Raw genomic sequence first — 111,195 nt, 5'->3', positions numbered from 1 at the left:
GGTGTGTATGTAATGCCCATGCTTCCCCATAACATTCATTTCTGGACATTTTTAAATAGCATCATTTTTTTCCTTCAAGACTATAAGCTTTGGTAGAGGAGCAATTAATTAGAAATCAGAAAGGGAGGAGGGAGGAATTCTCAGAACCTGTCCTAATCAAAGTAAGTGGTAATGGTGGTGGGGTCATTGACATGTTATGATGTGCTTTTAAAAAGAATATGGACGCTTTTACTTTTGGAAACTTAAAAAAATATTTGTGTCTAAAATAGAAGCTGCATTCACTCAGCATTTATTTTTATAAGTGGAGAAATTACCAATAATAATATCTCCCTCTTTTAAATCTTTCTACCAATCTTCCTATCTCTTGAGCCAATTTTCTATTAGAATCAGCTTTAAAAATAAACTAATCTGAAAGAAAAGTGTATATAAATATGATTTTTTACCTGCAGAGCATATCTCTTCGCAGGAACATAAAAAGACATAATAATTATCTGTAGGGAATTTTTCTGCAGAGAATTATAGGGAATATTTTATTCTATCCTCTCTATAAAATGAGACCATTATAGTATAACATGTTTTCTAGTTCACTCTCGGATGACCATGTGGGATCCCTTGGTTTTCAGACTAGAGCAGTTTCACTACTAAGGAGAGAAGCCCTTAGCTAGTCTATGTGGCTGCAAAATCTGATTTCTTACTAAAGGTTTGTCAAAAACAAGACAACAGGCCCCAATGGAGTCACTTAATGCTAAGCTCTGTGCCACCAAACTGAGGCTTAACTTAGAGTGTTGGCTCTCCCCAAAAGGGAATCTTAAACCAGTCAATCAAACGTTGCCTAATCAGCACTAGTTAAGTCATCTACCTGATAGACCCTTGCCATCCCCTAAAGGAAAGTGGCCTTGTCATAACCAGTCCTCTTTTTTGTCTAGTATAACTTCCTTTTCTCCACTCTTATAAAAGTCTTTCATTTTGTACAGCTCCTCAGAGCTACTTTCTGTGTGCCAGATTGGATGCTGCATGATTCATGAATCATTGAATAAAGCCAATAAAGTCTTTAAAATTTACTCAGTGAAATTTTGTTTTTCAACAGGTTACCCATATTTAGAGTTGCCAGAATTAGCAAATAAAAATAGGGATGCCCTGTTAAATTTGAATATAAAATTTTAAGTCACATTTAATTTGGCATATTATATTTTATCTGGCAATGCAATCTATAATATACCAATATTACACATTTATTATTTCAATGTCTTTTTTTAATGCTTATTTATTTTTCAGAGAGACAGATAGAGAAAGAGGGGGGGGAGGGGCAGAGAGAGAGGGAAACACAGAATCTGAAACAGGTTCCAGGCTCCAAGCTGTCAGCACAGAGCCCGATGTGGGGCTAAAACCCACAAACCTTGAGATCATGACCTGGGCTGAAGTCTGGCACTTAACTGACTGAGCCACCCAGGTACCCCTATTTCAATGTCTTTATTGAACACCACTACAGTAAAACAGTGGATTAGGCTTTGTAGGTCAAATAAAGGTAAAATTTGTGTCCTCAAAAATTTATAATTATTGGAAGATATAAGTCAGGACACTGAAATTACGTATAAGCAAACAAAAACTACATGTATAATAATATTTCTACAAAGTGCTGTTAATCTGTGTGTAGTTTGTTTCTTTGAATTTTGAATACTGATCCCTTCCAGCGTTTGTATTTATAAGGGCAAGAGAGTACACCGTCTGTAGTCAAGCTCTGTCTTGGAATCAGCATGGCTTTTGCCTGTTCCTTGCTATTTAAGCATAAATATCTGGTATTAAACAGGATTGATCAATATTTTAATTCTCTGTATAGTAAAATGGAAAGCTAGAGAACGATTTACTCTTTTTTCATTTAAATCTCAAATGTACTTTATCTTAATTTGTGATTGATATTTAATCAATAGTAGTTTGTTATACTTGAACTTTTGTTTTTCTTTCGGGTAGAAATTTAATGGAATTTAATGATCCCTAAACAAATACTTAAGAAGGTGGTGCTTAAAGAAACCTTGTTAAAAATCTTTTTGGGGGCATTTGTGCTCTCTCTCTCTCAAAAATAATAAGCATTAAAAAAATTTTTTTAACTTAAAAAAACTTTTTGTTTTTAATATATGTTTTTAAAAGTTTATTTACTTTGAGAGAGAAAGAGAGCACATGTGGGGAAGGGGTAGAGAAAGGAGAGAGAGAATCTCAAGCAGGCTCAGTGCATTCAGCACAGAGCCTGATGCTGGGCTCGAACTCACAAACTGTAAGATTATGAACTGAGCTGAAACCAAGAGGGGGATGCTTAACTGACTGAGCCACCCAGGCGCTCCAAAACCTTGTTAAAAGTCTTAAAGGGGCACCTGGGTGGCTCAGTCGATTAAGCATCTGACTTTTGATTTCAATTCAGGGCATGATCTCACAGTTGGGTTTTGTGGGATGGAGCCCTGGGTGGGGCTCTGTGCTGATGGCGTGGATCCTGCTTGGGATTCTCTCTCTCCCTCTCTCTTTCTGCCCCTCCCTAACTCACACATGCAGGTATGTGTGCTCTCTCTCTCTCTCTCTCTCTCTCTCAAAATAAACATGCAAAAAATCTTAGAAAACAGCAGGGGGAGGGGGCATCTGGATGGTTCAGTAGGTAGTATGACTCAGTCTCGGGGTTGTGAGTTTGAACCCCATGTTGAGTACAGAGATTACTTAAAAATAAAATCTTGGGGTGCCTGAGTGGCTCAGTCGGTTAAGTGTCAGACTTTGGCTCTGGTCATGATCTCACAGTTCATGAGTTCAAGTCCCACATCAGGCTCTGTGCTGACAGCTTGAAGCCTGGAGCCTGCTTCAGATTCTGTGTCTTCCTCTCTCTCTGCCCCTCCCCTGCTCATGCTCAGACTTTCTCCGTCTCTCTCAAAAAATAAATATTTAAAAATAATAATAAAAAGTAGGGGCACCTGGCTGGCTCAGCCGGTTAAATGTACAACTTTGGCTCAGGTCATGATCTCGAAGCTTGTGTGTTCCAGCCCCATGTCAGGCTCAGTGCTGACAGCTCAGAGCCTAGAGCCTGCTTCACATTCTGTGTCTCCCTGTCTCCCCCTCCCCGTTTGTGCTCTCTCTCTCTCAGTCTCAAAAATAAATAAATTAATTAAACATTAAAAAAATAATAATGATAATAAATAAAATCTTAAGGGGTGCCTGGGTGGCTCAGTTGGTTAGGCATCAACTCTTCATTTCGGCTCAAATCATGATTTCGGCTCAGGTCATGATCTCACAGTTCATGAGTTCAAGTCCCTCATTGGGCTCTGCGCTGACAGTGGGGAGCCTGCTTGAATTTCTCTCTCTGTCCCTCACTCCCACATGCATGCTTTCTGTCTCTCTCTCATAAATAAATAAAGAAACATTAAAAATTTTTTTTAAGGATAGAATCTTTAAAAAAAAAAAAAGAAACCTTGTAAGTCCTTGGCAACTGATGGATTGTTTTGTAATGTGAGTAATTTAATTCCCTAATTTATGAGTTTATAAGGAAAATGGGTTAGTAGTTTAGATACTAATGTTAAGTTTTCCATAAAATACTATAAAAGGGATGGTATTCCAAGGTGGGAGAGAGTGACATCTGTAATGGTTTTTTCTTTATTTTTTTCATCTCTCTCCTCCAAATGATAGTAACTATCTATTGAGTTTTTTCTCTGTATAGGCTAAATGCTCTACAGGCATTACTAATTTAATTCTTATGGAGAAAACAAGGCTAGAGAGATTAGAGATGTGATCTAGTATTTTCGGAGGATATCTGGTGACCTTGTAAACATTGACAACAGAAAGCACAACAGCATACATTTTTTCCCCCTTAGGTGAACAGTTTTATTTTATTTTTTTAATATTTATTTTTAAGAGAAAGAGAGAGAGAGAGAGTGCATGAGCAGGGGAGGGTCAGAGACAGAGGCTCTGAAGCAGGCTCTGTGAGACCAGACAGACAGCCTGACGTAGGGCATGAACCCACAAATCGTGAGTTCATGACCTAAGCCTAAGTCCGACACTCAACCAAGTGAGCCACCCAGGATACGCCTTAGATGAACAGTTTTAAAGCACTCTATTCCGAATGGAGAGATTTGGGTTAAATATTAGGAAAAACTTCCTCATACTGAGGAACTGAAATGAGAGTGGAGAGATTTTCTTCACTATATATACTGAAAAATCAGCTGAATCATATATGCCTAGAGGCTGATAGAGATGAAAAAGCCCTATTGATACTCTCATGGCTCAGTAATTCTGGGAAAAGAGTTTGCCTAGAGACCAAAGAGGGGAGCTTAATCTGCTGTGTGTTGCTTTCTTTGTAGCTTCAGCTCTATCTCCACTTACTGTGGAAACTTGTACTAAATTTCTACTACTTCAGTTTCTACTTCTAAAACAAAAAGTAGTCATTATGTACCTATAATTATTTGGATTCTTACTTCAAATGGAATATGCCTACAACTAAACTCACTATCTTTCTCTTTTTCTTGATCTGTATGCCTCTTTAGTTGCTGCCTGTTTGTTTTCTTTCCTCCTCTTAAAAACCAAATTCCTTCAATGAGTCTTCACTTCTTGCTGCTATTACTTAATCTCCCATGTCCTCTTAAATCCAAATCTGGTTTTTGTTTTTCTCACGCCATTGAAACTTCTCTGACTTAGGCCACTGGTGACTCTTTAAAAAAAAAAAAATCCACTTCACTAATATATAATTTACATATGATAAAAATCACTCATGTTGAGTGCACAGTAACCACTGATTTTTAGTCAAAGAATTGTACAATCATCATCACAATCCAATTTTAGTACATCTTTATCACCCCAAAAGACTCCTGTGCCCATTTGCAGCCATTCATCTTTTGAGAGCAGTTTCAAAGAATGATTTTCAGTCTACAACATATGTTTTTGCTCTGATGCATTTGGTGTTGCTGACCACACCTTTCCTTTTGCAACTTTCTCTTCCCTTCTTTTCTAATCACCACTCTCTCCTGGTTTTCCACCTAACTTTCTGGTATTTCTTCACAGGTTAGTTTCTCTGGCTTTATCTTATTTTTATTTTTATTTTTTAAGTTTTTAGTTATTTTAGAGAAGGAGAGACAGAGACAGACCATGAGTGGGGGAGGAGCAGAGAGAGAGGGAGATACAGAATCTGAAGCAGGCTCCAGGCTCTGAACTATCAGCACAGAGCCTGACATGGGGCTTGAACTCACGAATCAAGAGACCTGAGCCGAAGCTGGATTCTTAATCGACTGAGCCACCCAGGCACTCCATTTTCTCTGCCTTTAAATACTGTTATTCCAGAGGATTCTCTCCTGAACTCTCAGCGTATACTCTACTTAGGTAATCACATCCATCCTCATGACTACAATCACCACCTGTAAAGTGATGACTCCTAAATCTGTACTTCTAGCTCGGACTTGAGTTCTGAACTCCAGACTAGTATAGTATAGTATAGTATAGTATAGTATAGTATAGTAGCAAAAAGACTTATCACCAACAGTGAGTCTTTTCTTGGGCTCGGGTTATAATAAAATGTACATAGAAAAGTCATCAAAATAGGACATAAATCCTATTCTTCTTGGAGGAGGAAATTACAATTCACCCATATGTAATTAAGTTTCAAAGTGGTCGATGAAATATGAAATATATGTATGATCTCTGAAGTCTATAAACAGTAATACACTCTTCTTAGCAGATCTTGTAAATTAGTTTTAACGTACCTGCATCTCTATTACTTACATTATTCTAACTTATTTTATTTTATATTTTAGTTTAGTTTAGTTCAGTTTTACATAGCTTTCTGACCAGGAGATTGATATAAACCTGAGAGCAGGAACCAAATGTTTTAATGCTTTGTCCTTCCAGTAGGAAAACACAGTGCTTGGTACATAGTGCTTTGGTACAGGCAAAAGTGTTTGTAGATAAATGAACAAATGAATGTATGGGAAACGAGCATACCTGAAACTGAACTGATGTGTTAGTGTAGTGAACATTGGTGGTGGGCTGCAAAATGTCATTTTCAATCTTTTCCCCCTTATAACAAAATCATAGTTTTATTACAATAATCTGTCTCCTTCCACAAAGTCATATACTTTTGTATTTGTCATAGTAATTCCATTTCTCTTGCCAGTGACAGATTTAGGATAAGTATATGAAGATATTCTGGTCAGTGAGCTGTAATAGGGAATCTGCTGGGGGGATTCTGGGGAAAGTTTTTCACTTCTAAATAGAGATACATCGAGCCATCTTCTCTCTTTGGACTTTGTAGTGTCTAGATGTGTCAACCTGAACTATGACATCCATCTTGTCATTATTGGAGAAGCCAGTATCTAAAGAAAAAGTCCATATACTGAAGAAAACAGAGCAAAGACAGAAGAACCTCGTCATTGCAGACATTGCTAGGCAGAAATTAACCAAATCTGAAGCTTCCCTAGCTTGGAACCTCTTAATGTGATTTGCCCTATTATTTAAGCTATTTAGAGTTGGATTTTCTTTCCGCGGAAGGATTCCTAACTGACAATGTTAGTAAATGAATAACAAAGCAAACAACCTGTGCCTTTTTTTTTCCCTCTCTCATCAGACTACAGTGGAGTGTGGACAAAGGGCACATATCAACCCTGTTGTCTGTATTGGAATACAGCTGCAGTGTAGATGTTCTTTCAAGCCTCTTCTGGAAAGACTGTTTATACACTAACCTTGATAATCTCAGATCTGGGCAACAAAAACAATTTAGGATCTTACTTTTTCTGATGAAAATAATGAGACTTTCAGCCTGGCTCTACTATGCAATGCTGACATTTTCAGCACAAGGGAACAGTCTTAATAGTAATAATTTTCAGGAGACTTGAAGACATATATTGACACTGGTTATATATATAATATATATAGTGTATAATTATACACATCTTTATATATAAAAGATAATTATATATAACATATAATATTATTATAATATTTTCATACAAGTTTCAGAACTTTTACCGTTTCTACTCCCGTTCCATCTACTCAAATTCTGCTATTATGCCGAGATGCAGCTGAGATTTCATCCTTGTCATAAATATAATGCATCATGAGGTAACCTCTCTTTTCTCTAATCTCTTAATTGCCTTAGTACTTTATTTGGACATGCAATGCTTTGTGAGATCTCTGTTTATTGTTTTAAAATGTTGTTCAAATCTTTATTAAACTTTTATTTTGTTAATTGAAATTTAAAAAACTATTTTATTTTTATTCCAGTATAGTTAACATTTAAGCTTTTCATATGTCTTTCCTTTTCAACTTCATTTTAAGTTCCACAATGGCTGAATACATGTCAAAGTATCCTCACACAAGTACCTCATCTATTAGTTAATAAATTGTCGAATTATTTTTTGACAATTTTAATAAATTGTCAATTTAATTTTATTCTTAATAATTATTTATTTTTGAGAGACAGACAGAGAAACAGAGCACGAGTGGAGAAGGGCAGAAAGACACAGAATCCGAAGTAGGCTTCAGGCTCTGAACTTGTCTGCACAGAGACTGACATGGGGCTCAAACTCACAAACCGTGAGATCATGACCTGAGCTGAAGTCGGTGGCTTCACTGACTGGGCCACCCAGTTGCCTCTAAATTGTCAATTTATCAAATTATCAAATAAACAAAATGATTGTTTATTTTTTATTGTCAATTTTTAATTTAAAATGTTAAGAATGTGTAGAGAGAAGAGATTTGGCAAAGGAGTTAGAAATCTCATTAGAAATGTTCTTTGTATTTTGTTGCTAAGAACTAAACAGATTTCTTTGATTACAAAAATATCCCTCCTTTATATCCTAAAGTATATAATAATTCAGTGGTAATAGGTATAGGGAATCAAATAAAATAGGATTTGTTTAATTTTTGTAATTTATATATATGCATATATATGTATATATATATATATTTTTTTTTTTTACATTTATTTATTTTTTGAGAGACATAGACAGACTTAGCACAAGCTGGGGAGGGGCAGAGAGAGAAGAAGACACAGAATCCGAAGCAAGCTCCAGGCTCTGAGCTGTCAGCACAGAGCCTGACACGGGGCTTGAACTCACAAACCGTGAGATTGTGATCTGAGCCAAAGTTGGACGCTTAGCCAACTGAGTCACCCAGGCACCCCCAATTTTTGTTATTTTTAACAAGTTTTTATTTATTTATTTATTTATTTCTGAGAGAGAGAGGGAAAGAGAGAGCAGGGGAGGGGCAAAGAGCGCGGGAGAGAGAGAGAATCCCAAGCAGGCTCTGCACTGTCAGCACAGAGCCCAATGTGAGGCTCAAACTCATGAACTATGAGAACATGACCTAAGCGGAAACTGGATGCTAAACCGACTGAGCCACCCAGGTGCCCCTGTTTCAGTGTTTACATGAAGTTGATGTCCAAACTTTGTTTTCTCTCCCCCCTCCTCAGCACAAGGCACATTGCTTTGTGTTTCATTTGTACATAGTAAATGTTGAAACACATTAAACAATGTATACAGACTTGGGATTAGGTTCATGGGTATTTATTGTACTGTTATTTTTTTAATAGACTATTTTTTAGAGCACATTTATGTTCATAGCAAAAGTGAGATGAAGATACAAAAGTTCTTTAAGAATCTCCTGCCCCAACCCATGCATAGCTTCCCCCATTATCAATACTCTCCACTAGAATGGTACATATGTTGGTATTGATGAACCCATATTGATACATTATTGTCACCCAAAGACCATGGTTTACACTAGTGTTCACTCTTGGTGTTGTACATTTTCTGAATTTGGACAAATGTATAATGATATATATCTACCATTTTAATATCATACAGAGTAATTTCAGTGCCCTAAAATTATCTCTTCAACCCTTCCTCTCTGAACCCCTGACAACCACTGATCCTTTTACTGTCTCCATAGTTTTGATTTTTCCAGAAACATGAATATTTAACATAAACATCAGTTAACATGAACATTAAAACCCCTTTTTCATCCTACCTTCGATTAGCATAAAGAAGAAGGGTTGCATAGATGGCTTCGTCAATGGAGCATACAACTCTTGATCTCGGGGTTGTGAGTTTGAGCCCCCCGTTGTGTGTAGAGGTTACTTAAAAAATTTTTTTTAATAAAGAAATAAGAAATAAAGAAGAAACCATACCTGTGACGATGCTTCTGTATAACATAAACTATTGTACTTATGTTTACTTTTTTAATTGAAAGATGATTCACGTATCATAACATTCACCCTTCTAAAGTGTATATAGTTCAGCGGTTTGTATTGATTCACAATGTTGCACAGCCATCACCACTATCTAATTCCAGATCTTTTCATCATCCCCAAAAGGAAAAGCTAATATGAGGCCTTTTGCATCCAGGTTCTTAGCATGTTTTCAAGGTTTATCCATGTTGTTTTATGTATCAGCACTTCATTCCTTTTTGTGGCTAAATAATACTCCATCATATGGATATATCTGATTTTGTTTACCCATTCATCAATTGATAGAAATTTGAGTTGTTTCTGCTTTTTGGATATTAAGAATAATGCTCCTGTAAACCTTAGTGTGAAAGTTTTTGTGTGGACATATGTTTCCAATTCTCTTGGGTGTATACCTAGAAGTACAATTGTTGAGTCATATGGTAACCATATGTTTAAGATTGTGGGGAAGTACCAAACTGATTTCCAAAGTGGTTGCACCCTTTTATATTCCCAAAAGTAATGTATGAAAGTTTGAATTTCTCTACATTAATTCTAATTCTTGTTTTCTGTTTTTTTTTTTATTATAGCCACTTGTAAGGTGGTATCTCATTATATTTTTTTATTTGCATTTCTCCAATAGCTAATTATATTGAATGTATTTTCATGTGGTTATTTGCCATTTATATGTCTTCTTTGGAGAAGTGTGTGTTCAATTCTTTGTCCATTTTTAATTGGGTTGTCTTTTTATTGTTGAGTTATAAAAGTTCTTTATATATTCTTGGGGCACCTGGATGGCTAAGTCAGTGGAGCATGTGATCCTGACCTTGGGGTTGTGAGTTAGAGTCCCATGTTGGGTATAGAAATTACTCAAAAAATAAAATAAAATCTTTTTTAAAAAAATTCTTTAGGGGTGCCTGGGTGTCTCAGTCGGTTAAGCGTCCGACTTCAGCTCAGGTCATGATCTCACAGTTTGTGAGTTCGAGCCCTGTGTCAGGCTCTGTGCTGACATCTTGGAGCCTGGAGTCTACTTCGGATTCTGTGTCTCCCTCTCTCTCTGTCTCTCTGTGTCTCAAAAATAAACATTAAAAAAAAAGTTTAAAAAAGTTCTTTATATATTCTGGATACTAGACCTTTATCAGATCTATGATTTGTAAATATTTTCTCCATTCTGAGTGTTATCTTTTCACTTTCTTGATAGTACTCTTTGGTGCATAAAAGTTTTAAATTTTAATGTTAATTTATCTATTCTTTCTTCATTGCTTGTGCTTTTGGTGTCAGATCTAAAATATCATTCTAAATCTAAGATCATACAGATTTACACCTATAATTTCTTCTAAGAGTTTCATAATTTTAGCTCTTACTTTTAAGTCTTTGATCCATTTTTAATTAATCAATTATTTATTTGTTTATTTTAAAGTAATCTCTACTCCCAACATGGGGCTTGAACTCACAACCCTGAGATTAAGAGTCACATGCTCTACCAACTGAACCAGCCAGAGGCCCCTTTTTAATTTTTTTGATTATATATATGTACAATCTGTATATAATGGATATACAGTTGTCCAAGCACCAATTTTTTTTATCTTTTTTTTTTAAATTTTTTTATTTTTTTTTTAATTTATTTTTTTTTATTTTTTAATATATGAAATTTACTGTCAAATTGGTTTCCATACAACACCCAGTGCTCATCCCAAAAGGTGCCCTCCTCAATACCCATCACCCACCCTGCCCTCCCTCCCACCCCCCATCAACCCTCAGTTTGTTCTCAGTTTTTAACAGACTCTTATGCTTTGGCTCTCTCCCACTCTAACCTCTTTTTTTTTTTTCCTTCCCCTCCCCCATGGGTTTCTGTTACGTTTCTCAGGATCCACATAAGAGTGAAACCATATGGTATCTGTCTTTCTCCGTATGGCTTATTTCACTTAGCATCACACTCTCCAGTCAAGCACCAATTTTTGAAAAGACCATACTCTTTTCCTGTAAGTTGTCTTGGCATCATGTTGTAAATCAATTGACCAGAAATGTGTAGGTTTATTTCTGGATTTTCAGTTTGATTCCATTGATTTATGTGTGTATCCTTATGCCAGTACTACAGTCTTGATTGTTTTGGCTATTCTGGGTCCTTTGAATTTCTGTGTGAGTTGCAGCATTAGCTCATCAATTTCTACCAAAAAACCCAGCTGATATTTGGCTAGGGAATGCATTGAATCTGTGGATCAATTTGGAGAGTATTTTCATCTTAACAGTATTGAGTATTCCAATCCATGAACATGAACATGGGAACTCTTTCCATTTATTTAGGTCTTCTTTAATTTTTTTTCAGTTCTTTAATTATTGTGTCATTTTCAATGTAAATATCATGCACTTCTTTTGTAAATTTGTTCCTAAATATTTTATTCTTTTTTGGTGCTATTATAAGTAGAATTGTTTCCTTAATTTCACTTTCTATTGCTCATTGCTATCTATAGAAATACAATTGATTTTTGTATATTTATTTAGTATTCTGCCACCTTATGGAACTAACTTACTATTAGGTCTAGTTGTGTGTGTGTGTGTGTATGTGTGAAGCCTTAGAATTTGTATATACAAGATGATGTCATCTGCAAAAAGGGATATTTTCTCCTTTCCAATCTCTATGCATTTTATTTCTTTTCCTTCTCTAATTGGTCTGACTAGAACCTCAAATACAAAGTTGAATACAAGTGGTGAGAGTGGATATTCTTGTTCCTGATCTTAGGTTGAAAGCGTTCCATTTTTCAGTATGTATGATGTTAACTTTGGGGTTTTCATAGATGCACTTTGCCAGGATGAGGAAGTTCCTTCCTTTACTAGTTGAGTATTTTTTTCATTACAGGGTGTTGGATTTTGTCAAATGTTTTTTCTGTATCTGTTGAGATGATAACGCATTTTTGTGTTTGGTTCGTACGGTATAATATAGTCATTGATTCTCATAGGATAAATATCACTTGGTCATGGTGCATAATCCTTTTTATATGCTTCTGGATTAGGTATGTTAGTATACTCTTGAGGAATTTTGTGTCTATATTCATAAGGAGTATTGGTCTGTAGTTTACTTTTTTTTCTTTTGGTGTCTTTGTGTAGTTTCAGTAACAGGTTAATACTGGCCTCATAGAATGAGTTGGGAAGCGTTACCTTATCTACTTTTTGGAAGAATTTTTAAAGGATTAGTATTAATTCAAATTTAAATGTTTGGTAGAATTCACCAGTGTAGACATCCAGTTCCTGGAAAGTTTTTTTTTAATTATTATATTTTTATGTTGGATGAATGATAATCAGGTTGTTTTTTCTTTTACTTTTTTTTTAATGTTTATTTATTTTGAGAGACAGACAGACAGAGAGCAAGATGGATAAGGGCAGAGAGAGCCGGAGACACAGAATCCGAAGCAGGCTCCAGGCTCTGAGCTCTCAGCACAGACCCCAACTTGGGGCTGGAACTCATGCACCATGAGATCATGACATGAGCTGACATCAGGCACTTAACCGACTGAGGTCTCCAGCGCCCTGATAATCAAGTATTTTTAATCAGATACACAATTCTTTTTTTTTTTTTAAGTTTATTTATATATTTTTCAAGAAAGAGAGAGAGTGCGAGGGAGGGGCAGAGAGAGAGGGAAAAAGAGAGAATCTTGAACAGGCTCCACACTTCTAGTGCAGAGCCTAATGTGGAGCTCAAACCCAGGAACTGTGAGATCATGACTCCAGCTGAAACCAAGAGTTGAACATTTAACCGACTGTGCCATCCAGGTGCCCCTGGAAAGTGTTTTGATTACCAATTCTTTCTTTTTACTTGTTATAGATGTATTCAGATTTCTTTTTGGGTCAGTTTTGGTAGTTTATGGGTTTTTTGTTTGTATGGTTGTTGTTGTTGTTTCTGGAATTTGATCATCTCGTCTGGGTTATCTAATTTGTAGTCATTTAATTCTTCATAGTATTCCTGTATAATCACTTTTATTTCTCTATTGTTGGTAATAATGTCCCCTCTTTCACCCTGATTTTAGTAATTTGAGTCTTTGCTTCCTCTCTCTGTTTCTCTCTGGTTCAATCTAGCTGAAGGTTTATAAATTTTGTTAAACTTTTCAAAGATTAACTTTTGGTTTACATTGATTTTCTCTGTGGTTTTGCTATTCTTTATCTCATATGTTTCTGCTCTAATCTTTGTTATATTCTTTCTTCTGCTTTTTTGTTTGTTCTTTTAGTTTATTAAGGTGGAGGTTTAGGTCATTGATTTGTGGTCCTCTTTCTTTTCAACATAGGCATTTATAGTTTAAAATTTTTCTTTAAGTACTGCTTTTGCTGAATCCCAGAAGGTTTGGTGTGTTGTGTTTTTCTTTAATTCATTTGAAAATATTTTCTAATTTCCCTTGTGCTTTCTTCTTTGACCTATTGATTACCTAGGAGTGTAGTGTTTAACTTCCACATATGTGTGGATTTCCCAAATTTCCTTCTGTTATTGATGTTTAAAGTTTTTTTTAAGTTTATTTATTTATTTAAGCAATCTCTACAACCAACATGGAGCTTGAACTCATGACTCATATCAAGAGTCGCACACTCTTCCTACGGCGCCAACCAGACACCCCTGTTAATTGATTTTTAATTTCATTACATTGTAGTTAGAGAACATATTTTGTATGATTTTAATACTTTCAATTTATTGAGACTTGTTTTATGGCCTAAGATATGATGATAGACCGTATCTTAGGCCATAAAGATAGGCCTATCTTAGGCCATTTGTATTTGTTGCATCCATGTTGAAAGTAGGGTATTAAAGTCCAACTATTATCGTTGAATTGTCTATTTCTCCCTCAATTCTGTCAGTTTTTGCTTCATCTATTATTAAATCTTCGTGTATTATTAGGTCCATATATCTTTATTAGTGTTATGTCTTCTTGATGGGCTGATGCTTTTACCATTATAAAATATGCTTCTTTGTCTCTAGTAACATTTTTTATCTTAATTAGTAATAATTTATGTAAATATTTAATATACATTCAACTCTACATTTAAATGTATGCCCTCTTAATATAGGAGTAAATGATGCAGTCAAGTAAAAATTATAAGTTCCTTTTTTTAAAAATGTTTATTTATTTATTTTAAGAGAGAGAGAGAACAGCAAGAGAGGGGCAGAAAGAGAGGGAGAGAGAGAATCCAAGCAGGCTCCACACTGTCAGTGCAGAGCCCAATGTGGGGCTTGATCTCATGTAGCATGAGATCATGACTGAGCTGAAATCAAGAGTCAGAAGCTTACCTGACTGAGCCACTCAGGGGCCACAAAAATTATAAGTTCTAAAGATTATTGATGGTATTTGTTCATTTTATTATTTTTTATGCATTTATTTTTTATTTTTAAATATTTATTTATTTTGAGAGAGCGAGAGTGCAAGCAACCAGGGGAGGGGCAGAGAGAAAGAGAGAATCCTAAGCAGGCTCCACACTATCAGCACAGAGTCCAATGTGGGGCTCGATCTCACGAACCATGACATCAGGACCCAAGCCGAAATCAAGTTGGACGCTTAACCAACTGAGCCACCCAGGCACCTTTGCTTAACTTATTTTATATATATTGCCATGCACATAGATTCAATATTCGGTTCTTAGCATATTTTTCTGGGCACCAAATACATATAAGACCCAGGAAGTACATTATATGCATCAGGCACACTCCTACCTTAAATAGCTTATAATCAAATTGACAAACCAGGACACAAAGAAAGTGTGGAGTAATAGACTGATTCTCAAACTTAAAGTGCATAAAATTCCACTTGCTAGACCCGTTAAAAATCAGTTTCCAAAGCCATACTTTCAGAGATTTTGACTTAGTAGCTTCAGTTTAGAGCTTTATAATCTTAATTTTTGACAAGTTCTTCAGATTGATCCTGATCGTAGATATAATGAAAGTCTCTACTGGAGAACATTGTGGAGTGCAGAGAGTGACATTTTTGTGTTCCTTTGGACTCTAGTGCCATGAGAAATGGGCCTGTGGTAGGAGCATGAAAGCCCAGATTCATTCAAATTATCCTACTAATGGTAACAGTGAATATGGAGACAATTAAATAGAAGGATGTTAAAGAGTAGCTTTCATAGGGTTTGGTGACTGCTTAGATGGTGGATGATACAGAAGAAGAAAAAGTCAAGGACGACAGTAACTTTCCTGATTTAAGTGATTCCCATCTCCTGTTAGCTCTATTACTGATTTTCTAAATTCCACATTTTTTAAGTGAAGATAATGGTATCTAACTCATTGCATTGTTATGAAGTGTAAATAAATTAGGGTGGTTAATAGATACTCAATAAATAGTTTTCTGAAAGAAGTTTAACAACAATAGAAGGTAGCATATGGTTAGTGTTTAATGAGGGACTGGCAAACTATAAGAATTGGAGAAGAGCTTTAAAACTTAAAAGAGTTAATTGTTTAATCAAGAAAATATATGTATCTTTGTATAATAACATACATATTTGTGTATATATGACTCGTTTAAGAAAGTCTTAAAATAGTGGGGGCGTGCCTGGGTGGCTCAGTCAGTTACTCTTGATCTCAGCTCAGGTCTTGATTTCAGGGTCATGAGTTCAAAACCCTTTATTCACATGCTGGGTGTGAAGCCTACTTAAAACAAACAAACAAACAAATTAATTAATTAAATTTAAAAAGAAAGTCTAATAGCGCTCAAATCACCTGGTTGGCTCAGTCGGTAGAATTGTGACTCTTGGTCTCAGGGTTGTAAGTTCAAGCCCCATATTGGTGTAGAGATTCCTTTAAAATAAAATTAAAAAAAAAAAGTCTGATAGTGCTAAGATGCTATTTCCATTTGCCTAGTTTTTGTTGCACTTGTTGGCAGCTTTTCCTCTAGTTGTCTCAACTCCATTTCCTATGTGGTTAAATTTAACTTCCATTTTTCTGCTCCATCTCTACTGGTTACTCTCTAGGCCTGCTGTACAACTGTTGCCCTGTGACTACTCTTTGCATTTCCTGAGAATACCTTTTACTTTTTTCCTGTATAAGATTTATGATTCCTGGATCTGTAACTTTTCTTTCATTTAGCTCCTTGTTTGGGTCTTCCAATAGCTTTTTGGAAAAGTGTGAATTTTTGAGACCTTGCATAGCTGGGAAAATCCTTTCACTTAGAAGAAATTGCTTCATTGTTTCCCAATTTCCAGTGTTATTATTGAGAAGGTTGATGCCATTCTGGTTTTCAATCTTTTCAATATGTCCTGCTTTTAATTTCTGGGAACTTTTAAGATCTCCTTTTGTCTTTGATGTTGTGGAATTTCATGATATAAGCTGATGTGGTTTTCTTTTATTTTTGCTGGGCAACTGACATACACTTCAATCTGTAAACTCATGCCCCCTGGGTGTGAGAACTTTATTTATATAATTTATTTTATAATTTTTTTTATACTACAGTTTTCTTTGTTTTCTCTCCATATAATTCCTGTAATTTGTATGTCCCATCTCCTGGATTAATCTTAAAGACTCCTCAAATTATCTATTGTCCATCTCTTAGCTTTTTGCTGTGCTGTCTGGAACATTTCCTTAATGTTATCTTCCAATTCTTTTTTCTTTTCTTTTCTTTTTTCTTCAGGTTTTATCTTTAAGTAATCTCTATGCCCAATGTGGGGCTTGAACTCATGACTCTGAGAGCAAGAGTCATATGCTCTTCTGACTGCCCCTCTTTTATTGTATTTTTAAAATTTGGTTGTTATAATTTTAACTTCTAAGAAAGCCTGTTTTTGTTTCAGTGTTCCTTTTTAAAAAATATGATCTTGGGGTACCTTGGTGGCTCAGTCGGTTAAGTGTCAGACTTCAGCTCAGGTCATGATCTCGAAGTCTGCGAATTCGAGCCCTGTATCAGGCTCTGTGCTGACAGCTCAGAGCCTGGAGTCTGCTTCAGATTCTGTGTCTCCCTCTGTCTCTGCTCCTCCCCCACTCATGCTCTGTCTCTCTGTCTCTCTGTCTCTGTCTCTCTCTCAAAGATGAATAAACATTAAAAATTTTTTTTAATATGATCTTGTTCTTCTTTCATAAATGCAATAGCTTTTCTCTCATCATAGACTTTCTTATTTATTTCTTGCTGGTTTATTTGTTTTATTTTCTTTGTTTCATATTGGAGACTTTTATCAAGTATATGGGAAACCTTTAAGGTTTGTTCAGTTTTAATAGCAGACATCAAACTAATTGGAAGGTCAATGTGAGGAGGTAGCATTTACTGATTAGAAGGGTTCATTATAGAATGATTTAGTGGTCAAACAGCTTTTAAAAAATTTTTTTAATGTTTATCTATTTTTGAGAGAGAGAGAGAGCACGCAAGCAGGGAGGGGCAGAGGGACAGGGAGACAGTGGATCAGAAGCAGGCTCTGTGCTGACAGCAGACAGCCCGATGTGGGCCTTGAACTCATGAACCACGAGATCTGACCTGAGCTGAAGTTGGATGCTTAACCGACTGAGCCACCCAGGTGCCCCTCACCTGGCTTTTTTTTTTTTTTTTTTTTTTTTTTTTTTTTACCGAAGTTACCCCCATATTCAAAATTTACAGGTCTTTTTTTTTCTGGGACGTTTCAGCTTATCTTTCAGTCTTTTGGGGAGGGCATATAAAACACTGCCAGTGTTATGAAAGGGGCATGGGGAGAGACCTTTGGTTATCAATTCCCCTATCTTCTGGTGGCACCTTACCCTAGCACTCCACTATGCCTGGTTATCTGAGCCTAGTACTCCTAGTACACTGTGCCTGGTTATAGAGCCCCTTGTGTTTAATTCTTCCATAGATGCAGATGGGTTCATGACTACTATTTATGTAGTCTTTGATACAATTCCCTTGGTTTTGGCCCCATTCCTTACCCCTACCTTCTGTAGTACTTGGTACTTCACATTCTTGAACCTTTCTGGGGTTCTGTTTGGTTACTTGACTTGCTTCTTGTTACTTTCTCCTTCAAGGAGCCCTTTCTACGCTCTGTTTAGTCAGTTACTGCTGTTCTATCTTTGTCTCCCAACTTAAAATATTATGGCTCTGGGTTACAGAGAGCCAGAGTTTGCATTTTTATTTTTTATTTTTGTTTTAGAACAATTCCAGAAAAGGAAGGAAGCAGAAACATCTTTAATCTCTCATCCTGTAACTGGAAGTTAATTTAATTTTCCCAAGTGATGTTGTGGCTTCTTATCTCACTGGATAGTTTCAGCTAGCTATATCAGCCACATCGCTGGATGTAATGACTTCGTAAAATAAATAAACTGAATAGATAATAAATACATAAATTAAATAAATTAATTAAATTAAATAAAAATAAGTCCTAGTCACTTTGTGCTATTCAAAAATCGGGAGAAATGTTCACAAAAAGATGGCTTCTCTTGGCTTCTTAGGCAAGTTACAATTTGGCTGTATAGTCTGTTGGCATTTTAGTGCAAACAGTATTGGTCCCACTTTTCTGTCCTAAGATGCTCTGTTCTTTACATAAACAGCAGTAGAAGCAGTTGTTCTCTTCTACTCTGAGAGTGATTATCTCTTAGTGGTAAGTGGAGTGATTCATTCTCCTATACATCTTAGAGGAGACTTTATTATCTGTGGGGGATACAGTGTGGGGAGAGGAGAGCTCTAGCAATGTGTCAGGTATTACACATGCTGAACTGGCATAAAAAGAAGCAACCTCTTCCCCCACTGCAATTTTAAATCCTGGAAGTAACACCCCACATCTAAGGCTGTGAGAAATCACATTATTCATAACAAGGACCATGATTCACATGAACGGAACAAAATGGAATTATCAAAAATAGATTCTGTAGATTAGTCTGTAGCAAAAATATCTTCTGACTTAGCTTATGAATTGGCTATAATCACAGGAAGGATGATTCCATTGAGGTTTTACCACCTTCTCCTCCACCTTGACTGAATAACCTTTATACTTCTCCCATGGCACATCTTTGTAGGTCAGGGTATTTGGAAAACTGATTTTGACATGACGCCTCCCTCCTCTTTTTTTTTTTCTCATAGTCTTTAAAAAAAAAAATGAGACTCACTTAAAACATACCTTGTGTTAATTCTACTCGTTTCATTGGTCACCTTGAATTATTGAGCATTTTTCATTTTTATGCTTTCTATATTGACCCACTATTATTTTTAGCAGTGATGATTATGATAACCTGCAGAGTGGGCTAGAAGGGCTTCACATTTGATGGAATTTGAATTCCTGCCAGAGCTATTATTTGTTTCAAATATGAACAATATGATTACAGTCCTTTTACCTGGGCAGTTTTCTACTTCTATTGATTTCCTGCCTCTCCAAGATTAATAAATTCTTTTTAGGGAGTAGTAAACAGAAAAGGGCAGTTCCTTTTGATAACTATCACTGTATTATGTATACACACACACAGTATTGCATAACTGATGCTCAAGGAATTGTGTGAGATGTTTTAAGAGATCCGAAGATGAGAATGTCAGATGCTTTCAGCTGCAAGTAACAATGATGAAGACATCTGAAGACATTATTAAATACAAAGACATTTATTGTTTTGCTAAAAAGATATCCAGAGGAAGGCCATTTCCTGGATTGGTACAATGGCTCAATGATGCTTTTAGCTCAGCCATCAACAATGGGTTGGGTTTTTTCTTAATGCTCTAGATATCATGTCCTTATATAATCACATCTAATGGCAGAAGAACGGCAGTTTTTCCTCATCTACCTCTTTTTTTTTTTTTTTTAGGACTTTTTTAAAGTTTATTTATTTATTTTGAGAGAGAGCATGGGGGAGGGACAGAGAAACAGGGAGAGGAGAATCCCAAGCAGTCTCGGTGCTGTCAGCTCAGAGCCCAACTCCAGGCTGGAACCTATGGACCGAACCATGAGATCGTGATCTGAGTGGAAAACTTCACTGACTGAGCCATCCAGGTGCCTCTAATGATCCCTTTAAAATTGTTTAAAGAAAACTGTTCCAGATACTTTTGATTTGGAGCTGCCAAAGCTGTCCTCTCTCGTTGTCCCAAATTTTTAGTCACAAATCTGTTCTGAGCATCTTTTTCATAAGTGGTGTTAAGGAATGTAGTATCAATTTACATAGTGTGATTTTTTTTTTCAAGTCGGCGCCACACCCAGCATGGAGTCCATCGCAGGGCTTGAACTCACAACCTGGAGATCAAGACTTGAGCTGAAATCAAGAGTCAGACACTTGGGGCGCCTGGGTGGCTCAGTCAGTTGAGCGTCTGACTTCGGCTCAGGTCATGATGTCACGGTTAGTGAGTTCGGGGCCCCACATCGGGCTCTGTGCTGACAGCTTGGAGCCTGGAGCCTGTTCAGATTCTGTGTCTTTCTCTCTCTCTGCTCCTCCCCCCCACACACCCTGTCTCTCTCTGCCTCTCAAAAATAAAGAAAACTTATTTAAAAAAAAAAAAAAGAGTCAGACACTTAACCAACTGAGCCACTTAGGCGTCCTTACATAATGTGATTTTAGGTGATGTTCTCTTCCTCCAAAATGCTCTCGCCCTTCCATCTTCACATGCCCAAATCTCATTCATCCTTTAATGAAAGCTAAAAATAATGCCTCCCATTTATTTCATTTATTCAGCAAATAACTGTCGCGTGCTTATTACGTCAAGCACTCTGCAAGTGTTGGGTATACAAGACATGAGCTCTGACCTCATGGAGCTTACAGTCAGGTGTGGAACACTGACAATTAACAATAATAATTAAGCGATAGGGAAGAATAAGGTACAAGCAGAGGACAGGTAGAAGTATTTACACTGTTGGTGGGGATGGAGCAGACAGAGAATTCTTCTTGAAGACTTGAAAGATGATACTTAAAGGATGAGTAGGAATTGGAGAGAGAAAGGGAGGGGAAAGTGTTTATGGTAAGGAGAAGAGTGCATAAGAAATCATGGAGCAGAAAGTGTTGGTGAAAGCACTCTGGAAAAAGGCCTCTTTAATTCCTCCTCCCTGCCCACCCCCGCAAGTAACTTTCCATTTGATGAACCCCATGCACTTGATACACAATTTTTAGACCATAAGATCTCTGAAGGCAATACATATGACTTATACACAGTACTGGATAAATATGAGTGCAACTTCGGAGAAGAGTGAGGCTGTGTATGTGTCAATGCAAAATGCTAGCTTAAATATTGAAACAGCTAAGGGAAGAGGTGGATTATACCACATCTCTCTTCAAAATAAGAAAAGCATCACCTGTCTAGGTGACTACAGGGACCAGGGAGGCAACAGGGAGGAATTGATTCATAAAGTTCTGGAGGAAGTACAAAGTAATTATAGCTCCAATCCTCAGATGTTACTTTAAAAGCTATTTCAGGAAATATAATGAAAACCTGGTACCCATCAGGAAGAAAAAATAGCCACTCACTTATGTTTGCAAGAGGTTTTCTTTTTGAATATTCTCTTGGCGTGGGCTGCTCTTGGTGTGTGCCACGGTTCTGGGTTACTGGTGGGGAGGGCCCAACCAGACCTGACAAGCTACTTTTAAATCAAATATTAAAAAAACCCAACAACACACAAAACATAAATGTCCATATCATGACTTGGGTTTTTATCATTTATTTGTTTATTTTCCACTTCATTAAAAACATTTTTTTAACGTTTATTTATTATTGACAGACACAGAAAGACAGAGCATGAGCAGGGGAGGGGCCTAGAGATGGGGAGACACAGAATCTGAAGCAGGCTCCAGGCTCTGAGCTGTCGGCACAGAGCCTGATGCAGGGCTTAAAATCACAGACTGTGAGATCATGACCTGAGCCGAAGTCGGATGCTTAACCAACTGAGCCACCCAGGCACCCAATTTTCCACTTCATTTAAAATTTTTTTTTTCAACGTTTATTTATTTTTGGGACAGAGAGAGACAGAGCATGAACAGGGGAGGGGCAGAGAGAGAGGGAGACACAGAATCGGAAACAGGCTCCAGGCTCTGAGCCATCAGCCCAGAGCCTGACGCGGGGCTCGAACTCACGGACCACGAGATAGTGACCTGGCTGAAGTCGGACGCCCAACCGACTGTGCCACCCAGGTGCCCCGTCCACTTCATTTTAGAGGTGTGTTCCAAAATCCTTTTGCCACTTGGCTGTGAGGAACCAAAAGTGAGTAAATTTTGATAGGGAAGGAGGTTTGGAGATACAGCTATTGTCTTGATAGGCCAGAATAGACAGTATTTTGAGTTCTCATAGAAAGCCCCCCTTAATTTATGTCTCTCCTTAATTCTAGTTCAGCAATTCATCACTGAGTTTGAGATGGTGCTTGTTTGATCCTGTAAGATTTTATTTTGTTGTTAACTTGGGAAGTATTTTTGATAGTTTTTTCTTTAAAGTAATCTCTACTCCCAACATTGGGCTTGAGCTCACAGCTCAAGATCAAAAGTTGCATGCTTTATTGAATGAATCAGCCAGGTTGTCACTCCCCATTTTTTTTTTAAATGTGTATTTATTTTGAGAGACAGAGAGAGACAGACAGAGTGCGAGCAGGGGAGGAGAAGAGAGAAAGGGAGACACAGAATCCGAAACAGGCTCCAGGCTCTGAGCTGTCAGCACAAAGCCTGAGGTGGGGCTTGAACTCACGAACCATGAGATCATGACCTGAGCCGAAGTCAGACGCTTAACCAAGTGAGCCACCTCAGCGCTCCTTCCACGTTTTTTTGATACTAGTTTTTTAAAAGTGTCCTCCTCGAGGATAGAGATTACATTTTTGGATGCTGTCCCATAGTGTGGTGAGATGTGGATGCTGAATTCTTTAATTTGGTGATTCTTAACTTTTTGTTTATGTTTTATTAATATACTTTATTTTTTTAGGTTTTTAATTTACAGAAAAACCGAGCAGTCCCCATATGAACTCTCCTTCCCCAGTTACCTTTATTATTAATATCTTATGTTAGTATGAAACATTTGTTATAATTAATGAACCAGTATTGATACACTGTAATTAACCAAAGTCCATATTTATTCAGATTTATTTTAGTTTTTGCCTAAAGTCCTTTTTCTCTCCCAGGATCCCATTCAGCTTAAAAGCCTATGCTGAGTTGTCCTGTTACTTACATCTACATTATACCTAGTTGTCGGGTCTCCTGAGGTTCTTCTTGGCTGTCACATTAACCTTCATTTTTTGAGTCATAAACTGGATTGAAAATCTGATGAAAGCTATGGATCCTCTCCACAGAAAAATGCACCTGCTTCAGAGGTCTAATTTAAGGGAGGTCCACCCATAACTGATTCAGAAACCTAGCCTCAGGAGGAAAAGGTGATCTTTAAAATATTTCTTCCCTCACACTCAGGCTCAAGGTCAGGCTCTACCTTTAATTTGTTGTGTGACCTTTTTGCATAGCTGTTTTCCTACTTGGACCTCAGTTTCACCATCTGTGAAATGAAGGGTTTGATTTACATGATGTCTAAATCCTTTTCTAGCACAGTGGAAGGTGGGCGTCACCCACAAAGGAACAAAGGCTGTTAACACACCAAGCCAGGTCAGGGAAGTGGAATGGCTTATCAATAATGAGGTCGCAGAGGTTCAATGGGGGAAAAAGACATAACCTAGGTTCCACTTTATGGCTTCGTGGATTTTGTAAGTCATTTCCTTCTGAGGAAGGTTTGAGGTTCAATTTCCTCATCTGCAAAAACGTAGAGGCTCTGCTTCTGGTAGTTATGAAACTCCTGGGAGCAACAGTGAGGAATTATGATAAGAAAAAAAAATGGAGTAGGTGGGTGGGTGCACGGGTGAAGGGCAGATTTAAGGAATACGAGGCAGGGCTGAGGGTTCTGGAGAAGAGAAACCCAGTAGACACCTTAGGGATCTCACACCACACGCGCACCGTGCTGGGGTCAATTCAACCTAGGTGCCGGCCCCGCCTCCTTCCTCCCCACGCTTCCCCTCCCCTCCGGCTGCGACGCGCCACACTTCGCATGGTAGTCACCGTGAGTCGCTTTCCATAGCGCTAGGGCCGCGCGCGTTCTCGCGCCGCCACCTCACTGCCATCTCTGCCCGCCTTTGGCCCTTTCCGATTGGCTCTCACGTTAGTGACGTACATGCTCCTTATTCTACCCCCGTCACTTCCCCAGGGTTCCGCCCCGCCTCCCCCTTACTTCTCCCGATTGGCGTGGCAACCTAACCTGCCCTGGTCTCCGCTGTGAAGGAGAAGCCGGGAGAGCAGGCTAAACCAGGAAGGCGCTGGCTTGTGGCGCGCACGCGCACGCACGCACGCCGGCGGCCGGAGGGGCGGCACGCTCGCGCCCGGGCTCGCCGCGCGCCGCGCCAGAGGCTCGCGCACTCAGCAGGTTGGGCTGCGGCGGCGGCAGCTGTGGGAGCTGAGGCGCAGCGCGTGAGAGGTCCCAGACGCGTCTGCGGCTCCGGTTCCGCCACCTTCCTCTTCTCTCACCCCAGTCTCGGTGCCGGGTGCTGAGAAGGGAACGGCGCTAGCCTTGGTAACTTAGAGCCCACCCTTGGCTGCTTCCGACACCGCCATCCTTCCTTTCCCAGCCGCGGGCCTCTCGGTGCTAAGGCGACTCTGCGGGGAGGCGGCGGCGACGGCTGCCTGTCTGTGGGGAGGAGTCCTGCCCTCCAGTCTTGCTCCGCCGCCGGGCCCTGCAGGGTCCAAGAGAGCTCGGCGCCGGTCCTTCCTCTCACCTTTTTCGTCAGCCGATTGGTGCAGCGTCGGTCCGAGAGGTCTCTGGGCTGAGGCGGCGGCAGCTCCTTCGGCTTCATCATGTCCGCGGGCGGAGACTTCGGGAATCCGCTGAGGAAATTCAAGCTGGTGTTCCTGGGGGAGCAGAGCGGTGAGTGCGCGGCTCCCCCACTCCTGGCAGCTGGCCGCGGCTTCCCCGCACCGCCCCCAGTGCGGCCCTTCTGTCCGCGAAGGCTCTCTCTACCGGCCTCGCGTTTACGCTCGGTGGTAACCCCCAGCCCTGCCCGGTGTTTGCTGACCTCTGTTAGCCACCGGCTCCTCTTCGTCTGGATCCGTCGGTCAGATTTTTGACCCTTCCGTCCCCGGTTCAGACGTCTCCTTCCACCACCTTCCCCCCAACCCCCCCCCCCCCCCCCCGCCGCAGCCCGGGCCTCTCCCGTCGGTCTGCCCCCTCCCCCCAGTCCTCACCCCGCCCAGCCCCAGCCTGCTGTCCATCCCTTTATTCCTCCCGTCTCCGTCGTCTCACCAACCGTAGCCCCCTTCCTTGAGCCCCACCCTTATCTTTGCTTTTATTCCAGTTCGTCAGCTCTGTGATGGCCCACCCTGGGAAGCCCCACTCCGGGAAGCCCCGCTCCCGGGAGCCGACCCTCTTCAACCTTGGACTAGGAGGGTGGGGGGATTAGGGCGTTGTTTTCCTTAGAGGCTTGGCCCTGGGATATGCGGATCTTATGGGAGGTGGGAAATGGGGGGTCGTAGAAATTCTTGGATGGTTTTCCCTTGGGTGGGGAATTAGTTTGGAAGATATATGTCTGAATTGGAGGCGACTTGAGGATGGAGTGGTTGGGGAGTAAGAGGGGTGGTGGCGGCAGTGGTGATTTTTGTTTCTTGGGTTAGGCTGAGGCTTGTTGGAAAACCTCATTTTCTTCTCATGACTTTGAGCCCTGACAATTCTTCTGGCACTGTTGATGCTTTGCCGATCTCTGCCAGATGCTATGTCATGATCGTTTTACTTGGAATTTTTCACATCTCACCTCTCCTCCTTTCAACATGAAGCAGTGTCTGATTCTCTTTATGGTGGTGCAAACGGGGATTACCGGGGAAATGTTAATTATTTCATTTCTTCTGAGTGTTTTCAACATATAAATATATTTAGGATTCCTGTGAGAGAAGGCCTGAGAATAACGAACATCTTTGTTTTGTAGGATTTCCTTAGGGGCTAGGGAGTAATGGAGTAGAGTAGAATAGATTCATCATCTGGTTATCTAAATTAGATTTCAATATGTAATGCCGTTTCAGCTAAATGACCCTTTTATGCTTAATATTCCGCAGTATATGATGAGTAGCGTGATCTTACTTACCTGGTCAGGCTTCTGCTGTCGCTTACTTTGTATTACATACAGGATCATAGTTTTGTGATGGCTTTCTCCAAAATAACTTCTTGTGGTGATTCCAATTTTATGCTGAATTATGAAACTTGGCACTCGACAATTTAGAGATTATCATCCTTTTTTGTTTTTCTTACATTTTTCATGACCATCTTTAAAATTCACACATTGAGAGGTTAGTTCCTTCTAAATCATCATTGAGTTACCTGCTAGGTACCTTAGATTAGGCTGTAGGGAAGAAAATTTCTTTTGATTGGAAAGCAGATAACTGATATAAATTCAGAGCTTTTACAACTACCTTGAACTGTTTATACTAATATATATGGCATTGAAGTAGATTAACGTTAGTTGCAAAATTGCTTCTAGTTGGAGCTGAGAAATCACTTCTCTCTTTTCATATATAATCTTTGCCTCTTCCTTCCTTATCAAGGAAAAGGATAGTCTCCTCTTTGCTTATGAATATTCCTGAAGCATGTATAAACTTGTTTCTTTAAGTAATTTGGTAAGACCTGTGAGCGTGAACCCAGTCTAGGTGTTTTATGGCACTTTTAGGACAATGCCATGTGTAAAATATAGTGTATTCGTCATTATTGATAAATAGGATCTAAAGTGCTTATTGTGCACTCTAGGGATGTTATTGCCGGCCTTATGTTGTGATGAAGAACTATTTAGTTTGCATGAAGAAACCTTTAATCTCTGCCCTAGGAAGGTTTTAGTATGAGTAGAGATCATAAGTTCGATATTTGAAGGTTTCCTTTGAATTCCTTGAGTATTTATGTTCTAAATGACATTGCAGAGTTCCGTGGCTTCTCATTTTTTACTTTATTTAAGTCTTGACAATGACCTCCCTGTAGTTCCTGAAGTCATCTTAGATTTTTTTTAATAGACTATTTTTTAGAACAATTTTAGATTTACAGAAAAATTGAGAAGATTGTGCAGAAGGTTCCCATATAGCCCCACCCAGTTTCCCCAGTATTCCTCGGTGTTCTTAACATCTTAAATTAGTATGGTACTTTTTTATAATGAATGAACCAATATTGATGTATTATTATTAACTAAGTCCATAGTTTATTCAGATTTCTTTTCATCTTTTTTTGTTTCAGGATTCAGTTCAGGATACCACATTACGTTTAGATGTCAGTGTTTCTTTAGGCTCCTCTTAGATATTTTCTAAAGTATTGTATTTACATGCTTTTTAACTCTGGAACTGTGGGGTTAATTATCTTTTAAGGCTGCTATAATGCTAAGTAATGCCATCCGATAGCTTTGACAGTGAAAGATTGATCTCTGTTTTCCTGGGCAGTGTCTGTAGTTTTCTTATGCATTAGTAAAGGTCTTTGGAGCCCATGTCATCTTGATGTAACTCTTCATGAATTATTTATTTTTAGGTTTTACAGTTCCACAATTCAGCTTTCAAAAACTAATCTGTGGCAAAGCATTTACCACATTTATAATTCTTATTTGTATGTGTGTGTGTGTGTCTGTTACCCACAGCAGAACGTAAGTCCCATGAAGATTACAACTTATTTTGTTCATTGTATCCCCAGTGCCTAGCATAGCACCAGGCTCGTAGGTACCAGAAATATTTGGTAAATGAATGATGGTTGAATCTACTAGGAATCAAAGCTAGTAGCCTGTATTAGTCTTTGCTGTGGTGGAATCTATGTTTTATTTTTCCCATAGGCACTTAGTAGTTTAACAATAACATTTTATACTTACATTAGTTGATTGTATGCTGGGATACTTTAGATTCTTGGGGTTGGGAAGCAGGGAACCTGCTTTTTTTTTTTTTTTTTTTATAACTCTTGCCATTTTGCTAAAAAAAATAATAATAATGAGACCAGGATTTTGCATTTTTTGGGGGGTAGGTTGAGAAGAATTAGTTTTGTTTAGTTAAAGCTATTGTTAAATTGTTTGCTATTAGCGTAGAACCTAAAAGTATGTCAAATGTTATTAAAGATGTGTTCATGGAACTGATTTGGAGTTAAGTAGACTTCTGTTTAGCTTATCAAAAATAAAGCTTCTGTGCTTTGTAATGAAGATGAGTTGTTTTTCAGTATATGAAGTGTCAGAGCAAGTTAATGATACTAGTCTTGGTAATCTTTGTAACAAGTCTTAGCGTTTATATTTCAGTAGTATACGTGATTTAATGAAGGAATGTTGGAGTATACAATTTACAGCCGAAGTTTCCTTAAGAAATCTCTTTTATTGCTACCTCTGGCTGCTGTCTTGAAATGCTGAGGCACTTTTAGGAATGCATTCATGGTTTATAGTGGAAGATATTACTACAAACAAATGTTACAAATAGGGTTACAAATTAGGGAATATCTCAGGTAGAAGCACATATTTGGCCTAGTGCTGCTTATTTTTTCATTCTATGTTACTCTTTTTACATCAGGTCTTTTGAATTATAACATGCTAGATAGGGAAAATGTGTCTTTCCATCAGGGATCAGGAGTACTGAACAGTTTAGATTGGCTAGATCAGTGATCTTAAACTTTTCTTCTCAAGATACCGTTACCTGTTATGCTTTTACAAATTGTTGAGGCCCCTGAAGAACTGTTCATATGGTTTATATCAATATTTATTGAAAATTAAACAAAATTTAAAAATACTTAATTCATTTAAAAATAAAAATAATTAAACCCATTACATGAAAGAACTATTTTGCAAACAAAAATTTAGTGAGAGAATGGCATTGTTTTACAAATTTGCAAATCTCTTTAATGTCTTCGACTCATGAGAAAATATCTGGATTCTCAGATCCTTCTCCATTCAATCTATTGTAATGTCACGTGTCATATAGGCTCTGGGAAACTCCACTGTACACTCATGAGAGAACGAGAGTGAAAAAAGCCAAATAACAATATTATGAAAATGGTTTGACTCCCAGGAGGGTATTGGACCCTCTACTGAAGAGTCCTGGGGATCCTGGTGGTCAGTAGACCACACTTTGAGAACTGCTGGATTAGATGATAATAAGCCATTTGTACCATGGAGCTTCATACTGCAAGTTAGGGCAGTCAAAGAGAATGTTTTCCAGATCTGGTTTTGGAGCCTTAAAACTAAACAGTAGAGCTAGTGATTAAGAGCAGAGTCTGGGTTTCATATTTTAGCACTGGCCACTGGCTTTGGGCAAATTATTTGACTTCTTTGTGCTTCAATTTCCTTCTCTAAAGGTAATAGGAACTATAATACAGAGTTATTGTGAAGATTAAATTAGTTAATAAATGTGAAGCATTTACAAGAGTGCCTGGCACGTGGGAAGTGCTCAAACTATTTAAAAAAAAAATTTTTTTTAATGTTTATTTTTGAGAGAGAGACAGAACGCGAGCAGGGGAGGGGCAGAGATAGAGGGAAACAGAATCTGAAGTAGCTTTAGCCTCTGAGCTGTCAGCACAGAGCCTGACCTCGAACCCATGAACCAAACCCATGAACTGCAAGAGCTGAAGTTGGGTGCTTAACCTACTGAGCCACCCAGGCACTCCATGCTTGGTAACTATTTTAATTTAACACATGTGCATGTAAAACTATGCTGTCAAGTGATTTGATAGAACATAAGCTTAAATTTACATTTTATCATAAAAGAAATATTGCATATAATATCTAAAACAATACAGTGTAATAAGTGCAGCTGCTTAGAAAAATAGAGTTAAAAGGTATAAAGAAGTGACAGGAGCATGGGGTTTCAGGGAAGACACATTATAAATGACTAATAATTTAAGTACTTTGAGCTGAAATTCTTGAATTAGAACATTACAGAATTGGAGGAGACTTTCAGAATTCATCTAATCCATTTCTCTTAGGGCTTTAAACTGGATAACTTTCCCCCCCTCTATTTTTAATAGGTAATACAAACATAAAAAGGTGTACTCTGAGAAAACTTACTACTACCCTTGTTCTGGTAGCTCCTTTCTCTACTCCACCCCCTCCTGCCTTATGTATTGTTTGTATATATTGTTTTCTTGTGTATACTCTGGGATTTCTTTATGCAAATACAAGCAAATACGAATATAATTTCTTATTTTCTCTTATATAAGATGTATCAGACTTCACTCCACACCTTTCTTTTTTTACTTAACAATACATCCTAGAGATCTTTCCATATTATTTGTACATACAAAAACAGCTTTCCATTTCTGTTTTTTGTTTTCCAATAAAATTTTTGTAAGGGGCACCTGGCTGGGTCAGTCAGAGGAGCATAGGGACTCTCAGTTCATCTCAGGGTCATAAGTTCAAGCCCCACATTGGGTGTAGAAATAACTTAAATAAATAAAACTTTAAAAAATATTTTTTATTTTATAATAGTTTTAGGGGTGTCTGGGTGGCTCAGTCCGTTAAGCATCTATCTCTTGATTTTGGCTCAGGTCATGATCTCACAGTTTGTGAGATTGAGCCCCACGTCAGGCTCTGCTACCAGTGCAGAGCCTATTGGGATTCTCTCTCTCTCTGCCCCTCCCCGGCTTGTTCTGTCTCTCTTTCTCCCCCCGCCCCTCAAAATAAATAAATAAATACTTAAAGAAATAGAGTAGTTTTATATTGACAGAAAAACTGCAAAGATAATTCATTTGTACATTTTCACAATTAATGAACCAGTATTGATACATTATTAACCAAATTCCATATTTTATTTAAATTTCTTTAGTTTTATCTAGTGTTTTTTCTGTTCCAGGATTCCATCAAGGATACCACATTTGATTTGTTATTAGCTCTCCTTATGCTGTTTTTAGTTATGACAGTTAAATTGGATCACTCTTAAGTTACTTCATTTATAGAAATCTCCAAGATAACACATTTTTTATTTTTTTTAAAGTTTATTTAAGGGAGAAAGAGAGTGGGCACATGAGCAGGAGAGGGGCAGAGAGAGGGGGAGAGAGAGAATCTCAAGCAAGCTCCAAACTGCCAGTGCAGAGTCCAGTGCGGGGCTTGAACTCAGGAACCGAGAGATCATGACCTGAGCCAAAGTCGGATGCTTAACCGACTGAGCCCCCCAAGTGCCCCTGTAATTTTTAATATCAAATTTCCCTGTTTTGAAATTTTCAAATCTATTCCTGTGCTATATTGTTAAGCTCTTGTCCTTGGGGAGGCAACATATATTGATATAGACAGCTCCAGAGACAATCAGACTTTGGCGCTAATCCTGACCCAGTATTTCAGTGTTATCTTGGAAAGTTTATTTAACTTTGCTAAGCGTTTTTTCCATTTCTTTTTTTTTTTTTTTTTTTTTTTTTTTTTTTTTTTTCAACGTTTTTTATTTATTTTTGGGACAGAGAGAGACAGAGCATGAACGGGGGAGGGGCAGAGAGAGAGGGAGACACAGAATCAGAAACAGGCTCCAGGCTCCGAGCCATCAGCCCAGAGCCCGACGCGGGGCTCGAACTCACAGACCGCGAGATCGTGACCTGGCTGAAGTCGGACGCTTAACCGACTGCGCCACCCAGGCGCCCCGTTTTTTCCATTTCTTATATGGCAACACTAACCTAGTAGTAGTGTTTTTTTCTACCCTCTAGTTATAGATATCATACATTTTGGTTAGGTCGGTATTTCATTTATACAGTATTGTAATTAGGTAAATGATATTCACAGCAGAGTCATGTAGTATACTGATTACTTATACTTTTTTGCATATTTTTTTTGTTTTCCTTTGTTTAATTTATATACATATCCTGAATTTATCCCTCAACTTTTTATCCACAATGTAAATCACGTCTCTGTGTATAAGAATGCATCAGGTTTTTCCTCAGAAGAAATTCATTTAATTTGAAGACCTCTTGAAGACCTCTCTTCCAGAACCTTCTGACCTATTCTAATATATACTAGTTACCACCCCCATGATGGGTGCTCAGCTGTCAACCTGGGATCTACCTTTGTCATCATTTTGAGGATTTCCTTTTCTCTTGTGTTAGATGGATCCATTGTTTCTCAGATTACATTTTCCTTTTTTTTATTGGTTTACTCTATCATGAGGTTGAACATACTCTCCAGTTGGTAGTTTCCTAATAAATGAAACATGGGAGAAAGTTTTTTGAGACTTGTGTTTCTGAAAATGTATTTGGACAACTTTTACACTGGAAATTTGGTGGAGTTTAGAATTTTAAGTTGGATACATTCCTAAAGAAGTTCAAAAACATTAATGTATAGCCTTGTAGATTCTTAGTGTTACCTTTCTGACTCTTGGTCTTTTGATCTTTCATACTGATATGTTGATTTTCATTTTGTGTGCTGAATAATAGATATAATTTCTTTCAAACTGGAAACTTATGTTCTTAGTTTTTAGGAAATTTTCTTAACTAGTATGATATCCTCTTCTCCATTTTTCGTTCCCTCTTGAATTATTAGACCTGGATTGATCTTCTGATTTTGTCTTATTTTATGTCTTTTCTTTTTCTTCATGTTTGTGTTTTAATTCTCAAAAGATTTTTTCAGCTTTCTTCCATCCTATTTTATTTCTATCATTTTCATTTCAAAGAGGTTTTTTTTGTTTGTTTTCTGAATGTTCCTTGTCTGTAGCATCTTTTTGATTCTAGTATCTTTGGTTTTTAAAGTTTCTATTTATTGATATTGAGAGAGAGAGAACACGTGTGTACATGTGTGTGAGTGAACAAGGGACAGGTAGAGAGAGAGGGAGAAAGAGAAACCCAAGCAGGCTCTGTACTATGAGTGCAGAGCCCAGCCCAGGCCTCGATCCCATGAACTGTGAAATCATGACCTGTGCCAAAATCAAGAGACATTTGCTTAACTGACTGAACCACAGAGGAGCCCCTCCAGTATCTTTTATTATTTTGAGGATATTATTGAGATGTATTTCCTCTTCCTAATACTCAGTTTTTTGTATATTGTTAGTACCTCTGTTTATTTTGATTATTCTTTCTTGCTTGATGTGGTCCTCAAAAAACAAGTAATTCTTGGCTATCCTCCTATGTTTAAAAAAGTTGAGCACTAAAAGCTTGATTTTAAGCACTCGTGCGGGTTTAGGGAGCTTCTCTGTAGGATGATCTGGCTGAGTTCTTTTGGGGGGAGTTAGCTCCTTTAATTCTTTTGCCCATCAGATTCATAAAAAATTATCCAGTGTCTTGCTGGAGGGAGTAAGCTTAGTTCCCAGTTTTCTTAGTGCTGAATGCAGACAGAGTTTGATGATAACATAGAGTAATGGATTTAATTTCCTTGTTTTTAATACTGTTTGTATTTTAGCCCTCACTTGTTTCTTTTATTTCCCAGTCCAGAAGCTCTCTATTTTCCTTTCTCATAGAATAACTCTCTAATCTTCTGGTGAAGGGGGAGAGGGACCTGGCTGTGTGGAACAGTGGAGGGGACTTTCATTTGTTCGTTTTGTTTTTAGCACCACCTTAATACTTATTTACGCTTGGTGCCCGCAATTCCTGAGCCATTTGGGGGTTCTCTGGCACAAATCAGATTGTTTCTCAGCTTTCTCCATTGTCAGTCTAAAGTTGATCTTTATAGAACCTATTAGGTCAATCACCACTTTTCCATTTACTTTCTACCTTCAACCTGGATGATTTAGATTTTCTGAGAACCAGTACTTTTAGATGTTTAAAATTGCTTAGGGTTTTCAGTTTCTCTTTTTTTCCTTTTCCTTTTTCATTTTATAAAATTAAAACCAACTCATTTGTACCCATGTTTATAGTAGCATTCACAGTAGCCAAAAGATAGAAGCAACCCAAGTGTCTGTCAATGGATACATGGATAAACAAAATGTGTTATATACATAAAATGAAATATATTATTCAGCCTTAAAAAGGAAGGAAACTCTGATACATGCTACAACATGGGTGAATATTGATGACATTATGCTAAGTGAAATAAGTCAGTCACTAAAGGGCTAAATATTGTAGGATTCTTTAAATTAATGGATAATAAGCATTATCAGTACTGTCATTGTGAGATTGTATGAAACCATGCCCAGACACCCCAATAGATTTCTCTTTGAGATGAAGTCCAAACTCTTCTTCTTGGTTTAAAGACTGTCATAGTCTGGCTTCTACCCTCCTATCTCTGATCTTATACCTAATATTCATCTTTACCCTTTATTGTTATGCATATTACAGAAGAGTTTTTTTTAATCATCATTAGGGTGTTACATGCTATGCAGAATACATGTCTTCCATTCTTAGAATAATAGAATCTTAAAGATCATTTATTCATTTAACAGATGCTCATGGTGTGCCAGGCATGGAGCTAGGTCCTGGGGGATATAGTTATTAATAAATCAGATATTCTCTATTCTTGCTTACAGTCTGACATTAAAGTAGATTTAAATCTTTTACATTGCTCTGGACCTTCCAGTCTCTGTTCTTGGACCTCTTCTTCAGTCTATCCTTTAAATTATTAGAATGAATTTTATAAAAATGTAAATCAGTAACTTCTTATCTTAAAAACATTGTGAATGTACTGAATTGTACACTTAAAAATGGTAAATTTATATGTATAGTTTATCACAATAAAAAATTAATTTTCAAAAACTCAAAAGCCTCACATTTGTAGGTTTATTTGGTCACATTTATTTTTATTTTTTTATTTTTAATGTTAATTTTATTTATTTATTTATTTTTAAATGCTTATTTATTTTTGGGAGAGAGAGACAGAGTGTGAGGAGGGGAGGGGCAAAAAGGGAGGGAGACACAGGACTCAAAGCAGGCTCTGGGCTCCAGGCTCTGCATTGTCAGCACAGAGCCTGACACGGGACTCAAACTCACAAACTGGGAGATCATGACCCGAGCCAAAGTCGGGTGCTTACCCAACTGAGCCACCCAGGTGCCCCTATTTTGTCACTTTCAGAATAAAATCAACCTTGAAAATAAAACAGCCAGGTAGTTATTTCACCAGCAAAATGGGTTTATTTGGAATAGCAGAGGAATGCCAGATCAGGAGAAGTAAGCCTTCGTGAACCATTGGCAAGTCTGGAGAACAAATCAGAGATATGCTCTTTTATAGAGGAAGGGAAATTGGGAGGGGCTGTTATAAACAAAAAGTCCCTTGGAGTAAACTGGGAGTTTGAAGCTTAGTGACTTTTTGTTGGCTGAGTTGTGATAGTCTCCTATTGGTTGGGCTGTTGCTAGGCAAGGAGGGAATCTATCCTTCTGGGGTAGTAAAGTAGATTTCTCCTTGTTGGGAATGCAAGGTAAATCTCTTCCTGGTGTGTCTGCAAAGGGCTGCGGTGAATGGTATGGCCCGAGAACTCCCCCTTCTGGTCTTGTGACTCCATTTTAAATGAGGTTTCTGTTGTTTTCCCCCTTAGATTAAGATCTTCTGAAGGCCTCGCTGGTCAAGAGTCAGGTTTTCTGTATTTAGTGCTTTTGTCCTTTGGTGTCAGGAAAGATGACCTTTCCCCCATGTTGTGTTCCACATGGGAGGGAAAGTACATAGCAGTTGGAAACCATTTAAGGCCATATTTGAGTAACAAAGTTTAGGCGGGAGAACTCTCAGATACTTCTTACCTAGTCTATATCTTTTCAGGGTCATAAATGTTAGAGAAAATCTTGAAGCACTGAGCTAGCATCATCCTATTGTATATGCCATTTTTGTAAAAGTTTGACATGTGATAAGTAAAAGACTTCAAAATAATTATGCAAAGCAGAATCAAAAGTATGTGAAAAATACAGTTTGATGGTTCTAAACCAGGAGCCCAGGCTTGAAGGTAATCAGTTAAATAGGTCAAAAGATCAGGGGTCATTAGGTGAAATTTGCAGTGACCAGAGGGCTTTTTTTCTGATTTTGTTTAATTGAATTTCTACCTCTCCAGAGATATTTATCCATGTGCAACAGGTAGTATTTGCTATTGCACAAATATGCCTCCTTGTTTAGCAAGTAGGTAATCAGGGACTATGTAGTTATCCAAAACCACTTGATCTAATGATTCAAGTGATCATTGTTGGGCTGCCGCTGCTTTGGCTGTGAAATCAGCTACCTCTCCTAAAGTTAGGGAGTTTCTGACCATGCATTCCTTGGCACTTATCCAACCTGAGGAGAAAGCTCTCCCTGTGTAGGTAAACCCGGAGTCATATAGGCCTCCTTCAGTTTCCATTTAAAGCAGCCATGGATGTTTAATGGGGCAGAACAATGAGAGGTTTTTTATTTATTACGAATGTTGACAGGGACACTTAAATGTCCCAGTAAGCATTGACCTCCAATTTGCCAGCTATCTAACCATTTGTATGCCTATGGGAAATGCTATCTACTGTAGACAAAAATGAATCCAGGCAGAGTGCAGAGGAGTAAGGTATCCCTTAGCTGGAATTTCCTGATTGACCTTTTCAAGACAGGGATCAGAGGAATTTAGATGACATTCTGTGAGGTACCATCCCATACTAAAGAGGACTTTTCTAAGTCTTGCAGAAAGGAGTTAGCCCATTTGTATATCTCCTTAGTGCAGGGGAACAGGTTATTGGAGAAATTGCCTACAGATAAGACCAAGGAATCTCTGACATTGTGAACAGTTTCTGGTGATGGATCCAGCAGAGAGAGGGAGACACAGAACTCGAAGCAGGCTCCAGGCTCTGAGCTGTCAGCACAGAGTCCGACGTGGGGCTCGAACTCACAGACTCACGGACTGTGAGATCATGACCTGAGCTGAAGAGAGAGTGGGGGAGGGGTAGAGAGGGAGGTAGAGGATCCCAAGCAGGCTCCACACCCAGCACAAGGGCCCAACTTGAGGCTCATCCATGACTGTGAGACCATCACCTGAACTGAAATCAAGAGTTGGATGTTCAACTGGCTGAGCCACCCAGGCAGCCTGAGGAGGTCTTTCTTTAAGAAGGTGACAAAAGCATTATCATATTGATGTTGAGTAAATAGGAAAAAAGTAGAAAACTACTAAAGTTACTACTCATTTGTAAACTTTCCACATTTATCAAGTTGTTTATTATGAGACATTCCTTTGGCCTGTAAAACTTTTAAACTTAATATGATATGGGGAAAAGTCTTAGAGCAGGAGTTAGGAGAACTGAACTGTGGTCTTTGCTCTCCCACTTTATAAATTATGTGCTTTTAAAGAGTTCACTTTAACTTTTCCATGCCTCAGTTTCCTTGTATGTAAAATGAGAAGAATCTTCCCATCCCCATATATGGTATGGATTGCATAGATGGTTCTTTGTAGGCTCTACCCATGGACTTCATGTTAGCACTGTCATATATTTCTACATATTTAATATTCACAAAGCTTCCAGAAATTGAAAGTAGTTCCTTCCCACAAAAGATTGAGTACAATTTTAAATAAAGCATTCCTTTTGTACTCTCAAAATTCTTTAATTGAACTTCTTTTTCTTTCCAAAATATTGTACATTTGTTTTCAAAGTTTCTGATACTGAAATGATTAAGTCTTTTAAAGTTTTATTTTGTTTTTGAGAGAGAGAGAGAGAGAGACAGAGCGTGAGCAGGGGAGGGGCAGAAAGAGACGGAGACACAGAATCTGAAGCAGGCTCTAGGCTCTGAGCTGTCAGTACAGGGCCCTATGCAGAGCTCGAACCCACGAGCCGTGAGATCATGACCTGAGCCAAAGTTGGATGCTTAACTGACTGAGCGACCCAGGCGCCCTTGAAATAATTTAGTCTTTTATGTAAACAATCTAAATAGTTATTTCAACCTTAGTCTGGTTGGTATTATCTTAAATACTGTGATAGTTTTTATTTTTCAGAATTTTTAGTCTCTAAAACTGTAGCCTCTAAAACCATGAGGCAGTAAATTTCTGTTGTTTAAACCAGTTTGTGGTGCTTTGTTATAGCAGCCCTAGCAGACCAATAAAGTGCTCAGTATTCCTTTGTAACGAAATGCAAAACTCCATGTAGCACCTCCTGACAACTGTACTGGAAAATATGTAATTCTTATCAAACCACTAAATTTTTTCAATAGTCAGAATACCTTAATTTTGTGAGTAAATTTATGTTTTGTAGTTTCCTGACATCAATATATTTGTTTTGCATACAAAGTAATAATGTCGACTGACATTTGATTACTTACTACATATGAGGCCCTGGTTTAAGTACCTTACAATCTAACTGATTTAATCTTTAAAACCAGCTCTGTGAGCTCCTGGAGAAATGGTTGATTTCAGGGCTAGGGCAGGGAAAATACAAGATGAGCCCAGAGCTGCTTCTGGTGGCAAAGTAAGGAAGTGTTTAAGAAAGAATGGGGCTTCTTAAAAGGGCACAGGAACCAATGTGAAAGAGCACCGAGTAGAGAAAGTTGGGATAATTTGAGCAAAATAAATGATGATGATATTACATTATAACCCACAGATTAAATATCCATGAATCCAGAGTTAAATAGATAAGAACCACTCTTTCTTATAGAAGAATTCCAGTTAATAAATATAGATGGAATGAGGGAAATGCAAAATCACCGTTAGAATACCACAGTAATGGTGCACCCGTGTGGCTCAGTTGGTTAAGTGTCCGACTCTTGATTTTGGCTCAGGTCATGATCTCACGATATGTGAGATTGAGCCTCACATTGGTCTCTGTGCTGACAGAGACCTCTCTCTCTCAAAATAAATAAATAAACTTAAAAAAAAAGGAATACTGCAGTAATTGTTGTATGCAAGATTGATTTTTTTTTTAATTTTTTTTTTAAATGTTTATTTATTTTTGAGACAGAGAGAGACAGAGCATGAATGGGTGAGGGGCAGAGAGAGAGGGAGACACAGAATCGGAAGCAGGCTCCAGGCTCTGAGCCATCGGCCCAGAGCCTGACGCAGGGCTCGAACTCACGGAGTGTGAGATCGTGACCTGAGCTGAAGTCAGATGTTTAACCGACTGAGCCACCCAGGCGCCCCAAGATTGATTTTTTTTTTTTTTCAAAATTTTTTTAATGTTTATTTATTTTTGAGACAGAGAGAGACAGAGCATGAACAGGGGAGGAGCAGAGAGAGAGGGAGACACAGAATCTGAAACAGTGTCCAGGCTCTGAGCTGTCAGCACAGAGCCCGACACGGGGCTTGAACTCACGGACCGTGAGATCATGACCTGAGCTGAAGTCGGACAATTAACCGACCAAGCCACCCAGGCGCCCCAAGATTGATTTTTTTAAAGTAATCTGTACCCCAACATGGTGCTTGAATTCAGAGCTCCCAGATAAAGAGTCTGGAGTTGCAAGATCTACTGACTGAGCCAGCTAGGTGCCCCTGGCAAGATCCATTGTTGAATGCTAGAATTGGTTGGCAAAAGTTTGAAAAGACATAGGACGTTTGTTAATTAGTCTCAAAGTATCTCCCCTAAGATAATTATTACAAGAGGAAAAACAGTAGCTTTTATAGTAGAAAAATTATGTAGAGATGACCATAACCAAGTCTTCAAGGTTAACATCAGGAATAAGACATTAACATTATATCATGTTCCTCTTGTTACGATGCAGTGAGAAATGCTTATCAGTTTTTGGTAGTCTTGTCAAAAAAATGCATGATCTCAATCTAATGAGAAGACATTAGGCAAATCTAAATTGAGGGACATACACAAAATAATTGACCAGTACTCTTCAAAAGTGTCAACGTTATGAAAACAAGGAAAGACAGGAAATGTCACAGATGAGAGGAGACTAAGGAAACATGACAACTAAATAGTGTCCTAATAGTCCTGGGTTGGATCTTGTAACAGAAGAAGGACATTGGTAGAAAACCTGGTGAAAGGCAAATAAGTTCTGTAGTTTAGTTAATAGCATTGTATCACTATTCATCTCACAGTTTTGATAATTGTGCTATTTAAGATGTTCTCCTTAGGAGAAGCTGAGTGAAAGGTATACTGGAATTCTCTGTACTAGTTTTATAACTTTTCTGTAAATTTAATATTATTTCCAAATAAAAAGTTAAAACAGTCCCGTAAGATAGGTACTACTGTTATTCCTATTTTACCTTGAGGAAACTGAGGCACAGAGAGGTTAAAGAACTTAACCCAATTGTATAAGGTTGGTAAATGGCCAAGTTGGGATTTCAGCTGAACAGTTTAGTTCTAGAACTCCAGTAATAAAACCCTAAACTATCATTACCTTTCCTTGTTATATTTTATATAGGTGAAATATGTGCAGAAAATAAAGGATACTTAGGTTTCCCCCAAACACAGAAGTGAAGTAACTAATCATCTCTTGAAAGTTGAGCTATATGAACTAAATCTGTTAAAGTTAAGTGTTTCTCAGGTATTTTGCACTACCAGACTTTTGTAATTTGTATGACAGAATTCTTTTTTTTTTTTAAATATTTTATTATTTGTTTTTGAGAGAGAGAGAGAGAGAGAGAGAGAGAGAGAGACAGCCAGGTAAGGGCAGAGAGAGAGGGAGACACAGAATCCAGTGCAGGCTCCGGGCTCTGAACTGTCAGCACAGAGTCGGACACGGGGCTCAAACTCACAAACTGTGAGATCATGACCTGAGCCAAAGTTGGATGCTTAACTGACTGAGCCACCCAGGCGCTCCAAAATTTGCTTTGTTAATGATTATATTACTGAGTTACCAGAATCATTTCAAAATACTGTTTATACACAAGGAAAACCATAGATCTATTTAGTTATGGAATTAAAATGTGACATTCAACTGGGAATTGTTCAGTCTCATCAAGAAGGCAAAAACACAACTGAAAAGGCTTTAAGTTTGCTATGATACTATACAAAAAAGATAATAGCTAATTACTTTGCAGGTATAAGATCTGAACAAGAAATGCTTAAGCTGAAAAAGTTGTAGATTACACTAGGTTATGAAATCACCTAGAGAATATTTCCTTTTTTAAGTGGAAAAATGATTTTTTGGAGCATTTCAGCATAATGCTGAATGAAGTTTTGTGTATTTGGTTGCACTGGAGTATTAGGTACAAATGTGAAAATAATGTTCAACAAAAAATGAATAGCCACAGTATTCAGGATAAGATTAGTTAGGCTCTGATTGAAATTGTCACATAAACTGCTTTTTATAGGAGGATATAATAAATGCACTATTAGGGATTTTGAAAAGTGTTTTGGAGAAGAGAGTAAACTTAGCTTAAGCAGCTTTGAAAGAATATAGAAGAAATGCAAATATAGCAGAAATGCTGATTTAAAATTATGCCTAAAATATATGCGAAAAAGAACTATTTTAATTTCTAGAAGTCTTGTGATCATAAATGGGTAGGAATATATGAAAAGATACTAAAATATGTCTTTGGACAATGTAAAGGGGCCACCTAAGTGGACTGTACTCCTCTTTCTCTGGAATTTTGAGGTAACCTCAGTATAAGGAGGATGCAATGACTCAAATGAACACTGACCCCATGAGAGATTGAGATCCTGATCTACTATTTGGAGATTCCTTCTTTAAAACAAAACAAAACTAACTTGAACTAAAATATGAAACAATTTATCCTCTATACCTAAGTGATATATAACCCATATTTTAAAGTGTACTTATTGTTAGTTTAAGCTCATGTGAGCAAAGATGTTCATTTCCTTATTTCTTGGGACTTAAAAAACATTGATAGGCTGTGAAATTTGTTTTATTAGAGTTGAAAGAAGAATTTTTGTTTTTAACTTATTGTCAAGTTGGCTAACATAGTGTATACAGTGTGATCTTGGTTTTGGGAAAGGAGAATATTTTCAAGCCTTGTTTTTCTTTGTTGGGGTTTTAGTTTTGATTATTATTGTAATATCCAGAAACATTTTTCCAAAGTCAAAAATTCTTGCTTAAATTTTGCCACGCGGGAAAAGTTAAGGTACACATGAGAGTTTATAGTCACAGTTTAAAGAAAGACTTAACCCATGATACAGATACTGTGTGGTAGAGTCTTAAAGTATTGTTTCATCCTCCTACAAAGTGTGTGTTCTTCATTCTCCATGAAGAAAAACAAAAAGTGTGTGGTTGGTTTTTTTTTTTTTTGGTTTTCGGAATAGACCAACCTAGCTTGCTTCCTTTTTTTTACCTTTTGTTTTTTGTTTTTTTTTTTTTTTTTTTAAGAGAAGAAGAGTGAGCAGGGGAGGGGCAGAGAGAGAAGGGGACAGAGAATCTGAAGCTGGCTTGATGCGAGGCTCAAACTCACAAACCGTGAGATCATGACCTTTGCCCAAGTCAGATGCTCAATCACTCAACTGATTAAGCCACCCAGGTGCCCTGCCTTTTTTTTTTTTTTTTTTTACAATAATGACAACTTTTTCATGGGCAGAAAATATTAGTTTTAATGTGGTAGATGCGTCCTGTTTTAAGAAGTTTTTCCATCTACTGAGTAATGAAGATAGATTCCTGTATTATGTTTTAGAAGTGTTTTTGGGTTTATGTGTTTGTTTGCTTGCTTTGCCTTTCACATTTAGGTTTATAATCCATTGATTATAAATTGATTTTGATGTGTGTTCTGAAGTATATGTCAGTCAGGTTTAAATTTTTTCAGCATGGGTACATATTTATCCAAACATGTATTAAAAAAACAGTACTTTTCCTCACTGCTTTGCCATGTCAGTTTTGTAATAATCAGCTGTGTATAAATTAATCAGTTTGGTTCTGGAATTTCTGTTCTGCCAGTTGGTTTGTCTACCCTTATAACAATACCAGACTTACCATAAGTTTATATTAAAGTGGCTAATTTGGGGCACTTGGGTGGCTCAGACAGTTAAACAGCCTGCTTTTGGTTTCAGCGTAGGTCACGATCTCATGTTCATAGGTTTGAGTCCATGTTGTGCTGTGTGCTGACAACATGGAGCCTGCTTGGGATTCTTTCTCTCCTCTCTCTGCCCCTCCCACATCTGTGTGCATGTGCACTTTCTCAAAATAAACAAACTTAAAAAAAAAATTGGCTGAGGGGTGCCTGGGTGGCTCAGTTGGTTAAACGTCTAACTTTGGACCAGGTCATGGTCTAATGGTTTGTGGGTTCAAACCCCGCATCAGCCTCTTGCTGACAGCTCTGAGCCTGGAGCCTGCTTTGGATTCTGTGTGTGTGTGTGTGTGTGTGTGTGTCTGCCCCTCCCCTGCTTGTGTGCGCTCTCTCAAAAATAAATAAGCATTTTTTAAAAAAATGATTTCCCGGAGAGTAAATCCTTCCACCTTATTTTTTTTATTTAAGAGTGGCGTGGCTTGGCAATTCTAGGCCTTTGGCAATCTTGAAGAAGTGTTAAAATAGAACTTCAGGGGCGCCTAGGTGGCTCAGTTGGTTAAGCATCTGACTTCAGCTCAGGTAAGGATCTCATAGTCCATGAGTTCCAGCCCCACATTGGGCTCTGTGCTGACAGCTCAGAGCCTGGAGCCTGCTTCGGATTCTGTGTCTCCCTCTCTCTCTCTGCCCCTCCCCTGCTCATGCTCTGTCTGTCTCTCTCTGTCTCAAAAATAAATAAAAAACATTAAAGAAAAAATAGAACTTCAGTTTCTTTAGTAGTCATAGGACTATTAATATTTTGCCTTCTTAGTGTTTTTCTAGGATTTTGATCATTTCACCTAAGATTTTAAATTTATTACTACCAATTATTCATATTGCTCTTTTATGTCTGTGGGATCTGTAATCATGCTTTTTTTTTTTTTAATTTTTTACACTTATTTATTTTTGAGAAACAGAGTGAGACAAAGTGTGATCGGGGGAGGGGCAGAGAGAGAAGGGGACACAGAATCCGAAGCAGGCTCCAGGCTCTGAGCAAGCGGTCAACACAGAGCCTGATGCGGGGCTCAAACCCATGAACTGTGAGATCATGACCTGAGCCGAAGTCAGACGTTCAACCGACCGAACCACCCAGGTGCCCCAAGTAATCATGCTTCTTCAATGTCTAATACTGGCTATCTGTATCTTCTATCTTCTTGATAAGACTTGCTAGAGGTTTATAAATTTAATAGTGTTTTTTCCCCCAAAGAATTATTAGTCAGTCTTCTCAGTTGTGGGTTTTCTTTTTCATTAATTTCTGCTCTTTAATTCCTGTATTATGGTTTCTTTTGCTGGTCTTTTCCAACTTCTTGAGCAGTACATGTAGCTTACTGACTTTTAGCTAATATATGCTACATGTAAGTGTGCATGTTGTATAAATTTCCTTTTAAATACTGTTACCGTTGTGTTTTGAAAATTTGATATGCAATACTTTTGTTACTCAGTACAGAATGCTTTCTGATTTGTATTGTGATTTCTCTTTTGACACATTGGTTATTTAGAAGTATATTATTTCCAAACACTTGGGGATTTTCTAGTTTTCTTTATATTTTCCACCTTAATTGTACTATAATCAGAGAATATATTTTTAGTATTTTTAATTTTCTTGAGAATTTTTTGTGGCCCATGTCATATCAATTTTATTTTATTTTTAAAGGTTATGTATTTTTTGAGAGAGAGCGAGTGGGAAAGAGGCAGAGACAGAGGGAAAGGGAGAATCACAAGCAGGTACTGTGCTGTCAGCACAGAGCCTGATGTGGGGCTCCGTCCAGTGAATCATGAGATCCTGACCTGAGCTGAAACCAAGAGTCAGACACCAACTGACTGAGCCACCCAGGTGCCCCATATCAATTTTAATAAATAGTCCATGTTTCCCTGAAAAGAATGTATTTTATAGTTGTCAGATGCTGAATTCTTTGTAAGATTACTAGATCAATTTTGTTAATCATGTGGTTCAAATATTCTGTCTTTATTGAATTTTTGTCTATCCTGCTATTGAAAGAGATATGTTAAAATCTCCCCCAGTGATTACAGTTCTTTTCATTTTTACTTTATGTGTTTTTGAGACTTTGAGATTAGATATATACAAATGTGTAATTGTTATACGTTCTTGGTGAATTGAACCTTTTATCATCTTCAAGTGTTCCACTTCATTTCTAGTAATGCTTTTGGCCCTAAAGTTTGCTTTGATGTTAATTTAGGTATACCATCTTTCTTTTAATGTTTTTATAGCATTTATATTTATTTCTTTTTACTTTCAACTTTTTTATATTCTTAGGTTTCAGATGTGTTTTAGTGGTCATCCAGTTAGGTTTTGTGTTTGTCCAGGCTGATAATCTGTTTATAAAATTGGAGCATTACTACATTTACATTTAATATAATTGTATATTTGGATTTAAAGTAAATCTACCATTTTAATGTACTTATTTTTGTCCTTGATATTTCTTTTTCTTTTCTGTTACTTGAATTTATAGTCTTTAAAAATTATTCAATATTCTTGGGGCACTCAGCCGGTTGAGCATCTGACTTTGGCTCAGGTCATGACCTCACGGTTCATGAGTTCAAACCCTACGTCAGGTTCGCTGCTGTCAGTCTGTCAGTGCAGAGCCTGCTTCTGATTCTCTCTTCCTCTCTCTGCCCCTCCCCTGCTTGCGTTTTCCCAGTTTAAAAAGTTATTCCATATTCTTTGCTTTATTAATTGGGAAGTTATAAATTTTTTTCCATTTATTGATTACCGTAGAAATTGTGGCAGGTAGCCATGACTTACAAAAGTTTGCAGCTAATTGATTCCTTTACTCTTCTGGACAATGTAAGGACCTTAGAACTCTACTTACCACTCCCTCTGACTTTACTATGTGTATTTTAAGTGTGTGTGTATGTAAAACCCCGTATGATGTTATTGTTTTAAATAATGATTATTTAGATTTTTTTAATAAGGAAAACTTTCTTGAAGTACAACAGGTAAAAAAGCATACAAATCATAAGTGTACAGCTTGAATGAGAAAATTTGCTAGTCATATTGACTTGAATATTGCCACACTTATGAAAGTTATTTCTTACTGTAAATTAGTAAATTTGACCTTCGGATTTTAAAATCTCAATTTCCTGAGCTTTATTATTAAGCATGTCTTATGAGCTGTATCTACTTCCATCTTTTCAAGAATGAAAGGCTGTCATAGACTATTGTATGCTACATTCTGGGCCACCTTCATAATGAATGTTGTCTACTTGGTGAAGTTTCTGTTTATTGGTTAATTTTTCAGTGCCAGCAGGAACTGATACTGTGAGTGTAGATAGCATGAACAAGATAGATGAAGTTCCTGTTCTGCAGCTTACAGTTCATAAGTTGGGAGAGGTAAACTAGTAAATAAATGCAGAAACAAGATAATTTGAGATGAGTGTTTTTTGTATTGCCATTTTTTTCTTATTTTTCTTTTTTCTTTTTCTTTTATTTATCATTTATTTTCTTTGTTATTTATTATTTATCTTCTTATCTTTTATTTATTTATCTTTTTATCTTTTATATATCTATTATTTATTATTTATTTTCTTTTTATTTTTTCTATTATTTCTTATTTTTTCTTATTTTTTCCCATAAGAAAAAGCAGATCATGCTTTTTATTATGTTAAATGTCTACACCTGGACTTAATATTTTTGAGTAAAAATGCTGGTAAAATGAATCTTATGCTAGTACTTATTTTGAACTTTCCACTGGACTATTCTTTGAGAGTACAGATGATTTCCAATCCATTTTTTTTATCCTTAAAATACATCCATAGATGGATGTTCACTTTGTTGTAGGAATACCATAAAAGCCTTGCTGCCATCTAAAATACTTGTAGAAATACAATCTTAGGCTGAAAGTAATTTTGAGAGGTAATTTAGTTTTTCTTTCTTTCAGGCAGAACCATAGCAGATACTGAATTTATAAGTTCATGATGTAACCAGGAAAGAAACGTTCCACAAAATTAGGTTCCATGAGCAAAATCTCAGAGGCTTTAAGGTACATGTTATACTTGAAGAATAACTAATAGCTTTCTATTCTTGTCAGATGAAGTTTGTTTGGCAAGAGTAAGAGGTGAGTCTAGAAGGCTAGGTTCCAGTTTGATTGTAAAGGTCCTTGAATACCTGCTAAGGATTTTTAACTTTATCTTATGGATACTAGGGAGCCTTGAAAAATTTTTTAAGTTTATTTATTTATTTTGAGAGAGAAAAAGAGAGCACAAACAGGGGAGGGGCAGAGAGAGAGGGAGAGAATCCCAAACAGGCTCCGCACTGTCAGCTTGGAGCCCAGTGCAGGGGCTCAAACTCATGAACAATAAGATCATGACCTGAACCGAAATCCAGAATCAGATGTTTAACCCCCTGGAATGTTTTATAAATTGAGAAAAGATTCCTCTAGCAGTATACAGGCTGGACACTTTGCCCAGTGCTTTCTTCTCTTGTTCATTCTCTTAGACGTATCTCTTTCAGTGGATTGTGAACTCTTTTGTGGTAAGTGCTTTATCACTTGTTTCTCATTCTCATCCACCAACCTCATTGTTCTCTAGCACTTGGTTTTGGAATGAAGTGAGAAACATAGAATTAAAATATTTCGTTACTTTAAAAAAAAAAATGTTTATTTATAGAGAGAGAGTGAGAGTATGCAAGCATCAGGGAGGGGCAGAGGATCCAATGCTGGCCTCAAACTCATGAACTGTGAATCACTACCTGAGCCTAAGTTAGATGCTTAAACGACTGAACCACCCAGGCGCCCCATTTACTTTTTTTTAATGCTTACTTATTTTGAGAGAGAGAGAGAGAGAGACATACAGCAGGCAGTGTGCACAGAGGAGAGGCAGGAAGAGAGGGATAGAGAGAGAATCCCACTCAGGCTTCGCACTGCCCGAGCAGAGCCTGACACAGGGCTCACAGTCCCATAAACAGTGAGATCATGACCTGAGCTGAAATCAAGAGTCTGACGCTCAACTGCCTGACCTAGCCAGGTACCCCCAAATATTTATTTTTTATTTATCTTTGGTAAGATTAGCCGGTCAGTCTTTACCTTCGTGTGAGTATCTTTCCTATCTTTATCTCTTTTTGTTTATTAAGTTTTTGTTTTAATTCCTGTTAGTTAACATACAATGTTACATTAGTTTCAGATGTATAATATAGTGATTAAACAATTCCAAATATCACCCAGTGTTTGGTTTTTTTTTTAAGTTTTTAAAAAAAATTTTTTTTAATGTTTGTTTATTTTTGAGAGAGAGAGAGACAGAGTGTGAGCTGAGAAGGGGCAGAGAGAGACACACACAGAATCTGAAGTAGGCTCCAGGCTGTCAACACAGAGCCTGACATGGGGCTCGAACCCACGAACTGTGAGATCATGACCTGAGCTGAAGTCTGGCACTTAATCGACTGAGCCACCCAGGCACCCCTTAAGTTTTTATTTTAATTCTCCTGTCTTCATCTCATGTTCTAATTTTTTTTCCCCCCTCTGGATGTCTCAATTTCATCATCCTGGAAACCCGTACTAAAGGTCTTATGCCTCTCATATAAATATTATTGGAAAGCTAAAGCACCTTTATTAAAAACAACTTTCAAGACATACATATCAAATTACTTATTTCAACAAATCTTCTACACAAACTCATAATCCCTATTTTTTAATATGATTGTATAAGGATAGTTTTGTTTTTTTTTTTTTAACTTTGGGAGAAACAAAAAATTTTATTTAAGTTTATTTAAAAAATTTTTTTAACATTTACTTATTTTTGAGAGACAGAGAGAGCACAAGTGGGGAGGGGCAGAGAGAAAAGGAGACAGAATCCAAAGCAGGATTCAGGCTCTTGAGCTGTCAGCACAGAGCCTGACGTGGGGCTTGAACTCACAAACTGAGATCATGACCTGAGCCGAAGTCAGACGCTTAACCAACTGAGCCACCCAAGTGCCCCTAATTTTATTTATTTTGAGAGAGAGAGAGGATGCATGCAGACAGAAGGAGGGGCAGAGAGGGAGGAGAGAAAGAATCCCAAACATCCTCCACATGCTGTCGGCACAGAGACCAACGCAGCAGACTTGATTCCGCGAACCGTGAGAACATGACCTGAGCCGAAATCAAGAGTCAGATACATGATGGGGTGCCTGGGTGGCTCAGTCGGTTAAGCGTCCGACTTCAGCCCAGGTCATGATCTCGCGGTCTGTGAGTTCAAACTCTGCATCGGGCTCTGTGCTGACAGCTCAGAGCCTGGAGCCTGCTTCTGATTCTGTGTCTCCCTCTCTTTCTGCCCCTCCCCTACTCATGCTCTGTCTCTCTCTGTCTCAGAAATAAATAAACATTAAAAAAAAAAAAAAAAAAAGAGATACATGCTTAACCGGGTGGGCCACTGAGGTGCCCCTAGGAGGAACAAAATCTTTATTCAATTTAGGTTTTTAGAAAAAGGCCACTAGATTTATTGAACTTTAGTACTGTTGACTAGGTTAGCTATATTGAAGTAGCATTAGCTTGGTTAATTGATTTTTCTGAGTTTCTCCCTCCCCCCCCCCCCAAGTAAACTCTACCCCCAACCTGGGGGTCAAACTCACCACCCTGAGACCAAGAGTCACATGCTATTCCACCTGTGCCCCACTTTTCTGTTTTGCTATAGAATTGCATTACCTATGAGCGATATCTTTTACATGATATTGCATTGGATTTTGCTTGCAGTTGAGCATTACTCCTATGGTCCCTTTTTTAACTGCTTTCATTACCATGATGGAATAGTGACTCCAGATAGGGGTTTTTTTGTTAGCTCTGTTACTAAAATCATAGCATCTGATTTAAGTTACTATTAGTATCATAGCACAATAATCTTTTATAGTGGCTTATTTTTGTGGGAAAAAGTTAGAAAAATATAAATAACCAGTTGGTCCGTTTCATTATTTTCTGACCAGTATAATTGGCTAAGAATTACAAAGCAGTTCATATGTTTTCATTATATAGGTTGTAGAATAATTCAGACTTCTCTTATTATACAAACATCTGTCTTCTTTGAATCTTAAGTATTCTTGAAGAGTATATTATATAAGGAATTATTATACAACTTACAGAAATTCTGCCCTAAATTAGTATAATTTGGTTTTCTAGAGGTCCAATAAGGAGTTTCTCTAATCTTTAATAATCTGCCCCTTTTAAAGCATTCCTTTTAGTTATCTTTGGTGTTCCATTATTAGATTTTTTTAATTTTTAATTTATTTTTATTTTTTTAATATACACCCAAATTAGTTAGCATATAGTGCAACAATGATTTCAGGAATAGATTCCCTAATGCCTCTTACCCATTTAGCCCATCCTCCTCCCACAACCCCTCCAGGAACCCTCTGTTCTCCATATTTAAGAGTCTCTTATGTTTTGTCCCCTTCTCTGTTTTTATATTATTTTTGCTTCCTTTCCCTTATGTTCATCTGTTCTGTGTCTTAAAGTCGTCACATGAGTGAAGTCATATGATAATTTGTCTTTCTCTGACTAATTTCACTTAGCATGATACCCTCTTGTTCCATCCACGCATTGCAAATGGCAAGATTTCATGTTTTTTGATTGCTTAGTAATACTCCATTGTATACCACATCTTCTTTATCCATTCATCCATCGACAGACATTTGGGCTCTTTCCATACTTTGGCTATTGTTGATAGTGCTGCTATAAACATTGGGGTGCATGTGCCCCTTCGAAACAGCATACGTGTATCCCTTAGATGAATGCCTAATAGTGCAGTTGTTGGGTTGTAGGGTAGTTCTATTTTTAATTTTTTGAGGAACCTCCATAGTGGCTGCACCAGTTTTTATTCTAGCCAGCAGTGAAAAGAGATCCTCTTTCTCTGCATCCTCGCCAACATCTGTTGTTGCCGGAGTTGTTATTGTTAGCCACTCTGATAGGTGTGAGGTGGTATCTCACTGTGGTTTTGATTTGTATTTCCCTGATGATGAATGACGTTGAGCATTTTTTATGTGTCGGTTGGCCATCTGGATGTCTTCTTTGGAGAAGTGTCTATTCGTGTTTTTTGCCCTTTTCTTCACTGGACTATTTGTTTTTTGGGTGTTGAATTTGGTAAGTTTTTTATAGATTTTGGATACTAACCCTTTATCTGATAATGTCATATGTAAATATCTTCTCCCATCCCATCAGTTGCCTTTTAGTTTTGCTGATTGTTTCCTTTGCTGTTCAGAAGCTTTTTATTTTGATGAGGTCCCAATAGTTCATTTTTGCTTTTGTTTTCCTTGCCCCCTGAGACGTGTTGAGTAAGAAGTTGCTGTGGCCAAGGTCAAAGAGTTTTTTGCCTGCTTTCTCCTCAAGGATTTTGATGGCTTCCTGTCTTATGTTTAGGTCTTTCACCCATTTTGAGTTTATTTTTGTGTGTGGTGTGAGAAAGTGGTCCAGGTTCATTCTTCTGCATGTCGCTGTCCAGTTTTCCCAGCACCTTTTCCTGAAGAGACTGCCTTTATTCCATTGGATATTCTTTCCTGCTTTGTCAAAGTTTAGTTGGCCATATGTTTGTGGGTCCATTTCTGGGTTTTCTATTCTGTTCCATTGACCTGAGCGTTCTTGTGCCAGTACCATACTTTCTTGATGTTTACAGTTTTGTAATACAGCTTGAAGTCTGGGATTGTGATGCCTCCTGCTTTGGTTTTCTTTTTCAATATTGCTTTGGCTATTCAAGGCCTTTTCCATACACATTTTAGGATTGTTTGTTTTAGCTCTGTGAAGAATGCTGATGTTACTTTGATAGGTATTGCATTGAATATGTAGATTGCTTTGGGTAGTATTGACATTTTAACAATATTTGTTCTTCCTTTCTAGGGGTGTGAAATATTTTTCCATTTTTTTTTTTGTGTCTTCTTCAGTTTCTTTCATAAGCTTTCAATAGTTTTCAGTGTATAGGTTTCTAACCTCCTTGGTTAGATTTATTCCTAGGTATTTTATGGTTTTTGGTACAATTGTCAATGGGATCGATTCCTTGATTTCTCTGTCACTTCATTGTTCGTGTATAGGAATGCAGCCGATTTCTATGCATTGGTTTTATATCCTGCCACTTTGCTGAATTCATGGATCAGTTCTAGCAGTTTTTTGGTGGAATCTTTCCATATAGAGTATCATGTCATCTGTGAACAGTGAAAGTTTGACCTACTCCTGGCCGATTTGGAGGCCTTTTATTTCTTTGTGTTGTCTGATTGCTGAGGCTAAGACTTTCAATACTATGTTGAATAGCAGTGGTGAGAGTGGACATCTCTGTCTTGTTCCTGACCTTAGGGGGAAAGCTCTTGGTTTTTCCCCATTGAGGATGATATTAGCATTGGAATTTTCATATATGGCTTTTATGTTCTCCAGGTATGATTCTTCTATCCCTACTTTCTTAAGGGTTTTTTATCAAGAAAGGATGCTGTATTTTGCCAAATGTTTTCTCTGCATCTATTGAGAGGATCATGTGGTTCTTGTCCTTTCTTTTATTGACGTGATGAATCACACTGATTGTTTTGTGGATATTGAACCAGCCCAGCCTCCAAAGTATAAATCCCTCTTAGTTGTGGTGAATAATTTTTTTAATGTGTTGGTGGATCCAGTTGGCTAATATCTTGTTGAGGATTTTTGCATCCATGTTCATCAGGGAAATTGGTCTATAATTCTCCTTTTTAGTGGGGTCTTTGACTAGTTTTGGAACCAAGGTAGTGCTTCATAGAAAGAGTTTGGAAGTTTTCCTTCCATTTCTGTTTTTTTGGAATAGCTTCAAGAGAACAGGTGTTAACTCTTCCTTAAATGTTTGGTAGAATTCCTCTGGAAAGCCATCTGGCCCTGGACTCTTGTTTTTTTTGGGGGGATATTTTTGAGTACTAATTTGATTTCCTTACTGGTTATGGGTCTGTTCAAATTTTCTTCCTGTTTCAGTTTTGGTAGTGTATATGTTTCTAGGAATTTGTCCATTTCTTCCAGATTGCCCATTTTATTGTCATATAATTGCTTGTAGTATTCTCTTATTCTTGTTTGTATTTCTGCTGTGTTGGTTGTGATCTCTCCTCTTTCATTCTTGTTTTTATTTATTTGGGTCCTTCTCTTTTTCTTTTTGATCAAACTGGCCAGGGAGTTATCAATTTTGTTAATTCTTTCAAAGAACCAGCTTCTGGTTTCATTGATCTTTTCTACTGTTTTTTTGGTTTCGGTAGCATTGATTTCTGGCCTTATCTTTATTATTTCCTGTCTTCTGCTGGTTTGGGGTTTTATTTGCTGTTCTTTTTCCAGCTCTTTAAGGTGTAGGGTTAGTTTTGTATCTGAGATGTTTCTTTCTTCTTTAAGAAGGCCTGGATTGATATATACTTTCCTCTTATGACTGCCTTTGCTGTGTCTCAGAGGTTTTGGGCTGTGGTGTTACCATTTTCATTGGCTTCCATGTACTTTTTAATTTCCTCTTTAACTTCTTGGTTAGCCCATTCATTCTTTAGTAGGATGTTCTTTAGTCTCCAAATATTTGTTACCTTTCCACATTTTTTCTTGTGGTTGATTTCGAGTTTCATAGCGTTGTGGTCTGAAAATATGCATGGTATGATCTCAATCTTTTTGTACTTGTCAAGGGCTGATTTGTGTCCCAGTATGTGCTCTGTTATGGAGAACGTTCTATGTGCACTGGAAAAGAATGTGTATTCTACTGCTTTAGGATGAAATGTTCTGAATATATCTGTTAAGTCATCTGGTCCAGTGTGTCATTCAAAGTCATTGTTTCCTTGTTGATTTTCTGTTTAGATGATCTGTCCATTGCTGTAAGTGGGGTGTTGAAGTCCCCTACTATTATGGTATTATTATCAATGAGTTTCTTTATGTTTGTGATTGATTTATATATTTGGGTGCCTCCACATTTGAAGCATAAATGTTTACCATTGTTAGGTCTTCTTGGTGTATAGACCCCTTAATTATGATATAATGACCTTCTTCATCTCTTGTTACAGTCTTTATTTTAAAGTCCAAATTGTCTGATATAAGTATGGCTACTCCGGCTTTCTTTTGGTGACCATTAGTATGATAGATGGTTCTCCATCCTCTTACTTTCAATCTGAAGGTGTGTTTAGGTCTAAAGTGGGTCTCTTGTAAACAACATATAGATGGATCTTGTTTTCTTATTCATTCTGTTACCCCGTGTCTTTTGAGTGGAGCATTTAGTCCATTGACGTTTAGAGTGAGTACTGAAAGATATGAATTTATTGCCATTATATTTCTTGTAGAGTTGGAGTTTCTGGTGGTGTTCTCTGGTTGTTTCTAGTCTGTGTTGCTTTTGATCTTCTTCTTCTTTTTTTTTTTTCCTTCATCTTTTCTCCCCTCTGAGAGTCCCCCTTAAAATTTCTTGCAGGGCTGGTTTAGTGTTCACAAACTCCTTTAATTTTTATGTGTCTGGGAAACTTTTAATCTCCACTTCTATTTTATTTATTTATTTATTTTTTAATTTTTTTTTTAAGTTTATTTATTTTTGAGACAGAGAGAGACAGAGCATGAACGGGGGAGGGTCAGAGAGAGAGGGAGACACAGAATCGGAAGCAGGCTCCAGGCTCCGAGCCATCAGCCCAGAGTCCGACGCGGGGCTCAAACCCACGGACCGCGAGATCGTGACCTGAGCCGAAGTCGGACGCTTAACCGACTGAGCCACCCAGACGCCCCTCTCCCCTTCTATTTTAAATGACATCCTTGCTGGATAAAGAATTCTTGGCTGCATATTTTTCCGATTCAGCACATTAAATATATCCTGCCACTCCTTTCTGGCCTTCCAAGTTTCAGTGAATAGGTCTACTGCAAACCTGATCTGTCTTCCCTTGTAGGTTAATGACTTTTTTTTCCCTTGCTGCTTTCATAATTCTTTCCTTACCTGAGTATTTTGCGAATTTGATTATGATATGCCTTGTTGATGGTCAGTTTTTGTTGAATCTAATGGGAGTCCTGTGCTTCCTGGATTTTGATGTCTGTATCTTTCCCCAGGTTAGCACAGTTTTCCAATATGATTTGCTCACATAACCCTCCTACCCTTTTTTCTCTCTCTTCGTCTTCTGGGACCCTTATGATTCTGATGTTCTTTTTAATGACTCACTGAATTTTCTAATTCTTAAATCATGCTGATATGCTGCTTTACCTCATCCATCCTTACCGCTGTGGCATCCATTTCAGATTGCATCTCAGTTATAGCATTTTTTATCTCATCCTGACTAGCAAAAGCTAGAAGTAAAAACTTCTTTTATCTCCACAGAAAGGGATTCTAATCTATTTTGACCCCAACTAGTATTCTTATAATTGTGATTCTAAATTCTGGTTCAGACATCTTGCTTGTATCTGTGCTAAATCCCTGCTTGTCGTTTCTTTGTGCTTTCTTTTGGGGTGAATTCCTTTGTTTTGTCATTTTGAAGGAAGCAAAGGAATTAGTAAGGAAAAAAAATTAAAATTAAAAACAACACACACACACACAAATCAAATAAATGATGCTAGATCCTAGATGTGTTTTGGTCTGGGTGTTGAAAGGGGCTTGATTAGAGAAAAAAGGGAAAAAGAATAAAAAGAAAACGTTTGAAAATTTGAAAAAAATGAATACAATGAAATAGAATAAAATGAAATGATGGAAGTAAAGTAGAATTTGAAAAATTAACAAAAAAGTAAAAAATATAGTAGAAAGAAATTAAAAATATTTTTAAGAAAAATTGAAAATAAAAATAAATTTTTTTCTTTATTCAAGCAAAAGAAAAGAAACAAACAAACAAAAAAAGAAAATTGAATAGATGGACCAGTGAACATCCTGAAATATGATTGAAATTACACTGTTTTCCCCTAGAAGTCAAACTATGAAGCACTTTATAGTGCATAAACTAAGCAGGCAGAGAGACTTGTATTGTTCCTGAAGAGCAAGGTTGGCCCAGTTGGGCGGGGCTCAGTTTAACAGCTCCGTTCTCCACTAGATGGCACTGCTTAGCTTACTGGGGTGGATTGTTGTGGTGCTTTTAGGTATGTATGCACATGCGTGGGAAGGGTGAAAATGGTGTCACCCACCTACCCAGTCTCTGATATCAGAACTCTTTTCTCCCCAGTCAGCAATCACGCACCCGTCCTTTGTCTCCAGCTTCTGTCCGCTCCCCGCTTTTACACTGTCTGTGACCAAGCCATCAGGTTGCCACACGGTACCTCCCTCCTGAGTGTATTCTCAGATACTGCTGTGTTTCCCGACCCCTCACTTCTGAGGGACTGCCTTTTTGACCCATTCTGACCCTCCGCAGGAGGGTCTCACCAAGCAATTGTTGGGTGCCGGCTGCACCCAGGAAGTTTGCGGGATTGTGCCGCTGCTGATGCCCAGAGACTGTGGCTGGGTGCCAGCCCGCCCCAGAAAAAGTTAACGCGATTGTGTAGCAGCAGCGTTTCAGGGATTATGGAAAATCACAACACACGTCTGGCACCAGGCTTCACCCTTAATGACCTTGTTCCAGCATCAGTGAATGTGGTTGTTCTTTGGGGTCTGCTGGGACCCTTGGGGTCTGCTGGGGTGGTCGCACAGACTCTACCAAATGTCCTCCCAGCAGGGGAACTGACTCTCCCTGTGTGGCCTGAAGACTCCCCAGACTTTACTCTGCTCCTGGGGTTTCACCCTTCCCACCAGAGCACTGCCAGGTACCGAGCTGCAAAGTTTTAGACTCCGCACTCCCTCTGTTTATAGAGTCTTAATGGAATTTAAACCCTCTCCTTTCTCCCTTTTTTTTTTTTCAGTCCCTGTGGCTGTTTCCACTTTTCCACTTTCTCTCTAGCTGCTTTTGTGAGAGGTGCTTTTCCCATACTCTCCCCCTGTCTCCATGTTCTCTCCGCAAGCAAAAACAGCTCCCTGCCCTCCGTCACTTCTCTCTCCCCTAGTTAACCTCTCCACGCCACGTACCTGCTGAGTTCTGTGGTTCAGTTTGTGCAGATTGTTGTGTTAATCTTCAGATCAGTTTTCTAGGTGTGCAGGATGGTTTAGTGTTGATCTGGCTGTATTTCATGGATGCAAAACACAAAAAAACTTCCATGCTGTTCTGCCATCTTGGCTCCTACATTGGGACTTTCTAGATACCTTTGAGTTATAAAGTTCTTGTTTAGTTTCACTGAGGGCAGAAAACATATCCTATATGATTTCAATGCCTTTAAATTTGTTGAGACTTGTCTTATGACCCAGCACTTGTTTTCAGTTAGGGAATACTTAAATTCTAGATTCATCTAGAATTACCTTTACTCTTCCATTGAAGTCTTAGATTGTTACAAAGAGGACTGTCTTCTAAAATGCTAAGAATTGCTTATGTTCACTGAGCATATCGAATCACACCACATTTATATGTATATAAGCAGCCGTTCTGTGACATAAGATTTATTATTATACTTATTTTATATAGATGAAACTGGGGCACAGAAAGATTAATTAAACTCCAAGTTACATAGATGGTACAGGTGGGCTGGAAAACAGAAAAAAATCCATAGCGATAGAAAGTAGATTAATGGTTGTCAGGGATGAGGATTATAGGGATTGGCCACTAATAGGTATGGGATTTTTTTGGAGTAATGAAAATGTTTTGGAATTAGTGGTAATGGTTGTACAACTTTGTGAATATACTAAAAACCACTAAATTTTGTTCTGTAGAGGGGTGAATTTTATGGTCTGTGAATTATTTCTCAAAAAAAAAACCAAAAAACAAAAAACTGAGATTCTAACCCAGAAACTGCTTCATATATTCCTTTTTCATTCAGTAGACCTTTGAGGTTGGAACAGGTTCAGTATTAGAAGTAAAATCTCATCAGAAAGACTATAATTTAGAGATATATCCTTTATATGGCCTATTGCAAATGTTCTGGTTTTTCAGTAATTCAGGTACTCCCATGTATAAATGGAATTACATATTTAAATTTATTTCATTTTGGGTATATTCCAGATAAGATTAGAAAGTTAAATAAAGCTCTGCAAGTAGGCCCTCAAGTATAGGATAGCTCATGGTGCTTGTTGAAGGCCTGTGATGCCATCTGCCCTCTCTCTTCTAGCTAACTTCACCTTCCAACCTCAACTTTAAAGTCATTTTTTTCTGGGAAGTTTTTTCTAATCTTCCAGCCTTATAGAAGACTGTTCCTGCCCACAACATCCTGTGCGTAAAGTAACCTCTTTCCCCAACGGGGGGCTCAAACTCATGACTAAAGACTGGGAGTTGCATGCCCTACCGACTGAACCAGGCAGGTGTCCCACTTCTGTACTTTTTATCACACTCAATAATTAATTTTTTCTGTCTCCCCTATTTAAACCAAATAGGGGCTATGGTTTTGTTTTTGTTTTTGTTTTAATCTTAGCATTCACATTATCCTTGGCATTTAGTGTGTGTGTTCATTAAAATGAAGAAATAGGAGTAGGATCTTTTCTTACATTTGCTTTGGGCTACAAATCTTTAAAAGATACAGCCCTACCATTTGGATTAGATTTCATACCTAAATTGTTTGCCAGTGGTTGTCATTATAGTAAAATAGAATTGGAATTTCACTGAAATCATTGTCATGCCTGGTCTTTAGCGAATTACAAGAGAGTACATAGTATTTTGCAGATGGTGTCATTTCAGAAATGTTATTATAAGTGTTGGATTTGAGCTAGAATTTCTGTTTTATATGGAGGGAGCATTAAGACAGCATTGTAAGTGATGTTATAAGTGTTAGAGATCACTTACAAATATTTGCATGAATGGGATTTTTTAACTTTTCATTCCAGTTTGCTAATCTAAAATGAGCTATTTAGAGAATTATCTTTTGAATAAATGTATACCTTTTTGTGTTTAAAACTACTGCTTCTTTGTAAAGAAATTCAGTAGACATTAGTGTTGGTAATCAGTTAACCAAAAGTCATATAATGGGGAATAACGAAAAATGATACATAGACCTTTAATTAATTAATTAATTTTAATGTTTATTTTTGAGAGAGAGAGACAGAGAGAGACAGAGTGCGAGCGGGTAGGAACAGAGAGAGAGGAAGACACAGAATCTGAAGCAGGCTCCACGCTCTGAGCCGTCAGCACAGAGCCCAACGTGAGGCTTGAACTCACGAACCACGAGATCACAACCTGAGCCGAAGTTGAAAATTTAACTGACTGAGCCACCCAGGTGCCCCTGAAGTCCAACTTTTAAATATTTTTCTTTTATACTGCTTTTTGAGCCCTATTTAAGAAATCTCTGCCTCCCCCAGCACATGAAGATAGTATCCTGTACTTTTGAAGCTTTAGGGTTTAAACTTAAAATTAGGGCTGTGATCCATCTCAAAGTAATTTTTTGTATATGGTGTAAAGTGTTGTAGGGATTAAGATTCTTTTATATTTTATGTTTAGATGTCCAGTGTCCCTTTTTTTCCCCACTGAATTCTGTTTACACCTTTGTAATAAATTAAGTAGCCATACTTATGTGGGTTCATTTCTGGACCGTACTCTATTGGCCTGTTTGTGTGTACATTAATATCATATTGTCTTATTTATAACTATAGCTTTATAGTAAATCTTGAAATCTGGTAGTGTAGGTTCCTCTGGTAGCGTAGATTCCTCAGTGTTACTCTTCACGATTGTCTTGGCACAGCAACATGTCCTTGAGGACGTGGAGAAAGAGGAACCCTTTTGCACTGTTGGTAAGAATGCAAACTAGTGCAGCCACTCTGGACAACAGTATGGAGGTTCCTCAAAAAATTAAAAATAGAACTATCCTGTGATCCAACAATAAAAACAATTAGTATTTATCCAAAGGATACAGGAGTGCTGATTTGAAGGGGCACATGCACCCCAATGTTTATAGCAGCACTGTCTACAACAGCCAAACTGTGGAGAGAGCCGAAATGTCCATTGACGGATAAAGAAGATGTGTATATATATATATATACACACACGATGGAATATTACTCGGCAATGAAAAAGAATGAAATCTTGCCATTTGCAGCAATGTGGATGGAGCTAGAGTGTATTATGCTAAGCGAAATAAGAGAATGATAATATCCTATGATTTCACTCATATGTGAAATTTAAGATACAAAACAGATGAAAATAAGGGAAGGGAAGCAAAAATAATACAAAAACAGGGAGACAAACCATAAGAGACTCTTAAATACAGAGAACAAACTGAGGGTTGCTGGTCAGGTGTTGGGTGGGGGCATGGGCTAAATGGGCAAGGGGCATTAAGGAGGACACTTGTTAGGATGAGCGCTAGGTGTTATATGTAAGTGATAAATCACTAAATTCTATTCCTGAAATCATTATAACACTGTATGTTAGCTAATTTAGATTTAAATTAGAAAAAAAAAAAGATTGTCTTGGCTCTTCTAAGTTATTTGCTTTTATGAATAAGTTTTTGAATCACTTTGTCAATTTATACCAAACTAACCTAGACCCTGCTCTTTAAATTGGGATTGCATTGAATTTATTTTTTTATTTTTATTTTTTTATGTTTATTTATTTTTGAGAGAGAGAGAGAGAGCAAGCAAGCAAGCATGAGCGGGGTAGGAGCAGAGAGAAGGGGAGACGCAGAATCCCAAGCAGGCTCCAGGCTCTAAGCTGTCAGCACAGAGCCAGTGCAGGGCTGGAACTCATGGACTGCGAGATCATGACCTGAGCCAGATTCAGATGCTTAACTGACTGAGCCACCCAGGCACCCTGGGATTGCATTGAATTTAACAATATTGAGACAATACTGAGTTTTCCAATCCTTGGACATGGTATATTTCTCCATCTATTTAGTTCTTCCTTAAGTTCTCTCAGCAGTGTTTCACAATTTTCAGTGTAGAAATCTTGCATATTTTATTAGATACCTAGGTATCTTGTTTTTGATACTGCATAAATAGTATTTTTAAATTTCAGTTTTCATTTGCGGCTAGTGTGTAGAAATACAGTTGATTTTTGTATAATGACTTTGTATGCAGGGCCTTGTTGCTAAATTTACTTATTTAAAAATTTTGTAGATTATTTTGTATCTTTGGTCATGAATGATATTGGCCTGTAATTTTCCTTTTTAATAATCTCATCACTTTAAAAAAATAAATCAGTTATATAGGCACGATTGATTTCATATTTGAAAGTCAGCCATTCTAATTCATTCCATTAACTTAAAGGAGTAAAACCATATAGTCATTTCAGTAGATGTAGAAAAAGCATATCACAAAATTAAAAACCTATTTGTAATTAGTTACACTTAAAAAATTTTTTAATGTTTATTTTTGAGAGAGAGACAGAGCACTAGTGGGGAAGGGGCAGAGAGAGAGAGGGAGACACAGAATCCGAAGCAGGCTCCAGGCTCTGAGCTGTCAGCACAAAGCCTGATGTGGGGCTTGAACTGTGAGATCATGACCTGAGCCGAAATCAGACACTCAACCAACTGAGCCACCTAGGCGCCCCTCAGTACGCTTTTAATTAAGAACAGAAGTGAACATCCTAAATCTGTTAAAGGATATTTACCAGGAACCCCCTTCCCCCAAAATACCCTACAAATAACATCATACTTGATAAAAATACCGACCTCATTTCTTTTGAGTTTGGGCAGAAGACTGATGTCCATAGGAATATTTTAAAATCTTTTTTAATGTTTATTTTTGAGAGAGACAGAGAGAGACAGAGCACAAGGGGAAGGAGCAGAGAGAGGGGGAGACACAGAATCCAAAACAGGCTCCAGGCTCTGAGCTGTCAGCACAGAGCCCGATGTGGGGCTCAAACTCACAAACCGTGAGATCAAGACCTGAGCCGAAGCTGGACGCTCAACTAACTGAGCCACCCAGGAGCCCCTACATAGGAATATTTTAAAGCCAGCCCCAGAAATCTAATCATCCTATCAATAGTTCTGGCAATTAGCCTACAAAACAATGGAGAGAAAATATCAGAATGCATAGTCCATAGCAGTTTCATAAAACTTTTACTTCAGTAATGTAATTGTATACTGGATTGGAATTTTAAATGTATATGTTAATGTGCTTTTATAGTCAGAATACTTAGGAGCCCACTGTCCTAGAATATTGAATCTTTGAGAAATCTACCGATTGCTTGAAACTTCACTTAAATGAAACTTTTGCAGTTTGTTTTATTGAGGCTGTTTTGTGACAAATTATTTTTCCTTATTAGTTTTACTGAGGAAGGCTGTTGTCTAATTTATAAACAATAAACTGCACTTCAGGGGCACCTGGGTGGCTCAGTTGGTTAAGTGCCCTACTCTAGATTTTGGCTCAGGTCTTGATCTAGTGGGGTTGAGATTGAGCCCCACGTCAGGTTTTGCCGATCCTGCTTGGGATTTTCTCTCTCCGTCTCTTTGCCCCTCCCCTGCTGGCTCATGTGTGTTCTCTCTCTCTCTCTCTCTCTCTCTCTCTCTCTCTCTCTCTCCGTCTAAGTAAATATTTGAACAATAAAAGGGGCAACTGGGTGTCTCAGTCAGTTAAGTGTCTGACTCTTGGTTTTGGCTCAGGTCATGATGTCCTGTTTCGTGAGATTGAGCCCCGCATTGGGCTCTCTGGATATGGAGCCTGCTTAAGATTCATTCATTCATTCATTCATTCTCTCTCTTTTTCTCTCTCTCTCCCCCCCTTCCCTCTCTCTCCCTCTCTCCTTTTCTCTCCCTCTCTCTCCTTCTCCCCCTCTCTCCTCCCCACCTGTCCCTCAACCTTGCATGTGTTCACTCACTCTCTCTCTCAAAATAAATAAATAAACTTAAAAAAAAAAGATTCTCCTTCCTTCTTCCTCTGCCCCTCCCCCACTCATACTCTCACGCTCTTAAAAACTACAATTCTTTGAGGCTTGACAGTGCAGTAATCACAAAATAAAGAACATCTCCATCATGCATGAAAGATTCTATACTTTACCTACTAGCCCTAAGAAACCACTGATCTACCTTTTTTGTTTGCTTTATTTTGTTTTAAGGATAAATGAATAACGAATTAAACAATTTTAAAATAAGCTATAATTTTTAGAATAGTTTTAGATTTACAGAAAAACTGAGAAGATAACTATAGTTCCCATAAACCTGTACCCAGTTTCTCCTATTATTGACATCTTTCATTAATATGGTACATTTTTCATAAGTAATGAACCAATATTATACATTATTATTATGTAAAATCCATAATTTATTTAGGTTTTCTTACTTTTTTCCCCAGTGTCCTTTATCTGTTCCAGGATTCTGTCAGATATCCTATTACATTAGTTTTCATGTCTCTTTAGGCTCCTCTTGGCTGTAACAGTTTCTCAGACTTTTTTTTTTTAATGTTGATTTTTGAGAGAGAGAGAGCGTGAGCAGGGGAAGGGCAGAGAGAAAGAGGATCCAAAGCAAGCTCTGCGCTATCAGTAGAGAACCCAGTGGGGGGGCTCCAACTCACAAACTGTGAGATCATGACCTGAGCTGAAGTTGGAAACTTAACCGACAGAGCCACCCAGTCACCCATCAGATATTTTATTTTATTTTATTTTATTTTATTTTATTTTATTTTATTTTATTTTATTATTATTTTTTTAACGTTTATTTTTGAGACAGAGAGAGACAGAGCATGAACGGGGGAGGGTCAGAGAGAGGGAGACAAAGAATCTGAAACAGGCTCCAGGCTCTGAGCTGTCAGCACAGAGCCCGACGCAGGGCTCAAACTCACGAACCGCAAAATCATGACCTGAGCTGAAGTCGGCCGCTTAACCGACTGAGCCACCCAGACGCCCCAGATTTTTTATTTTAATAAACTTGACAGTTGGAGGAGTACTGGTCAAGTATTTTGTGAGATGCTCCTCTGCTGGAATTTGATCTTTTTGTTATGATTAGACTGGGGTTACCGATTTTTGGAATTGATTTGCTCTTTTTATAAGAAAGAACATTCTAAAAAGTGGAATAGTCTTCTTAAGGCTGCAGTGGCTGTTTAAATGGCTTTGAGATTGAAAAAATGGTCCTGAAACATTGTGCAGTGTCTGGCACGGTATAAATAACATAATGAAAAAAGAGCCCTGGACTAAGTATAAATGCCTCTTTTTTTAGTATATATTGAGAGCACTGTTTTATTTTTGCTTGCTCCATAGAGGCCCTTCATTTAAGTTTTTAAATCCCCCTTTAAAAAAAAAAAGACCTTTTACCCACATGTTCCTAAATTCATCTTAAATTATGTCTATAAAATAAACTTACTTAGACCTTAGATCTAATGACAGTTTTAGAGACAAATTTGCAGAATTAGGATTAATTGAAGGTATGGCTTTCATCAATGAAGAGTATTTTTGTAAGGGTTGGTAGGAAAGAAATAGAGCCACCTTGAGATTTCTCTGAAATCTTCTTTCCTAACGTATCACTTAGAAAATTTCACTTTTTCGCATTAACTGTGTTTCATTAGTTTCATCCCAGTGCTACTTTTCTCTGTTGCTAGCAAAATTAAATCTTTTCCTTAAACAAGAGTTGGCAGAAAAAAATTAGATCTCTACCAAATTTTGGAAAGGTTAAGGATTAGGATGAAAACATTTGTTATCTAAAATTCCTTGTGATACAACAGTGTCATTATAGTGGAGATGTTTGCTTGGGAATAAAATGTTAATTTCATATTGGAAAGTTGTTTAAGATTTAAAATAAATTGTTAATTTTCTTATAATATCCTTGAGATGCTAAAGTGGAAGAAAATTAAAATTGTTGATTTTCAGTTCCTTTTGTTAGGGACATTGGGTAGGAGAAAAAGTTTTGGTCTCACAGAGATAGAGGTGGTTATTCAACAGCCTAGTTGCTCACTGTTTTCAAGATTGTTTTAACTATTTTAGATCCTTTGCATTTTCTTGTAAACTTTAGAATCAGCTTCTCATTTTCCATTTTTTAAAGGCTGTTGGGATTATGATTGAGATTATGTTTAACGTGTAAATTGGAGAAAATTGATATCTTAATATTGATTCCTCTTAATTTAGCATATGGTATATTTTTATATTTATTTAGATTTTCTTAATATTCTTAAATATAGAGTGTTTTGGTTTCAATGTAGAGTTCTTACACATCTTGTTAAGTTTATTCACCATATGTGGAATTTAACATTTTTGGTTTTGTTTGCTTCTGGTATTTAGAAACGCAGTTGATTTTTGTATATCGACCTTCTGTACTGAGACCTTGCCAAATATACTAGTTCTAGTAGATTTTTGTTTGTTTGTTTATAGTCCTAGTAGATTTTAAAAATTTCGTTTCTTAGGATTCTTCTACATGAGAAGTCGTGTCATCAGTAAAAGAGAACATTGTTTTGTGTGCCTTTTATTTATTTTTCTTATCAGTATTGCACTGGCTAAGACCACCAATACCATACTGAATAGAAGTGGTGGATTGAGGGCATCAGGGTGGCTCAGTCAGGTGAGCGTCCAACTCTAGATTTTGGCTCAGGTCATGATCCCAGGGTCATGGAATTGAGCCCTGAGTTGGGTTCTGCACTGAGAGCCTAAGAGTCTCTCTTCCTGTATCTCTGCCCCTCACCCCCACTCACTTACACACACACACACTCTCTCCCTCTAAAACCAAAAGTAAAAAGTAAAAAAGAAGTGGTGGGTTGGACATCCTTGCTTCCCCCCCCCCCCCCGCCCCCCCATTCTTTGGAGGAAACTGTTTAGTTTACCATTACAATGGTGACTATAGATTTCATTGTACATACTGTTTATCTGATTGCTACATTTTCCTTCCATTTCGGGTTTACTAGTTTCCTTAGAGTTTTCATCATGAATCTGTTGAATTTTGTCATATACTATGTTTATATATATATTGAGATAAACTTACAGATTTCTTTTATTCTGTTAATATTCTGGATTACATTATTTTATTTATTTTGTATGATCTAACCTTTTATTCCTGGGATAATCCCCACCTACTTATGAAGATATTTTTATATATACAGGGATTTGATTTGCTAATACTTTGTTAAGGAATTTTGAGTCTGTGTTGATGAGAGATAATTGATCCATAATGTTCACTTTATTGTAATGTCTTTGTTAGGGTTATGCTCATCTCATGTCATGAGTTGCAAAGTCTTCTTTGTTACTTTAAAAAAAAAATGTCTATTTTTTTTTGAGCCGGGGGTGAAGAGCAGAGAGAGAGGGAGACAGAGAATCCTAAGCAGGCTCTGCACTGTGAGCACAGAGCCTGATGCAGGGCTCAAACCCATGAACCACGAGATCAGACCTGAGCCAAAATCAAGAGTCACTTTTTTTAAAAAAAAAAGAGTTTGGGGCGCCTGGGTGGCTCATTCAGTTGAGCATCCGTCTCTTAATTTTGGCTCCGGTCATGATCCCAGGGTCATAGGAAGTTGGGTTCAGTGATGAGCATGGAGCCTGCTTAAGATTCTCTCTCTGTCCCTTTCTGTGTGTGTGTGTGTGTGTGTGTGTGTGTGTGTGTGTGTGTGTGTGTGTGTACATGTTCAAATATTTGGCTCAGGTCATTCAGTATATGTGTGTGTGTGTGTATATATATTGTATATGGGGGGCACAGAGAATATATCTATAATCGCAGCCTTAAATCCTTGTTTTCTAACTGTAACATCTGGGTCATCTTGGATTGGAGCCTGTTTTCTTTCTTTTTTTGAGTATGAATTATGTGTTTTTATTTCTTTGCATTTACTATTTTTTTTATTATATAGTAGACATGTTGGAGAAAGTATACAGAGACTCTGGATTTTGTTGTTCCTCCAAAGAGTTTTTTGTGGCTGAGAAGGCAGTTACCTTGGCTTGATTCAAACTCTAAACTCCCCGTGTCCTGTAGTAGCTCAATTGTTTCAAAACCCAGCTGCTACTTTTCACTGGGAATCCTGAAGTCTTCCCATCAATCCTCATAGGTAGTTTAGGAAATCAGCTAAGGATGGAGATGTTTTATGTTTTAAATGCAGATTTTCCAATTCACTTTCTTTGTAGCTTCCTTTCCCTAATCTTTCTGATTGTTCTGTGCCCTGAACTTTGTCCTCCAACTCAAGTCAGTTAGGTTGTGGGCTGCCAGAAACCTAAGTATGGTCGTGTTTCACGCAAAAAATTACAGACTGGAAAACCTCACTTTGCTATTTTTCATTCAAGGATATAGTATCTTTCATTTTGTATTTTCTTATGGTCTGTGTTCAGGTTCTTTAAAACCTGGAGGCTGGGTAGGTAGTGCAACATAATTTCTTCTGCCATTATGGCCATGTTACCTTTTTTTGTTTTTTTAAGTTTACTTACTTATTTTGAGGGGGTGGAGAGGGGTAGAAAGAGAGGGAGGGAGAATCCCCAGCAGGTTCTGTTTGGAGCCCAATATGGGGCTTGATCTCATGAACCATGAGATGATGACCTAAGCTGAAATCAAGAGTCAGGCACTCAACCAACTGAGCCACGCAGGTGCCCTACATTTACTTTATAGAGTCCAATCAGTGTTCAAAATAGTACTGCGTATATTGTTTCTGGCTTTCCTTTGAATGGTTCTAGCATTTTACCTTTAAGTATGTATTTTTAAATATAAAAAATATTTCAGAAAAACATATACTAACATTAGTTGTATATGGGTGGTATGATATACATAATTTTCACTTTGTTCTTGTTATTTTCTGTGCTGCCTGCTTTACAAATATACATTTTACTCTTTTATGTGAAAGAGGTGGTGGGTGTTTTTTTTAAAAAAATGGAAACTATATGTACTATTTACTAATGAAGAAGTACATAGTTCCACTGTTGCTTTATAAAGAGACTTCTTCTCAAACATCAATTTGCTTTTGACTAGGGTCTGGGGACTAGCTATAGCTTTTCTCTTCAACATGCTGTTTTAGGCTTTCTGAAATAAGACATTTGGGGTACATGATTTAGTGGGATTCTTCCTTCTTTGGCCCATTTTTTCTCCTCAGGTTTTCATATGATATAAGATTAGAGAATATAATATAGAGGCCAGGATCACACCTCTTTTACATTTGGGGGAGCATTTGAGATACTTATTTGCACTCTTTAATTGACATAATTAATACACTTACTTGTATTAATTTAGTATTTGTTGGATCTGTGTCAAGCTACTGGAAAAATAGGAAAATTAGATATGGCTCTTGCCCTTGGAGAGTATGCCCATTGGTAAGGAAATTGCCAGTATTCCACTATTTTTTATTTAGTGACACTTTCCTGTGGATTAACCTGAAAATACCAGCACAAAGTAGTATTATGAATCTTTGGGATTGCCTTGCCAGAGAAGTGGAGAGATGTGATCCTGAGATGAGTTTCAATACAGTTTTCCTTGTCACTTCTTTGTTACTCTTAAAACATTGTAGTTCTTGTGGCCCTCCTATTTCTCCTAGGATTCTCCATCTTTAGTCTTTATATTCTCAGGAGTTTGATTCATTAAATGAAGTGAATGTGAACCTCAATTTTTCCAGGTTACTGTCCAGTAAGTGAATTATAATTTCTTCAGAGTCTAATCCTAGTTCTGTTTGTTAGGGCCCAAGTGAATATCTGCTTGCCCTTTTGTGAATTAGAAATGTCAACATAATTGATTGTTTTCCTCCATCTTTTCATTTTCCTCAATTCTTAACTATATACTCTTTACCTGTGCTCTTAATTTGAGAGATTGTTATCTGTTATTAGAGAAAGGTGTTTCAACAAATAGGGGCTATATATCTTAAAATTATTATTAGTAGAACCATTGCAGATATTTCCCACTGACTGTAATTGCAGTCCTCTGTAGAAGAATGGCTTGAGAACCCAGTGTAATATGTTAACTAAGTGAATCTTTTTCCTTTTCATTTCAGTTGGAAAGACATCCTTGATCACCAGATTCATGTATGACAGTTTTGACAACACCTACCAGGTATTTTATTTTTGCCAACTTACTGATTGTCTCTATTTTGTGTTAGAAGTAATATTTAAGGACTTTTTAAAAGTTCACATTTACATAAAAGCACTTTCTGTAATCTGTAAAATGCTTTATAAATACAGAGTATAACTGATTTTGCTCATTGTCCTCAGTCTTTTCACTTGATTTCTTTATCTCCTCTTCCAAAGTCCTTTCCAAAAGATTATTGGTAATTACCATTTGGGACAGAGGTAGGAGTGATTGTAGATACTCTGTTATATGGTTCAAGCCTAGGATTATCTGACCTTTTGATCTACACTTAAAGTCAAGAATAAATGAGTAATGTAATTAGAAATCATTAACAGAAGGAGATTTTGGAAATCCACAAATATGTGGAAATTAAATAGCAAATTCCCAAATAACCAGTGAGTCAAAGAAAAAAAATCACAAAAGAAATTAGAAAATACTTTGAGACAAATGGAAAAAAAAACCCGAAACCACAACATACCAAAATTTATATGATACAGCTAAAGCAGTGCTGTAAGGAAAAGAAGAAGTACATTAAATCAGTAATTTAACCTTCTACTTTAAGAAATTAGAAAAGTAAACTAAACCTAAAACAAGCAAAGGACACATGGTAAAGAACTGTTATCCCAAACATACAGAACTGTTAAAATCTCATAGTAGTAAAGAATTAACTCTTTATATTTTGACATGTTTTGATAGATGTGTATACCTATGAAGCTACCACCACAGTCAAGATTAAGAACATTTCCATCATCCTAAGAAGGAATTTGTTTTTAATTAAGCATTTTATTAACAACCATAAATATCATAGAACAGAAATGACTCATCCATAAATCTGACATTTTAGAAAAGTCTCTTAAATAAAAAAACAGTTAATATGTACTGTATATATTTTATTATTCTTTTGAATATCTCAGAAATGGTTTAGCTACTTCATAAGACCTGAGAAAAGCGAGTTTAAAAATGAAAAATAGCTCAATCAACAAGAGTGCTTCAGTTTCTTTTGGACTCCTTTATATCATATATCCCCAATTTTTTGGGTCCCTAAACTCTATGGCTTATAGGCCTTACCTAGATGACCTTGTCTTTTGTACAGTATCTTGATTCTGAGCAATGCTCTGTCTCTTCTCATCAGAAAAACTACAAATACAAGTCTTAGAGACTAACAAAAATATTGATGTCATTGAGCCATATGTGGAAAATTCCTGAAAAGTGTAAGCTTAACTGTTCGGGAGTAGACCCAAATACCATAGGCTAAAAAATCTGAACTAGGGTCAGAGTCTTGGGCTAAAGACTCACTAGCTAGAGCCTATTTAGAGTTCTCTGGGTGTTTCTAAAGGATTTTGTTACACTCATGGTCTCAGTGAAATTAAGTAGATCTTTCAAGCATATATTAAAGTGCTATTGCTGTTTCTTCAGGTTGCTGTTCAATCAGACATATATAAGGGTAGTGATGTTGACATAAATATAGTGATATTGATAGAATTTGACAGATAGGGAAGGATTTTGGTTCTTTGTGGAAAAGTTGTTGCTAATGAAGCTAAAATATTGTGCTTTGGCATTAACAGGAGACGTTTATTAACAATGTGAGTTACAGGTTTTTATAACAATTAGGTACAGTCCTAGATATTCTTTTAGTTTAGCTCTAACAGGAAAATTTGGACAATGTAGTACCCTAGGTCCTTATTTAATGAAATCAGCTTGACAATATATTAAGTATTATCTTTGAATATGAAGAATTGACCTTCTGTAGTTAGCTACCAACTTAGTTATCAGGTGAAGAGTTCTTCATTGAATCATTTGAAGATTCCCTATATACACCCGGTCACACACACATCAGAAAGACTTCTGAAATGACTAATTAAAGAGCTAGTCTCATTGCTAGAAATTTATTATTGGGCTTATAGGAGCCATGTGTAATGTATGTATCAAACTTGTTTAAGTGAAGTTTTATTTTACAAAAATGATAAACTTTAGTTAATAATTCACGTTCTCTGTATGATTCCTTTGCACTGAATTCATTTCATTTAAAAAGAAGGAAACTGGCCAAAAGAGGCCTTAATTGACTAAAATTTGGGCAGTATGTCAAAGTGAAAAAGAAAAAAACCTGTTCTTTTTAAGTAGAGCATCTGGAATTGATTCTCTTAAAGTTGCTCTTCTTATTCACCACTTATTTTCTTTATCCAGTTATAAACCCACAGATTTTTCTTTTTTTGTTTATTTCTGTTTTAGATTCATTCGTTTATTTGAGAAAGATTATATTGCTCAGACTAACTTCTGAGATTACTTTGAATTTAGAGGGTTTCTTACTCCAAAGGCTGTTACAAAGTGGCAATCAACATAAATTCACCTTCATGGTAGACAATGAGGCCATCTATGCTATCTGTCGTGGAAACCTCAATATTGAATGCCCAGCCAACACTAAACTAAATAGGTTGATAGGTCAAATTGTGTTCTCCATCACTGCTTCCCTCAGATTCGATGGAGCCCTGAATGTTGATCTGACAGAATTCCAGACTATCCTGGTGCCTTATCCCCACATCCACTTCTCTCTGGCCACATATGTTCCTGTTATCTCTGCTGAGAAAGGCTACCATGAACAGCTTTCTGTAGCAGAGATCATTAATGCATGCTTTGAGCCAGCCAACCAGATGGTGAAATATGATTCTCACCATGGTAAATACATGGCTTGCTGTGCACCTGGGTGGCTCAGTTTGTTAAGTGTCCAACTTCAGCTCAGGCCATGATCTCACGGTTTGGGGGTTTGAGCCCCGCATCAGTCACTGTGCAGACAGCTCAGAGCCTGGAGCCCACTTTAGATTCTTTGTCTCCCTCTCTGCCCTCCCCCACTCGTCCTCTCTCTCTCTCAAAAATAAACATTTAAAAGAAATAAAAAAAAAATACATGGCTTGCTGCATGTTGTACTGTGGCAACATGGTTTCCAAAGATGTCAGTGCTGCCATTTCCACCATCAAGACCAAGAGTACTATTCAGTTTATGGACTGGTGCCCCACTGGCTTCAAAGTTGGCATTAATTATCAGCCTCCCATTGTGGTATCTGGTGGAGACCTGGCCAAAGTACAGCCATGCTGAGCAACACCACAGCCATTGCTGAGGCCTGGGCTCACCTGGACCTGATGTCCTGATGTGTGCTAAGCATGCCTTTGTTCACTGGTATGTGGGTGAGGGCATGGATGAAGAAGAGTTTTCTGAAGCCTCTGAGGACATGGCTGCCCTTGAGAAGGATATGAAGAGGTTGGTGTGGATTCAGTTGAAGGAGAACATGAAGGAGGAGAGGAGTACTAAAGTTAAACATATCACAAAGGTGCTGCTTTAAAGTTGTGCTCTGATCAATTTAATTTGTATGTAGCAGTGTATACTCTTTATATACAATTACTGATCTGTGCTTTAAAGCATAATGCTTTGTTACAACCCACGCTGTCCATTTCTCTGATGGATTTGAATAAAGTATTTGTCTTAATTGGAAAAAAAAAACCCCATAAATTCAGGGTTGTATAGTTTAAAATACTGAAATGTTTAAAACAGCTTAAGTGAATTTTTCTAGGAAGATGGTGGTGATCAAATACATCCTTAACCTCTTTAAGTTAAAGCTTTAAATTATTCTACACAAAATTATACTTTGTTATATGGAAATAAAATCTGCACCCAACCCACACCCCCCCCCCCCGCCCCACTAATGGGACTACTTTTCTCATCCAGTGTTTGATTTCTTATTTTTAAATTTTCTTTAATTTTTAAGGACTCTTTTTTCTCCTATCAGAAGTATTGTCATTTTATGGGAGGTAGGGGGAGAACAGTTCCTTTTTTTTTCAAACTGTGCTAAGAACACTTAATATAAAATCTACCTCCTAATCAGATTTTTAAGTATACAATACAGTATTAAATATATGCACAATGATCTCTAGAACTTGTTCACCTTGCATAAGTAAAATTTTATGCCTATTATAGCGACTCATTTCTGAAATAGATTCTACATAGTTTCTGTTCTAAGTAATGTGGCACAAAGATATCTAAGAGAAAAGTATACATACATACATAAATATACACATACATAAATATACATAAACATGTGTAGTAATGGGATGGTTACCTTTCTAAAATGGAACCCATATCAGTGTCTTGCTTCTGGGATCCTTTGCCTTTCTTCATTGTTTTTACTTATCTCTATTAGTCAATGTTAGATAGACTCTTCTTTAACTTGTCCACTCTTTTCTTTCTTTATTCTAGTCTTTGCCTTTCTCAACACTTACTCTTTGATTTATCTTCTCCTGCTAGGGAAAGCAGCAGCTAGGCAACAGAACTTTGTATGTTTGGACCACAAAGGAAGCTGATTATCATTGCTTGGTACAGAGGAAAACTTGTTTTCCTTACTTAATTACTTTTGTGTAGGAAAACTCATGTTCCTTAAAATCATGATGTTGAGGGGTCTCGACTGTGTATGGCATCAGAAAAGGTGATAAACAGTTATGTAGGAAGGAAGTCAGACAAAATAGTAGTTTACATCTGCAGTATTTTAGAAAATTGCTATTGGGGCAAATAAACACTGTTCTGAGTGGAGAGCATCCAAGTATAAATATCCAAACTACAGTTATCATTATTATCTTGATGCTGATGTATTTAGGTAAGTCATTATTCAATCTTGAATTGTGTGCTCCCACAATAAAAGTACTCAGTTTAATTTTTTGTCTTTTACAAAGTAGACTTTCCTTACCCAGTGAATTAATTAACACTTAAAATAATGTGAAGCTATAAATTAAGATATGTGGGAGAATTTTCTCTAACCTTTGGTTTCTTCTACAATTATTGCCTTCTGCATTTCTATAAAGAAGATGAGCAAGAGGCAGCACTGATGTCTCATCCCTCTTTTATGAAAGTTTGAATTAGTTCCACATCAGTAACATTTAAGATCCTAGAATAGCTGATAATGTTTAGTTTCCTAGCCATTCTTTCTATTTTTCCTGCTGTTGGCTTAATTCCTGTGGCTGATCGACTTCTTTGCCATTGTAGCTCTGCTTGGAATAAAATTAACTGAAAAGAAGAGCAGGCAGGAACAGGCTATGCTTTTTAGGTTAATTTTGACCTTTATGAGTTCAGTGTATGAATGATGTCCCAAAACTAGGACAGTGCAGTGGAAGGAGGGGATTATTATACATTTTATCATAAAGTCTTACTTTGTACTAATTTTAAAAAACATTTATATGTGTTGACTGTGAGATCTGAGAATGCATATTTTTGTTTGTAGCTATTAAAATTACTTTTGGCTGTTTATAATAAACATAAAATAACATTAGTAAGTGATATGAGAATTTTCTTCATGTAAAAAGTTTAGAGGTAAAGTAGTCCCGGGCTTGTGTGGCAGCTCCATGGTCCTCTGGGACTAAGATGCCTTCTAAATTTAATCAGATCTCATTCATATATGACTTCCTTGTGAAGGTTGCTTCATGGTTACTGAATGGTTCCTGGAGTTCTGGGTGTGGTATCCATATCCAGGCAGGAAGAAGGAGAAAAGGAAAAATACCAACAGTGCACCTCTCAACTGAGTCAACCCCATTTAAAGCACAAAGAAGACTGGAAAATGTAGTCTTTTTAATGGGAAAAGTATGGATTTAAATAAATGTTTGATTTTTTTAATAAGGAAGAAGGGGAAAATGGGATATTTGTCTAGACAATTAGCTGCCTCTACCACATTATCTGATTAAATGAGGTTCTGCTAATGAGATTTCTTAAATGTAGCCCTATACCATTCCTGTATATTTTTCAGGTTTGTCAATTAGATGCTTTTGCACAATAATTCGAATTTATAAGCCCATTATTCCCAGCCTATAACAGAATAGGATACACACTTTCAGATTAAATGTCATATGATGGAATTATAGAGAGAGAGATACACTTGTAATATGTAGTCACATAGTTTAGGATAAAGGAGAACGCTAGCTTGCTTGCTTGCTTGCTTGTATGTATGCTTGTTTGCTTTCTTAATAAAAGTCGGTATATAATTGAAATCTACAAAGCACTGCTCACACACACACACACACACACACACACAAAAATTAAAGATGACTTAAGTAAGTGGAGAGACATCCCAGGCAAAGGGATTGGAAGACTTAATATTAAGATGTCAATACTAACTACTCAAAGCAGTCTACAGAATCAGTGCAATCCCTGTCAGATTTCTACTGCCATTTGTGTAGAAATGAAAGAGTCAATTCTAATTTACAGAAGCCAAAATAGTCTTGAAAAAGGAAAATAATAATTGGAAGGCTAATACTGATTTCAAAAAAATTTTTTAACAGTTATTTTATTTTTGAGAGAGAGAGACAGAGAGACAGAGAGACAGAGTGGAAGCAGGGAAGGGGCAGAGAGAGAGAGGGAGACACAGAATCCAAAGCAGGCTCATGAGCTGTGAGATCATGACGTGAGCCAAAGTTGGTGCTTAACCAACTGAGCCACCCAGGCTCCCCCACCCCCAATTTCAAAATTTACTGCAAAGCTACAGTAATCAAAATAAAGATAGACATATAGGCCAGTGGAATAGAATTAAGAGTTCATGAATAAATGCATATATCTATTGACAACTGGTTTTCAATTAAAGCACCAGGCCCAACCTATAGAATGGGAGGAAATATTTGAAAATTACATATCTGATAAGGGCTTGATATCTAAAATATATAAAGAACTATAAATCAATAATAAAATGACACACTTAATTTTAAAATGGGCAAGGGAGGGGCACCTGGGTGGCTCAATTGGTTGGGCATCGGACTTCAGCTCAGGTCATGATTTCATGGTTTGTGAATTGGAGCCCCACGTTGGGCTCTGTGCTGACAGCTCAGAGCCTGGAGCCTGCTTTGGATTCTGTGTCTTGTCTCTCTGCCCCTCTTCCACTTGTGCTCTGTCTCTCAAAAATAAATAAATGCAAAAAAAAATAATAATAATAAAAATGGGCAAGGGACTTGAATAGACATTTCTTCAGAGAGGATGTACATATGACCAGTAAGCACATGAAAAGATGCTCAACATTATTAGTCACTAAAGAACTGTTAATCAAAACCACAAAAAGATTCCATTTCCTACCTTCTAGGTTGAGTATTATATATTTAAAAAGAGAAACTAACAGATGTTGACAAGGATGTGGAAACATTGGAATCTTCATACATTGCTATTGGAAATTTAAAATGATGCTCCTACTGTGGGAAGACAGTCTAGCATTTCCTCACAAAGTTTAAATAGAATTGTCATATGGCTTAGCAATTCCACTGTTAAGTATATACTGAGGAATTGAAAATAGGAACTCACAGTAGCCAAAGGATGGAAACAACCCATGTCCGACAGTAGATGAATGGATAAAGAAATTTTGATATATCCATACATTATAATAAGTTATTGCTTAATGGGCACAGAGTTTTTGTTTGGGGTTATAAAAAAGTGTTAAAAACAGATAGTGTTGACAGTGGTACATCATTGTGGATGCAATCACTGCCGTGGAGTTGTACACTTAACATGGTCAAAGTGTCACATTTTATGATACGTATTTTACCACAGTTTAGAAGTAAAATCTGTCTTAAAAAAATACATGAGTGTCAGGGACGCCTGGGTGGCTCAGTCTTTTAAGTGTCCTACTTAGGCTCAGGTCATGATTTCACGGTTTGTGTGTTTGAGTCCCGCATCAGGCTCTGCTCTGACAGTGCAGAGTCTGCTTGGGATTCATTCTCTCATTCTTCTCTCTCCTCTCTCTCTCTCTCTCTCTCTCTCTCTCTCTGCTGCCCACCCTCCCCCCCCCCCCCCCCCGGCGCATTTGTGCTTTCTATCTCAAAATATATAAATAAACTTAAAAGAAATTATATATATGTATATATATATGTATGTGTGTAATTATATGTATATATAATTTTAAGTTTATATATTTTATATATATTATTTATTTGTATAATATATAATGTTTATATTTTATATACATTTATGTATATGTATAAAATCGGTGTCAGTAGGTTCATCAGCTGTAACAATGGTACTGCTTTGGTGGGGGATGTTGATAGTAGGGGGTTTTATGCATATGTGGGGGTGGGGGTATATGGAAAATCTCTGTACCTTTCAGTTTTGCTGTCAACCTAAAACTACTCCCAAAAAGTAGTATTTTTAAAAATGGTTAAGATGATTAATTTTGTTACGTGTATTTTACCACAGTTTAAAATTTTATATATATGTGTGTGTGTGTGTGTGTGTGTGTATAAGTATAAATATATATAAATCATTATATATTGGAAAAAGCTGGGCTTTTACTCTCAGCTCCATAGCAAAAGCTTTGTTTCCCTAGACAAGTTTTTTAACTTCTCTGAACCCCAATATTATTAACTATAAAAGATTAAAATAGGGATGACAATAGCTACCCTTGCAGAGATGTATGAGGATTAGAGATGGTCATGTAAAGGGCCTTAAAGAATCCCTTACTACACAGCACATGTTCAGTGGTGGAAGCCATTATCACTAAAAATTTTGGTCATTTATACTTAGCTATGATATGTTTATTAATTATTTCTTCTAATTATAGAAGTCATAATTATCATTTGAACCCTAAACTGCTGACTGCCATTAAACTATTATTATTATTTAATTTTTTTGTTTTATTTTGTTTTACAGGCAACAATTGGTATTGACTTTTTATCAAAAACAATGTACTTGGAGGATCGAACAGTGAGTAATGTTTTCAGTGTGCAATTTTCTGCAGCACTCCAGGATAGAAAACTGTGATCAGAGCTGTAATCAGTAATTGTCATCGTAAGAAGTTCTTAGTAAAGTTGACAAAGTTAGTGTATAAGCTTTGAGAAAAACTGTTATTACAGAGTGGTAGTACTTAGCATTCTGATTTAATCCCCAAGTAAAATGCAAAGGGGAGAGAAGGCCAAGTTATTGGAAAGCCCTGAAGGCCCTAGGCTTGCTAAATAAAATATGTCATCCTGATTTGGAAAAATGATAACAGATAGCATTGAGATAATGAAGAGTATTTTCATCAAGAAATTAGAGCTGCTAAAGACTTTTTGAGTGCTACTCTTGAAGCATTCAGAAATATTTCATTTGAATATCACATCATTTGTGAATTTCGAGATTTTATTTGTCAGAATATGATGTATACCGAAGTGACTGTGAATAGAAGAAGTAATATGTATTTATTTGTTGGATTTAGACACCTGTCTTTTGGAATGCTCCCTTTAAGCACAGTGTATTCCAGCCTATTGTCTCTGGAAGAGATTCCTATCAACTAAGCAGTGACTGTCTTAAATGCATTATTTCAGGACCTAGACCCAAAAAAACATTATTGTGCTTCTAATGTTATTTCCTAGAAGTGTGTGGGTTTTTCTTTTATGTTTTAATGTTTAGCATGCCATTTCTTAAATTTTGAAAGCTTAGAAATTGCTTTATAATAGTACAGTACTACTTGTTTTCAGGCTTTTCTTCCTCAAATGTAGATGTGAAAAAGTAAGAAAATAAAGAAATTTTTATGTAGAGTTGCAAAAAGATATTTTTCCTTTTTTGTTGGGTTATGTACAGTGTTCTGGGAAGAAACATGTGGGAGAAACATAAGCACAGTAGTCAAAGACCCAATTTCTGGACTCAATAGAAAAGAGATGCTTTTAACTTCAGAGAGGCTTTCAGAGAAGCGCTCACTCCTTTACTCTGATAGCCAGGGCTGCTTGTTGACATTTACTTTCATTTTTCCCTTTTATGCTCACTGAACGTCAACAGAATCTACTTTTTGCTGTCTGGAAGGCATAAGATTCAAAGAGAGGTTATAGGGAGTGAAAAAAAGGGAGCTGTATTTCTGATTCTGTGAAATATTCCCCTATTGCCATTTTTAAGTCATGTACCTACAGAGCAAATTTTTAATATTATTCTCTTTTGAAAAAGGAAAGGAGTTTTGTGTTATTTTCATTCTTCACATCCCTGCAACCTTTTGCATGAGTCTGCTTTTTACCTCCTTCCCACCTTCTCCCCTTTAAAAACATTATTTCTTTTTTATTTTTAGTATGAGTTTGGTTTTTTTTTTTTTTTTTATTTATTTTTTCCCATCCCACAGATCAGGCTGCAGCTGTGGGATACTGCGGGTCAGGAACGTTTCCGTAGCCTCATTCCCAGTTACATCCGTGATTCTGCTGCAGCCGTAGTAGTTTACGATATCACAAGTAGGTATTTTGCAACGGGTTGACCTTTCTTATTTTTCTTGCTTGTTTGACTGATTTTGTTGTTAGGTACGATTGCAATTATGGGACACAGCAGGTCAAGAGCGGTTCAGGAGCTTGATTCCTAGCTACATTCGTGACTCCACTGTGGCAGTTGTTGTTTATGATATCACAAGTGAGTGGGGGGAATTATGCATTTCTAATCTTCTTTCAACCTTTAGCTTAGCTGCATGCATGTTCTTGTCTTGTGCTTGTTTTCTATACTAGCATGTAAAAATGAGTTTTGTCATAGCAAACCTTATAGACCAGCTAGGTCAGAAATATTTGCTTTTGTGTATGTACCAATATGCTTTATTTCCACTGTGCCAGGTTTTTTTGCCATGGAAATTTTCCTTCAGATCTAATCATGAATTCTCTCCAAGGCTTTCTTAGTATCCTGTTATCCCTAAGTCACACCATAATTATGGTTGGAAGAATGTCTCCTTTTTCATTTAACTTGATCTCAGATTTCTCTAAAATAAAATAATCTGCATTTAAGCCTCTTGCCAACATTTTCAGATTCTCCAAGGCTCTCTGTTGAGGCTATTAAAAGCTTCTGCTAGCCAACTTTTCTCTGCTTTCCACTTCCAGCCATCCTCTCTCTAGAGAAGGCAGAGAAAACATGTAATGTGCAGTTTTCTATTAATCATTTTCATTTGAATCACATCTGGATTCTGTGACTGACTTTTTTGCTAACAAATTACACTTTCATTTCTCTCCAAAAAGAAATTTTAAATAGGAGACTAAAACAAGTGATGATCTTCCTTTTTCTTTTCCCTAAAGACTGAATAATGTCTTTGGCATTTTAAGTGCCTGTAAATTTCCCACAGAACATGGTGACTGACAGGGAAATGCTCTCTGATTAAAATTGTCTTTGTAAATTGGTTTATTATATATATCAGGCAATATTAAGCCATCATTCCATATAGTAGTCCATAATTTGTAGGAAAACCAGAATAGTGTCACATCTTAGACTTATTTCAAAAAGAGTGTTACATATACAAACTATTGATTTGCGTTAGTGATACTATACATTTTTGTATATCTGCTAGAAGTCATAACTACTTAATAATTGCAATGGCAGAATTATAAGTTACAAGTTTGCATTCAGAGACCTTTGGGGGGGGTGGGGTATGTGCTATATGCAATCTTTCTTTTCTTGAAGCTTTACTTTGGGTTGCTACTTGTTTAAAACAATGTATGTTCATTGTGCATTGACAAGTTTTGCAGCTTTAAAATGTTTGTGCTTACTTTAACCAAATCAAGTGAAACCCCGTGTCTTTTTCTTTAAAAATGCACATGTGGTTAAAATATTAGTAAACTGTTTTCTGGAGCTGCTATAAAAAGTGTTTAAGTATTCTACTTAGAATTGGGTGCTAGGAAAGATGGATTTTGTTACAAGTGATTCTGGTGCATTAAACTAATAAACTTCAAGTTAAAGTGATCACAAACTGAATAAGCAGTGCAAACAGAGTGGTGTTTAAAGCTATTTAAAGCTTTACAAATTTTCTGGATGTGTTGGGATTTACTGGCTGACATACTTTTGGAGATGCTTTCTTTGTCATGTTGGGTATGTGTAAGTAATCAAAAAAATGTTGTGGCAATGTGACACCATGTTATCTGCCGTAGCTGTCCTTAAATTTTAAAAAGCTTTTTTTTTTTTTTTTTAATTTTTATTATATATGGTACATTGCATTCATTTGGTCATGTTCAAAATTTTTATACTATAAAAGGAACCTTGAGGACTTTATTTTTGTGATTTGTCACTGACAGTTGTACTCAGATAAAATGGAGTTATGTTGCAGGCACATTAAAAGTGGGTCCTAATGTGCCACCCCCCCCCTCCAACTTCCAGGGTTTGTTTTCGTTTGTTTTTGTTTTTTTAGTCTGTCACTTGGGGAGACTTTGCGGTAACACTAATCTCTCTGTCCACCCTCCTATACCAGATGTTAACTCATTCCAGCAAACTACAAAATGGATTGATGATGTCAGAACAGAAAGAGGAAGTGATGTTATCATCATGCTAGTAGGAAATAAAACAGATCTTGCTGACAAGAGGTATAGAGTGATTTTGTATGTGTATCGAATGTTTGATTTCTTCCTTAAACAACCTGTTATTTTTATTACTGAAGAATTGTTTTGAAAGGAGACATGTTTAATTCTTAAGTTTATACCCCCCTTTTCTTCAGTGTGAGAACCTGAAATATAAATGTAAACATTGAACATTTCCTTAAAGGAAAATGAGTTTTTTTGTTTTGTGTAAGCCCATGTGTAAATAGTTCTTGTGCAAGATTGTTTACATGTGGGGGGAAACAAAGATTGTTTACACACGAAGCTGGTAACTATTTTGCATTTTTTAGGCCTCATAAACATGAGCAGTATTCTGTTAAAGGACAAAATGTTTGAAGAAACAAATCCTATCTTTAAAAATTATTCATAATGATTAAATGCACACTCTTTTGGTAGACTTCTTATAAATATTCATTATAATTCAGTGGTGTAGTTTTTCTTTTCTTTTTATAAGTTGTATGGTTGAACCAGACTGTGTAGTTGAACTGAATAGCTTGATTGTAATACCTTAGTCAAATGAGCAAAGCCATATTCAAGTCACAGGATGCAAAATTATTAACATTCACTGTAGAGCCCATGGCTTGAATATCTGCCTTCAGCATCCTAAGTAATCTACTGGATAGTCTTTCTGCTTTAAATAGTCTTGACCATTTCACTTAATAGTAGAAGCTTTTACTATTGCTGTTTGTTTATTCATGAGATGGATATTGAAATTCAGGTATTGAATTTGTACTATTAATTAAAATGTTGCAAAGAAATCCAATATGTTCCAAGGCTTGTGCAAATGTTAAGCCCATTTCTTCCCATGGTACTTCATTTGGAATTGGTAGTACACTGACAAAAAAGTTTTTCTTGATTTAAAAGTAAACTCAGAGTATAATCATCTTTCCTTTATGAAAATAATTGTTTGGACATCAATTGGCATCATAAATTTTCACTATTTTATTTATCTACACTATGAGAATTTCAAGATGATATAGGTATATATTCTTCTAGTAGAGAGTCTCTAGTTCTTTTATTTTCTTTTTTAATGTTTATTTTGAGAGAGAGAGTGCGTGCGCGTGTGTGCAGGGCAGGGGCAGAGAGAAAGAGGGAGAGAAAATCCCAAGCAGGTTCCACACTGTCATCATGGAGCCCAATGCAGGGCTTGATCCCATGAACTGTGAGATCATGACCTGAGCTGAAATCAGGAATTGGATGCTTAGGGGTGCCTGGGTGGCTCGGTTGGTTGAGCGTCTGACTTCAGCTCAGGTCATGATCTCACGGTCCGTGGGTTCGAGCCCCGCGTTGGGCTCTGTGCTGACAGCTCAGAGCCTGGAGCCTGCTTCAGATTCTGTGTCTCCCTCTCTCTGTGACCCTCCCCCGTTCATGCTCTGTCTCTCTCTGTCTCAAAAATAAATAAACATTAAAAAAAAAAATTAAAAAAAAAAAAAAAGAATTGGATGCTTAAGTGACTGAGCGCCCCCCCCCCCCGCCAATACTTTAATTTTTAAATAGAAAAATTGTGTGTCTGAATTGTTTTGTTTTAACAGGTAGAGTTAGCCAAATGGATGAGTATATCATCTATTCTTTTATTGTGTAATATTTCAGTTGAGTACACAAATGCTAGAAAATTATACTTGAAGTAATTTTTTCTTCAAGGTAATGTATGTCCATTGGTTTGGAATTACTGCCTTTCTCAGCAATTTTTGCCAGACTATCACCCTTCAACTGTTAACATTTTTTAAAAATTAAAGCCTTGTTCATTCCACTAAATTAATTTTAAAATGAGTAAAATATTTAAATGTTTGTTAAAAAAGAATTAGAAGAAAAATGTTTTGGTAGTGAGTAGGTGACCTTTTATAAGCATGACATGAAGAGTGCCTGGGTGGCTCAATGGGTTAAGTGTCTGACTTTGGTTCAGGCCATGATCTCACTGTTCAATAGTTTGAGCCCCACATTGAGCTCTGTACTGACAGCTCAGAGCCTGGAGCCTGCTTCAGATTCTGTGTCTCCCTCTCTTTGCCCCTCCCCCACTCACATTCTATCTCTCTCTGTCTCAAAAACAAACATTAAAAAATATTGTTTTTAATAAGGGGGGCCTGGGTAGCTCAGTCGGTTGAGCGTCTGACTTCGGCTCAGGTCATGATCTCATGGTTTGTGAGTTCAAGCCCTGCGTCAGGCTCTGTGCTGACAACTCGGAGTCTGGAGCCTGCTTCGGATTCTATGTCTCCCTCTCTCTGCCCCTCCCCTGCTCATGATCTGTCTCTCTCTGTCTCAAAAATAAATATACATAAAAAAATTAAAAAAATAAAAAATATTGTTTTTAATAAAAATTTTTTCTTAGAATCATGACATGAAACCCTAAAGCCATAAAGACAAAGATTGGTTAAGTCTGAATATTATCGATATGAAGATCATATTTACCTGTTAGATCAGCCATTATTCAGAAGATTGATAATACATAGTATTGACAAGAATTTAATAAACAAGAACTCTTCATATACTGAAAATGTAACTAATATATTGGGATGAAGCAGTTTAACAGTATCAGAATTTAAAATACTCATGGACTTGGGCGCCTGGGTGGCTCAGTCGGTTGAGCGTCCAACTTCGGCTCAGGTCACGATCTCACGGTTCGTGAGTTCGAGCCCTGCGTCGGGCTCTGGGCTGATGGCTCAGAGCCTGGAGCCTGTTTCCGATTCTGTGTCTCCCTCTCTCTCTGCCCCTCCCCCGTTCATGCTCTGTCTCTCTCTGTCCCAAAAATAAATAAACGTTAAAAAAAAAAAATTAAAAAAAATAAATAAAATACTCACTGACTCAAACCCACCTCCAGTAATTGCACAGATACACCTGCACAAATGTGGGGAAAAAAATGAACATACAAGAATGTTTATTTCAGGGGCGCCTGGGTGGCTCAGTCAGTTAAGCGTCCGACTTCGGCTCAGGTCATGATCTCACAGTTTGTGGGTTCGAGCCCCACGTTGGGCTGTGTGCTGACAGCTCAGAGCCTGGAGCCTGTTTCAGATTCTGTGTCTCCCTCTCTCTCTGCCCCTCCCCTGTTCACGCTCTCTTTCTCAAGAATAAATAAACATTAAAAAAAAAAAAAAAGAATGTTTATTTCAACATTATTTGTAATATTAAAAATTAAAATCAATCTAAATGTCCATCAGTAGCAGTAGCATTTTATAAATGAAGTACACGTAGCTACTAAAAAGAATGAGAGGAATTTATTGATGTCTAACACATGAAGCTTAAAAAATGATTTGATCAGTATGTATAGCATGATATTCTTTGTGTTAAAAAAAAAAAATCGATGGTAGGGGTGCCTGGGTGGCTTAGTCGGTTGAGCTTCCGACTTCGGTTGAGCTTCCGACTTCGGCTCAGGTCATGATCTCACTCGTGAGTTCAAGCCCCGCGTCAGGCTCTGTGCTGACAGCTCAGAGCCTGGACCCTGCTTTGGATTCTGTGTCTCCCTCTCTCTCTGCCCCTAACCCATTCGCATTCTGTCTCTGTCTCTCTCAAAAATAAATAAACATTAAAAAAAAAATTTTAAGAAAAATGATGGTAGATGTATATATATATATTTTTCTTTTATTTTTTAGAATAAATCTGTATAAGCATACATGGGACTTAACTGTCTCTACATCTTTGAGAAGGAGTAGGATTATGGAGGACTCTAATGTTAATGAGTGCCCTTTTTTTTTTTTTTTTTAAAGGTTCGTTTATTTTTGAGAGAGAGAGAGAACAAGTGGAGGAGGGGCAGAGAGAGAGGGAGACACAGAATCTGAGGCAGGCTCCAGGCTTTGAACTGTCAGCCCAGAACCCGACGCAGGTCTTGAGCTCACGAACCATAAGACTATGACCTGAGCGGAAGTCCAGTGATCACCCAGCTGAGCCACCCAGGCACCCCTAATGATTGCCCTTTTTAAAAATTACTTTGGTAATTAGAAGAAAAAGTTTTAATAAAAATGATTCAAAGTTAAATGTCTTTATCACATTGAGAATTACAATTTGTTGTGTGTAAAAACTTGTAGAAAAGACCAGAGTATATCTGTTTCAGTGTTTCAAAATAAGCGCCCTGTTGCTCAATACTTTCTGTCCCCTGTAGCCCAGTGATTCCCAGATGTTTAAATTTTGAGAATCAGTGGGTAAATTGGCTTATTAGACCCTCTTTTAAGATTCTGGCTATAAAGGATCATGGTCAACTTTTTCAATTTTTGTTTTTTGTTTTTTGTTTTATTTAAATTTTAGTTAACTTACGGTGCTGTAGTTGTTTCAGCGGTTAAATTTGGGGGTTTTAGATCCTACTTTTAGATGCTGTGATTCAATGAGTTTAGAATGGTATCCTTAAATCTGTATTTTAATGAATCTTCTAGCTGATTCTGACAAATTCATTGTATATGTATACCACATTTTCTTTATCAATTCATCCATCGATGGACATTTAGGCTCTTTCCATACTTTGGCTATTGTTGATAGTGCTGCTATAAACATGGGGGTGCGTGTGTCCCTTCGAAACAGCACACCTGTATCCCGTGGATAAATGCCTGCTAGTGCAATTGCTGGGTCGTAGGGTAGTTCTGTTTTTAGTTTTTTGAGGAACCTCCATACTGATTTCCAGAGTGGCTGCACCAGCTTGCATTCCCATGATTCCGACAAAATCAAACCACAGTTGGGACCATTGCTATAGCTGACCTTCAACCATTTGATTAGGGTGACTCCTAGTTTTAAAACTAGGAAGAATTTCTCTGGAATCCTTTACATGTAGGATAGTCATTCACTCATAATAATCATTCATTCAGAAGTATTTATTGAGTACCACTTATGTTTCAGAAGATGCTACTCTAGGGTAGAATAGTAAACAAAAAAAGCCAAGTCTTCAAGGAACTTTTATTTCAGAAAATGAACCAGGCAAATAACTAAGTCAAAAAAACACATAGTAAAAAAAAAAAAAAAAAAAAGCATGGTATGTTTGATAATGATAACATGCTAAAAGTACAAAAGAAAGCAGAGAAAAGAAATATGAAATGTCAGGTGTGAGTTTAAAATATTAGATGGAATAGGGGCGCCTGGGTGGCGCAGTCGGTTAAGCGTCCGACTTCAGCCAGGTCACGATCTCGCGGTCCGTGAGTTCGAGCCCCGCGTCAGGCTCTGGGCTGATGGCTCAGAGCCTGGAGCCTGTTTCCGATTCTGTGTCTCCCTCTCTCTCTGCCCCTCCCCCGTTCATGCTCTGTCTCTCTCTGTCCCAAAAATAAATAAAAAACGTTGAAAAAAAAAATTAAAAAATATTAGATGGAATAGAAATGGAAGACTTCATTGAGAAAATGGTGAGTTTTGAGTAAATATGCTAAGGAAGCAAGGGAGTCAACTATGCAGATATCCTGAGGAGGAAAAGGTTCTAAGCTGATGGCCCAGAAAGTGCAAAATCCTTGAGTTGGGAATACATTTAGTTTATTTGAAGAACAGCAAGGAATCGTATATAGCTGGTGAGGAGAATAATGGAAAGTGTAGTAGGCAATGAGGTTAAAAAATAATAGTTTTTGAAAAAGACCATAAAGACCAGGTTAAGTGGGGCAAAGTAAAGACTCTGTATGAAATTGGAGGATTCATGGGGTGCCTGGGTGGCTCAGTCAGTTGAGCAACTGACTTCGGCTCAGGTCATGATCTCATGGTTTGTGGGTTCAAGCCCCGCATCAGGCTCTGTGCTGACAGCTCAGAGCCTGGAGCCTACTTCACATTCTGTGTCTCCCTCTCTCTCTGCCCCTCCCCACTCATGCTCTGTCTCTCTCTGTCTCAGAAATAAATAAACATAAAAAGAAATTGGAGGATTCAAGCAGAAGAGTAACTTTTCATAAATCACTGTTTGCTCTGTGGAAAATATGTAAGAGTAGAAGTGAAGAGAATAATCCAGCCTGAAATCGAAGCAAGAAATGATGATGACTTGGACCAGGATAGTGGTAGCATGTGTAGTGATCAGTGGTCAAATTCAGATACATTTTGAAGATAGAACTGTTGAAGATATACTCATGCAATGGATAGAATACATAATGATGGACAGAATATGGGGTGTGGGAGAAGGAGGAGTCAAGAATGATGCCTAGATTCTTGGCCTGATTAACTGTCATTAACTGAGATAGGGAGACACTTCATAAAGAGGTGGTTTAGGATGGAATATTATGACTTCAGTTTTTGGTCATTTTAAATTTAGAATTGCTATTAGATATTCTCATATGTAATTAGATGTCAGGTAGGCAATTGGATATATGAGCCTGGAGTTCAGAGCAGCAGTCCAGGCTAGATAAATAAGTTTGGGATTAATCAACATGTAGATGGGTATTTAAAACCATAATACTGCCTGGGATCACCAAGGGAGTAATTATAAATAGAGAAGAGGTCCAAAGAGTAAATTTTAGGGCGTCTGATAGAAGTGTTTTAAAGAAATGCACACTGTTGGGACACCTACATAGCTCAATCAGTTAAGCATCTGACTTGATTTTGGTTCAGGTCATGATCTCATGGTATGTGAGATTGAGCCCCATGTTGGGCTCTGCCCTGACAGCACGGAGCCTGCTTGGGATTCTCTCCCTCCCCCACTCTCTCAAAATAAGTAAACATTAAAAAAAAAACCACATTGTTGATATATTTAGGGCTAAAGGTCTGCAAATTGTCAACTTACTCTCCAGTGTGTGTTTTTTTTTAATTTATACACACACACACATACACACACACATACATAAATACATAGAAATGAGAGGATAAAACAAGCAGATGTAGTAAAACATTATTAACAGGTGGATTGCTATATAAGAATTTCTGTGCTGTTGTTCTCTTTGCTTAGAATACTCATTTTCTTCTTTCCTAACTTTTCTAGAGAGTGGAGAATTTATAGAATAATATCTTGTAGGCAAGAAGAGAGTGGAATCTAGTACAAAGGTGAAGTTTGGGGCGTAAGGACAGTTTCCTCCATAGTAGCAGGACTAGAAGTAGAATATAAGTGTACACAACATAGATTGGTGGATAGATGTGGTGAGAGCTTGTGGAAATTCTCTTGCATTGCTTTGGTTTTCTGTGTTGTAGAAAGCTGAGTTTGTCAGCTGATATTTTAGATCCATTTAATTAGAATATTTGCATATTTATTAAATATCTGTATGCCAGCTAGGCACTAGGAACACCAAGATAAGTGACATAATCTTGTACTTAAAGAACATATTACAATTTGAGACACATTGCTGCTAATTATAATGTGTCACCAAATGCCCTATAAAATGTATCAAGAGAATTTAATATACATGCCTTTTGACTCCACTTAGAGAAATCCACAAAATCTATCCTAAAGAAAAGATCCACAGTGCATAAAATATTATGCACAAAGATATTTATAGCAACATTTTTCACAGTAGTATGAAATTTGAAAAAAAATTTTTTAGCATTTTTAACAGTTTGGGGGTGGTTACATAAATTATAGTAGCAAATTGACAAATTGTCCAGTAATAAAAAATTATATGAAGTTTTTAATCATAAGACTAAATGCTTATGATCTAATATTAAGAGAAAATAGCAGGCTATTGAGATTTTAAAAATAAAAAAATTACAGGATGAGGTCAGCCAAATAAAAGCAAATCATTAAAAAATGCCTTTTTAAAAAATTTTGGTTAGGTATAACATACACACAGAAGTACCCAAATTTTAAGTGTACTGCAGCTTGATGAATTTTCAAACTATTCTTACCTGTATAACCAGCACACATACGAGGAAAGTTATTTTCATAGGCATCTTGGTGGTTCAGTTGGTTAAGCATCCAGCTGTTGGTTTCAGCTCAAGTCACGACCTTGCAGTTTCATGGGTTCGAGCCCTACATCAGGCTCCATGCTGATGGCATGGAGTCTGCTTGTGATTCTCTGTCTCGCTCTCTCTCTGTCCGTCCCCCACTCGTGCTGTCTCTCTCAAATAAATAAACTTAACAAAAAGAAGTTATTTTCAGAATCTTGTTTATACTCTTTACAATACCATCTTGCAAAAAGAGGAATTTATTTTTTGAATTTGTTTTACAGGCAAGTATCAATTGAGGAAGGAGAGAGGAAAGCCAAAGAGCTGAATGTTATGTTTATTGAAACAAGTGCAAAAGCAGGATACAATGTAAAACAGGTGAGTGTCCTTAGAGTATGGATAGAGGTTATCAAATTGAAAAGAGATGTTATAAAATAATTGTGGGAGTATTCTCTAGTGTAAGATTTTCTTTTGGTTGGTAACAGCAGACCTCATGAACTAGTAACATGATAAACAGTGAAAAAAAGTTAAATGTGACACAGTTTTTGGAAAAAGAGAAAAGGCTTGCCAAACTTCTCAGATTGTGCACAGGACAACTATTTCATTATGATCGCAAGGTTGTAAACTTAACCATACCCTGCCTCCTATTGCATTGTTTCAAGGTAAAACTTTTTTTTTTTTTAATTTTAGAGTTTAATGACAAAAGAAAGTACCATGAGAAAATGCCATGAGAATGGTATTTTGCTTGTGGTTGTGAAAGTATATTCTGGTTACTTTATCCTTAATAACTGCTGCTGTTTTAACAGTGTTTATAACAGCAGTGTTTTGGGGGAGCTGGAAAATATGAAGAGACCTCACATTATCAAACTTCTCTAAAAGATGAAGTAGCCAAAAACTGAACTGCTTAATTTTCTAGGGCTGCATATCATATAGAGTAGTGGTCCCAGATTTATAGGATTTTCAAACCAATAAATTATTTTTTTTATTTCTAGGTGATCAGTAGGTTAAAATAAAATCCTATAAACTGAATAAGTTGAGCTTTAAGAAAAATTTTATATATTATTTTCAGTTTTGACACTTTCTTTCCCATCTCTCCTTGTCTTGAGATATATTTAAGTAATTTTGAACTGTTACTAATTCCCTCCTTGTAGCATACTCTTCCATGGCTCTAAATCTTTGTTCATGGTGTTCTCTTTGATTAGAATGTTCAGTTTCTTTCTTGACTGATAACGTATTCATCCTTTTAAGTTTCATTTTAGATGTCAGCTCTTCAAAGACATTTTTTTTCCTGACATTCTTTACCATACTGTATCTACATGCTATTCTGTTTAGCAGTAAATGAGTTTTCTGTGTTTTCTCAGGCCCCTGACCTTTGTGAAACCACTGTCATAGAAGTTACCATGTTATACTGGAAATATTTCTCCCATCAAAATTATGTACTCCCAGAGCCTACCAATGTCTATGGAATTTAGAAAATGATATGTAGGGGCACCTGGGTGGTTCAGTTGGTTAAGTGTCTGACTTCAGCTCAGGTCATGATCTCGTGGTTCATGGATTCCATTACCATGTTGGGCTCTGTGCTGACAGCTCAGAGCCTGGAGCCTGCTTCAGATTGTGTCTCCCTTTCTCTCTGTCCCCCTCCCCCACTCATGCTTTGTCTCTGTTTCTCTCTCTCTCACACAAATAAACATTAAAAAATGTTTAAAAAAAAAAAAAGAAAGAAAATGATAAGTAAATGAACCCATTGGAACCACAGATAATTTAACATTTTGAGTAATATTTGGGTGCCTGGTTGGCTCAGTTACGCATCCAACTTCGACTCAGGTCATGATCTCGCAGTCTGTGGGTTTGAGCCCTGCATCAGGCTCTGTGCTGACAGCGCAGAACCTGGAGCCTGCTTGAGATTCTGTCTCCCTCTCTGTCTCTGCCCCTCCCCCACTCATGCTCTTTCTTTCTCAAAAATAAATAAAACTTCAAAAAATTTTTTGAGTAATAGAAGTAATTAGCACAATTATTATCATCTGTCACTGTTCTAGGACAAAGCAGTAGGTAGCCTCATCTAGCTTTTTCTATTACAGACATTTTGATAAGGATATGAGCTAGTTGCTTATATGTCAAAGTATGGCCTTTGGGACATCTTTCAGGCTGGGTTAATGTCTAAAGGGATTGCTGTGGCCCTCTAGTCCTGACCCTGAGAAGTCTCATAGGTATGGAGGTCTAAAGTCCTCAGCATACAGTGGTCACTAGTGACAGCTAGCATCTTGATGATATTTAATTGCTTCTAAGTTTAGATAACTCTCAGGATGTTGAGAAAATGAGGTATGTCATTCATTTGCTATTTTATAAGCACATTATTTCTTAATAGTTGTATTGAAGCATAATTTCCATACCACAAAATTACTTGTTTTAAATGAATAACTCAGGGTTTTCTTGCTTTTTTTTTCTTCTAATTTTTAAAATTTTATTTAAATCCAAGTTAGTTAACATATAGTGTAATAATGATTTCAGGAGTAGTATTTAGTGATTCATCATTTACTTACCCAGTGCTCATCTCAACAAGTGCCCTTCTTAATGCCCACCACTCATTTAGCCCATCCCTCCACCCAGCAACCCTCCAGCAACCCTGTTTGTTCTCTGTATTTAAGAGTCTCTTATGGTTTGCCTCCCTCTCTTTATCTTATTTTCCTTTCCCTTCCCCTGTGTTCATCTGTTTTATTTCTTAAATTCCACATATGAGTGAAACCATATATTTATCTTTCTCTGACTGACTTATTTTACTTAGCATAATACATTCTGGTTCCATCCGTGTTGTTGCAAATGGCAAGATTTCATTCTTTTTGATTGCCGAGTAATATTCCTGTGTATGTGTGCGCGCGTGCACACACGTGCGCATACACCACATCTTTTTTATCCATTTATCAATTGATGGACATTTGGGCTCTTTGTATAATTTGGCTATTGTTGATAGTGCTGCTATAAACATTGAGGTGCATGTGCCCCTTCAAATTAGCATTGTTGTATCCTTTGAATAAATACCTAGTAGTGCAGTTGCTGGGTTGTAGAATAGTTAATTTTAATAGGTGTGAGGTGGTATCTCATTGTGGTTTTGATTTGTATTTCCTTGATGATGAACGATGTTGAACATCTAGGGGTTTTTTTAGGGAATTTATAGAATTGTGCAACCGTTACCTCAATTTGATTTTAGAACTTTTTCAGCATTTGGCACATAATTTTTTCTAAAAGCCTGACCCATACAAACACTAGATATAGCTAGCCAGTGATAACGAAGGGAGAATTCTTTTACAAAACAATCTTACTCTGAATTCAAAACCTATTTGCTACTTTATTATTTCTCCTTATTTATTTGTTTTATTTTAATGTTTATTTACTTATTTTGAGAAAGAGAGAAAGAATGCGCAAGCATGAACAGGGAAGGGGCAGAGAGAAAGAGAGGGAGAGAGAGAATCCCAAGCAGGCTCCATACTGTCAGTAAGGAGCCTGACCTGGGGATCGATTCCACAAACCGCAAGGTCATGACCTGAGCCAAAATCAGGAGTCAGATGCTCAACTGACGGAGCCACGCAGGTGCCCCTATTTCTCCTTATTTAGATATACCTGAATATGTGATCTTGCTGAAGTGCCTAATTCTACTGGGACTTGATTTTATTGTCTTTAAATACAAATATGATTAAATTAATGTTTTCAAATTTGGAAGAGAGCTAGCTGCCTTCGGTTTTGGTTTTTGTTTGGTTTTTTTTTTTTTTTTGTAGCTTCTTTCTTAACTCATGAAAACCATTACTTTGCATTTTATAGGGACTACCATAGTAATAGAATTTTATTTCAATATTTATAGACCTTTGCTTTGTAATCTTGCATAATTTAGTTAAGACAAAAATCCTGGAACCACTCTCCCTCTCCCCCACCAATTAAGACAATGAAAACAAAAAATGAATTTGAATCTTACGTTAATAAGCACATTTAAATAATAGGTTCAGATCTTCCCCCTTTGTCAGTGATTAATCATATGGAGTATATTTCTGTCATGTGGGAAAATTACTGGTTGATTTTAAATTTTAGCTAAAAAATACATCTCATTATAATGGGTTGTCTTTTCCTTGAATTCGTTTTTATAAAGGACCTTAAAACTAAACAAATAGGGTATCATTTAAAGTGTTAATTATTTAAATGACTAGAAATGGAAGAAATGTGTTTTTTTTCTTGTGGTTGCCCTCACAAACTACCCCGAAGTTTAAAAGTCAAAAAACATATCCTTTGATATCACTTAATATATTGGCCATATGGAAATATTTGAAAAAAATTTTTTTTTAATTTTATTTATTTTGAGAGAGAGAGAGAGTGAAGGCAGGGGAGGGCCAGAGGGAGAAGGAAAGAGAGAATCCCAAGGAGGCTCCGCACTGTCAGCACAGAGCACTATGTGGGGTTCAAACTCACAAACCATGAGATCATGACCTGAGCCAAATTCAAGAGTGAGTGAGATGCTTAACCAACTGAGCCACCCAGGCAGCCCTGAAATATTCAGATTTTTTAAAAATAAAGCCTAAGTCAAATCTACTTACTCCTGACTTTGGGCAGTAAACTTTGTGTGGCTGGAGTTCAGTGCCTATTTTGCAAATCTAATGTTTATCATGCCTTTGGAAATGTTGGCAGTAGGGGAAAAAACCTTAGTGACGTTTTCCCTAAGACAGATATTTTTGAAACTCATATAGCATACTATTGAGATTAGGAATGTGTTTTTCCTCCATCCTATTATCTTTGGTAGAGAGTAGAATACCTGATATCCAAACAAAGGTAAGAAAGTACAGAGGTTTTTAGAATGGCACATTGTCCCCAGGAAGATCTCCTACCATTAAAGAATTGCTTAATGGTTTTAAACTTTAATGTGGATAGTAGTTTCCTGGAAACCTATATAAAATAACAGGTTCCTGGGGCACAACTTCTGGGTATTGATTCAGTAAGTCTAGGATAGTGCCCTAAAAATCTACATTTTTAACACGAATTGCAAGAAGTTTCTCATGCAAACTATACTTTGTAAGAAGATCTATTAAGCCATGGAGATGGTTCAACAAGTATGTCAAATGTATTCATTTTGATAGGACAAATATTGATTCTCTAACCCTTGCTAGATACAAAAGACAGATTTCCTCCACTTAAAAGGCCCTGTCTTGTGTACAGCCAAAATAAGGAATTAAATACATATCCCGGTGCCAAAATGTGTCTCCATGCAGTAGGAGAACAAACCTGTGAAACTCATTTCTTTTGACTCATTTGTATTCAAGTCTTACAAGCAGTCATTTAGATACCTACTCTTGTTGATTCTCCTGTATTAAGGCCCTGTTGTCTATTGCCTTGCCTGCTGCCATAGCTTATTAACTGACATCTGCCTTCAGTCTTGCCCTACTTGAGATTACTCTCCATCCTGCTATCACGGTCTTCGTTTTTAAATACACATTTGAGGGGTGCCTGGGTGGCTCAGTCGGTTGAGCAACCGACTTTGGCTCCGGTCATGATCTCACGGTTTGTGAGTTTGAGCCCCGTGTCAGGCTCTGTGCTGACAGCTCAGAGCTTGGAGCCTGCTTCTGATTCTGTGTCTCCCTCTCTCTCTGCCCCTCCCCCACTCATGCTCTGTCTCTCTCTGTCTCAGAAATAAATAAACATAAAAATTAAAAAAAATATACACATTTGAACAGGTTACTTATGAATTTTATCCTGAATTTTAAGCAAAGTCCTTAGTATGCTATGCCCTGCTATTCAAAATCTTGGCCCCCGTATACATTGCTATCTTGATCTTTGGCCACTATATAGCCATACTACACTGCTCAAAGTCTCCTGGGTTTACTGTGTTCCCATATTGCCATTGTATGTTACTGTCCCTCTGTAAAATACTATTTCTTCTCTACCTGCTATTTGTAATTTAAAAAGTCAGTTCAGACATAATCAAATTTAGATTAAATGCCTTTCCTAATAATTGAAGTAGCACTCCTTTTAATATAGAAGTTTTTTTGTCAATTCTGTCTCCCACCATAATGAACTCAATAAATGTTCATTGAGTAAGAGAATAATATGCTGTATTTTTTTAACAGATGCTTAGAGCTGCCATGTTATGCCATAAGAAAAAGATCTACTTAATGAGCTTGACTCTGTCTTAAGAATTTTCATAGACTGAACAAGTGTAGAGAATCTAGGTTACATGAGAAATTGTCCTTCATTCAGTATTTTGACTGCAACTTAGATGTAGATACTCTTACATCTTGAGTTTCTTTGAATTCAGGTAAACATATATTGAACTTTTTTCCCATTAATTTTTTTATTGAGCTAAACACTTGTATACAGTGAAATACACATATCTTAAGTTTACAATTAGATGAATTTTGATAAGTGTATATGTGGATGTAATGACTACATCAATGAAGATACAGAAATATGTTATTTAATTTGCAAAAATTTGAAGCATTTCTAGATACCTATACTATTCCAGCTTCTGATTTAATTCTGTTGTGGTCAGAGAATATACTATGTAACATTTCAGTCATTCATAATTTATTGATATTTGTATTATGGCCTACCATATGGCCTGTCTTGGTGAAGGTTCCATGTATACTGGAAAATAATGTTTCTGTACAGTTGTCAGGTATAATGTTTTTAGATCTCAGTTATATCAAGATGGTTGATAGCATTGTTCAAATCTTGAAGAGTTTACTAATTTTTGTCTGTAGTTCTATCAGTTACTGAAGGGGGAGGTATTAAATGTACAACATTTGTATTTGCCTGTTTTGCCACTTAGTTCTGTCAGCTTTTATTTCATGTATTTTGAAGTTCTGTTATTCGGTGCATACATATTTAGGATTATTATTGTCTTCCTAATGCTTTGACTTTTTAAGTCTTCACAAATGTTCCTCTTTATCTCTGATAATACTCCCTTGTCTCCAATTTTTTATCTGATCTTAATATAGCCACAGTAGCTCTCTTATTCCTATTGTTTGCTTGGTATATCTTTTTCCTTGTAAAGTGGATTTCTTTTAAATGGCATATAGTTGCATCTCACTTTTTTAAAAAATCCAGTCTGAAAAATCTCTACTTTTTAATTGGAGTATTTGGTTTATTTAGATTTAATAAATAGTTGGGTTTATGTCTGTCATTTGCTCTTTGTTATCTGCTTGCCCCTCTGTCATTTTTAGTTTAATCAAATATTTTTATATTGTAATTTAATTCCTCTTTATTTTTAGCTAAACCTTTCATAACTTTTTTTTAGTGGTTGCATTAGGGATTATACTAGAGTGTATATACCATTACATCCTTTGCACCTATGCACCTATCCTTTGTGTTATTCTTGCCACACATTTTAATTTTTTTTTTTAACGTTTATTTATTTTTGAGACAGAGACAGAGCATGAACGGGGGAGGGGCAGAGAGAGAGGGAGACACAGAATCAGAAGCAGGCTCCAGGCTCTGAGCCATCAACCCAGAGCCCGTCGCAGGGCTCGAACTCACGGACCGCGAGATCGTGACCTGAGCTGAAGTCGGACGCTTAACCGACTGAGCCACCCAGGCACCCCACCACACATTTTATATTTACATACATCATGGCCCCCATAATAAATGTCTTAATTTTTGTTTTAAACGATAATTAAGAGGGGCATCTAGGTGGCTCTGTTGGTTAAGTGTCTGACTTCAGCTCAGGTCATGATCTCACAGTTTGTAGGTTCCAGCCACACATCAGGCTCTGTGGTAACCACTCAGAGCATGGAGCCTGCTTGGGATTCTGTGTCTCCCTCTCTCTCTCTGCCCCTCCCCCTCTTGAACTCTGTGTCTCTCTGTCTCTCAAAAATAAATAAAAACGCTAAAAATTTTTTAATTTTTTTAATGTTTATTTATTTTTGAGATAGAGACAGAGCATGAGTAGGGGAGGGGCAGAGAGTGAGGGAGACAGAATCTGAAGCAAGCTCCAGGCTCTGAGCTGTCAGCACAGAGCCTGACAAGGGGCTCGAACTCACAGGCTGTGAGATCATGACCTGAGCTGAAGTCGGACGCTCAACTGACTGAGCCACCCAGGCGCCCCTAAAAAATTTTTAAGTAAATAAACAGTAATTAAGAGAAGAAAAGGACAGCTTTTTCTGTTTACCCATATATTTACCATTTCTAGTGCTCCTCATTCCTTCTTACAGATAGAAATTTCACCTGGTATCACTTCCCTTTAGCATATATAACTGTCTTTACTGTTTTTTCTTTTAATGTTTATTTATTTATTGTGAGAGAGTGTGAGTGGAGGGGCAGAGAGAGAGGGAGAGAGAATCCCATGCAGGCTCTACACTGCCATTTCAGAGCCCAACATGGGGATTGATGTCATAATCCATGAGTTCATACCTGAGCCAAAATCAAGGAAACTTAACCTTATGGTTTTTGTGGGTTTTCTTTTTTTTAACACTTATTTATTTTTGAGAGACAGAGCACAAGCAGGGGAGGGGCAGAGAGAGAGAAGGAGATACAGAATTCAAAGGAGGCTCTAAGCTCTGAGCTGTCAGCACAGAGCCCAACATGGGACTCAAACCCATGAACCATGAGATCATGACCTGAGCCGAAGTCAGATGGTTAACCAACTCAGGCACCCCAACCTTACTGTTTTTTGTTAAGGTCTCCTGGTGATGAATTTGCTCAGCTTTCACTTAGTCTAAAAGGCCATTTTAAGAATAATTCTATAGGTAATGTGTCATTTTTAAGTATTTTTCCTCCATTTTCTTCTTTCCTCTTCTTCTGGAATTCCAATGGCACATCTGTTAAATGGCTTGATATTATCCCACTGGTCACTGAGGCTTTTGCTCATTGTTTTTATCCTGTTTTTACTCTTTCAGCTTGGATAATATTCTTGATGTGTCTTCAAGTTCACCAATCCTTTTCTTCCGTATCCAAACTGCTATTGAGTCCACCCAGTGAATTTATCGTTTCAGATTCCGTACTCAGTCATAGATTTGTCCTTTATTTCTTTACGTTTCTATATCTCTTTTGGAATACCCCAATGTTTGATAATTGTGGCATTGTTACCTTCAAGTCCTTGAACATACCTATAGTAGTTGCTTTGAAATTATTGTCTAATCCAACATATGAGTTATCTCTGAGTCTGTTTCTACTGGCAGTTTTCCTCTTGCCTTTAGGTTAAATTGTCCTGTTTCTTTATGTGTCTAGTAAGTTTTGGTCGTATGCTCAGCATTGTGTATAATACATAGAGACTCTGCTTTCTGTTACTTTTCTCTGCAAAATGCTGAGTTTTATTATGGCAGTGTTTTAATTGCTGACTGATCACCTTGAACTTGTGGGATCTTAATGTTATGTTTTGCTCTGATGGATCTGTAGAAAGCCTGTAGTATTTATCAAGCTTTTTCTGTTTTTGTGGGATTCAGACTCTAAACTTTATCCCTGAAGCAGGCAGTAACTAAAGTCTGCTCATTTCTTCCTGCCTTCTAGCTGTTGTTTTCAGATGGACTCCTTGTAGTCTCTCCTACATATGTACCATTAAAGAGTCAACTGAGATCTGCAGGAAATTTATATGTAGACTTTAGGGTTCCTCCTCTTGGCTTGTTCCTTTTTGTTATTTCTTTTCTCAGTCCAGCCACACTAGCAGTCCACTGGCACCTCAAACCTTTAAAATTCTAGTTTTCTGCATGAGCTCTCACCACCCCATTTTGTACATGCCCAGTAGGAATAGCTCTTGGGAAAACCTGTATAAACATGGATCCTACCCAGTGAATGTGAGTTCCCTTCTTCCCAGGGTTGAATTCCCCCTAATTTGTATCTGCTTTTTGTTGCTCTTAAGAACCTTTAAATAGTTGGGTTTTTTTTTATAGTTTCTCCAGAGTTAATAATTGCTATCTGCAAGAGTGTTAGTCCTATACAAGCTAGACTGCTATTGCCAAAACTGGAGTTAATATTAAATTTATGAGGGTAAAACTTAATATATCTGATCACTGTAACAACTATTTAGCATGTACATGCTTAGTTTTGTTTTGTTTTTTTAACATGGAAAGCTAGTTTATTCCTGAATTCTGTATGTTATCTAATAACAAAATAAATAGATTTATTACTTAAATTATATATTCAATAAGTAACACATATTGGCAGAAATTACTAGAAGAATTAATCTCAGACTCCTGAGTTTTTGTTGTAGGTCAGTCACAACTCAGAATTGGTCCTGGTGGTCAGAAATTCACCAGGTAAATTTCACAGTTCAGTCACTATCTTGGAAAACACTGGGGATCACAGTCTTACATGCCTGTTGAGTAAGCATTGTGTGTGTTTGTTCAGCTGTATATGTTTTCAAAAGCACAGTTACTTTTGATGATTGTGCATTGTACTGATTTTGACAAAATCATCATGTGTTTTCACTGGAAGGTACGTAGTAGTCTTACCATATAGAGGATATGTTTATCAGTATTAAAGGTACCATCTGGTTGTATTTTCCATGCACAGAGATGTTTTCTAGCTTTCTGCTCATCTGCTAATTGGATTCCTTCTCCCTACTCCCTTATATACGGGGTTATAATATACATAATAAAAGCTGAAAATGGGCTTTCTCTGTTGCTCCATTTACTTTTTAAATAATTTGGGCACCTGGGTAGTTCATTTGGTTAAGTGTCCAACTTCAGCTCAGCTCACGATCTCATGGTTTGTGAGTTCGAGCCCTGTGTCAGGCTCTGTGCTGACAGCTCAGAGCCTGGAGCCTGCTTTAGATTCTGTTTCTCTCTCTCTCTTTCTCTGCCTTTCTCCCTCCCTCTCTACCCCTCCCCCACTTGTGCTCTGTCTCTCTCTCTCATAAATGTAAAAAATTTATAAATAATTCTGGGAGAGATTTTATTAATGCATCATTAGTGTCTGACCATGGTTCAAGTGATTGGGCCTTAATGCCTGTGAATTCTGGCTTAAAATAAAGCAAATTTATTCCTGCACAGTACTGCTCTTCTGTGCATAAGCCTTTGCTCTTTTTTTTTTTTTTTTTTTTATGTTTATTTTTGACAGAGAGAGCACGTGAGTGGCAGAAGGGCAGAGAGAGGGATACACAGAATCCGAAGCAGGCTTGAGGCTCTGAGCTGCCAGCACAGAGCCCGATGTGGGGTTCAAACTTAGGAACTGTGAGATCATGCTCTGGGCCAGAGTCGGCCACTTAACCAACTTGAGTCACCCAGGTGCCCCAGCCCTTTGCTCTTTAATCTGGTTTAAGCATTCAACTCTAAGATCCTGTTTATGTCTTAAAGAATATTGTCATAGTTGTTTTTTTTTTTTTTTTTTTAATAAAAATACTATCAGGGCTAGAACTATAATAACTAATAATACCTCATACAATCATTTGTATTATATAAGATATTTAAGTAATATTTTTCATTGCATTCAATATTTCATAAAAAGATAGTCTATGAAAAAAATTTTATCCCTCTTTTTTCTGTTTTTTAAAATGCAGTAATATTGCTTTCTTTTATGAAAGTGGTATGGTGTTTAAATTGCTGAAGGAAATGGTAATGAGAAAGTAATTATTTAAGGCTTCACCTGACTTTTCATCTGAGAATTAGTACATTCTTTTAGTGGAGTATTAAGTGTGTGGGTGTCACCTTTCTTATTATATTCTATAATTTTGCAGTACTGGGAAATGGGAAAAGAACAGAAATACTTCTTGATCTTTAACTTCTAAACTCATCAGTGCTTGTCAGAAGAAAAACATCTTATATGAAAGAAAGTAAGGACTTCGTGAAAAATTAGTGATAGCTGATGTGCATCAGTGCTAACAGATCAATGAAAGCTTGCATGTGTACAGGGGGGTTGCGCACATGCACGTGTGTGTGTAAATTATATTTACCTTACTTTAAGCATTGGTAGGGATAGTGTATTTTCTATACCAGTCTATTCCATGTCTGCCTTAGTTCTTGATCAGAACTTTTATCTTCTACTTTTATCATGTACCTTAAGCCACAAGTATCAATTACCTACAGTATGTAAGACCATCGTAGGTTCCTTGGAGAACTTAAAGTTATGTAAAATATGATTCTTGATTTCTAAAAAACTTATGATACAGTTGAGAAGAGTCACATTCTCATGAAAACTGTATAGTGAAGGGTAAGTAGTACATGATAAATGCCTAGCCAATGCTACAGAGACAGTAAGATCCACAGTAATTATTGAGATGTAAAATCAGTTCTGGCACAAGGAGGTGTATTTGTTGAAGAAATGAATAAGATCACATACAGATAGGATGATCAAGGAAGGCCCCATGCTTAGTCATCTGTGATTCCTAATAAAGCAAGAGCTCTGTTAGCATATCATTGACATTTAAAAAATGGATTTTCCTTTAATGATTATTTAAGACAACTTAATCCTCTAAGGTTTTTTTCCTTCCTGTCTTACATATGTTTCTGTAAGGATAGAACTTTGCTTTTGTAAAAAGCTTTTTCTTGGCTCATTTTAAGGATGTCCTGAGTTGAGTTTAGGTTAATGGCATCAATTCTTTTAATCTAATTGAAATATTTTGAGGGAACACTAAAATTTTCAAATACACTGGTTAAAACTATAGATAAATTAAAAGAAATTTTTTTTACTGTTTATTTATTTTTGAGCAAGAGTGAGCAGGGGAGGGGCAGAGAGAGAGGGAGACACAGAATCTGAAGCAGGCTCCAGGCTCTGAGCTGTCAGCACAGAGCCTGATATGGGGCTCAAACTCACAGACTGCGAGATCATGACCTGAGCCTAAGTCAGATGCTTAACTGACTGAGCCATCTGGGCACCCCTAAAAATTTTAAGTCCTTGAAAATGGATTAAGTTTTTATGTCTGTGATTTGTGTGTAATAATAGTATTTCACAAAGCAAACTCCTCTTACTCAGGATTGTTAGCTGTTTCTTCACACAGGCCTTTCCACAATGCTTTTCCATATAGAAGAGACTTCTATTTATACTAGGCAACATAAGGTAGTAGAAAAAAATATGAATTTCGGAGTCTTGGCTCTGCTATTTTATTTGGTGTATTGTAAATTCTCTCTTCAGCCTTAGATTTCTATAAAATGAGGACACTAATATGTTCCTCATAGGAAGATATTAAAATGAGAAAACATGAAGATTCTACAAAGTAGCCACTCAGTATTAGCTTCTTTCTTGCTTTATTTGATGATTACTTCACACTCCTTACAAATTAGTATTACAGCATTGGTCTTTAACCATGGCTGCACATTAGAATCATCCAGAGATCTTTTAATGAATGGTAAGGGCCCAGTCCAACCCCAAATTAGTTAAATCTATTTTTGGCGGTAGGACCCAAACATCTGGTTTTGTTTTTAGTTTCCCAGGTAATTCTGATGCATGGTAGGTATCAAGAACCACTGGTCTAGAGGGAATGATTTCACACATAACCTTTCAAGGAAATTCCTAACATAACTTTTTTCTAATTATTTTCAAAGGTATAATAATAATAAGTTGAACTTCACAACTGTAGCCCCGTTTTTATTAGAAAGAATCTAAGGATTAGAGAAATTAATATCCTTGAGGTCACAAAGCTATAATAACGGGGAAGTTAGTATAGTTTCTTGGCTCAAATTTTATACTCTTTCTAGAAACACATTAAAAACTGTGTTATATTATGAGAATAGGTAGACAGGTAAGAATATAATAATACCCTCTCTGAAAGACCTCATTAGATAAGTACTTTTAAGCATCACAACTTAAAAACCATTTTATTCCATTTTCACAGAAAGTAAATAAACCTTCCCAATGTCTCCTCCACACACACAAAAAATCCATTTTTTAAATGATTTTTTTTTAATGTTTGTTTATTTTTGAGAGAGAACATGTACACAAGTTGGGGAGGGGCAGAGAGAAGGAGTACAGAGGATCCAAAGCAGGCTCCACACTGACAGTCGAGAGCTTGATGCAGGACTCGAATTTGCAAACTCCAAGATCATGACCTGAGCTGAAGTCGGACCCTTAACTGACTGAGCCACCCAGGCATCCCCCACAAAAAATCCATTTTTAAGCTAGCCGGTAATAAACTGACATCTTTAAGAGCTGAAAAGGTTGTACATTTTGAACACATAAACAGTTTAATAAATATTTCATGTCAGAAGCGAACTATGAGATCTTAGGAAAGATTTCTAGATATTCCTAAGTAAGAACATTTCATTTCTGCCCTGATATTTTCAGAAGGTCTTTCCCAACTCCCACACCTTTCCCACCAGTTTTAAATAGCTTCTTAAAGCAGAATTTTACACCTGTTAGTGTTTTGCTGTAGTCCTAGAATTCACTGCCAGATTTCATAATGTGGAAAAATTTTTTTTCCCTAGCCCACAGGGCTAGGCTAGTCTCTAGTAGAAATAGAGCTACTGTTTATTATAGATTTTCTGTATAACATATTGGTTCTCAGCAATTTACCTAATGATTTCCCTTAATTTCCACAATAATCCAGTCAGTTAAGTATACTATTATTTTAAGCCCGTTTTACGGATGAGAAAACTGAGGAACAGAAAAAAGACCTGTCCCCTAAGTGGCCTGCCCACAATAGAAACTTTGCACTTCACCTTTTAGCTTTTAGGGTTTTGCCATTCCTCCCTTTCACTTTCAACATGTGCTTTGTAGATCTTTGTAGCCATAGTAAAATAAATAGAACCCCTGATAAAATTCCTTATGCAAACTGCAGTTTTTAGTGCCTACTTTTACCTGCAGGACAAAGTTAATATGCTTGCCAGAACATTCTTAGTCTGGTCTTTAATATATACAGCTTCTTTCTAATTCTTTTATATATTCTGTGCTGTAGCCAGTCTGGACTACCTAAATACTCTTGAATATACCTTGTGCTTTTCTCTGAACATGGTTCAGGGATTTGATTGTCTAGCAGCAGACAAATGTGGTGCTAGATCAAACTGTGCATCCTGGAAATTCATTCTATAATGGTGATATTCAGTCTTGGCCTCAGTGATTTTCACACTTAGCTGTGTAGCCATAATGTATAGTCCCCACATTTCTGATTTCAGTAGATTCAGGCACAAGGGGGAATATTGAGGCTAGCCCTTACTTTAGTACATCTCTAAAATGCCACTAAACCTTACAGAACCAAAACAATTATACTTTTTCTCAAGTCTTCCCTAATCCTATCCCACCAGACTGTTGCCTACAGATGAAAATTTTGTCCTTTTCTGTATTCCTTTCCCTAAACAGATTAGAGTTCCAGTCTTTCATCCCTTTGCTGGCCTTCTATTGTTTCTGTTCCTTCTCACTTTAATTCAGCAACATTTGTGGAACACTTAAACTCTGAGTACTTGGCATAGTGAAATACAACCAAGTGTTTTTTTTGTTTGTTTGTTTTTGTTTTTTTTTTTAATTTTTTTTTTCAACGTTTTTTATTTATTTTTGGGACAGAGAGAGACAGAGCACGAACGGGGGAGGGTCAGAGAGAGAGGGAGACACAGAATCGGAAACAGGCTCCAGGCTCCGAGCCATCAGCCCAGAGCCTGACGCGGGGCTCGAACTCACGGACCGCGAGATCGTGACCTGGCTGAAGTCGGACGCTTAACCGACTGCGCCACCCAGGCGCCCCTGTTTTGTTTTTTTTTTTTAAGAGAGAGCAAGGGAGAGGGGCAGAGGGAGAGAGAATCTTAAGCAGGCTGCATGCTTAGCATGGAGCCCCATGCAGGGGCAAGTGCCACAGCCCTGGGATCATGACCTGAATCAAAATCAAGAGTCAGACACTCAACCAACTGAGCCACCTAGGCACTCTGGCCAATAAAAACTTTTAACTGCCTTTAAATCCCAACCGAAATGTTACCACCTAAAGATTTTTCCCAGTATCCTGAGATGGGCCTTCTTTTTTTTTTTTTTTTTTTTTTAATGTTTTTTAATATTTTTATTCATTTTTGAGAGACAGAGAGATACAGAGCACTAACAGAGGAGGAGCAGAGAGAGAGGGAGACACAGAACCTGAAGCAGGCTCCAGGCTCTGAGCTATCAGCACAGAGCCCGATGCAGGGCCCAAACCCACAAACCGTGAGATCATGACCCAGGTGGAAGTCGAATGTTCAACCGACTGAGCAACCCAGGCGCCCCAGAGCCTTCTTTTCTTATATCTGTGTTCTCATATCATTTTGTACTTCCTTGGTTTTGTTTTTTGTTTTTTGTTTTTTGTTTTTCTTTTTGAGAGAGAGAGCATGCGCATGCGCACCCACAAATGGGGGAGGGGCAGAAAATGAGGAAGAGAGCAAGAATCTCAAGCGGGCTTCATACTCTCAGTGTGGATCCCAATGTGGGCTTGTGAACCATGAGATCATGACCCGAGCTGAAATCAAGAGTCAGACGCTTGGAGCGCCTAGGTAGTTTAGTCAGTTTTAAGCATCAGACTTCAGGTCATGATCTCGGGGTTCTTGAGTTCGAGCCCCACATCGGGCTCTCTCTGCTATCTGCTGTCAGCACAGAGCTCCCTTGGATCCTTTGTTCCCCTCTCTGTACGCACATGCTCTCTCCCCAAAATAAATAAACATTAAAAAAAAAAAAAAAAGTCAGACGCACTGACTGAGCCACCCAGGTTTCCCTGTACTTCATTGGTTTGTAGCACTTACCACATTGTGACATAAAGAATTGTTTGCATCTATCTCTTTCACTAGACTGTGAGCTCCTTGAATTAAAAAACTACATTTTGTTCATTTCTATGTCCTCAAAGAACCTGAGACAATGACTCAAACAAGCAGGTATTTTGTACAAGGGAGTTATATCACATGCGTATTTAACTTCTAGGAATTTTACACTGCGTACCAAAAAAAACCCCAAAAAGAATGAAATAATCAGGCAGTTTCACCTGCCATTCTACCCAATGAGTTGATGCCTAGTATTGGGCATATGATAGGAGGTATGAATCTGTTGTTCCCACATGTCTCTCAAAGTGACCACCTCATTGGCTTGAGTGTGATTGTTTTGAAGAGATTTTTCATAACATCATACCTCAGACACAAGCCAACCACTTCCACTGGTGCTTTTTCTAGTGATGGAAGAAAAGCCATCTGTGTTGGATATGAGAAGTGGTATGTTAGTCTCTAACATAGTGCTTTCCTAAGGAATTATCCAGGGTAATTTTGACTAGACTTTTACTATATATTCACTGGCTTTAGAAGCTAATCCTTTATAAAAGACAGGAATACCACTATCCAGTTTTCCTAAATGAGCAATCTATCCTTTCTCGGAGTTGTTATAGAAGTTTGTTTTTATGACTCAAATGGCATTTTTGCTGCTTGCTTCTTAGCTCTTTGTTCATGTCTGATATCACCAGTTGGAAAGTAAGGATCATATCTTTGTATCTCTTTGTATGTGGCATACCGCACATAGTACTCATTTATAGAATAAATAGACATTTTTATATGTTTTCATTATGCTAAGGTCTAAATGAGAAATAACCCAGAAGCCATATCTTTTAATTCACCATCCAGTGGTCATCCACTTTCACTTGATACCATTTGCTAAATTTTCCCTTCCAATTATCACATTTCTTTCTTCCACAGCTCTTCCGACGTGTTGCAGCAGCTTTGCCTGGAATGGAAAGCACACAGGACAGAAGCAGAGAAGACAGTATCCTTTTTGTTTCATCAGAAAATTGTATTGTTAACATCAGTCTTTAGAGCTCCACTTGGTTGGCTAAGGAATATGCCATCACCGTTTACAACCAGGAATTGATGACTTAGGAATGTAGAAGCTCCAAGATTTTCTTTTTTTTTTTCTTTTTAACATTTTTTTAACATTTTATTATTTTTTGAGAGAGAGAGCAAGCGAGCAAAGGAGGGGCAGAGAGGGAGACACAGAATCTGAAGGAGGCTTCAGGCTGTGAACTGTCAGCCTAGAGCCTGATGCAGGGCTCAAACCCACGAACTGTGAGATCATGACCTGAGTCGAAGTCAAGATGCCTAAGTGACTGAGCCACCTAGGGACCCTGAAGCTCCAAGGTTTTCTGTAGCACATGAGATCTGGTGGTTCAAGGGCATCCTTTGTAGCCCGCTTCTCACTGCAATTAATCAGTGAGAGGGTTTGTGTTTACTTGCTTTTTAATGAGCAGGAAACTTAGAATCACTGCCCTCTGCCTCTTAATTTTGAGTCCCATTGGCTCTGGGCCTTTTCCCTACAGTATATATCATATTTTCCTCCCTTGCTTTTTCTTGAGCTTTCTGCTGGGCACAGGCAAGAAATAATTCAGTCTTGAGTGTTATTGTGGCCTCTGCTTTCAGAAACAGGACATAATGAAGTACATGTAATAATAGTTATTTCAAAGGATTTTGAATCTTAATATTTTAATTGTTATATATTTAGCGTTTTTCCATATGCATTTTTATTAAGCCATAGAATTCATAGCACTTTGTGTTCAGCTTTTCCCACTGCTAGATGTTTTATGTTTTCTAAGCCTTTATTTTTTTAAGGTTGTTTTTTTTTTTAAGTTTATTTATTTTGAGAAAGAGTATGCACAAGTGGGGAAGGGACAGAGAGAGAGGGAGAGAGAGAGAATCCCAAGCAGGCTCTACTATCAGCAATGGAGCCTGGCATGGGAATTGATCTCATGAACCGTGAGATCATGACCTGAGCTAAAATCAAGAGTCGGATGCTTAACTGACTGAGCCATCCAGGTGCCCCTAAGCCTTTATTACTTCTAATAGCATAATGTGTTCTATGGAGTTGAAGTCCCATTATTTATTAAATTCTCTCCCTGAACTCTTTTGTAAGCTATTTTCAGAGTTTCAGATAATCTCATAAGGAACATAATCTTTACATGGTTTCTTGCTCCTATAATATCCTTAAAACAAATTCTTATGAATAGGGCTTAACTTTATTCTGACCCTTGTTGCATATAGTAGATATAAACAAGTTTATTCCCTTTGAGCATCTCGTTATAGTGAGCTAGCTATACTAGAAAATAATGGCTGTATCAGTTCTGAAGCCAGTAGGAATAGAAGGAGATTGCAAGAGATGTCAATGTTCAGCAGAATTGGAATTGTACTTTCCCATTTATAGCTCCTTAACTTTTGTTTCAGTGATTGACATAAAACTGGAAAAGCCTCAGGAGCAACCAGTCAGTGAAGGAGGCTGTTCCTGCTAATCTTCCATGGCATCTTCAACTTTTCTTCAGAAGCTCACTGCTTTGGCCCCCTTACTCTTTCATTGACTGCAGTGTGAATATTGGCTTGAACCTTTTCCCTTCAGTAATAACGTATTGCAATTCATCATTGCTGCCTGTCTCGTGGAGATGATCTATTAGCTTCACAAGCACAAAAAAGTCAGTGTCTTCATTATTTATATTTTACAAAAAGCCAAATGATTCCAACATATTCCAGTGATAACTTTAAAAATTAGATACGTTTTCTCAATTTTTTTTTCCTTTTCAATGTTAGGATAACGTACTTCAAAATGATGGAAATTCCAACAGTCTGTGGCTAGGTTAAGGAGCAATTGTTCACAGCAGCACTTGCCTACCTACTTGATCTCTCTCTGCTTTTCTCACCTCTCCCTTATTGCATTCCCTATTCTTACCATCTCTCCCTCAAAACAAATGAGGTATGACAAAGCAGGAGTCAGACCAAGCCCAATGGAGTTATCCTTCAAATTTAGTGATACCACTTGATCTAGGCCTTGGGCCAAGATGTCCAAAATTATTCTTGAGCGCTGATATAAATTATTTAGACTTTATTTGAGGTCAAAACTCAACTATCATGGTAGGCAGTGCTTGAATAAGAAAAGGGTTCTGATGCATCTTCAAAATGAGTCCTAATGAACACAGTGAGTACTTACAAATTAAATGAGCATAAAATGTATTTCAGACCAAAACAAATGACCCTTTCACATGTTAGTCCCTGGGAGAGAAGAGTTAACAGTGCTTCAGAACATGTTTTTAATACTGAATTCTCCCAGTGAACTATTTCTCCCAGGATTTTAAAATTCTCAACATAGAGTTATTCTGTTTGTTTAAAAAAAGAAGAAAACTTTTGTAAGCAATAGATTTCTCTTGGGTTTTTCTTTCTTGTTTCAAAAAATGCTATGCAGGCAAGGCACTACAGAAATCAAATTCTTTTAAGAAGAACCAGCGGAAGAATTTAAACTTGGTACCGTGATCAAAACTACAATAAACAAGATATCTAAAGCTATCATTGTAGAAACAATGATATCTAAAGCTTAACAACAAAAGAATCCTCAACAGAATAGCAAATACTTTGCTCAGGACATTTGAGGTCAAATTGAAAATGGAAACAGGTTTCTTATAAGCCCCTAGCGGCAGATCTGGAAAAGCATACATAGAAGAGGGAAAGGAGAGAATGGAAGTAAAACTTAATATTATGCAGATTTATGCCTTATTTTTTAGCATTTTTTTTTAATGTTGGGTCTTTCAGGCTGGTTTTGCTTTTTATTAGATCTGTATAGTTTGGTTAATTAACTAGTGATTTAGTTTTATATTTAAGCTACAATTAATCTTTTTTCTTTGTTGATATTTATTTCTTTGCCTTTTTTTTTAAACTACTTTCAGTTTTTAGATGTTTTGTCTGATCTATTTAGAGCTTCATCACCATGGCAATATATATTTCCCTTAAAACACTGTAAACAAATATACTAGGAGTGCACCATTTTAATCTTTACTAGTTATTGTGAGATTGCTGTGTAAGTTAATAAACACATTTGTAAATACATTATTTGCAGGACGAAAATTTCTGAGTTACAGCTCAGGAAAAGCCTGCTGAATTTACGTTGTAAGCATTACTTAACACAGTATAAAGATGAAAAGACAACAAAAAATATCTTCATACTTCCTTATCCCCTCATTGCAACAAAACCCTTAACTGGGAACCTTATTCCCCTCTCTTTCCTCTTCCTTCTCCAGTTCCCACTTATTGTCACCTTGTAATATTCAGAGAGCACTTGGATTATGGGTCTGAATAGAGAAATGCTTTCAGATAATCATTAGCCCACATACCAGTAACTTATACTCAAAGATGGGATGGAGTTGTAAAGTGCTTTTATAATACAATATTATTGTTAAAGGCAAGGGTTGACTCTTTTGTTTTTATTTTGACATGGCATGTCCTGAAATAAATATCAATTCAATATGGCAGATGGGTCATATTCTTTATTTAGAAGAAGTTGTGATTTCTGACATGGGGGTGATTGTCTTCCTACACTGTAGTGTATGATTCTTTTTATGTATCTTTAAAACAGTAATCAGTTATGCTGCTTTTTAATATCGGTCTTTTTATTTGGCCTGGGGTTCTTCAACTGAAGCAGTGAAGTGTGTTCATAGTCTAGATTTTTTTTTTAATAAACAATTTTGCTGCCAAAAATATATAAATAAAACACAAACAAAAACAACTATTGACTTGGTTTCTATTCCTGCCAAGGTAGTAAGTTAGTATGAATTTCTTACTTCCTCCTTAGAATTATAAAGGGAACTTGAAATCCAGAAAAATAAAAAAACAGCACTAAGAAACCCCTAGGGAGTCAGAAGACTTTTCAGCTGTTACAAGTGGGGGTGAGTGGCTACAACTTGAAAGACAGGGCCACTGGTAGAGGCAATAATATATTAAGAAAAGTAATTTACATTCTGCTTTTGCCTCCTCCTTACCCCACCTTTGCCTAGGGACAGGGACAGCAAACTCCTGCCCTCCCACCACATGCAGCCTGCTACCTGTTTTTAAATTAAATTTTTTTTGGAATTCACTGCAAAGGTGGGGTTGAGTAGTTGTGGCAGAATGGCCCCAAAAGCCAAAAATATTTACTGTCTGGCCCTTTACAGAAAAAAGAGCTGGCCCTTGCCTTGGCACAAATGATAGCTATTTCCCTTACTACAGAAAGGGAGGCTACAGGCCAGACTATGGGTACAGGTGTCCACAGGGGTAATATCAGGGCAGTGTAAACTAAGTGAGGAGTTGATGAAAATAGGTGGAGAATGACCTGCCTGCCTTAGGCCTTTCACTCACTCTCTAGCCTTTCCCTTTCAAAACTTGCGTTAATGAGCTGTAATCTAGGTGACTGCCCCCTGCAAAGCTGCTTCTTCCTAAACTAGTTTAAAGGTAAGACTCTGAAATAATGTGTGGTTTAGTGGGATGTTACTGAATGGGAGCAGCTACATGTATGGTCTTGTGGTTCCTGGAACTCTGTCCCACAGTTTGTCTCCTCCCCTTCTTAAACACGACATTCTGGTCTTTGTCCCTTGCCCAGTATACCTTCCCAGACTTGTAACACATACCCCCAGGAGAATTTGGAGCCACAAGCCAGAGTAGTTGGATACCTGAAACTGCCTCAAAAGAAAAAGTGAATACTGGGGCGCCTGGGTGAATCAAGACGGTGAAGCATCTGCCTTCAGCTCAGGTCATGATCTCACGGTTTGTGAGTTTGAGCCCCATGTCAGGCTCTCTGCTGTCAGTGCAGAGCCTGCTTCAGATCCTCTGTCCCCTCTCTCTGCCCCTACCCCATTCACACTCTCTCTCTCTGTCTTAAAAATAAATAAATAAATAAATAGATAGATAGATAGATAGATAAATAAATAAATAAATAAATAAGTTTAGAAAAAGTGAATACCATCTGGAGTAGAAATACTCAAAAAGACTAAAATGGTGT

General features: G+C 37.3%; 1 protein-coding gene across 2 annotated transcripts; it reads left to right on the top strand.

The window, feature by feature from the left end:
* The first annotated feature begins 24,285 nt into the window (after nt 1–24,285).
* On the top strand, nt 24,286–109,693 carry RAB6A (RAB6A, member RAS oncogene family). 2 transcript variants are annotated; one of them, XM_019449768.2, is made up of 8 exons: nt 24,286–24,942; nt 68,466–68,524; nt 77,195–77,248; nt 78,630–78,735; nt 80,718–80,829; nt 88,875–88,968; nt 106,113–106,179; nt 107,628–109,693. In XM_019449768.2, exons 1-8 carry the CDS (start codon nt 24,873–24,875, stop codon nt 107,690–107,692), a joined length of 627 nt encoding a protein of 208 aa, XP_019305313.1. In that variant the 5' UTR covers nt 24,286–24,872; the 3' UTR covers nt 107,693–109,693. The 2 variants fall into 2 exon arrangements, with proteins under 2 accessions (XP_019305313.1, XP_019305312.1); XM_019449767.2 differs by lacking the exon at nt 78,630–78,735 and adding an exon at nt 78,802–78,907 and having other exon boundaries at nt 24,293–24,942.
* Nucleotides 109,694–111,195: the final 1,502 nt, after the last annotated feature.

This window comes from Panthera pardus, unplaced genomic scaffold (genome assembly GCF_024362965.1).
Source record: "Panthera pardus isolate Hobbes unplaced genomic scaffold, ASM2436296v1 HiC_scaffold_12, whole genome shotgun sequence".
Classification (NCBI taxonomy): domain Eukaryota; kingdom Metazoa; phylum Chordata; class Mammalia; order Carnivora; family Felidae; genus Panthera; species Panthera pardus.
The sequence above is the reverse complement of the archived record's forward strand: the minus strand, read 5'-3'. Positions and strand labels throughout refer to the sequence as shown.

Coding starts and splice junctions, on each gene's coding strand:
- RAB6A (XM_019449768.2), top strand. CDS start 24,873: ATGTCCGCGGGCGGAGACTTCGGGAATCCGCTGAGGAAATTCAAGCTG. Junction 77,249..78,629: donor TGTACTTGGAGGATCGAACA/GTGAGTAATGTT, acceptor CCCATCCCACAG/ATCAGGCTGCAGCTGTGGGA. Junction 80,830..88,874: donor ACAGATCTTGCTGACAAGAG/GTATAGAGTGAT, acceptor TTTGTTTTACAG/GCAAGTATCAATTGAGGAAG.